At 38.0% G+C, this 102,024-nt stretch overlaps 4 protein-coding genes and 1 long non-coding RNA gene across 7 annotated transcripts; 2 read left to right on the forward strand and 3 right to left on the reverse strand.

Annotated features, from left to right (window-relative positions):
- Window positions 1–2,568: 2,568 nt before the first annotated feature.
- LOC134820791 (ral GTPase-activating protein subunit alpha-2-like) lies at window positions 2,569–34,285 on the reverse strand. 2 transcript variants are annotated; one of them, XM_063831408.1, is made up of 45 exons: window positions 34,166–34,285; window positions 32,887–33,003; window positions 32,612–32,731; window positions 32,348–32,409; window positions 32,044–32,147; window positions 31,793–31,880; window positions 30,803–30,907; window positions 30,653–30,695; window positions 30,234–30,479; window positions 29,786–30,014; window positions 29,345–29,435; window positions 29,076–29,198; window positions 28,823–28,921; window positions 28,330–28,407; window positions 28,005–28,121; window positions 26,819–26,948; window positions 26,490–26,635; window positions 26,180–26,289; window positions 25,894–25,994; window positions 25,603–25,758; window positions 18,852–19,062; window positions 18,424–18,591; window positions 18,173–18,282; window positions 17,778–17,929; window positions 17,174–17,316; window positions 16,831–16,938; window positions 16,293–16,395; window positions 15,963–16,070; window positions 15,607–15,801; window positions 15,289–15,432; window positions 14,810–14,942; window positions 14,464–14,560; window positions 14,148–14,219; window positions 13,805–13,986; window positions 13,541–13,644; window positions 10,720–10,827; window positions 10,395–10,548; window positions 10,081–10,180; window positions 9,634–9,768; window positions 9,264–9,433; window positions 8,810–8,929; window positions 8,573–8,714; window positions 8,180–8,349; window positions 7,350–7,454; window positions 2,569–3,508 (listed from the first exon to the last, which is right to left on the reverse strand). In XM_063831408.1, exons 1-45 carry the CDS (start codon window positions 34,272–34,274, stop codon window positions 3,303–3,305), a joined length of 5,814 nt encoding a protein of 1,937 aa, XP_063687478.1. In that variant the 5' UTR covers window positions 34,275–34,285; the 3' UTR covers window positions 2,569–3,302. The 2 variants fall into 2 exon arrangements, with proteins under 2 accessions (XP_063687478.1, XP_063687479.1); XM_063831409.1 differs by having other exon boundaries at window positions 18,161–18,282; window positions 34,166–34,283.
- On the forward strand, window positions 20,855–25,043 carry LOC134821010 (uncharacterized). The gene is made up of 2 exons (XM_063831677.1): window positions 20,855–20,952; window positions 21,160–25,043. Exons 1-2 carry the CDS (start codon window positions 20,886–20,888, stop codon window positions 25,041–25,043), a joined length of 3,951 nt encoding a protein of 1,316 aa, XP_063687747.1. The 5' UTR covers window positions 20,855–20,885.
- Window positions 34,286–34,456: 171 nt separating the features above from the next.
- LOC134820765 (uncharacterized) lies at window positions 34,457–35,811 on the reverse strand. The gene has a single exon (XM_063831353.1). The coding sequence runs from the start codon at window positions 35,798–35,800 to the stop codon at window positions 34,694–34,696; it is 1,107 nt and encodes a 368-aa protein (XP_063687423.1). The 5' UTR covers window positions 35,801–35,811; the 3' UTR covers window positions 34,457–34,693.
- A 19,794-nt stretch (window positions 35,812–55,605) lies between these two features.
- On the forward strand, window positions 55,606–98,252 carry LOC134820566 (fibropellin-1-like). 2 transcript variants are annotated; one of them, XM_063831020.1, is made up of 21 exons: window positions 55,606–55,763; window positions 68,803–69,024; window positions 69,371–69,673; window positions 69,790–70,095; window positions 71,287–71,586; window positions 71,917–72,147; window positions 72,449–72,754; window positions 72,900–72,985; window positions 85,010–85,155; window positions 85,361–85,507; window positions 87,357–87,462; window positions 90,258–90,636; window positions 90,757–90,858; window positions 91,084–91,206; window positions 91,479–91,562; window positions 91,803–91,948; window positions 92,184–92,430; window positions 92,654–92,893; window positions 94,891–95,037; window positions 95,240–95,375; window positions 96,445–98,252. In XM_063831020.1, exons 1-21 carry the CDS (start codon window positions 55,718–55,720, stop codon window positions 96,452–96,454), a joined length of 3,813 nt encoding a protein of 1,270 aa, XP_063687090.1. In that variant the 5' UTR covers window positions 55,606–55,717; the 3' UTR covers window positions 96,455–98,252. The 2 variants fall into 2 exon arrangements, with proteins under 2 accessions (XP_063687090.1, XP_063687089.1); XM_063831019.1 differs by having other exon boundaries at window positions 96,694–98,252.
- Window positions 75,189–81,338, reverse strand: LOC134820720 (uncharacterized). Its single transcript, XR_010160914.1, has 2 exons — window positions 81,273–81,338; window positions 75,189–76,226 (listed from the first exon to the last, which is right to left on the reverse strand). It is a non-coding gene; the product is annotated as an uncharacterized LOC134820720 (long non-coding RNA).
- Window positions 98,253–102,024: the final 3,772 nt, after the last annotated feature.

The raw sequence follows: 102,024 nt of genomic DNA on the forward strand, positions 1-102,024 counted from the left end.
CGCAGGAGTGCGCGGCTGTATCTTGCGAGCGTGCTAAATCTTTCTACATAGAGTCGATTTTCGAGATTGTTCTAAAAGGGCCCCCGACAGTTGAAACCAGCTTGAATCGATGTATTTTCGAACACTGATTCAGAATCACCCACCATGCACAGTGCACAGGAGGAGCAAAGTGCAAAGAAACTGCCACAAACTGCTACTAACTGCTACAAACTGGCACTAACTGCGCGAATGCGTGGGCGCGATTGCAGCAGTTAGTAGCAGTTTGTGGCAGTTAGTGCCAGTTTATAGCAGTTAGTAGCAGTTTGTAGCAGTTTGTGGCAGTTTCTTTGCACTTTGCTCCTCCTGTGCATGACATAAGATTAAAATGCTTCCCTGCCGAGATATTGGCGAAAAACAGTCTTGATCACGTGATATGACCGTATATAAGGAAGTTAGTCGAATTTCTCGTTAGAGTTAGGGTTTCAGCATTTGCTTTTAAGAAAGACAAAATTCAGAAAGACAAAAAGGGCCAGCTAGAGAACGGGTTGAAAAAGTCACGTGACAGTCGAGTGTAGGGTGATTAATCATCATCCTGTATCGTGCATACTGCATAGACACGATACTGTACTAGTGAAACAGCAATGGGAGTCACTAACTTAATGTCACGACGTGACATTAAGTTAGTATTTACTGGGCCGCGCTCAGCCTGTCATTCCGCCAAATCTTTATTAATGAACATAATAGCCTGGGGTCCTCAGGTAAGTTAGTATAGGAGTATAATTTATTTGGGACAATGTAAATTTTGAATTATCCCATGAAAATGTTTTATTTTAAGCTCACCTTGTACATTGTAGCGCGATGCACTACTGGGCCGCGCCGCGCATCCAATTATTCTTCTCGCAACCAATCTTCGGTAGATCGGCAAAATGCACCACTGGGCCTCACCGAGCTGCGAAGGATTGTGATCGTGAATCAAAGGCTTACCAATACCTTGTCATACGTTGCTTACTGGGCGACGCTCAGCCTGTCTGCATTCCGCCGAACATAATAGCCTGGTATGGGGTCCCCAGGTAAATGTTGTATGATCCGCCGCGCACGAGTGCGCGGCTCCCCTGTATCGTAAGAACGTTGGGTTCACGACGTAATACAATCAATACCGACCTAGCTAGCTATGCGCGAGGATTCACTTATTTAATGCGCGGCGCGGCCCAGTAGTGCATGCATAGCGCTATACTACAAGCATTATACGTGAGAGGAGCCTGGAGCGAGCAATAAACTAGCAAGTTATATATTAAGTACTAGGCGGTGTGTGAGCTCATATTTGATATTCACCTAACCATGTGCTTTCGCGCCACTTCGGGCGCGCTTGTTTCACAAGCCTTTTTACCGCCGTGAGGCGGGCGCGCGCTACTGCAAGCGCAAGGGCTCTGGATAGAGCAATATTTGATATTATTGTATGTTGTAAGTTTATAACCTACCAAGACGCGCGCCGCGCCGGGTTGGACGTTCGTCGACGGTCTAATATTTGAAACAAATATTTTACGAGTATCACCCGTTAAGACGCGATACAATGAATTTGTATGTCATGTATATGTTTATAATAACCCGGGGTTCCCACCCCCAGGTAACAATGAACAAGAACACATGCACAGCAAACCTTGAATCTTGATACCGACCTTGTAGGTTTACAACCTACTAGGACGCGCATCGAGTTGGACTCGTCGACGGTTCTATATGGAACTGATATTTTACGAGTATCACCCGTTAATACCGACCAGATACAGTTTGTAGATACACTGTACACGTTGCATACCTCTTTTTGCGCGCGCGGCAGCCGGCCGAAGGCTGTACGTGACTATATCCATATTAAAAGTATGAATATATAGTAGTATACAGCTTGTAGTTGTATCAAAACAAACTTTATCAGCTGCGTTTGCAGGACGTCGCCGCTTCGACGCCAACTATATATATCATTCTTGCTCCGCATTTGGCATTTCCTGAGGAGATCGTTGCTCAATGCTCTGCATTGCAGGGCTACTTCATACTTCAGCTAGTGAGTCCAATTGAAGATTAAGACTGGATGAGTCATTGAGTCATTTTAGGTCCTACGAATTTTTTTCCACCGCGCCGGTATTTTGTTGCGAGCTAGCTTGTAGCTGAACATCCTAGTGCATGCAGTGTGCACCCTTTCACCTTTGAACATCCTCGATTTGCTTGAATCTCAAAAATGGCCGTGAGCTGGAGGCCAGTCTTACTGCTTTGTGCTTACAGGTTCTAATCTGGAGCAGGGTTCTTTGATTCAAACTTATGACTTTCACGAAGCTTTTACTTTATGTTTGGTCCGAATTCACGACTTTAGGAAACTATACTAAAAGCCGCCGTATTCCTCCGTTAAACTACAGGTAATACTAATAGTGTTTAGTTCATGCAATGTTTGGGTCGTAATTCAAAAGTTAATTTGACAAGAACAAAGAAGTGGGGGCTGATACGTTATGTCATTAGCTTGCTAGCCTATTGCTCGCTTCTCTCGCCGCTCATCGGGATTGGCGTGCCAGGTACGTAAGGACACAGATAATGAGATATACATTTGAAAGGAAAAAGCAATATTGATGATCACTTTGAAATCTAGAAAAATAAAACTCAACGATTAGTCTCAAAAAATGGACTTGGAGTTTAAATTAAAGACTATGTGTACAATCCTAATCCGTATAAAACAGACAAAATCATAATCAATCCCATGAATAAATTGACACATATCAAATATTCCTAGTTTAGATACTTAATTACAAACTAACTCGAAAAATATTATACGTTAAATGATTTAAAATAACACAGATAAAAATAAAACAAAACCCAAGAAAATTGCGATAAAATAAGTATAAACAATAAATTAACAATAACATGATGAGATGATGGTGAGTTTTTAATGCTTATTACAAAATCATTAAATAATCTGCCATTTCTTTTTAAAACGTTATCATGCAAACCTTAGTCGGTAATATTATGGGGGCTCTAATTTGGTTCTTTTCAGGCCAAATAACCATATTTATAACAGTTCATATTTTTATGTTTTAACACCCAATCCCCCCCCCCCCCCCCCCCCCCATAATATTACCGACTAAGGTAGTTTCCTACAAGTACAATTGCACATTATTAATTGAATATTACATTTGGACCAAAATTAAACCATAGCTAAAACATTTTATTTTTAAATGCGTATAATCATAATGGCAATCGACTACTTGAGTAACAGTAACAGTCGGGCTGAAATATCCTAACTCTAAAAGTTTAAATCGTAATCTACAAAATCTCCAAACTAGATGCTACCTCTTGGTAGTATACACATTGTCCGAATCCGAAAGGTCACGTTTGGCCCACTTTTTCTTCTTCTCTGCCCGCTCACTCTCAGACATATTGTCCTGACTAGAATAACCCGTGCTCTGCCGAGCAGCGGTTCTCTTGTAGATCCTGTTCGAGCCAGTTCGCTGAGGAGGCTGCTTCGCGTCTACTACCATCGATCTGGCGTAATCTGCAGGAGTTTACAAATTTAAAGATTTAACATTTAAGCGCGATCGGGTCAATTGTTGATTCAAATCTGCAAAATATCACATCGTCCGGCGATTTCAGCAGTCGGGTACCGAATCAAGTGGTTGAACTGGTTCGTGGGGTCAGTGTCACTTTTAATTGTGGTCAAGCCAAACGTGTAAATACATTTTTCATCATTTTACCTCATTATTTTGATATGGTCGTTTTAAACGCGAAAAGTGATAACATTGGCCATCAGAAGATATCAATAAAGTAAAATGTTCTGGACAGGGTTACTGTGGGTATTTCACATCGAAACTCGCGCAGCTCCAATCTGTATACCAAATTGGTACCACATTGGTGGTACCAAGAAAACGACTGTTGTTTTGTTGTACGTGTTTGATATTATTATTATTTTCATGGATGAGCTCAGAAGTAAAAGTAAGACAAGTTTTGTCAGGTAATAAGTCTCAACAATTTCTAAATTATTGTGATTGTAATATATACGACTGATAAGTAATGATTTTCAAATTCTTTGTACATAGTTCCTTTTTTACAAAATGTAGTCTTGAAACAAATTATCCCTATCATTATCAAAAGCATAAACAACTAATTCACAGGCAGAGTTAGTTCTGTCGCTCTGTTTATATATTAACATAAACTTTAGAAGTTCGAGTATGCTAAATAACAATATAATTAATTCATTTACTGTATAGATATTGCAAATTGTAGATACAAATGTTATGGATGCTTATGAGCAGTTAAGAAAATCGAAATTTCTTGGTTCTATCTTTAAAATACAAAAATGTTACGACTCAATTTAAATGGTTAAACTTGAAGTTCTTGAAATTCCCTGAAATAATATTCTACAATAAAAAGCTATCATTGCCATCTAGAATCTAGATGTAAAAGTCTTTCGTTCAAATCTGGTTCTACATAAAGCTCTGTGGGCAGCCCAGTTTGGGAATGTTGTCAAGTTTGACAGACTTGCTAGGACAACTAACAGCTTCCGTCTCCCAATTTGACATATCAATAGGTGCTATGATGTTGCCATCCTCATCCCATGTTGTCTTGGAACATTTCATTGCATATGCTTCGGCAGCATTGCAGCCAGGCACGAGCACTTTGTCTACTTTGGGGATAATCATCCAGGGGTAAAGGTCGTTCTGAAGGTGGAGTCCTTTGCATTGGTCGTAAATACAGGCGTCAATGTAAGGCTGCTTCTCGTGAGCACAATCTCTAAAGCTATTGATGGTGAACATCTTTGCACATTTCTCCTCTGCTTTCCTGTATTTCTTAGCCCCACAGACTCTCTTCACCTCGTCCAGGGTAAGCGCAGGTTTTCCAGCTCCGCACCTCCAGTTCCTGTCTACTTTCAGACTCTCCGAGAAGATAAGCATATTGTTGTTTAACGTTCCCCAGACATCGAAGTCGTTGATAGGATCGTGGTCGTTGTCTCCACACAGTCCCTGAGTTTGGGCGGTTTGAGGTACTTCTATCGTTACAGCTGTCAGTCCGTCCCAAGATACTATCAACCAGTCTTTTATCGTCCCTGTAGAGCTCTTCTCCACGCCTAACAGAACACTCACTATCAAACTGTTTCCCGTGAACTTCACCTCAAATTCTCCAGTTTGTATTGGCTCAGTGAGCTGCATTGTCTCTATCTTTTTACCATTGTTGTTCACAACCCATCCTCTCTGCAGCTCAACTGCATCTCCCAGGGCGTAGATAGAGACTGATTCCAGACACATTCCCACAGAGATCTTCCCGCATGGTCGCATTCTCCCGTAGATGAACCATTTACCGCCAGCTTGGTCCAGAGCCAATACGTAATCACAGCTTGCACTGGGCATATCGTAGATCGTTCCGTCGAACGAGATAATGTGAGGATCCCCGAATACTTGGCATGATGAACGGGGCCTATCTTGAGGTGGCATGTCTGTCTCCACGGAAGGTGACGAGGAGGAAACTGGGACCATCGTATGAGCTCCCTTTACCAAGGGACTATCATCTAATGGAAGTCGACGTTTCTTAACTTGAAGGAAAAACTTGGCATGACTAATATCACAAGCCTCAAGTTTGGGGTCCCCCTTGTAGATGCAAGCACGGCATCTGTACCAACCCTGGTCACTTTTTTCAATGGCCTGTTTGTACATGTATACCTCTGCCATTTCAGTGATATCGATTCGACCATTTGGTTGACTTGGTCGGGATTTTGTACTCTTTGAAATATCCGATGACCAACCATGGTCAGGGCTTGCCAAGTCCCGATCGTCCAGTTCGTAGGTGATATCCACAGACAGGTCATGTTTTGGCCAATGTGGTAAGTGATCCGCTGCATCTGATGCAATGCATTGGAAGTCTACAAAATCCCCAACACTTACGGTTCTACTTTTTGAATAAGATGTGATAGTGGGATATGGTTGACGATCAAATGATCCGATCTCTCCAAACCCTGCCTGGGAGGAGGATGTCGTTGCTTGTTGAGTTGTAGTAAGAGCATCGGTTTCATCTTCCAGACCAAATCCCTCAGTAGTAGGTTCAGCTACAACGTCATTACTCCAATCATCTTCACCCGTCACAGATATAAAGAGGACAGCACTCAGCACTACCAAAACGATTTTATTCATCTTTGGAGGTGATTTCGTCAGCAAAATTTGCAAATATATCAATCAGGAGAGATTGTGTTAGGAATTGTAATTAAGTCCGCAAACTGATGCAAACGCTCCAAATCCAATCAAAACTTGCACAAATAAAGGAATTAAGGAATTTTATAAAATCATTCCGTACAAATATCCCGGATAATTAATTCGAGATTGTTATTTATACCCGGCACATAACCGTAAAAGTTTCTCCGCGGCTCTCACAATGCCTGACACTAATCGCGAATCAGGCCCTAAAAATAAATCAAGGGAGACTTTTAATAAGTCTGGTGTAGGAGCCGGATTGAGCACGGGCCCTCTGGTTGTTGCACCCGAGAAGCTTTGCAGGTTTCCGTTAATTAGCATTAGAATGATTCTAGTTAAATATTGGAAACAAGGTTAATATATACATATATTAACCTTGTTTCCAATATTTAACTGGAGTCATTCTAATTCTAATTATATTAGAAGTATATATACTATGTATGTGTAGGAGTACAGCAACGATATATATATATATATATATATATATAATTGTGCTCTACTGGAAGAGTCGCCAAAATTATTGAGGAATGAGTGATACGCCAAATTCTTAGTGTTTGCAATCACTGATCCTGAGTAAGTAATCAACATGAGGAACGTTTTATATTGCTGTAAATTATTATTAGTCTCAAATGTCCCCCAATTTCCTGCCGGAGCTCGCCCCGCTTGCAAGTTGCAAGAGTGCAAGACCCCCTAATTCAAAATGGGATTTACGGCCCTGGTGAAAATCATCAGAATCTAACACAGAAATTGAGAACATCCACACCTTACCCCCCAGTTCCATAGCGGATATTATGCCAAATTATTAGACGAAGGTCCATTTCTACGGTGATGATTCTCCGGCTCCGTCTACTGTATTAGACGGAGATGAAGCTCTCCGGGAATTTCTCGGAGATTGTAGCAGTTTGTGGCAGTTTCTTTGCACTTTGCTCCATCTGTGAGAATCAACAAAATTACCGTAGATGGTCTCCGGATAAGGTTATGGAACTGCAAACCGGAGAAATATCCGAAGAAATATTAGTTGACGATCTCCGTCTAATAATTTGGCATAATATCCGCTATGGAACTGGGGGGTTAGAGTGAGAAAATATGGAACTAAACCCACACATTCTTAGGCTATTCAGTATTCACGCTTATCAATATTTAATTAGTATAACAAACCTTTGTACTGGTCGAAGTCTATGAGGGAAGGCGACATGAGCTCACACGCGAATTCTTCGAACGTCACGTCTCGTTTATAACTCTGCAACTTGTCCAGATTTCGAGCTGAAGGACTCACGTTACATGTCGGAAAACTCATGAAATCCTATGAAAGATCCTTCTCCACGCTTCGGAGATATTCGGAATATGTATGTAATAACAGATACGTCGGGTAATTCAACTGATTAGATCAACAGCTATGAATTACAAAAATGAGACTTTCTGAAACACATTCTGACTTTTAGAATGCTTCGATCTTCATACATCTTAATTCATGGCTATATCAATATGCAAGTTATAAAATCATGTCGAAAAGGCAAGATTGTTGAGAGTTACTGAACTCATTGAATCACTTAACATCTGACTGTTATATCCATGATTACTCTCATAACTTAATAATAAAGACAGAATCTTGTTGTTACAGTGATTATCTCCGTTGCTATATGTCTGTATGAGGTCATTGAAGTGGGAGAGATATATTAAATTACTGCCATAACGTTCCAAGCATCATATCGAACATCCCGGTGTTGCACACTTATCTTTTATAAGTTTTGTTTGGCACGCTGATTTTTGGCGACGTGAGGATTAATTTATTGGCGGCGTGTACCACTGCATTATAGCAATAAAACTCATCCCTGCTCCAGTTGACCCTTATATAAAATCTATGGACAGTCCCAGTTCCCACAAACAGCCACTTCGGACCTGTTTTCATCTCAAAACTACGCTTGGCTGTATTTTAGTATGTATTTTACTATTCTCATAAGATTTAAATAGCTAAAAGAACAACTCACCTCTATCTCTATAAAACCGGGGCCGGTTCTGGTCGACTGTAATAGCCCTCTCAGCGTTAATAATAGTTTTCCGTACCAGGTCCGGGAGTATGTCCCTGTCGACCAGGGCCCCGTCAAACAGCGGCCCAATTCCGTGTTCTATCTTACACTTTTCTTCCTTGTCACGGAAACTGAAAGTAAGGTTATTTTAACACGTGATTACTGATTAGGAGTTAGGAGATCTGAATTGTATTGCTATGTTTAAATTTGCTCCTCATACGATATGTGTGATTAGAAAGGGAAATTTGGTACCCTTGCCAGGGCTTTAATTCAGATTTCAGGAGCATTAATATGAACTTCTTAACAATAACTTCTTACTTAACAATAACTTCTTATTTAACAATAACTTCTTACTTAACAATAACTTGAACACGGCACTTCTTCAGATCCCTCATTGGGTAAATGACGATAACATAGTTGAGGTACGCAGACTTAAAAGTGTCAATGTTTACATCCCTGTCGTGCTCTGACCAGATGACTCCAATGTAATCGTTTCCTGTCAGAGAGCATGTATTATATACCTATAAAAATAAATACCTATACAAATTATAACTAAAATAACTTAAAGAAATGGTAACTCCCGTAACTCACCAATGTATTTAAAGCGGTAAAGGGCAGCCTCCTGATTACCCGGTTCCAGCCGTGTCCCAACGTGAAAGACTATCTCTAAAGTTGCGTTAGCGTAATGTACTGTTGTACTCTTCATCACGTCTGAGTTGTTAAGTTGGTCAGGTATGCTGTATGTTATGAGCTATGATTTGGAAAACAGCCAAGAGTAACAAACCCAATTTATGTAGTGATAACTTGTGTAGTATGGAAGCGAGCAGTGATATAGCATTGTCAGGCTAAAACTTAAAAAGCATCACTGAATTTAAAGCTCGGCAAGGCTGTTCAAACTTACACCAAACCAAAATTGTTAAAACTGGTAATGTTTACACTCCCTACATCTAAGAAACTGGATCATTCTATTTTTAATTGAAAATGGCAGAGAAAATGTATAGCTTCAGATGTGTCTCCACAATGTTTCATAAGAATAAGAAGGGACCTGTTCCGATGGTAGGCACGTAGCCGTGAAGATCTCTCCAGTTGACCTCCCATCCAAGACCTGCTACAAATTCCTCGAATTCCTTTGAGCCCACGTTGTGACTGAGGGCGTCCTTCCGTTTCTCGTCTCCTCGAGCGATGTAGATAAGACCGAACTTGTGTATTTCTCGGCTGAAGAGTGACGTGGTAGTTTTGGTAGCATTGCAGTGGAACCATAAATATATATTAACACTTCCAATAATTAGCAGAAGACAATCAATAAAGAGCGATGGGATACAGATTATTCAGCGATGGGACACGGGTTATTCAGCGAAAAACAAAAAATATAACAATCTTTTCATGGCCCCCAAATAAAAGGAATCCCCACTAACTTGAAGACGTTGTCCAGTTCATTGAGAGCCCCACACACGTCCTTCTCCTTCTCGATAATCTTGGACTGGTCGAGCAGTTCCACCTGTCTACCGTGATGCTCGTATCTTTTGTTCCAGGAGAGCAGTCCAAGTGCACTGATGTGTAATGTGGTAAGCTGGTTACAGCAGGGGATTAGAGTAGTAATCATTTCTTTAGGATATTGTAGTTAAGATTAGTGAAATTAACCGTTGGATTTTAGAGTAAGATTAGGTAGACTAGCGTAGTAGGTTATCGATGGTTTTGCGGAGTAAGACACGTGTTAGTCTAAGTGCACTGAGAGGGGTTCATGAGCGGGACATGTCAAATAAGAGCTCTATGAAATTACATTTTTTCCTCCAAGAAAAACCTTAAAACTTAATAGACACAGATTTAAATGAAGCGTTGAAAACACATAAAAGACGGCAAACCTTGCGAGACCACGACATTGCTGGAAGGGAGAGGCTGCTTCAAAGAGGTTAGAACGGCTAGCGGAGACCTCACTACTGATAGTTAGGTTATCTGGTGTATCTGCAGAGAGTTGACAGGGTAATTTCCTTATAGGATAATCAATAGCCAAAGGGTTGGCTTAAAGCAACCGGATGATGGACAATCAATCAAGGCAAGAGGGTAAATTTAAGGTGATATTTTACGGAGAAAAAGCTTGATGTGAGACAAGTTTATATTTTAAAACAAAAGTTTTTATTTGCTTCGCGAACACCCCGAAGATATTTAATAACCTCACCAGAATTGATGGAATTTTCAGCATTTTCCTCGTTAATCTTCTGATTCCGGAGCATGCTACCAACTTTGTTAAACAAATCCTCCTGTCTGTTAGCTTTCTTCAGCTCACGGTAAAAGGGCAGCTCCGGCGAGGTGGCCTTTATATAATCTATTGTCTGGGGGAAGTGGCCGTCAGGATATAGTTAACAAGATGCTGATCATACACTATCTTCCAGGCAATCAAACTTCATGGAAAAATTTTCTAAGATACAGATAAGCAATACAACGCTTCCAGTAAAAATTCCCAAAATTTTCGATGGATGTGTCAGGACGCAACCCAACAGTACCTGAAATAAACAGTCTCTGTCGCTGTCAGGACAGGAAGGGAGTGAAGGAGCACCAGAGTCCGTCCTACAGAGGGTACGGGAGGGGGTTAGGGTAGGGTAGTCTTCAACCTGAAGTGTAGATTACTTAAAATGGGGGATTTGTGTGTACTGTTTTACATGTTTAATCATTTAGAATGTTTCCAGGGTATTTAGTGTAGTTTGTTTTATAAAACCTTGGTATGGAAAATTTTAGAAGCAAACTAATGTAAATACTAGACATTTTTTCTTTTGTTCAAATTCTCATTGATTATACACGTTATATATACGTGCTTGATTCTCTTACTGAAGCAACTTGCTGACTTGTGGCACAATTTATCTCTGACACGGTCAAATTTGAGCAGGTAATAAGGTAGCACACCCCAAATACAGTAATAGGATCGTCGCACGACGGGTATCTGATATTACATACCAAAACTTGAAAACTTATCAAGTACAGTTATTAAATCTGAATTTTAATCGCAAATTACCGTCAACTCAAAAGTAAACTAAAAATGTCCAAAAGGAGCAAGCACAGTTAAAAACTGTGTTTCGTTTCGTAATGAGTCACACACATTACTTTCTACTAACAAGCCGATAATAAATTATATGAGTTCAGCTTTTTGAACAAGAATCACACTTTGAACGAAAACCGCACATTCTTAAAAATACTCAGCTTCGAATAGGAAGCTGGAAGCTATGGGAATGTTTAGAGAACGTCTTTTTTTTGCTACAATTTTGGAATTTTATTTTGTGGTCGCCACAAGCTTGTGAGCTCAAAAAAACATTCAGGGTAAAATATTATATAAATTTGCGATATTGATACAATTAGTTAATTAAAATGGAAATCTTCTTGAATATACTTGAATATAGCAAATTTAAATAACAATAATTAAAGATTTAAATAGTGTTAAAATTGTTACAATCACAATAACGCCATACAATATTGTTATGTTTGTTTATTTCATTGTTATGTTTGTTACCATCTGCATCATAGTACCGACTTATAACCAACAAAACAACATCAACATGGCGAACCTAGCAAGCTTGGAACGAGGGGCCGATCTCCTTTTCGTGTAGCGCTCGTCCACGGTCCTTTCGGTACAGATTTCCCAGCAGCATAGTCGGGACGCTGGCCCAGGCATATGCACTCGTGTTATTTTCACAGCTCTAATGAAAGCCACTACCATTTACACCATGGTTTGGTGAGTGACGGCTGCCCTTCAGTTTTTGAGATTTTGGCCCAACTGGGATTCGAACTCGCAACCTCCAGGCCAGTAGACAAGCGGATTAACCAACTAAGCCACTGAGCCAACTAAACTTTAAAAAGGCAGAACAAACTTTAATGTGGTTAGGTCTAGAGTTTTCATACAAAGGCAACACCACTGCACATAGCTGAACTGCTAAACTAGGCGTTTCTTGTGATTATTGTAGTAACGGTATCTTTCAGAAAGATTCTTTCTTTGCTCTGGTCTCAAGAACACTGGTTTCAAGAACTACTTGCTATTGGCTACAACACTCCAGAAGCTAGCTTTATCATTCGTATGTTGACAAATTACTTGTGAGCCCTTACTTAGCAGAAACTTTGGGGAACTTTATTTTGTTACCAGTCGGACTACCATGCTGAAATTACTTTTCTGCTGCGTAAGTGCTAAGAGGAAAGATAATGTAAGGTATAAGGGAGTGAAGAATACAAATCAATTATTTAGATCAATTTAGAAGTTTATGAATTAAGAAGCTAACAGTGACATTATTGATAACGTAATATGTGAACGACCCCTATATAACTAGCTAGTTTACCTGAATAATTCATTGGGTCTGGGATTGCTATTCATGCATTCTCTATGCTTCAGATTGAGCGATCTGACAAGCAGTGTAACTCATTATCCTGGTAGCCCTGTCCCTCGAAATACAGAAGAAAGGCGATCAAAGGAGTCTTGGGAGAAGTTTTAATTGAAATTAGGATAATTTGGGGCGTCGAGAATATCTCAAGCCGAAGGTTAAACGGTTTGTCCGTGTTATTGGCCTCTATGAGCTTGAGTAGTATGCTACATATGCAGGACCACTACAATCGTTGAACTCTTGGCTCATCCTACACCTTGGCGTATGAAATTCGATTAAATGGTCTCTCTGGGCAGATGCCAAAAATTCAAAAGGTCAAAGGGTATTCCCTCAACATACAAATAGGCAGCAGTAGCAAGTTCAGTGAATCTCGGTTGAAAGTGACAAAATCTTCTTTTAGTACACGAAAGTGTGCCAGGATTCTCCAAGGATACAGCTCCATCCAAATTAATGGCGCAAAATAAATCTAACCATTCTCTGGGTTAGGTCAGTGGTCTAAATCGTGCAGCTCACTGAAACTAATTCTAGGCAGTAATGTAGTATGTTGCTATAATTTGAGGATAACATGACACTCCAAAACTTTGAACATAACACGAGGAAATATGGACAGAACTGAACAAGAAAAAAACTACACTAAAAGACTGAGGAATCAGGAGGATTCTGCATCCCAGGAACCAACTACTTAGCTATCATCGCTCAATAATCGGTTTGGTATCGACGCTACATACTTTGATTTTCCGACTACATACTTTGATTTTCCGACTCTTTTTTTTTTCAAAACATTCCAGTACATTGTGCAGAAAGTTGGAGATTAAAAATTTTGGAAGCATGTAGGGGTATAATAGACCTGATATTGATCGTATATAATACTAAAAATACTCTAGCACAATTGTAACTGCAGTTGTAAATGGTCCATAATTTGATATAAAAGTGACACACCGGAGCTAATTAATAGCAGACTTACCTCGACAAGATGGGATGTATAGTCTATGAGGTCGGAGGGAGGGAGGGGTGAGTTAGGGGGCTCCTTCATCGCGAAAAGTTTCTTACTTAGCCACGAAAAACGTCCTGAACAGTACAAGATATTCAATGATTAATGATGTTAGAAAAGTTTTAAAACAGAAGATCTCACTTTACCAATCATAAAACGCTATCTGAATCTCAACGATGAAAGACATAGCTTCAAACAGGTTAATTTGAGAGTGAAATTTCACCCTGGTTTTCGTACCTGCAACGTTTCTGAAGATAACCCTGCTGTAGCCAGGCTGGGACTCAAATGGAAGGTCAAAAGACAGTTCCACTTTAAGTGGCAGTTTGCCAAATTCAACCAATGAAATAACACTGTTTTTATCCATCATCAGGATTTGAAGGTCGTGCTTACGACTAAAGTGCAACGTGTCTCCATTCTTACTGAAATGTGTTATGTCGAACTGAGATTAAAAATCAGTTTTCAAAATAAATTATGATGCTCAAGGAACCCTGGTCCTTGACTAATACATAAAAATATAAATTTACTGATTACTCAGATGAGAATAACAACAAATATTGAAGGGCTTAATATTGCAACTCACTCCTCTCGGTTGTACTCGTAGACCATGCTAGAGGAGTAATCTGGTCCGCCACAAAGGGGGAACTGGTGGTACCTGTCAGTGGAGTGTTTTAATGAATAACTCCCTGACTTTTAGTGCCCACTTAAAAAGATGTTTCATTCAATTTATAATAATAGATTAGAGTGGCTCCTAGTAATAGGTGTACCTTCTAATTCTGGTTACTGGCACTTTGATATGAAAGATGGTTTTTGCAAAGAGTGCTATAAAAAATGCTACTAGAAAGTGGATAATATAAAGACGTATCCCCCACTCCCCCAGGTACAAATAAAAACATTACCTCTGACAGAACACTAGGAGGGCTGCTGAAGCGCAGCACTTTATGTTCTTGTGAATGTGGGGTTCCTGGGAGCCCGGCAGTACAGGGTACGACATATCTGAGGGGTAGAGTTATAAACTAGATAGCATTCATTACAAAGTATAACGACCAAAATGGCACACTCACTGGGTTATCTGTCACAGAACCATTGCATTGGTTCGCTGTACCATGTGCCCCATTTCCATATAATTCTCCCCGTAGACGCCGCGTGCGAATTGGAAAATAATAATTAACAACCATATCTAAAATATCATTATAGCTTTGGTGTGACCATGATTATTGGCTGTTTGCCAGCTGCACCACGTACCAATAGTTTCAGGGTTAACGTCTCCCTCCTTTATATCTGATATCTTATACTCCCTCAGTCTGTCTACATGGGCTTGGCAGTACGTTTTAACCTGCTCGTTAAACGGCTTCTCCAGTGCAACCAGCTGCAGGACCTGCGGGGGACAACTTGTTCTGTTAGATGCAGATGTTTAGAGATGTCTGATATTTCCGTATAATGCGACAATATCACAACAATGCGACTCATAAAGAATGTTCTTGTCTGGATATTAACTAAATAAGAAGAGTTGAACAGGTTCTTATTTGGGTGCAATATCTCAAGTTGGTTACCCAGCTGATTAATTTTTGGATTTAATGTACAGTATGAAATACATTTTCGGGAAAGGAAAATGTACACATTTACAAGTAATATAAAAGCGACCTCTAGGATCAATGGAGATGATTACAAGACAGTATATCGTTTACAGGAGCTCTGAAGGTTGATGTCAGATGTGAACAAACCTTGAAAACAGTTTTGAGCAGGGAGGTGTACTCGGCGTACAGAACGTTCCTAGGTCCGGAGTTAACCTGAGTGTTGTGAATATCCTCCGGCATACTCAACACCCAGTCTACCAGAGCCATTATGGTACCGGTTATGACTGCTTCCTGTGGTGAGGTTGTGTTTTAAAGTGGTAGCTTGCAAGTGATTCAGCAATGAATTCTGACTACCTAAAATTAACGATTGTGCATTGTGCAAGTGGTTATACTTTTGCAGTAACAAATCCGAGTTGAAGAAGAGGATATCGTAGAAGTAATTTGAACACCAAACAGTAATCTTACCTGGTACGACTTCAAAACATTATCTTTAGCAGGTGGAGCTTTAGGAGCAGCTAGGTTGGAGCTCTGAGAGTTGGACAGAGGGTCGTAGAGAGGGGTAGGGCTAGATTTAGTGGGGCTCCCGCACTCGTACTCTTCTACTGGGCGTCTCTGGGCGTCCATGTGTTGGTTTAAGGACGAGAGCAGGACCTCTATAATCTGGAATTTACGGGAATCTTGTTAAAGAAATACATACATTCATTGCTCACTTACGTCTTACAAGTGAATTTAACTAAGGTTCAATTCTTGACGGAAAATATGTTCGAATACTTTTTTACACTTTTAATAAGATTTCATAGAAGTAATAATTGTTTACTCGCCTGTTTAGGAAGGGTAGAGTCGACCAGTAGCAGCTTATCAAAGTCACCAGCCACGTCCCTTACCACCGAGAGTGCTGACAATGCTACTTTACTGTTTGTAGACCGTACCTGTGCGGCGATAATGCTGTCTGTCTTATACTGAATATTTATAAAACTTCTTCATTTACCATACCCACTGTACTTAAACAACAAACATGTGCCGAAGAATTGAAATAAGTTGAGACTTGAGAAATCCCAAACTTCCTGAAATATCAACAAAAAACGACTATTTCACAAAAAAGGCCTGCAATAAACTGAAAATGGTATCTACAAGTTACTCTTATTGGGTACCTGTAACATGACGATATTGATAAGGTCTATCAGATTCTTGACATCAGCGTACTTGTTGTTAGATCTAGTAGACGATATCTCGCTGGGTGACGAGGTCTCTATCCTGACGGTGAGATGATCAGTACATAAAGGGAATAAAAACAGACAAGAAACTGGAAGTTGTACTGAGTAAACATTTTATAGAACTGTACTACTATTATAATATGTTATACTGGTACTACTTAAACAGGACGACTGTTTTAATTTTGGTGACCTAAGGGATAAGGTACGGTTCTGTTTCAAAACCATGATCTAAGATCTTCGAAAGTTTGGATGTAAACTCAACAAAGCACGGTTGACCAGTGACCAGTGACCAGTGACCAGTGACCAGTGACCAGTGACCAGTGATCAGTGACCAGTGACCAGTGACTAGTGACCAGTGACCAGTGACCAGTGACCAGTGATCAGTGACCAGTGACCAGTGACCAGTGACCAGTGACCAGTGACCAGTGACCAGTGACCAGTGACCAGTGATCAGTCCCACCACTGGGTTACGAACCTGTTCATGATGAGGGTGGGAGATTCAGGACCAGCATCTAGTCTGTTATCTGATCTCTTTGAAAGCATGGTCATTATCATGTAGCCAACCATCTGTATAGCTCGACTCCTGCGAGTGTGTGTTCGAGCTGAGAATAGCTACCTAGTACTTATTTGATAATATTATATAGCGTATTTGATATCCGTCCTATAACTTTTCCTCGTGAACCGACACAAAAGACATTGCATTGGTTACCGAGCGAGATGATAATCTTGATACTTTTTTATTTATTGACGGAAAGGATATATTATCATGTATATATGGTCTGACATTACTTATCAATGAAAATAACGGATCTACAGACCTGTTGAATTGATCAGACTCAGATTTAGCCACGTCCTTAATAGTGACTACAATCTGCTGCTTCAACAACTCGTCAGCCCACGGATAAGTGTACAGGGAACCGAGCAGAATGATAGCATCTGCTTTGGGACCACTGGCTAGGGTCTGAGGATAGTAATAGTTACCAGTCAGTAAGTTTACATTTAATGTGGTTGCTGTATGGGCCACGTAGTTTATGTTAGTGAAAAAGAATCAGGAACGTACCAGCTTGAGATTCCTGCTATCGAGCATTAACGTGACCATTATACGTGAACCCCTCCATCAGAGTTAGCAACAACTTATCTTTTATTATAAAAGAAAGAAATGCCTTTATTTGTGACCCTCAAAAATACAGTAACGCAGCTCAATCTCTAATATGACGAGAGAGCAACTCTCATTGTCTCTAGGCTGCAAATTTTTTAGATTGCTCTACACTCTATAACAGTGAAATATTGTGCACCATTTGTGCACCATTTTTGCATCACTTAGATTTTATAGGTGGTTGTTTTGATGAAGGTTAGCTGAAGCACCCGGGGCCAGGGGGGAGGGGGGGGGGGGTGGTGGGGGTAGAGACGTTATAACCTTACCGCATCTAGCACACTGATAGCTCCCTCTGACAAACACTTCATGAGCTCGTGGAGCTGGCATCCGTTCAGGTTGATGGAGAATATGTGTTTAGTTCCTCTTACTACCTCGAACAGCAGGTCTTGTCTGGTTTTCTGATAACACTTGTTGTTACCTGGGAAACATTCAGGTCAAATGTGTGACGAGCTAATACATTTGTATAATACACCAGCCACTAATGTAGTAATGTAGTAATTTATAGTAATGTACTAATGTAGTAATGTAGTAATGTACTAATGTAATAATACACGAGCTAATAGTAATACATTAGCTAATAGTAATACATTAGTACGGCGAAAAAAGATGGGGAGTGGACAAAAAAACATTTAAGGAACTTTGTATTTACCACTGATCTTACCCATGTAGCTAATCTTCTCTACAGGCCGAACACCCTCTTTCTTGAGACAGTTTAATAGAACATTGTAGAACAAATGTAGAAGAGGTACCGGTGGTTTTATAGGGTTCAACCTGCGGCGAACAACGTAAACATCATCTGGTATCAACAATAAGATCGTGATCAACAGTCAACTTGCCACTAACGAAATACAACAATTCCACGAACTACAAACTGTCATTAGCGCCGACTCAGGCCCTAAAACATAAAACTACCTTACAAGACACTTGCAGAGCATTCTCATGGCTGCTTTCTTGCCGGGGAGGAACTCCTCTGAGGGGTTGAGGAGGAAAGCTTCAAAGAACCAGGGTAGAATGTGGTAGATGTAGGTGAAGACAGGGTGGTCGGGTACGCTATCTCGGTAGTTACTGCCTGCGTGCTTTCTGGAGGGGAGGCTTTTGGTAATGTTGATACTTTGGTACTTTTTGGTACAGTGATGAGAGAAGTTGAATCAACTTAAGAAAGAAACTGATTTCTGATATGATGAAAATATCCTGAATCTCAAGAATTTATCGAATATAAATTTATTATTCTAACAACAAAGGAAAGGTTTTCAGAAATCACCATCGGAAAATAAATGCCACACTGGAATCTGAAACCAATAAAAACAAAAGTTGAGAATTAATCGAAGCTGTCCAAATACCTGTCCTGTTTTTCCTTGTTATCATCGAGCCAGAGCAACATATCCAGAATATCACTCAAACTCTCAAACATCCTCTTGTGAAGCACAGCACTCTTAGCGTACTTATTCGGGTTCCCCTTTAGGGTTAGGAATCGTCTCCAGAGGATTATGGGGTGCTCCCCATTATTCGGCCGTAGCTCGTCGTCATCGTCGTTCTGATCGTCCCAATCTGCTGTAGGAAGCATGTGTTACCGGAAGACAGATTGAGTTATGAGCATCAAAATATGTTCACATATAAAGATATAATTAGGGCCAAAGGGTCAAGAAATAGGGCCAGGGACGGTCTAGAAAAAAGGAGGGGTTTAGCAAAATGAGGGATCTAGAAAAAAGAGGGGTCTAGAAAAAAAGGAGGGGTCTAGAAAAAGGAGGGGTCTAGAAAAAGGAAGGGATCTAGATAAAGGAGGGATCTAGAAAAAGGAAGGGTCTAGAAAGGGTCTAGAAAGAAGAATATAGATCTTTTAAATTGTACCTTGGTGAGAGTCCGAGACTGCATTGTGGCCGTATCGAGACTAAATGGTGGAAGTATGGAAGCCAATCCTAATTTCCCCATTATTTAACTGCTTATTTTCATTCAGTTACGAAACTTGTTATCATTCAGTTACACAATCTTATCATCATTCAGTTACCCAAACGAAAGATTGGAAGATCACAACTTTTGTAGAAAACCAGACAGTCGAACAGGAGGACCTTGGTGTTACACCTTAGTGTTGCCCGTAGGGGCTTTTTGTGAAATACCATACTGTGAAGAGACCACTTCTGGTTCGCTAGGGATTGAAAAAAGTGGTAAGTTTCACCAGTTCTCTGAAATAAAGTTATTCCACGGCAACCTTACATTCACAACCCCCTTCACAACTTCAACAGTTCAACACACAGTAAACCGAAATAATACCACCACTATTGCAGCTCTCTCAAACTATTCTGTTCTTCAGAAGCAGAAGAGGCAGTATTTACCCTGGTGAACGAGAAAGGGGGTGAAATAAGAGGAAACCAGTACGGGTTACTCCTTTACAAGGGCGGAACGGTCTGTGCCAAACATAGCTTTAACGAAAAAGCAGCTGAAGCTATCTGGAAACACATGGGCTACAGCTGGGATGTACATGAAATGGTACATAAGAGGAGCGGGTTGTTTTCATGAAAACGCCAGTACTCACGATATAACCCTTGGAACTGTGTCATGTGCAACGGAAGATTTTGAAAGTTGCAGTTTCTTTGAGGAAACCTCGGACTGTGACCACTGGTATTTGTGTAAATTTGAATTGTTCTTATGGAATGCCATCCCTGGTAGAATTAGTGATGGCTGTCATCTTCATCTTGCCTCATCTCTGGATACGAAAGTGCAGGAACAGGAAAGTACAGAATCAAGTTCGGAGCCAGAAGTATTGATAAAGGGGGCTGTGGTCAGGATGACCACTACAAGATAGAGCATTGGAGCCCTGTCCTTACCCCGGTAAAATATTTATAAGTGGAAAAAAGTAAAACTTTGTTTTTTCCACATTCGTTTAGTTGCTTGTTACACACACCCTATCAAGGTTAGGGCTGCTTAACATTCTGTATGATTGTATGTACAACTCATCCAAATCTACCTCCACTGTTGAGGAGAGAGGCCACATAATCACCACCATATTATCATAACAAACTGACGCTTCTAAAATGCTATTATCTCCTAACCTGGCCGGATACTTCTTGAATATTCATCGTTTATAACACCAACCAGCTCTGAGTTCAACAAAAGGTTAATTTTCAGATCACTCTATGATCTCAAATTTCTCACCCAATACACTGTGCACAGTGTCTTGGAGTGTACAGGCTTTGTTATCAAGCCACACGCTACGACTCTCGGCTGCTGGTTAATCACATAATCCGAACTCAAACAATACTGCCCTCTTGAAGGGAAACACAAAATTAGCATGATTTTTCCACAAGCCTCGAGAGCTTGTCTACCCCATTACACGCTCTCCTTGATATTGAAGTTACTGTTCTATTTGCTGTACATTGATGATGCCGAAAACTACTGTTACTCTGATCGCTCTTTTTGTGACGACTCTTTCGCAGTCAACGTCGGGTAAGTTTAGTTCTAAAGTCAACATCTTCGAATAGTTTACAATTAAATCAATGGTCCTAAGTGCATAACATATTATAGTGAACGGTATGATATTCTCAGCACTTCGATCGAAAATTATTCCGCGTCAATTCAAATTTGATCTTGATACTAGCTTTGAGTTGAAACAAATGCTTCCCGTTTTGTAAAAAATGACCAATCACGCTTCAGAGACGACATGCCAGATTCAAGACCAGCGTGGCTTCCTGAAGTACGTATGCAAGAATGGGACTTCTACCTACAACAAATGCCATGATTCTGAGGAAACATATTATTCTGAATTTCCCCTCAGAGAAGTCTGCTCAAATGACCCGTTCTTTTACCAAGCTTGTGATAAAGCAATTGGAGGACGAATAACTAACGATAAGTTCCTCTGTGAGTATTTCGTGTGTAAAATATTTCCGGGGGATTATGTTTATTTCTCAAATTTATTAGAAGGATATGGCTGGATTTGTGATGGTTATGTGGATTGTGACTCTGGTATTGATGAAACAAACTGTCCTAATACAACAACAATAATGCCGAGTGGTGAAGTAATCTTTAGTCCTTACATCTGTAATGACGTATGTGACCATATGTATTGTGAAGACGAAGCCCTATGTAATGGGTATACCTATGGAATGTACTGCAATGTTACTGACAATGAAGGGAACACAGTCTATAAATATATTAGCCCTGGGTGGATTTGTAATGGATACCAAGAATGTGACAATGGTGAGGATGAATATAACTGTCAGGTGACAAATAAAACATTGGACACATGTCAACATGCTGACACTGGGCCACTGGTGCCAGTTTTCAATTTCACAAGATGTTATGTATTACAGGTCTTTACACACACTTATCTGCATAATTTATGCGCGGATGTAGTTCAATCAAACTGCACCGACCACTCCAAGATAGGCATTATTTGTGAAATAAACGGATATATTTCTACAGTCTCAAAGATCATGATTAATTGTAATAAATTCGATCTGAAAGTGTGTGACGATGGGATCGAACAGATGTGTAAACAGTTAACAGAACCATGCTTTTTACACAAGCACTTTATGTGTGATGGCCAATTTCATTGTGAAAACAAAGCTGATGAAAGACACCCCCACTGTCAATCTGTCACCCAAGGAACCTGTAAGAGAAGAGTCGGAGATCTAGGAAACCTCATGATACCCTTGGCATGGTTAGGCGATGGTATCCAAGATTGTGTTGATGGAAGCGACGAAGCTGCCATTTGGCCTACCTGTGGAGTTGGAAAATCATATCGACTTGTTTCTAGCGAAGAAGCATGTGAAAATGTTTTTGTTTGTCGATGGGGAAACCCTGGATATGTCGAGGTTAAGAATCTATGTGATGGAATTGAAACTTGCGGAAACGAGAATGAAATATGTTCATATTCCCGAAACTCGATGGAAACAACCCGTCCGTTACCAACATCAGACAAGGGCCTGACCAAACGGATTTCTTATTGTCTGAAAGGTTTAATGCAGATAGAAATGCAAAGAGGAAAATGTACATCACAACAGTTTATTTTTCCAGATCACGAATTTTTTGGGGTTGACACCACAACTACTCTGCATCTCCCCTCAATCAAGCAAGATTGTTCAAACATATTCGGGGAGCAATACGTTTATACTAGCTGTGTAGATAAATGCTCAAGCTCTCCTTGTCCTCTCAGGGAAATTCCAAGATATGAGGTCTGTCCAGCCCAATATCCAGACCGAGTGGGAACCATAGCAAACGAAGAATACCTTGCATTCTTCACTAAGACACATGGAGAAGTGTTCACAAACCGATATTTTGTGTGTGACGACAAAATCAGTTGTGTTGACTACTCTCAAGTCTGTGATTTGGTTAAAGACTGTGGAGATGGCTCAGACGAAAAGCGTTGTGATAACCACTTCACATGTCTATCTACATCTCGTTTAATTCCCAAAGTTAAGGTTTGTGATGGTTCCTTAAATTGCATGGATGGTTCTGATGAATGTAATGACCTCTGTTCAAAGCACATTTTACAAAATGGCTCTCTTAAAGGACTGTCGTGGCTAATAGGGTCTCTGGCTATTTTCGCAAATTCAGTCATCGTGACAAAGAATCTTCTGACATTAACTCGGTGCCAGACTTCAGTAGCATTGATGAATAAATCGCTCGTTATATTGATATCTTTTGGAGACTTCTTGATTGGGTGCTACCTAATTGTAATAGCCATTTACGATAGCATCATTTTCAAGAAGGATTACTGCCTCCGCCAAATAACTTGGATCACAAGTATCGAATGTTCTGTTATCGGTATTTTCAGTACGATTGGATCGCAGATCTCACTATTCTCCATGACAGTTCTCAGCACTGTCAGAATCTATGGTATATGGAACTCAATGAGAGTTCCAGGGGAGGTGACCAGGTTGAAAGCAGTTCAAGTAACGACTGGGATCTTCAGCTTAGCTCTGGCATCTGCAGCAATTGCTATCATACCGGTTATCGACCAATTCGAGGACTTTTTTGTCAATGGATTGAAGTTCGACGAACAATTAAGTTTCTTCATAGGAACACCTGACAAAAAATTGATCCTTGATGTTCTTGAAGCCTATTATGGACGGATGAAAGCAGCCACTTTAAGTTGGGACACAATAAGACAAATGGTTTCTGGAATGTACTCTCACGATTTAGATTATCATGATCATACTTTGAAACAGACAAAAGTTGACTTTTACGGTAGTGATGGTGTGTGCCTCTTCAAGTACTTCGTTAAAAGCAACGATCCTCAAAAAATCTTCGTTTGGGGTATTCTTATTCTCAACTTTTTATGCTTCATGATAATAACACTATCTTACATCCTCATTGGACTGGTTTCCCTCAGATCCTCTAAAAGTCTAACAAACTTGCAGGGCAATAGACAAATATCCAACCGAAACCGTAGAATGAACCAGAAAATTGCTATCATCATTGGCACAGATTTCGCTTGTTGGGTGCCTTTCATCATAATCTGTATTCTCCACTCCTTAGAAGTCCTGGATGCCACCCCTTGGTACAGTCTTTTCTCGATGTTAATTCTCCCTATAAACTCTGTGATAAACCCCTTCCTTTATGATGATATCGTAACAAGCTTTTTCATCAATTCAATGAGGCGTTTTACAGCTCGAATGTTGGACTCAACAATTGTTCAAAGCATCCGTGATCGTTTCATGTCGGATCAAGTTGAAACAATTGAACTTGAGGAAGTTAGAACTCAAAGAGAAGACTTGGTTCAAGATCTACCGAGTGGACACGGGGTGGTTCGAGGAATACAAAACGAACAAGATTTGGTTTCAGAAACAGCTGAAGAAAAACTAGTGGTCCAAGAAGCATCAGACAAACAAGGCAGGGACAAAAGGAAATCGCGGTATGTGCGGGATCGCGATTTTTCCCATTTTTTGCGACAATGTGAGAAAGAAACAGCAGATGAACAAATAGTTGTCCAAGAAATAGCAGATGAAAAAGGAGTGGTCCAAGAAACAGCAGACAAACAAACAATTGTCCAAGAAACAGCAGATGAACAGTTAGTGGTCCAAGAAACAGCAGATGAACAAATAGTTGTCCAAGAAATAGCAGATGAAAAAGGAGTGTTCCAAGAAACAGCAGACAAACAAACAGTTGTCCAAGAAACAGCAGATGAACAGTTAGTGGTCCAAGAAACAGCAGATGAACAAATAGTTGTCCAAGAAATAGCAGATGAACAAGGAGTGGTCCAAGAAACAGCAGATGAACAAATAGTTGTCCAAGAAACAACAGATGAAAAAGGAGTGGTCCAAGAAACAGCAGACAAACAAACAGTTGTCCAAGAAACAGCAGATGAACAGTTAGTGGTCCAAGAAACAGCAGATGATAAAGGAGTGGTCCAAGAAACAGCAGACAAACAAACAGCTGTCCAAGAAACAGCAGATGAACAAATAGTTGTCCAAGAAACGGCAGATGAACACTTAGTGGTCCAAGAAACAGCAGATAAACAAATATTTGTCCAAGAAACAGCTGACGAACAAATAGTTGTCCAAGAAACAGTTGTTGTTCTTTTGAATGTCCCATAATGCAATGATAGTGACTGATACTTTATTGTCAAATGCATGTAGAAAACTGTGAGACGTTGTTTGCATTAAAATGTATATTCTGTGGACTGCACGAAAAGTTGCTCCTCCGGCCATACTCGAAAAAGTATGTAGGATCGACGAAGATTATTGTGGACATTTTACTAAGTCAAGCATAAGCTTGATAAGTAAAAGTTGTTGAAATAATAAACGTTAGTGATTGGAGCTAGATGATAACGTATTTTATCTTCTATGTTATTATCTACTAAATATTGAGAATAACATTCACGGAATTCGGCAAAAATTTAGAATACGTACCAGGTTTATTTATCAACTATGCAAATACATTACTATGTATATTTATTTCCCGCGCTGAGTTGTTCGCTATTATTCAATTCTTAAAATGTAAAAATATCGCGTATTATTTTGTTTATATCGTTCTTGATTTAGAGGTTTGATTTTGGGGCAGGTTTAAGATTGTTCGTCAATCCAACATTTTATTTAAGGGTTAGAGTAACTATATTGCGTTACGAAGGTTGCCGTAATCTAATAATAGACTCACGTTGATTGTTCCTGTTTCTCAAGGAAACAGACTCCAGGAATATCTTGTTTAGGCCGTGGTAATGATACTCTGTTGAGTCACGAGCATGGCTTCTCTCCCCGCCCAGTGTCTTGCTCTTTTGGATTGTTGGTTTTTCACTCCGAAACGGACGTTGCACTGAAGATATTATATTTTAAGCGGTGGAATTTGGGGAGATATATGTATCCCTGTTGAGCTGGTATCTGGTATACAAATGTTCAGTTTCGAAGTAGATGTATGAAAAACGTGAACCCCTGAACGGTGTCTACTTACATTTTGATAGTGCAGCGTTGAATTTAGCGTTAAGATGGGATTTCTCCTCGATGTGGCACTGAAGTTTACCCTTCGCTTTCGGAGCTTTCTCATCTTTCTCGCTGAAAAGTCGTACTGTAAAGTAATTTATTTGATCGTAAATGTGCCTGTTTGATAGTTAGACTGAAATAGATAAATCTTTAAAAAAAACAGAAAATGATGACTGATGTATGGTGCCGAGTTCACTATTATATAATAATGGTATTAATGCGTGTAAATATAGTGGTACTGGTAGTACCCAGGCTACCTGTTAGCTTTCCATTCCACCCCATACACCTGAACAAATATCTCCTGGGTCAGGGTTTTCATCACTTCGTGCCAGTAATCATTTGCTAAGGGAGCAGTTTCGTCTCTTTTCTGAAGAGAGTGGCTTGTGTTTGTAAACGTTCTGAGTTTAAGTTAATTTATTATCAGTAATCATTCGAAAGCGAATATATGATTTGACCACATGTGTACGAGTCACATGATACACACTTAAACTCAGTGTATTCGAACAACATTAGCCCTCAAAACAACAAACTAGGGATCGTGACCCACTCTCAGTCCACAAATCTAACCTCCAGCTTGATGAGGAGATCCCGGAGATGGGTCCAGGTATTGTGTGGGAGACTGACCTTCCTGCCCACAAACCTCACCACGTTCAGAAGGATCCTCAGCTGCTTCTCGTAGCTGTGTATCGGGAAGTTCAGGTCGAAGTTGTGCTCTGATAGTGGGATAGGGTCTTAACAAAAAATAGGGTCAAGCAGCAAGGTGTGATACTAATCACGATTTTTATGTGATACACGAATTTTTCGCAATATAAGTGGACCGAGCTTAAAGTCAAAGAGAAAAGTAGCAAATATAACAGTACAGCAAGTTCAATTTCAAATAATCTGAAGAGCCTAACCGATACTCTTGATCATACAGAGAATGATTCTAAAGCAGGTGTTAGCGTCAGCTTGTTCAATCTGCTGCACTATGACGTTGTAGTAGCCCATTGTGGTCTGAGCAGCTTGCTCAATCATCTTCTTGGTAGGCTGAGGGGGTAATGTTATGGTTGGTATAGAAGATTGGAACAGTGCCCTAGTTTAGAAAGTTGAGTAAGAGTAAGAAATAAGACTATCTCAGAGCAGTTACTCAGCCCAGAGAAGGTTGAGTGAGAGTAAGAAATAAGAATATCTCAGAGCAGTTACTAACCCCAGAGAAGGTTGAGTAAGAGTAAGAAATAAGACTATCTCAGAGCAGTTACTCACCCCAGAGAAGGTTGAGTGAGAGTAAGAAATAAGAATATCTCAGAGCAGTTACTCACCCCAGAGAAGGTTGAGTGAGAGTAAGAAATAAGAATATCTCAGAGCAGTTACTCACCCCAGAGAAGGTTGAGTAAGAGTAAGAAATAAGAATATCTCAGAGCAGTTACTAACCCCAGAGAAGGTTGAGTGAGAGTAAGAAATAAGACTATCTCAGAGCAGTTACTCACCCCAGAGAAGGTTGAGTGAGAGTAAGAAATAAGAATATCTCAGAGCAGTTACTAACCCCAGAGAAGGTTGAGTGAGAGTAAGAAATAAGACTATCTCAGAGCAGTTACTCACCCCAGAGAAGGTTGAGTGAGAGTAAGAAATAAGAATATCTCAGAGCAGTTACTAACCCCAGAGAAGGTTGAGTAAGAGTAACAAATAAGACTATCTCAGAGCAGTTACTAACCCCAGAGAAGGTTGAGTAAGAGTAACAAATAAGACTATCTCAGAGCAGTTACTAACCCCAGAGAAGGTTGAGTGAGAGTAAGAAATAAGACTATCTCAGAGCAGTTACTCACCCCAGAGAAGGTTGAGTGAGAGTAAGAAATAAGAATATCTCAGAGCAGTTACTCACCCCAGAGAAGGTTGAGTGAGAGTAAGAAATAAGACTATCTCAGAGCAGTTACTCACCCCAGAGAAGGTTGAGTGAGAGTAAGAAATAAGAATATCTCAGAGCAGTTACTAACCCCAGAGAAGGTTGAGTAAGAGTAACAAATAAGACTATCTCAGAGCAGTTACTAACCCCAGAGAAGGTTGAGTAAGAGTAACAAATAAGACTATCTCAGAGCAGTTACTCACCCCAGAGAAGGTTGAGTAAGAGTAAGGGTATCTGAGTAAGGGAGCTACATTCAGAGTTGCTGATTTGAGGAAGCTTTTTATCTTTCTCTCTACTTGGGAATTCTTTTGTCTTCGTTTCTGAGGCATTGGTGATCAAATAATTAACATATTTTACATATTGCACAGCATATTTAATTACACCGTGCATTGAACAATTGTTGACAGAGCTAACAGTTAACATCAGCTAAACGCCATTCTATATATTTATCAGGATAAAACCATGAGGCAAAAAAAGATAAAAACTTAAAAAGCTCAGAAATCAGAATGTCTCTAAGAAAACACTAACCTTACTACTCAACCTACTGTCCGCCAGGAACTCTGGGCAGTGCTGATTCTCTGTCTTATTGCCTAGTACATTGTAATCCTGACAGATAACATACAGTTATTGGACAGCTATTAGTTTGATAGTAATTGGTGGTCATAATTAAAAGATTAAATCATAATTAAATCATAATTAAATCATAATTAAATCATAATTGAATCATAATTAAATCATAATTAAATCATAATTAAATCATAATTAAATCATAATTAAATCATAATTAAATCATAATTAAATCATAATTAAATCATAATTAAATCCTCTGTCCTATTTAACAAATGAGTGTACAATAAAGCTATTCATGATTTTGAAATGATCTCTTAAAGAGCATCGATATATAATAAAACAATTATTTTAATAAAACAATTATTAATTTTTACGGCACAACCAAACAATATCAGTGGTAAATAAATCAGTGGAGGTTTGAAGAGGTTTCAAGTGCCAAGGTCTCATTTACCTTGATATTGTAGATCAGCTCGCTGTACAACGTGATCATCTTAATGAAGCTAAATTCCTGGTGCTCCTCCGGCGACATTAGCTCTGCAAAGTTACTCTCCTGCGATGAGTTACAAGCATGATGGTCGTAGGAAACACATGATTTTAGAAGGACCATTATGCGTACTAAATAGTGAATATAGATACGCTTGGTAATCACAGATACATAATAAACGTTAAATTAATTCAATGCTAAAATGATAAAGTAAACAAACCGTTCTCCGTTGCAGAACGAGAGGTCCATGTTCGAAAGCATCGTTCATCAGCTTAACATTATCCCGGTCTGTGAACAACACTCTGTCCACTATCCGGCATACTTCTACATCTTCTTCGAACTTCTGAAAATACCAACTTTATGAAACCCTGCATCACTATTCTCTTTAGGGAAATAAGATACATAATCATCATCTCGACGACATATTTACTATTTAAAGGTACAATTTCACACGTGCTGTTTATCTGAACTTATTTCCGACATTCTCACCTCATCTTCTTTGTAGACGTCATCCACTTTTGTCACAAACATACAGTTCGTCTTATCGTGTGGTAATATAGATTTACCGTGTTTAACAAACCTGTGGAGAACAATTTTACGGGTGATTCGTGTTGGCTGAAAATTAAATCGATTTTGTGAATTTATACCGAATTTATGGTAGGGGTTGGTGAGTAAGGTGAACAAATTGTAATACGATGATCTTGGAGATTTGATTCATAGATTTTGGTTCCGACGGTGGTTTCAGTGTACTATGTGATAAGTGACTTTTTACAAATTTCGTACAAATTTCGACCGCTGTTTTGAGTACAGATCACTCACATGCATACAGTACATGTGATCCATCTTTGACAGTCTCGAGGCTATTCACTTCACAGTCCTTGGTGATATAGTTAAAAAAGGAAATTATAAGATAACGACAACGGGACATACCACTTCATAATCCTATCATTAAGCTGGAATATACAGTCCAGCTGCTCATTCGTCATGTCATTCATGGGCTTGTTAAAGTGGTTCTCCACCTCCTTCTCAATAATAGTCGGACAGTCAGCACTCCGGTGGGTGCTGTTCTTGCAGCGCTCGCACCGCGGACAGCTCCGAGTGCTGTGTCCAGCACTTCTGCACTTGCTGCACCTCTGTTCTACCTCCTCGTCTTCTAGATCTGGAGGAGGTTATGGTTAGCAGAAACCGGGGAAAGAAGACATGATCAGAGAAATTCCCTGGCTCCATAATATGAACTGACCTGGTTTAATTCTAAATGAAAAGCTCGAATGCTGTAGTTTGAGACGGATGTTGATGTTGAAGACACTTGAAAAGGGCTGAAAACGTGGTGCATCACGTTATTAATTATATGATCTGTTGATTTATTGAAGTCACTCACAACTAAGACAACCAACAGTAAAGGCGTCATCAGTAGGTAAGGACAGAGGTAAGGGTGAGGTGGGTGTATCTGCATCAGATCTGTGAGATGAGGTGCTGGAGTGCACCCTTTCCAGGCGGTGCTCACGAGGTGGTGGAGCGGGAGGTAGTGAGGCATGGCCCAGATGTTCGGGAATGATCTCGTGGCGTCTCGAGTGACTGCTTGTTGAGATGGTTGAGTACCGGTGTTCGGATGTTGTTCGGTGTTCTGATTGGGAGCGGATTTTAATGGATTATTCTGGAAAGAAAGGTCAGACTACTTTTCAAATTCCGAATCCTCTGTTACATAATCATCATAGACATTTGATATATCAGTCATATATAATATATATATATATATATTTCATTGCTGATATATATATATTACTAATGTGAACTTACTAGAGCTTCCTTCCTTTCGTTTTTCGTATCCTCTAAGTATCTCCTGTATAGTTAATATGTAAAATTTCGAGTTATGACGGAGATATATTTCTTAATAGGTTCAAAATTTCCAGATAATGAACAGTGAGATAAACCCTTAAATCGGCAAACCTCAAGGTAGCTTTTCTTGCAGAGATTGAAGACCGTTTTGAATCCCTCTATACGTCGTTCTCTTAGCTCATGTTCGGAAACATCAGGCCAGTGGATTTCTCTGATCTGAAAAATATATAAATAATTATATTTTCATGATGAATAATGAGTGTTTAAAATAATGCAACATGTCTATCAGTAAACGATGTGTATCCATCAAAGACCACAAGAAGCTGGACGACAACGACGTTACGAAAGGACGATTATCGTCAGCGACTATCGCACGCAAACGACGATTATCGTCTCGAATACGATAAACGCGCGATTATCGCTGCAGGATTAAAATCTGCGAATTGGATAATACATAACATTTTCCGCCTCCGGGCAAATTCAGGGCGCGCGTCGCGTACGTTACGTTAAATGAAATCGCGTGCGCGCGATAATTTGATAAATTTAGTCGTGGCGCCTTCCGTAACAGTGCGAAAATTCTAAGACTTTGCCCCACTTTGTCACAGCACGTGAAAAGAGCACCCAAAATCGCTGGAGTAATTAAAGCCATGAGGTACCAGCCTGTAGTCACGCTGTAGCTAAGCTCTCCAAACTAGTTTGTGCACGATGTTATATTCTAAACGGCGGGACAAATATGTCCTTCATTCGGTTTCGTTAAAACAGTCTATTTGCTAGCATATGAACTGCAAGATCTGCAAAAATGATTGCTGAAGTAAACGAGCCATAGCGAGCTCCAGAATGCTGATAGAATAGCGTGTTGGCGCGAAGATATTCTCAAATTGCCATTTCCACAAGGCAGTTATCGTAACCACTTAAGCTGCTGAATTTTGAAGAACTCGATCATAATAGCCATGCCGAGAATACAGATAATAAATTTTTCTAAAAATGTTAAAAGCTTTGTTTTATACTGCAGAATGAAGCTTAAAACATGTTTAGAAAAGGTGCTGATTCGGGAAATGTGATACATGCTGAAGTTGTAGCATTTAAAACAGAATAACTTACATTACATGTCAGATTATCGAGTAAGAACTGGAACCGGGGAACAATAGTTTCCTTGTCAGGACTGTCTAGTTCAGGGTGCTTTAATTCTCTGAGGCATTGAGTTTTGCGAAAGGTGTATCATAAATAAAGGGCAATAGCAATTGTTTCATCATGTGTTACAATAATAATTGTGCCATCGCCGACACAAAATAACTTAATTTTCAAGTCAAATCAAACAGTTGCACTATTAAATTTATTAACATTTCACATACGGTAAGATTGTATTAAAAACATCAACAGCTTGTTTGTTGTGTTTGTGTTTATCCATCAACCCGAGGATCCACAGTATGGTTAGCTTGATACCTTTACGCTTTAGCTGAAGAAACAGAAATATGAGTATGACGTTCTGATAATATACACATTATATAAAATATATGTATTATACATTAGTGAGCAGATACATAGAGAAATCTCGTTAAATTTATTCCAAAATCAGCAGGGATGCAGTGTGCAGCTTGGCTTAATCTCTCATGTTGGAGACATGGAATGGTTAGCAGTACTACAAATATCACATACCACTGTAGCGTTGTTAGGGGCCAGACTGTTTGCTGATGCTAGTATCTCTTTTAACATTCTCGCTGAAATCAACATTAGTATTAGGACCTTCATGGTGTATATTTTATCTCTATCATTACAAACTGGTGATCTGAGCTACGTTTGTAACAAACATAACATTTCGTTTGTTTGTCATCAATCCAAACCATAGACAATGAATCAAAAGTTAGTCACTTCAAACAATTCCAGGATTTCGTTTCCAAAATCCCCCGAATAACACCTTACCGATTCCGTGATAATGCCACAAATCGTTTATTTTATCAGGAAGAAACTGCAGAACTCGTTCCAAAGTTGGGAGGATAATCTCTAAGAGGTCAGCCTCCTCTGTTCCACTCTTCTTGTGCTCTAGAAGAAGTATTTAGATTTAACCAGTTTTAGTTTTGTATTTAGTCCAAATAGAGATCTTACATTTTCTGGGTTACAACTTTCTGTCCTCATGTTTTGTGGATATCCAAGATGATTAGTTATATATTATGATATTTAAAAGAAAGTAAACTTACTCTTTAACTGCACATGGTCCAGATAATGCCAGAAGGCTTCATAGATAAGGAAGATAATCTCGCCACAGTTATCTCTTAGAAATGAAGTTCCATCGTATTGGTCCTTACTCCGCCCATCTGAAACAAGTGTAGATATAAACTAGATATATATAAACTAGATTGTGGTATAATGGCGGCCCTGCTTACATGCCAAGGCAAGGCAGTATTTTGATGCTGTAAAAGATTAATGGAACTGAAATCTATTAACAAAAGGTATCAGGAGGTGACCGGGAATCCCGGTACCGGGATTGGCAATTTTGAGCTATCCCAGTCCCGGTCCCGGTCAACCGGGTCAAATCACATTTTTCATCCCGGTCGCGGTCGCAGTCCCGGTCAAATGCTGATTTATGATCCCGGTCCCGGTTAATTCAGGATTCTTGGTCCCGGTCCCGGTCAATCACTCAAATTTGCCGGGATTTTGACCGGGATCTTTTACATAATTTCATTCACTGTGATTTTAAGTTTTTACTTTCATTCATTGTGAATTTCATCTTTAAACAACTTCTGAGCCAAATAAAACAATGTTTAAAATTGCTAAACAAGTTTAGGTAACTAATATCGTTACATAACTCATAAGTGCAAACTAACATCAAGTTTTCAACTCGGGCCGGGCTACGCCCAATTAATTGGAGAATGAAACTGTTGAATAATTTGAGGGATCATTGATTGAGGAATGAGGAATGAGGGTGAACTTGAGTAATCAGTACATGAACATTATTGGTGTAGTACATTAGGCCCATGCCCCATATTGACGGTTTTTTAAAAAGTTTTTTCTAATTTAATATTCTAGTTATTACTTATTCAAATTGTTCAATTATAATGTAAATGAAAGTTGCAGCTTTCAATATGAGAATACCAGTTTTGGTCCCGGTCATCCCGGTCAAATCCCGGTCATCCCGGTAAAATCCCGGTCATCCCGATAAAATTGGATTGTTGGTCCCGGTCCCGGTCCCGGTAAGATAGAAATCCCAGAAATTATTGGTCCCGGTCCCGGTCCCGGTCACGGTAAATTGATAATCTCAGTCCCGGTCCCGGTCCCGGTCAAGTCACATTTTGTATCCCGGTCCCGGTCCCAGTCAGGCCTAAAATCATGTCCCGGTCACCTCCTGAAAGCTATGCAGTGCAAATAAATGAACCACTAAATAATCAAATAAAATAACATGTTACATCAAGCAGTTTTAATAGGAACATTGTAAAATTAGAACATTTAAGATGGAAAACAAATTTAAGTGGACTTTACCTTTAGCTTGGAGAAACGCATGCAACCTTTCCTTTGGACTCTTTGTGAGATCAGCAAATTTGCTAATACAACTACCGTCCTTCGGCTTTTTCAATTTCATCGATTTCATGTGATCATATCTGCAAGAGGAATTTGAGTTGTGTGTGAGGATGTGATGATGAGATATTATCCAGGAAAATAGGAGAGTGACACGAAATATAATTTTGCATAATGATGATTTTATTTCATTCTGTTACCAAAATTTGTGATCATCAAAAGTTTGGAATAAAGGAAGGGATTTTTTTTGAAAATCATTATAATCAATAAACATCATATTGAATGAGCTAAATGTACATTTTCGTTTGTTATATTTTGATGTCCAAGCGTGTCATAAATGTTAGAATTTATTTATTAAATTAAAGATAATATGATAAAAAGTATTGGTCAACAGTAAACTGTAATCATCCATTAAGATAAAAGCAACTTAATAAAACGAAAAGCATCCTTTTACATCCACTTACATTAATATGAAGATTGGTGACTTAATAGTTAATGTTTCATGGAATTTGTATAAATCTTCATCATGTAATTCATATCAAATTTAGTATACACAAGTAGGCCACATTCTTTCTTTTCAGAGCAATCTTCTCTTTTATACTCAGCAAGCCCAAATTTCTCGTCTTTTTCATCATAATTGACAGTCATAGTATCATAATAATCTGACTCAATAACGGATTCAGGATAAACAAGAATCATTGAGATGAACTGATCTGCAAAAACATAACCCTCTTTATCCTCCTTCTTTCTGCTTCTGAGCCATTTTGTCATTCCAGTAGCCTGTATCAAGGTTTTAGCTGGAGAGCCATCACTTCCTTCAAACAAAGAATCCCATTGTTTGAAAGTGATACAATTTTCCAAGCAAGGTTCCCAGGGTACGACATGGACCATACTCAATGAACAGAAATGTTGAAGAGTGACATGGGCCGCAAGTGGATCACAATGGAAATTGAACTCTGCCCATGGTGTAACATTTCCTACTTTAGAGCTTGAACCCATTATGTAAAGAGATTTAACAAGTTTTGGTAATTCTGGACAGAGTCTTGTGGCAATGGCTACATTTGTTAAAGGGCCAAGAGCAACAAGTGTTATTTCTCCAGGGTTTGCTTTAACAATATCTATTATAGCGTCAGGAGACGTCTTGTCTAATTCAGGTTGTTTTTCAACAGTCACTGGAACCACATCTGGAACATCATTCATTCCATCAGAGCCGTGAACACCGTGACAATAGACGTTTTCTAAGTGAAAAACCTTTTGAAGACTGCAGTGTGCTCCGTTGTACACAGGTATATGATTCATACCAAGCATATCCAAGATTCTGCAGGCGTTTTGGGCAGTTTGGGGTTGTTTGACATTGCCAAATACACTGGTGATGGCTATCACATTTCCAAGCTTTAACAAATGTGTCAGCGCATGACAGTCATCAGTCCCAGGGTCAGTGTCAATTAACAATTTCATCCTGTCGAGAGAATTGTCTTTTTTGTATAATGATGATTTTGTGGTACTTGCACTTCTGCAAAAATTTGCTACTCTTGAAGGTAAATGGCATCTGTTTCTAAATCTCAGACAGAGAGTGGATGGAATTGAAAATAAACTCATTTGCCATCACATCATCTAATAATTTTGCAAGATGTAAAATAATAGTGATCAAATTAATCTATGATCATAGTTTAAATTTATCAAACTAAGATTGTGAGAAAATGTAAATACTAGACATTCAGAAGCATAACGATTATCTTTATTTCCACCCTTTTGTGGCAAAAAAGCGATTTATAAATCTTTATTCCACTGGGAAGTATGAATAGGGTTATCTTTTGGGGATGCTTTTTGAATTTATTTGAAATTTTTTGATAAAGTTGTAGTTAATCATTTATTAATTTTGGTGGTAAGATATTTATATTTTTCCATATAGTGATTTGATACTTTGTAGACATGTATGATGATGTTATGTCATAATTTTTACTTTACTTTACTTTATTCAATGCATTAAAAATAGGTTAGTGATGGTTTTAAATTAATTTCACAAAAATTATCTTATTTTTGCAGCATAACTTTACAATATGATGCCCCATCACCGTCAAATGTTTAGTCCCCGACCAAATTTTTCGCAGATTTTACTGTTACCTTCTTTTTAAAACACCAGTATAATTATTCACTTGTAACAAAACTACCAGCCAGGCAGCCACAATACCAGAGGGGAAAATAATTTGGATCTAGTGCCAAAGCTGAGGTAAACAGGAGCCGCTTCATATTATAAACAGGCAGTGACACTAGCGGACTGTACTCACTGCAGTAAATGGGTACTTGCCACCCCATGGCAACATAATTTAAAAATATACTGGAAGGAACCCATCTAACTCTAAAGTAGTGTCAAGAGGCAAAAGAAAGATGACCTCCGAGATTCAAAGGTTAGTCAGTGTGGTTTATTTAAAATAAACAAATCAAAACTAACAAGTTATACAACTTAATGCTAAAAGATTGCTCCTCGAAAGAAATATGGCCTATGGTGATGATGGCATAGCTCCAGAGATTCTCAAAAGAGTTGACATGGACGACCTGATTCTAGAGTTCTGTAACAGCGCTCTGGTTGATGGAAAAATTCCTGATCAATGGCAGCAACTCAACATCGTGCCTGTGCCAAAGAAAGGAAATCTAACTAAAGTGGATAACTACAGAGGAATTGCTCTTACATCCATTGTTAGTAAGACCCTGAATCGTATGATCCTTTACAGAATCAAACCAGCGATGGAGAAAATCCTGAGGATCAACCAAAACGGATTTCGGGAGGGACGCAGTACCACCAGCCACATTCTGTGTCTAAGGAGGATCTTGGAGGGGGCTAGAGACAAAAACCTGACCGCCCTTCTCTTGTTCATCGATTTTAAGAAGGCCTTTGATAGCATTCATAGGGGTATATTGATGAAGATACTCCTGGCATATGGGATACCAGATCCCATTGTTAGGCTGATAAATGCTATGTACAAGGACACCATGGCACGAGTCATCACGGAGGATGGTCTGACTGAAGCTTTCCTTATACTTGCTGGAGTTATGCAGGGAGATACACTGGCGCCCTACCTCTTCGTGATTGTCATTGACTATGTGATGACAACAGCACTTAGAGGCAAAGATCTGGGCTTCACTAAGGCGAAGTTGTTTGTCACAGCAGTTTTACCGTCTAGACTCCCTAAGATGAATAAAAACATTATGGCATTCAACAGCTTGGTTGATGAAATGTTGTACTCTAGCTTTAACCAGACTGTATGGCACCTTGGTGTTGGCCACTTTTTAGACGGTAAAGGGTTGCTTGCTATGAAACTCACGAGAAATGGTGATGAAATCCATCTCGGAGAGCTTGGTATTGCTAAATTTGTGAGATGTCTGAAACAGTGGGTGTATGTGAGGGAGAGAGAGGAGAGAGTAAGACAAAGGAAGGCCACCCGACCAGTGGGAGTTTATCCCACTTAGTTTATCATGATTATGAAACTTATTGAAGATGTGTGCGACCCCTGTAGTAAATACATTAATATTGGCCAGCCACTCTTAGAATGTGAAAATTGCAGCAAAGTTGTTCATACTAAGTGCTTCAGATCCGCGAAATTTACAAGCAAAAACGGTCTATGGATGTGCAGTGATTGCTGTAGTACAATAGAAGATAGGTATTGCCCATTTCCAAGCAGCCAAAGATATGATGATTCAGATAAATTCTATGATACAAACAACCAGGAAGATGTCACCATAGCTAAATTCTCTTCAATACTTGAAGACTGTAAGCGTTACACAAAACAAGAACTAGCAAACTCAATCAGCAAACTTTTTCCTGAGAAAAATAAAAATTCTGCTTATCTGCCCGCTCTGTTTTGCAATATAGATGGGTTTGCTAGTAATTTTGACAGCTTTTTAATAGAACATAAGACCCTCCCGTGTAATTTTGATGTCATTGGATTGGCTGAGACCAACATCGATCCAAGCCAACAAGGCTTATACCAAATCCCCTCCTATACAACATTTTGTCAAGTACCATTCCCTGATAAGAAAAAAGGAACAGGAGTATCCTTATATGTCTCTGATCGCCTGAATGCTGTAGTAATCGAAAATCTATCTCACTGTACAAAAGATATTGAGTGCTTATTTGTTGAAATTACTCTTAGCTCGGGTGATAAACTGACATATGGGGTTGCTTATCGTCCTCCAAATGGCTGTAGTGAGACCTTTTGTCAAACTCTTGAGGATATATCTAAGCAGTTGGCTGGTAAAAAGTTCCATATTCTTGGCGATTTTAACTCTAACCTCCTCAATGTACAAACCTCCAGCCAGCTATTTGAGGACACGTTACTTCGTAACAATATGTATCCTACTATATCACTTGCTACCCACTTCCGTCCTAACTGTAAAAACTCATGTATTGACAATATCCTCACATCAGAGATAGATCATGTACTTCTCTCCGGTGTATTGAATGATAGGATTGGTGACCATGCCTTTATATTCACCTTCACGTCAATTCCTACCGAAAACAGTACTGAAAAACTTAAACATGTTCGCTACTATGATTATTCAAGTTCCAAACTCACTAATTTTGTTAATGAACTCGAGGTGAAGGTGAATGACTTGACTCCCTCGGTAAACTTCAATGAGTTCTTGGACTGCTTCAATGAAACACTTGATAAACACTGTAAGCTTGATGTACCAAAAGTTACCAAAAGGACTCCCAAACTCAACCCGTGGATTACCGATGGAATCATTGTCTCAGTTGAAAGAAAACATGAACTCTGTAGAGACTGGTCAAGCACTGTAACAAATAGAAACCCTGAGGGTAATGTACTGCTCTATAAAGTCTTCAGTGACTACCGAAGAATGCTTAAAAGTATTATCAAGGTCGCCAAACGATCGTACTACTGCAATGAAATCCATAAAAATATAGAAAACAGCAAAAAAACGTGGCAGATAATCAATGAGCTCAGGGGCAAGAAAAAGAAGCAAACTAAGCCTCCCTTTATCATAAACAACGAACGAATCATGAATCGTAGAGTCATAGCCAATGGATTCGACTCTTACTTTGTTTCTATTGCCCCTAAGCTCAATGAAACACTTAGTAGCAGTGAGGCCTCTGGTTTACCAATTCTCCCTATAAAAACATTCTATGATTTCCTTGGAAAGATTAATGAAAAATCGATTATGTTAGAAGACTGTACACCTTATGAGATAACGGAAATAATAAAAGGATTTGAAAATGGAAAAGCAAGTGATATTCCTGTTAGTGTAATCAAAAGATCATCTCACGTAATTACACCGATCCTTAGTCGATACATCAACATCTTAATGTCTAATGGCACGTTCCCCGACGTTCTAAAGACTGGTAGAATAACTCCTGTATTTAAGAAGGGAAACCCTGAAGAGATAGACAACTACCGCCCAATCTCTACTCTCTCTATATTTGGTAAAATCTTTGAAAAGATCATTTACTCAAGAATATATTCGTTTGCTAGCTCACCAGTATTATCACTCCTATCTATAAATCAGGCAACCCCTTCAGCCCAGACAATTACAGAGCAATAGCAGTTGGCAGTTGTATGGGTAAGCTGTTCTCTAGCATCTTACTTGAACGTCTGTTACACTTCAAAAAGCTCTACTGTCCTGACCCAAAAGAACAGCTTGGATTTTCGAAAGGTGCCCAAACTAACGATCACGTTTTCACCCTCAAGACAGTAATTGACAAATACACAAAAGCTAAAAAGGCTCGTCTTTATGCATGCTTTGTTGATCTAAGAAAGGCCTTTGACACTGTATGTAGGGACCTCCTTCTGCACAAAATTACATGCCTTGGAATAACCGGTAACTTCTTCAACTGCCTAAGTGATATGTACAAAAACTCTATTGCCCATATAAAAATTTCCAAACTCTTGTCGCCTAAAATTGATATTGGCAAAGGAACGGAGCAAGGACACCCCCTATCGCCAGACCTCTTTAAAATCTACATTAATGACTTTTCATCTCTCCTGAAATCTGTTGGTGACTATCCAGTTCTTGCTGACGTTCTGATATCACATCTGCTGTGGGCTGACGATCTTGTCCTTCTTGCTCTAAGTCCCGAGGCCTTGCAAGTCAATATCAACATTCTATTTGATTTCTGTAACTCCATGGGCCTTGAAGTAAATATTAAGAAAACTAAGATTGTAATATTCAGCCCTCCCAAACGAAAGCAGTCCTATGAAACATTCACACTGGGAGGTCAGCCCATCCAGCACACCGATAAATACTGCTATCTTGGCATAATATTCCACAGAAATGGATCGTTTACAGCAGCAAATACTGAGCTGAGGGCCAAGGCTCTCCGTGCTCTCTATGGCCTCAAAGGCAAAATAGTTAAGGATGCCCTCTCACACCGTGCCCTTAATATTCTATTTGACTCCTTAATAAAACCAATCCTGCTTTATGGCTGTCAAGTCTTATGCCCCCACTCAAAAACCATGAGATACCTTTCAAAAATAGATGACAAAGCCAACCCCCAGCATACCTTGAAGTACATTGCACAAGACCACTATGAAAAATTCCACCTAAAGTTTATCAAGTGGTCTTTGTCTGTACATTCAAAAGCATCAAATATAGGTTGCTGGGGCGAAAGCGGGCGCCACCCTCTATTCTTTGAAGCCTGCAAACTTGCAATAGATTACTATAGTCGCCTTGAAAACACTGAAAACGAACTACTCTGTGCTGCATTTCACGAACAAATCATGTTGGGACTTCCTTGGTATACCAACATCTCAAAGCTTCTCACCAAATACAACTTCACCCCCTCATCTTCCTCAAAATCTAAGCTCTCCACCCAAATCAGTCATAACATGAGGGAAGAATTCGTGAATACCTGGAAAGCTGCCAAGGCCTCCTCGCCAAAACTAGAATTCTATAACTTAATTAAACATGATTTCGAACCAGAGGCATACCTACGAATTATCAAAATACCGGATGTTCGAAAAAGTCTGACAAGGTTTCGTATCAGCTGCCACAACCTCTACATCGAAAGGGGCAGATACGAAACCCCCCTTGTACCAAGAGAAGAACGTTGGTGCACCTACTGCTTCTTCCGCAAAGGGCTCAAGCCTATTGAGGACGAAAGTCACGTATTGATTGACTGTTTGCTCTACTCCTCAGTTAGGGAAAAATTCAATTTCCATCCCCTAAACATTACTGACCTAGTCGGTTTGCTCTCCAACAAAACTCTAGATCCTACCACACTCACTGCCACAGCAAGAGCAATCCATTCAATTCTCTCTGTGAACGAAAATTATACAGCCTACTATAAGAGCCCAGATTTCCACTCAAATACTGGCAAGTGCATAATGCTATAGGACCTTAAAATAAGATTGAACCATACAAACTCAATTTATCTATTTTTCTAAAACTAGCATTATATATAACATTTCTAAATTATCCCTACACACTTGTAAATAATTAGAATTGTGTAACTTAAATTATTTCAGAATTACAACTATTGTGTACTCAATAAAGTAATTATCACTTTTGTATCCTTGTATCCTTGTATCCTTGTATCCAGGGTATAATATCTAAAACACAATTTGGCTTCAGGCAGTCACACTCTACTTCACATGCAGTTAATCACTCAGTAAACCTTATAACTGAATCTCTAAAACTTAAGCATCATGTCTTAGGCATATTCATAGACCTTAGCAAAGCTTTTGATACAATAGATCATGGTACATTACTTGTCAAATTACAGGGCTATGGGATACGTGGGGTGGCAAATGATCTTATAAAAAGTTACTTAACAAATAGATCACAATATACTGAAGTTGTTGGTGAGAAATCTGACGCCTTGAAAATACAGTTTGGAGTCCCTCAGGGTTCGATTCTTGGACCTCTCTTATTTCTCCTATATATGAATGATATCGCCAACAGCTCCAGTTTGGGATCATTTGTCACCTTCGCTGATGACACCAATATATTTGTGACTGGGAAATCTAAAAAGGAGGCATATATGCGTGGTAATTCTCTTTTAGCTAGTTTATATTCCTACATGCGAGCAAACAAACTCCATGTCAACTTGTCTAAATGCTGTTTCATTCACTTTAAACCAGCATCGTCCTCCCAGACTGACAATAATTCTGAATATACTCTAACCATTGATAACTTTCCAATAAAACAAGTTGCATCTGCTAAGTTTCTGGGAGTCGTCATCGATGAAAAGCTAACCTGGGAAGAACATATAAAATCACTTAGGCGTTCTCTCAGCCATGCAACATCAACTCTCTGCCGCCTACGCTGCTCCCTCCCAGATTTCTTACACCGCCAGTTGTATTACACTCTATTTGAATCACACCTCTCCTATTGTATCACGGTTTGGGGTGGGGCAGCCAAAACTCGTATAAGTTCTGTATTCAAAGCACAAAAATATTGTCTCAGGGTACTGTTTGGCGACAGGGAGGCATACCTAGATAAATTTAAGACCTGTGCTCGTGCTCGACCGTTTGGCAACCAAAATCTGAACAAAAAATTTTTCTTGAAAGAGCACACGAAACCTTTGTTCAAGGAACACGGAATACTTGCCGTCCAAAACCTGTACACTTACCATTGTTTCCTTGAGCTCTATAAAATCATGAAATTCCGTGCTCCGATTTCCCTCCATGAAAATTTCACCTGCTCAAGTAGGAAACCCACCCTTATACTAAGCCAAGCAGACCCCCCTGACAACTTCAATAGCAGAACGACTCGTATTTGGAACGTAATTGTGCCTAAGCTTGGTATACGTGACTACTGTCTAAGTGTGGCCTGCCTGAAGTCTAGGATGAAGCAATCACTGCTCGTCAACCAGCATAACCATGCTGATCTTGATTGGACAAACAAAGATTTCGAATGCTCTAATCTAAATTTTGACATTAAGTCTACCCTAGGGTCCACACATCCAAAATGATTATCTTGAAATTGAAAATTAGCTGGGTGTGCATTTTCCTTTGTCTTACTAACGTGTGTGAGCGCAGTGTAGTGAGAAAGTGTTTTTAACAGATTTATTATTAGACTTAGGATTATGATTTTTAATATATTACATTGATATAAGATTTATTTTTGATAGGTACTTAATAAAGTTGATGAATTTCCCTCCCTATTAAAATTTTAAACCCATTTAGTGAAAATTGATAAACGAAGATCTAGATATTGATACATATTATAACCAACATTGCTTATATTCTGCCTTGTAAACAAAGAGCAAATCTTCTTAATGCCTTCTTCCTGTCCTAAAACTAAAACTTCATCCTATTAAAGTAAAGGCCAGTTGTTACCACAAGCTATTATACCGTCCCTCTCAAAAACATGCCTCAGCCTCCATCAAAAACAATTTTAGTTTTCAGTCCTTCTAGTTTCCAAAAATCTACCGAGCTAGTGTTCTGGTGTGCACAAAAGCCCCTAAGCCCGTGCATTCCTTGCCCCGCTAGCTGCCAGTCCTTGACAAACTTCCAATAGCAAAGATCAACTAGTCATTTACAAATTGAGCACTATACAATTTTAATTGTTTTAAATATTTGACTTTGTAAAATGAGCTAAAACATTGATTTATTAGTTAGTAGTTTCATTGAAAACTGTCAACCCCAGAAGAAGCAGGAGATACCCAGCAGTTAAGGTGACAGATGTCGACTTTGCCGACGATCTTGCACTGACAACAGACACCGCAGAGCAAGCGCAAGATCTTCTCCTCAGTGTGGAGCTGGCTGCTAACTCCGTTGGACTTCACCTCAACGAGATAATAATAATAATAATTCTATACAGTTACATAATTGTAACAATTATGGCCCCTTATTGTGGGCAGAGTATGTGTCTTTGTTAAAGTGTCCTGGTATAAACTTATCTGAGTGACTGCATTAAAATAATTTAAGGAGAGTTCTCTTAAAACTTTAAAACAATGGGGATAACCTCAACGAGAGTAAGACGAAGTACATCAGAGTCAATCTCTCTGAGTCTGACTCTACCGTCATTAAAGCAGCAAGTGGGCAGGAGATAGAGCAAGTAGATGACTTTGTCTACCTTGGAAGCAGAATAATGAGTGCGGAAAAGGACTTTGATGTTAGGAAAGTAAAGGCATGGGGGGCCTGTCATCAGTTAAAGACTACCTGGAAGTCTGGAATGCGCAGGGACTTAAAGATCCGTGTCTTTCGAGCAACGGTTGAGTCCGTACTCCTGTACGGCTCTGAAGCTTGGACGATAAGCCAATCCATGACTAAGCGGATCAATGGATGCTACACTAGAATGCTCCGGATGGCCTTGAACATACGTTGGCCACAAATCATCAACAACAGTGATTTATACAGCAACATCCCCAAGCCATCAGCGATGATAGCCTCCAGAAGAATGAGACTGTCTGGACATGTAGCCAGGCATGACGACCTTCTGGCAAACCAACTTCTGTTCTGGGACCCTCAGCATGGATACAGGAGACCGGGGAGGCCCCACCTTACGTTTCTGGACATGCTAAAGAAGGACACCAGCCTTTCCTGTGTTGAAGAGATAAGATCTGTTATGCTTGACCGCGACGTGTGGCGAGGAATTGTAGCTGCTTGGACCAAGAAGCCGACTTAAGTCAAGTAAGTCATTAGTTGAAATGTTTCTGTGTAGAAGAAAGTCGTCTCGTGTAATCAAATTGCATGACTGCACCTAAATTATTGAATTACTTTAATATCCTATGGCTGCTATATATTTCCTGATGCCCTAACAACTGGTAAGATAATACCTGTATAGTGTATATAAAAAAGGCAACCATGTATGAGGTGCCTGGTGCATGAGTGAGCTACAAACAACTGATCCAACTCACGGGTAAATTTTAAATTGCCCAGTTTACTGTACTATGGCTCGCTTCTCTCGCGATTAAGGTTGATTGACAACTTTAATCTTTACCAGCTCATAGTGGCCCAGTTAAGTAGTGCAGCGGTACAATCTCGCGAGAAACATTGTTTGATGTATGGCACGGCTCAACAAAGCATCGACAATCGAGCTACAGCATAGATGTACAAAGGGTTTGGCACATTAAATAGAGCAAAGCCGACATCGATTTTGCAAGATGTAAAATAATAGTGATCAAATTAATCTATGATCATAGTTTAAATTTATCAAACTAAGATTGTATTGTGAGAAAATGTAAATACTAGACATTCAGAAGCATAACGATTATCTTTATTTCCACCCTTTTGTGGCAAAAAAGCGATTTATAAATCGTTATTCCACTGGGAAGTATGAATAGGGTTATCTTTTGGGGATGCTTTTTGAATTTATTTGAAATTTTTTAATAAAGTTGTAGTTAATAATTTATTAATTTTGGTGGTAAGATATTTATATTTTTCCATATAGTGATTTGATACTTTGTATCTACATGTATGATGATGTTATGTCATAATTTTTACTTTACTTTACTTTATTCAATGCATTAAAAATAGGTTAGTGATGGTTTTAAATTAATTTCACAAAAATTATCTTATTTTTGCAGCATAACTTTACAATATGATGCCCCATCACCGTCAAATGTTTAGTCCCCGACCAAATTTTTCGCAGATTTTACTGTTACCTTCTTTTTAAAACACCAGTATAATTATTCACTTACAAAACTACCAGCCAGGCAGCCACAATACCAGAGGGGAAAATAATTTGGATCTAGTGCCAAAGCTGAGGTAAACAGGAGCCGCTTCATATTATAAACAGGCAGTGACACTAGCGGAATGTACTCACTGCAGTAAATGGGTACTTGCCACCCCATGGCAACATATTTTAAAAATATACTGGAAGGAACCCATCTAACTCTAAAGTAGTGTCAAGAGGCAAAAGAAAGATGACCTCCGAGATTCAAAGGTTAGTCAGTGTGGTTTATTTAAAATAAACAAATCAAAACTAACAAGTTATACAACTTAATGCTAAAAGATTGCTCCTCGAAAGAAATATGGCCTATGGTGATGATGGCATAGCTCCAGAGATTCTCAAAAGAGTTGACATGGACGACCTGATTCTAGAGTTCTGTAACAGCGCTCTGGTTGATGGAAAAATTCCTGATCAATGGCAGCAACTCAACATCGTGCCTGTGCCAAAGAAAGGAAATCTAACTAAAGTGGATAACTACAGAGGAATTGCTCTTACATCCATTGTTAGTAAGACCCTGAATCGTATGATCCTTTACAGAATCAAACCAGCGATGGAGAAAATCCTGAGGATCAACCAAAACGGATTTCGGGAGGGACGCAGTACCACCAGCCACATTCTGTGTCTAAGGAGGATCTTGGAGGGGGCTAGAGACAAAAACCTGACCGCCCTTCTCTTGTTCATCGATTTTAAGAAGGCCTTTGATAGCATTCATAGGGGTATATTGATGAAGATACTCGTGGCATATGGGATACCAGATCCCATTGTTAGGCTGATAAATGCTATGTACAAGGACACCATGGCACGAGTCATCACGGAGGATGGTCTGACTGAAGCTTTCCTTATACTTGCTGGAGTTATGCAGGGAGATACACTGGCGCCCTACCTCTTCGTGATTGTCATTGACTATGTGATGACAACAGCACTTAGAGGCAAAGATCTGGGCTTCACTGTCAACCCCAGAAGAAGCAGGAGATACCCAGCAGTTAAGATGACAGATGTCGACTTTGCTGACGATCTTGCACTGACAACAGACACCGCAGAGCAAGCGCAAGATCTTCTCCTCAGTGTGGAGCTGGCTGCTAACTCCGTTGGACTTCACCTCAACGAGATAATAATAATAATAATTCTATACAGTTACATAATTGTAACAATTATGGCCCCTTATTGTGGGCAGAGTATGTGTCTTTGTTAAAGTGTCCTGGTATAAACTTATCTGAGTGACTGCATTAAGATAATTTAAGGAGAGTTCTCTTAAAACTTTAAAACAATGGGGATAACCTCAACGAGAGTAAGACGAAGTACATCAGAGTCAATCTCTCTGAGTCTGACTCTACCGTCATTAAAGCAGCAAGTGGGCAGGAGATAGAGCAAGTAGATGACTTTGTCTACCTTGGAAGCAGAATAATGAGTGCGGAAAAGGACTTTGATGTTAGGAAAGTAAAGGCATGGGGGGCCTGTCATCAGTTAAAGACAACCTGGAAGTCTGGAATGCGCAGGGACTTAAAGATCCGTGTCTTTCGAGCAACGGTTGAGTCCGTACTCCTGTACGGCTCTGAAGCTTGGACGATAAGCCAATCCATGACCAAGCGGATCAATGGATGCTACACTAGAATGCTCCGGATGGCCTTGAACATACGTTGGCCACAAATCATCAACGACAGTGATTTATACAGCAACATCCCCAAGCCATCAGCGATGATAGCCTCCAGAAGAATGAGACTGTCTGGACATGTAGCCAGGCATGACGACCTTCTGGCAAACCAACTTCTGTTCTGGGACCCTCAGCATGGATACAGGAGACCGGGGAGGCCCCACCTTACGTTTCTGGACATGCTAAAGAAGGACACCAGCCTTTCCTGTGTTGAAGAGATAAGATCTGTTATGCTTGACCGCGACGTGTGGCGAGGAATTGTAGCTGCTTGGACCAAGAAGCCGACTTAAGTCAAGTAAGTCATTAATTGAAATGTTTCTGTGTAGAAGAAAGTCGTCTCGTGTAATCAAATTGCATGACTGCACCTAAATTATTGAATTACTTTAATATCCTATGGCTGCTATATATTTCCTGATGCCCTAACAACTGGTAAGATAACACCTGTATAGTGTATATAAAAAAGGCAACCATGTATGAGGTGCCTGGTGCATGAGTGAGCTACAAACAACTGATCCAACTCACGGGTAAATTTTAAATTGCCCAGTTTACTGTACTATGGCTACTGTACTATGGCTACTGTACTATGGCTATGTACTATGGCTCGCTTCTCTCGCGATTAAGGTTGATTGACAACTTTAATCTTTACCAGCTCATAGTGGCCCAGTTAAATAGTGCAGCGGTACAATCTCGCGAGAAACATTGTTTGATGTATGGCACGGCTCAACAAAGCATCGAAAATCGAGCTACAGCATATATAGATGTACAAAGGGTTTGGCACATTAAATAGAGCAAGCGACTTTTAAATTTTATTGAATAGCGCTGCGTCATTTTTTCAAAAATTATCAAACCGCCAAACTATGAAATATTTAAAAATTTAATGATGGTTTCTCAATTTAAATAAGTAAATCAATTATAAAATATTTTATTTGATGCAACGCAATCCGTTCGACAAGCAAAAAAATTTGCGCGGCTCCCCTGTATCGTAAAAACGCTAGTGAAACAACAATAGCGGGGTCACGACGTGATGCAACAAAAATTATGCGGCATATCTGATTATCTGACATCAAATTGTTAATTAATTAATTTGTAGTTTATTAAATTGCTTTAATTAAACAGTAATTTGAAATTGGAAATAATTTATTACATTTAAATATTGCCGCGTGGACGTGTAAAAAAATTGCTTCGCTCAACGCTTTTGTGGCGCCTGCCGGCCGCCGCGCACTTAAGTGCATACAAGTATAAAAACTTAGCTGGGGACAGTTAAACTTTTAATATTGAATGTTTAAGGTACCTGGATAAATTTAACGTAAAAGTATTTAGTTTCCCTCTAATTTCAATCCTGTATTGTGCATATTAAAAACTAAAAAGTATTTACCTGGGGCCGGGACCTCAGGCTATCATGTTCATAAACACCGATCAATACACAATAGAGATTAGGCGGAATGACAGGCTGAGCGCGGCCCAGTAAAAAACTATGTGATCTAATCCGACGGTGATTCAAAAATCAAAACTCGATTTATTAAGGAAATTGAAAACAAAACTAATAATAATATCAATTAATTCATAAATCATGAATGAAACAAAATTAAAATGTTGTTCCCAAAATGAACAAATTCAATGTCTTTAATTAAATTCCATTTGATTGCGGAAAATTTTGCGCCTTGTTCAGAAAATATTAAATTTGTAAGATATTTCTTATACTTACCTTGTGAAGTTTTACCATTTGTTCAGTTTTTCTGTGATGCTGTTCACAGTTATGAGTTAGACCACTAGCTGCAGCAAAGGGGCGTAAAGGGGCCAAATTTTTTGCCTTATCTGGCCCCTTTGTTCAGATAATAATAAAAATTGGACATTTAAAAGATATTTCTCAGATAACTGTGCAGTTTTACCATTTGCAGATAAGTTATGAGTTATCTCCAGTACAGTGACAAGCGAAGTTTGGCCATTTGCAGCTAAGGGTTAAAAAGAGGCCAACTTTTCGGCTCCTTTGTTCAGAAAATAACAAAATGTTAACACTTTAAAAGATATTTCTCAGATAACTGTGTATCTTAACCATTTGAAGATAAGTTATCTGCAGTGGAGTTAGGCCATCTGTAGTTTGCACAATAGTCACCCCTTGGCCCTTGCACTAGTCCAGATTTACGTTTCTCATTGCTAAAATTCATTCCTTAAAGCCTGTCGGGGGGCGCCGACAGGCAACGTTACGCCACTGTCCTACACCCTACACCCTACCCCTGTTGAACACCATAATTATTATTCCAAAAACAAGCTTGAAAGTTCTGACTCTTATCTCAATTTGCCTCAAACTAAATTTATTGGAATTTATTGGCAGATTTTAACGGCCAGGTAGGTCAGTTGGTTAGGACGCCAGCTTTGCAATCGTGAGGTTGTGAGTTCGAATCCCGCTGTCTGCCTGGTGGTGGGTTGATCAGTATCGTTGACGTTCAGCTAAGGATCCTGAGTGGTCTAAATGAGGAACTGGGTTAAATTAAATTAAATTAAATTAAATGAGGAGCTGCCCATTGCAGCAAAGTCTCAGGCAAAGAAAGTATGTTACACACTACCTTAACCGTCACTGGCCAAACAAATCCTTCGGCTTCCTGTAATTGGCTGGTTACACTTGTGTAACAATGTGGCTGTTGGAATACTCCGAAGTAAAATAAGTGTGAGATTTAAAAAATCATTATTATCAATTTCATTGGGTATAAAATTATTACGTTTTTACTTTTGTCCTCAAAAATATGTTCTACCACGGATTTTGTCTCTTCAAAGCTAATTTTGTGATTTTAGTTATGATTTCATTGTCCACTGCATCGTAGAATCCTAAAATGAAATCTTTGTTTCACTTAAGTTAAATCTAACATTACATAGGTAAGTTTTGTGAATTGCTATATATTTGGTTTATATATTTATGATAGTCGATATAATATATACTAATTGTGTTCTATTTCAGAATGTGCCACAAACATGTTGTCTGTGGGGTTTGATAATTACTTGTAACAACTGGTGTGTTTCATTGCATAGTGATCCATTTAAAGTTAACAAGTTTCACCACTAGGCATGATATATAGAGGATCGACTGTGTGAAATATGTCAAGCTGTTCACTTTGGCTAGTTAGAAGTTACTGTTGTACATTAGCCGAGTCCTCATATACAGTTTTAATTTTATCTTTCATGAGATACACAAAAATGATATGATCCACCTTTTTGACACCTGTATCTTGCATGATAAATGTACAACAGCTGAGTAGTTGATCACCAGCCTTATCCTTTGCAAGAGCCACCATATTTGTTTTCAGCATTTTCATGGATTACCTATTACATAAATCATGAAAGGTTGACGATGGGGTGACGTTATATAAGAGCAGGCTCATAATATGATCTTTTCGACAATGTAAAAAATGAGCCAGATATTTTACAATTCACAAGGCTGTCTGACCCCCTCAAAAGAAATGGAGCTCTTAATATTATTAATTCCACTGTTATGTTGGCTACACCTAACATCCATTGTAGATTATGAGTGACATTTCAAAATTGTTCTAAAGGGGGGATGACACGTCTCCAATGTCTCCCGCACCTTATCTTTTCGAAAAAGACAAAGACATTGGAGACATTGGAGACATTGGAGACATCGGAGACACAGCTTTTGGAGACATTGGAGACATTGGGGACATTGGGGACATTGGAGACATTGGCGACATTGGAGACATTGGGGACATTAGGGACATTGGAGACACAGCTTTTGGAGACATTGGAGACATTAGAGACAAAGCTTTTGGAGACATTGGAGACACTGGAGACACTGGAGACATAGATGTATGATTGTGCCACACCCCCACCTAAATGATGAAAGGACTTATTACAAATCAAGAGGCTTGCATATAATAAACATATTGACATGGGTGCAGAGTTGAGTCTGTACGGAACCTAGTAGTTTCAGTTCCTTGTTTAACTTGCTGTACAGCAAGGACATCCACTACTTTAGCCCGGCGAGGCACATAGCTCACTCTACAACTCCGTGTCAAATTTTTCATATATACTAGCCAAGTTCACAAGATATATCCTTGTGTTTGAGAAGCGCTCGTTAGAACTGCTTCCTTTCCCTTCAGTATCCCACAGTCTCTCGAGTTTCGTAACTGCCAGAGAACTCTCTTAAACATCCATCATTACATTCCCTGTACAGCAATTCCTGAATTAACTTCACCAGTGCAGTGGCCAGTGTATAATACACAAAAACATGAAACTAAGATCTGACAGTTTACTGTGACTTATGAGACACCTTACTGGAGAAATAAAGATCAATAATCACAACATTTTTTGCATTTAAAAAAATTGATTTTAAATGAAATTAAAAGAACTGTTAAAATATAAAAGATGAAACGTCAAAACTATCAAAATACATTCCGTCAAGTTTCTAGCCAGAGTCCTCAACGTCGACAAGGGGATGACTAGTGGACCTTGTCATGAACTCATGTCTTCAATGCCCCTAATATCCATTTTATGTCCTTAATGTCCCCAATGTCTCCAATGTCTTTAATGTCTCAAAAAGCTGTGTCTCTAATGTCTCCAATGTCTCTTTGTCTCCAATGTCTCCAATGTCTCCAAAAGCTGTGTCTCCAATGTCTCCAGGACATGTCTCCGCACCCTATCTTTTCAAAAAAGACAAGAGACATTGGAGACATTGGAGACGTGTCATGCCCCCCTCTAAAAATATTTCATTTAATCACTTGGCCCACTCTAATCTCTTGTTTTAGCAGTACTATGGACATTTTTCATGTCTGCATATCTCTGAAAATAACATTAATTTGAATATACACCGATTTCTCAGTACTGTAATCAGATAAAGCATGGTCAGGTGAAGCATGGTTCCTCAGCCAGTCACTTCGTGTTGTGATAGTTAACTATGGTGCTGGAATACTGTACAATCAGATTGTTTTTTGCAATAAAGCAGAAAGCTGTATAAATTTTCAACATTCCTTTTTCAGCACCAAACCTTGCAACATGATCTTTAATATCTGATATCAGTTCCACCTCAATCAGTTTCCAAAGCTGAGCATTACAATAACCTCTAAAATAAACCTCATATCATGTTATAACCTAATATGCTCTGTAAAGATAACGATTTCTTCTAAAATATCTTTGTTACATCAGAGTTATGACATTTTCATTCATCGTCAATACTTAAATAAAGATACTTAAATAAAGATTAGAGCTCCCGAAGAGTATTTCTGCTGCATAATAATATGCCTGTATTCATTGCTTACTCTTTGTCCACCTGATGCGTATGTTTTTCATATGCCATAATTGTTTATTAGTTTATTAGCAATGAGGTAAGTGTATATTTGGTCACTATGAAACCGGAGGTTATTGTAATTAAGCCAAGTTGTGGGTATTTGTTGAACAATGTTGATTGATTAACTATTTGTTGTATATTTGACTCTGTCTCTGATATGAACATAGCATCTTTTCAGTATGTGCCACTTTGATTTATAGTCAGCTTTAGTGGATCTTTCTGTCTCATTAATGGTATTAAAGTATGGTAATGGTATTCAAGTAATAGTATTCAAGTATGAAGTGATATAAACTAAGGCTGTTAGCACAGTCACGAAAAAAACAACCTCCAAATTTCAAGCTTTCAATTTAATTTTATTGCATTAATTTCGAGCTTTTAACGGACAAATTTCCGCACTATGCTGAAACATACCACCATTATGATACCATTAGTTATGCTCTGTTTTCTGTATTTAAGTGGTTTATATAAATGTGAAGTAATTCATGGTATGCAACTACGTAATAAAACAAATCCAGTCAACGTTAACTTCAAAATGCACAAACAGGGAATTTGCCATGTATGGAATAACCAGCTTGCATCCCTGCCGAATATTTTTGTATTGCAATCTGATACAGATACAGCATATTCTGGTACTTTTGTTTGAAGACTCCATTGTGCCGATGCTACCATGGACCGATGTTCAATTTCTAAGTTACATGGTACAATTGTGTGAATTCGGAACGAAGGTTCAATGTTTCCGTTTTCAGAATTGCTCTCAGGTTTATTCTGTGATGCCCAACTTTTAAAAAAAGAAATCAAAGATATCTCAGTTACATTAAGTTCATTCGTTTGTTAAGTATAGTAAAGAGATTTAATTTCGAAGATAAAGAGTGAGCTATATTTGTCAAACGGTCGAAGCCATCTGTATAACTCTGTAACTGATCTGTGTTTTTTCTCTTTTCATATCAGAAATAGGCCATTCGTAGGTTTGCAAAATACGGGCAGCAACCCATCTCTTTCGATTATGATAATCTAAATAACCCGTCACGGGAACGAGAAATGTTTGACTATAGCTGGTATTTTCTCTCCGGCTCCTCCTTCTTTGCTCCAGCCTCTTACTATATCCTTCAACTCGGCAAGCATTCTCTCTTCAGTATTTTTCTTTCTTAGTCTTTTCGGCCTCATTCTCCGGCATCTTACCCCCGGTCTCTGATTAGATTAGCCATGAAAGAATGACCATTGTTTTATTCAAACTGCAAATTATTAATTTGGTCATTTCTCCAACTCTGGGTACTTTCTTTATGCTAAAAATCACAATATATTTTTAATTTCTACACTTTTTACACAACATAAATTACTGCCACTGCACCTACAGCACCATGCTACCCAGTTTTTTAATTCTTCCAGATCAAATTTCGCATCTATACTGGTCAAATTAAATCACCAGAATTCCGCGAGTGTAGATAAGTGGTGACTCTCCTGTGACATCTCACAGAGTCGGTATTTTTCACAAATTCTTGTTTTCTTATGTTTAATAAGTCATGATTTAATTTAGTCATTGCCCTGTTCCACCAAGGTGTTATCACTGTGGGATATAACGGAGCATGAGTTTAAATTTCGGTAACTTTCACAGAATACTGTACACAATATCAGGAATCTGGGTTAGATCTTTAGTGGAAGCTTAAAGGGGCCGATAAGGTTACGACAAAAGAATTCCTCAGTATGTCTTTGCTCATTCCTTTGATATTTCAATTCAGTCATTCGAGGGGCCAGGCGCTGCAGGATCTTTTGTTTTTTATGTTTAAGTTGCCGTCGTTACTAATTAACAAATAATAATGTGGTCATAATTCGATAAATCTAAGTTTGAGGTATGACTTTTCTAATTTTAGGACTTTTTCTAAACTTAAGTGGTCCTTTATAGTGAGAAAAGTTGATTTGATTATTTATCACTTATTTAATCAACTATTGATGAATAGCTAGTTTGTGACTCACAAACATTTCACTTTAACAGCGATCGTTTCCGATTAGTTGTGATGTATGCAACATTTCGATTGCAAGCATGAAATGTCACGCACAACAATAGTTCTCTAATAAATGACAGCTAAAGAGATACCACTTGCGATATAACCGTATCTAGTGTCCAATGTCCATGTCTCACTAGATATAACCGTATCTAGTGTCCATGTCTCACTAGATATAACCGTATCTAGTGTCCATGTCTCACGAGGGTTAGCAAGCATAGACTCTGACAGTCAATAATCTATGTAAACTTCCTTCTCAACTAATGTGAGGTATATCTAGCTGGTTTGAAAGTTGTATATAATGTGTAAGTTGACCCCTGTAATATTGTAATATGTAGTTTTATTGCAAGGCTCTAAAAGACTATGCCAGGTGCATTTATCATCCTGAATATGATATTGTATTCCAATATATTTAATGTGTCATATGCTGCTTCTTTGTTCAATTCTGTGGAGTGTCAAATATGACGGACGTTAGATTACTGTAAGCCTGTTATTTCTATGAACCATCAACAGTATCATATTTAATTGTTAATGTTACAGTAGAAATTCATTGTTGAGCCGAGTGTTGCATCAGGTATCCCAATGGTGTCCCGACTATTGACAGCGGATATTTTGGGCTTAAAGATGACCGCCTCGAAACATGTATTTTTTAAGTGTGACCTTTTATATGACTTTTTTTTCAACTTAGTCATGATAAAGAATATTGCACATTAATATATATTACATTGCTTTAGACAGGTTTTTTTCAATTGATAAATTGACAAATGATACAATATACAATATACAATTGTTGATGATTAATTATGACAACTATCAACTATCCCCTAGTATAGGTAATGTCAAACTGATACTGCAACTCTAGTCAATAGTGATCTCTGTGAACGAAGAACGTCTTTCTACCAAACCCAATCCCCAATCGTTGATCCAAAGTAATTGCAATGCGAGTGTTGGCTTTCGCCACTTTTCTTCTTCTGGCACGATCAGGTATGTGATTTTTGTATTTTATTTTCATGTTTTCACATACGTTCATATTATATAGTTTTCATTAATTTTCGTTATCTATAATTTCAACCTTATCTGCAATAAAGGAGTTGATAAATTGTACATGACATTATTGAATCTGATGTCTTTTCTCAACAAAATTGTCTTCTCTTATTTTGATCTATCAGTCACTCTACAATAAGTTTTATAACAATTTAAAGCTAAATTAAAGCCAACATTCCAGTGTCTCTCAATGTCCTATATGTAGTTACGCAATAGTCGAATTAAATGTGATCTAATGTTAATGGTATTCATCGAGCACTATGATCAAATATCACGTGGCCTAACACGTGGCCTCCCTATGTAAAAGCAGACTTACCAACTGTGTTCTTGAAACTCTAGTCTCCCAATTCCATCTGAACACTAGTCCAGGTTCTTCACTTCTGGTGAATTCTTCGTTTACAACATTAAGAAAAAATATCACCAGCTGGTCACCAGGTGGGTGGTCACAAATATTTCTAGACACGCTGACCATTAGTCCTCTGGAATTTCGGTTAAAACGTGGACTTTGTTAAATGATTAAGGTCCTGGACTAAGTGATTTACTCTTACTGTGTTTTTAAGAGAATTACACATTATGGTACAAGGTCTGCATTCCCAATGGATCAGTTGGTGACAAAATGAATTGGTTTGAGTGTAACATGATCATCTAAATAGATACCATGATAGTAAAACCCTCGGCGAACTTTCTGGTTTTCGACAACAATAATTATATTACCATCACAAATTGAATCTATCGAGTTGGCAAACCGTAACATCTGAACAATTGACCTCGGCAGTGGAAATGGCTGATTCTATTTCACCTTCACACTTTCACATTTCTATCCCGAACTAATGAAATAGTCTGGGCACATCTATCTTTAACTCTCTCTAATCCAATTAAAAGAGCACCTGTGAAGACTTAGCCACAGTTTTTCTACCTCCGTACACCTGTGCGCTCATCTTCAGTTTAATCGAACTCTGTGTGTGATGGCCTTTAAAACCTGGCAATTTGATACCTCCTTTAGCTCAGATGACGTCACAAGGAACCCGATTTTTAGATTATAAACCCCCTAATTGATCAATCTTAAGTGCAAATCAGATTTGGGAATTATCGAAGGTACAGGGCTAATCAGTGGCTCTCGGGGCGTTAAAATGAATTCCAGAACATCGAAATTAGGTGTTTCATTATACATGAAAAATTAAATATAAATGGTTGAGTGTGTTTTACCAGGGTCTCCTTCCTTATCTAATTAAATTCTGAGATAACGTTTTGAGAGGTCGTTTAGGGGAAGAGAGAGAGAGAGACAGAGAGAGACAGAGAGAGAGCTTTAGTCTTATGAACGATTACTCCATCACATAAAGTCCTTTGAAGGTAGTAAAAGAGAATGTACAGGTCCTGTTTTGTGAAGGTATTAAAAGAGAATGTACAGGTCCTGTTTGTGAAGGTATTAACTCAGTAAGCTGCAATACACATCTCTGTACCTGTCTTTTGAGGATGAAATTGCGATCTGGAGACTAACTCAAAAACGTGGCCTCTGATGATGGGAAACTTGAAAACACGTCCTCACTCCTCGTTTACACGGAGGTTAAATAATACTTTACGTTGTACGAAATTCAGAAATAATAGCTACAACTATCTCTCTCTCTCTCTCTCTGTTGATGAAAGCAGCGAATAAATTCTGCCTCCTTGTTATGTTGCTATCTTAGCAGTTACCTCCAACTGGTCATGGTTGGAATCTGGTTAAGTGTGGTTATGGTTCGAGTTAAGCGAAGGTCTAGGGGGGTAAAATAATATCGGAAAATAAGGTCTAGCTCCCGTAAAATTCTTGTAAGCTACTGATAACACTCAGTAAACTGTTAAGATATTACGCCTATCTTATCTTGAGCTAAAAACATCTGTTGACGTTACTCAACATTTCAAAGTGTGATTTTAGCGGATTTGGACCATATTTCGTAATATTTTTCTTACATGAAAAATAGTGCTCGCTTGAGATCAGAACCACGTCAAAGGTTGTGTCAAGTATTTCTTATGACGCTGGAACAATAATTTCATATGATAAGTTCATATTATATCCTGCGAACGGAGGTCTGAAGTTGTCTCAAATAAATCTACTCAGCGAAAGTTAGCAAACCACATGGCAGATCTACGTGCTTTTGATTGGCTCGTAAAGAACTATCTTATTTTGGTTACTAGCAAACGCCCGTCTGTCGGGCGTTTAATATTGGTACCCTCAGAATTATGAACTGAACTAAATTACAAGGGGCATATTGTCAGAGATCACCGCTCCTGGTCGTCATCAAGTTAGTAAGCCACGTGCCACCTTTACATGCGTATGACTGGCTCATAAAGAACCATCTAATCATGTTTATATGCACTTTATATGCGCGAAGTATCCTCAGAATTTTGAACTGAAGTAAATTACACGCGACATGTTATCATGGATCTGCAGATCGTCATCATGGCATGTAAAATATAATGTAACAGTGGCTCACAGCCTGGATGTATGGGAGCTGGATGCCAGATGTTCATGATTAATTACAGAGGTCATATTGGTGTGTGTCTGTGTGTGTACAGAATAGAGCCTATTATTTACATGACATCTACGCGCCACCGTACATTTATTATTTCGTCATCCTCCATCGCTTTTAGTCGACAATCAGGGTTATCAGCTTCATTACCAGCTCTTTGGCGGGGCTATCATCCTTGTAAGTTGTAACAGGTCATTCAGCGCGGCAAAATACGGCTGAACTCTCCCTGGATTGTAGATATTTATGAAATGCCAGCAGATGGTCATGATAATAATAGTGGCGCTAAGTTGGCAGTATTATCGATGGCGGCCAAATAAAGTGGTTACTTTAAGATATGATATCTTAATTGGGCACACATATTTCATTTTAAGGCAGCTGGTGGAGGGCTGGTTGCCATGGTAACGGTGCAATCACCCTAGGATGGTGTAATATTGAGCATACTATAAGTTCTATCATATAAATGTGTTGGATATGGTTTCATAGAATCAGTAGCTGCATCAACTACTGATATCATTATATTATCTATCAACTGCTAATATCATTATAAATATTACTACTAATATTATTATATTATCTATCAACTACTAATATCATTATAAATATTACTACTAATATTATTATATTATCTATCAACTGCTAATATCATTATAAATATTACTACTAATATTATAATATTATCTATCAACTGCTAATATCATTATAAATATTACTGCTAATATTATTATATTATCTATCAACTGCTAATATCATTATAAATATTACTACTAATATTATAATATTATCTATCAACTGCTAATATCATTATAAATATTACTACTAATATTATTATATTATCTACTATCAACTGCTAATATCATTATAAATATTACTACTAATATTATTATATTATCTATCAACTACTAATATCATTATAAATATTACTACTAATATTATTATATTATCTATCAACTGCTAATATCATTATAAATATTACTACTAATATTATTATATTATCTATCAACTGCTAATATCATTATAAATATTACTACTAATATTATTATATTATCTATCAACTGCTAATATCATTATAAATATTACTACTAATATTATAATATTATCTATCAACTGCTAATATCATTATAAATATTACTACTAATATTATTATACTATCTATCAACTGCTAATATCATTATAAATATTACTACTGATATCATTATATTATCTATCAACTGCTAATATCAAATTTATAAATATTACTGCTAATATTATTATATTATCTATCAACTGCTAATATCATTATAAATATTACTACTAATATTATTATATTATCTATCAACTACTAATATCATTATAAATATTACTACTAATATTATTATATTATCTATCAACTGCTAATATCATTATAAATATTACTACTAATATTATACATTTATCACATGCCTTCTCATGCGATATCAAAACTTTCGCCCACGAGGCTTGCCGAGTTAGCGAAAGTTTCGATATTTCCCGAGGCTTGCCGAGGGTTATATCGACATTTTCAATCACGAGGCTTGCCGAGTTTTGAAAATGTTGATATCGCATGAGAAGGCATGTGATTAATGTTTTATCACACTTTCTTTGGATCCAAATTTGGCCGGGAAAGCAGAATTTGATCAAACGTTAGTTATAAATCTCACCAAAGCAAAACTAGACATGTCGAACTTATTTATGTTTATAATGTCCAAGCTATATATAGCTCTCGATAAGTTAGTATTTCAGATATTAAAGTTACAATACGTGAAATTAGAATCTCGCGTTTCACATTTATGACACAGTGAATGCTGTATGCCGCGCCCAATTTGCTTTTTTCTGGTACGTAGTGCATCGAATATTAATGTTTTTTCCGCCTATGGGTCTTGTACTTATGAGTCTAGAATATTCCGCCGCGAGCGCGTTTGATACGTAATTACATCCTGCAAATCAATTGATGTGAGGTGATTCTAATACTTTATTTCTATTAGATATTTTTAGAGTCATTAAAACTGTAGATGCAGTATAATGTATAGAACATCCGTTTAAGTGTTGATTATACATCACAGTCCTTATCGTATAATCTGTATCTGCGATAAGGTGAAAGAATTTCCTGGTTGTTAAATTTGAATAGGGTTGGCGCCATGATTGTCTATTTATCAGTCCACATTATACACTGCACACCCTAATTTACACCAACAATATTATCGTCCGTCTTGATTCTTGATTGTCTGTTATTTCAGAATGATTTAATCAATGCAACTTGTAATCGTTGACTTAGAATTTTATCAAGTATTCTGCTTAGTTCTTAGTCAGTATACATCTTTACTTGCCATTATTTGCCATTATTTGGAGCCAAATTTGGCCGGGAAAGCAGAATTTGATCAAACGTTAGTTATAAATCTCACCAAAGCAAACTAGACATGTCGAACTTATTTATGAACTTATAATGTCCAACTCCAAGCTATATATATATATATATATATAGCTCTCGATGAGTTAGTATTTCAGATATCGAAGATACAATACGTAAAATTAGGATCTCACGTTCCCACATTTATGACACAGTGAATGCTGTATGCCGCGCCCAATTTGCTTTCTATTGGTACGTATAGTGCATCGAATATCAATATATTCACGCCTATGGGTCTTGTACTTATTGCATTCTAGAATATTCCACCACGAGCGCGTATTCATAAATTATTTCCTGCATATCAATCAATGTGAGGTGATTCCTATACTTTATTTCTATTAGATATATTTTGAGCCATTAAAACTGAAGATGTATAATGTATAGAACATCTGTTTTAGTGTTGATTACATCCTAGTCCTTATCATGTAATACTAATCTGCGATAAGGTGATAGTATTTCCTGGTTGTTATATTTGAATTGGGCTGTGGCGCCATGATTGTCTATTCATAAGTCCAAATTTTCAACTGTTCATGTTGTACTCGTACTACACGCCCTAATTCATATATCAACAATATTATCGTCCGTCTTGATTGTCTGTTATTTCAGAATGATTTATCACTGGAACTTGTAATCATTGACTTTTATTGACTTTTATTGAATTTTATCGAGTATTATAATAGTCTGCTTTAAATATTCATCTTGCCATTATATATTTGCTTCACTAGAAATTATCAGAACAGCCGTAATATAATGTATCTCTTCAATACAACTCTAGATTGTTTTAATATCAAGAGCAGACATCCGTACTCTTTAGTATTGTTTATGGAAGTAACTCTTGACTTAATAGCCCGATAATCAGCAAGCTAATCTAGGCGAAACCGGTTTGGAAAAGCCAAGTATAATTTCTGCACAATTTCTATATGGAATATGGCTCAAAGAAGGGATCAGAGGGGGTTAAAATTCAGGTCTGAAATGGCTGAAATCTGGTTTTGTTTTGTGTGTTTTCTTCCTTCGAATAGATCAAACATCGTTTCTGTGCTTACTACTTTTTGTGAGGGTGACTGTAGTTTGTTCTGACACTTCCTTTTTAATTTCAAGTAAGCGATTAAGGAAATTAATGAGCCTGATTGATTGTATCGCTGACAAGTACCAAAACTTTGTGCAACTTTCAAGTCTGCTTGTAAACTTTGATCTCGTTTTCAGTAACCTTAAGTCGCTTGAAACTCGTACAAACCAGGGAGTTTTTACTTTGTTTCATCATCCGAAGCCTAATTAGGTTTTGAACTATGAAGTGCAGTAAAAAAGCAACAGCTTGAAAAAGTTTTACAACAAAAAATTGTATTTTACTTAACACATCTCAAACGCAAGGAAATGTTTTTAAAACAAGGTATAAATATATATTTTTCCTGAATCTGGAAAGTTAATCTGATCATTGCATTTACGGTCATAGACTACTTCAGGTTGTTGATTTAAATCTTTATTTAAATCAGTACCTCACAGTATAGTAGTAGAACAGTTGTTGAGAATGGGCTCCTTGTTCCTATGGGAATATCGGACTCTCTCTGAGCAACTGATTGATATTTCATGCCCCCGGGTCAGAGCCAGTGCTCCCAATCGGGGCATGTAATATCAATTCTGCTTTCCTGCCAAATTTGGCTCGAAAGTGTGATAATATTATATCTAAGTAAAGATACAAATTTTATGTTATATATAAGTATTAAATGTTTAAATGTAGGAATTACTCTATAACTGATTATACTATGACTGGTCTCATGATATAATATTATTGTCAGAACCAATACATTATGCAGAAGCATTACTGTACCATTTTAGCGAGATTATTGCAAGATTAAGGAAGATTAAAGAAAGACTATAGCAATATTATAGCAAGAACAGAACCACTATATTACCAAGATGAATCCGAAGATCATAAAACACATCGTTTCTGAGTTTTAGTTGTTCGAAAGCCTACAGCTAGTTCGAAACACCATAAGTGATCGTTATGCAGCCTATGACAGCTTATTAATTTAAGTTTTCACTGCTACTCCTACTACTTTATCTCCAATAACTCTAAATATCCGCATATTTTATCTCCAAATATCCGCATACTTGCGAACCACAGCAATTTGTCTGACATCATTTCAATCTCATCATCTCGGAGCCACCCACGTGAGATTGTCACCACAGAGTTATTGTGACAAATTCAGACTTCTTCTTTTCATTACCGCTGATATGCACAACACTGAATAACTCCTCCAAATTACTCTGTGCGATGGGTTGTGTGGCTACCAGATTGGAACTCTAAGTTTCAAGCTTATTGAGGTTAGCTGCTACTGAAAGCAATATTCTCCCCTTCCCTGTGATGAGAACCACCATGTACATCTAACTCCAATATTAACATGGCTCAAAATGATTTAACTAGTAGTGTAACTATGGTAACTAGTAGTGTAACTATAGTAACTAAAAGTAAAATATCATCAATTCACGCTGCGGGTTGGTGGGTACTGGGTTACAGCAACAAATTGAAAATGGTCATGAAGGAAATAAGATAAAAGAAGATAAAACGACATTTGGAAATATACCTCACATTCAATTAAAGACTCCAGAAGAACATAATATGCGACTATGATGAGTATGATCTCTATGATGAATGGTGGGATTAAAAAAGTGCCAGATGTTCTGAAAGAACAAGATATGATGAACAAAACCATCTTATTGTTCACATTTGATAACAAGTTCTGGGGGAGAGGGCAGTAATTATCCTTTAAGAGGAGATAACTTTTCTAGAATAAGGAGTTATGTAAGTTGCGGCCCTCTCGTACAAGAGACTGGATACACGTGACATACGTGACAGGATGGTATGCGACATTCCAGAGCCTTGCCAGTGACGATCCTAAAAATACAGTAAAACCCAATTACCGATCTACGTTAATTGTTCTATATAACATTTAGAGTTCTATAGATAACGACTTGCCCTGTGCAGGGAGGAGGTTTTATTATTAATAATTTTATTAGAATTAAGAGATTCCTTTAAATATGCAAATACCTTGACAGATGTGTGTGATCACGGTGAGGATTGTTTCGATTTATCAGTTCTCAAGTTTAAAGGTCGTGAAGGATGGTGTTTTTAGAGCTTGGGTCAGAAAACAGAGATTTTTGTTGCTACGTTCTTTTTTATTTTTCTTTTCATTAAAGATCACAGAATTTACCACCAGAGAAACAGTCGTGATAACTCACCACCAAAATGTAAAAAACTCCCCAGGGTAATATATCTGACCTTATTTCGAGCTGTTAACCAACTACCCTATCGTGGAAGTGTATGTAAATAACAGCATAACAGTAGTATCATATAACCATTGTGAATAATGACCAAACACACCATCTCAATGTCTTATTAAGGGATCTGTAAAATAATAGAAGATAAAGCCTGTAACACACGTTTGGGCTATCAGCTAAGATTTTAACGAGGATGAAAACTCTATTTTTAGTTGCTAAGGTTGATAATTAGGTTTTAAGCAAAATCTAAGATAAGAAGATAAGGAGAACGTTAGTGGTATGGTGAATGGTCTGCCAGGTATATATGAGACAAGCTTGCAGTGAGTGTAACACGTTAGTATCAACATACTGTTTCATGCATGAGTATTGCAGAGCCGGTTAGAAGCATCCAATTTGTTCTGCACATGCTGGAACCTCATTACCGAGAACTACTTAGGACCAGCATGCCTTTCTCTCTCTCTCTCTCTCTCTCTCTCTCTCTCTCTCTCTCTCTCTCTCTCTCTCTCTCTCTCTCTCTCTCTCTCTCTCTCTCTCTCTCTCTCTCTCTCTCTCTCTCTCTCTCTCTCTCTCTCTCTCTCTCTCTCTCTCTCTCTCTCTCTCTCTCTCTCTCTCTCTCTCTCTCTCTCTCTTTCTCTCTCTCTCTCTCTCTCTCTCTTTATTTATAATTATTAATTATTAAATTGCTTTCCAAAACATGCTCCTTCACCCACACCCCAATATGCTGTACACGTTGTAAGAATGTACTTGCTAAAAGGTTGCCAACTGTAGTACGTATGATCCTGGTATGAGCTTCTCCCCAACACCCCAATCTTGGTATAATGTGTGCAAGATTCGTGACAGCATGTGCTCAATGCCATTCAGCTTCTCCAATCATATCTCCTTGGAGAGACAATAAATAATCTTTGGGGTTGCGAAAATGCACTGTATCAGGTATCAATACATGGCACGCATGTGCAAAATTATTTCAGAGATGTCATTGATTTTCTGGTAGGTTTGGTGAAAATATTGGATTGGATGCAAAGTAGGTAGGCTGCTTTATGCTTAGGAGTAAAGCAGCAGATCTGAAGTTAGATCTGAAGTGAGAAACAATGTTGTAATGCAATATTTACGAGTCCAGGTTTTAGAAGTATGAGAGCATCTTAATGTCACGTTCCTGCTTGACCTTATCTGTCATGCACATTGCACCATGTGCATTGCACATTGTGCTATTTTGGGAAGAGGAATGTTGAAACTTTGAAAACAGGGGACGGTTGGCTTGACTCTAAGTTTCCTAACTCCAAGTTTTATAACGTCAATGCTTCAGAGATTAAGGGGGCAGAGATTGATGGATCAGGTATAATGGACATAGGTAATAGCTGTAAAGTGGTGCAAGCTGGTTTTTACACATGTGACAACGATACTGGACTCCTATTGGTCAATCCTGTAAGCTGTTTGGTTAATCACTGTCACGTATCAGTACAAACATTTACCACCTCCCCACTTTACCTCTCGTCTATAAAAGACTATTCCTGAAGTATTGATAAAATCATAAGCACATCATTACCCATCTCTTTCCTGCCACCTCACCTTTCACTTCTTATCGAATTCATTATATTTATAAATCTACATTGTCTTTAAACCAAGCTGGAGACCTGTGGGTGAAGAGCGAATCCGGTCTTGAGCCTTCACCCCATCTATAATTGCCGTTCTGATTATTGATCCTTCGCCTGATTGTGCGCTTTGGATCAGCCATATGGTTACCCACTATCCAGTGACCAGTGACCAATGACCAGTGACCAGTGACCAGTGACCAGTGACCAGTGACCAGTGACCAGTGACCAGTGACCAGTGACCAGTGACCAGTGACCAGTGACCAGTGACCAGTGACCAGTGACCAGTGACCAGTGACCAGTGACCAGTGACCAGTGACCAGTGACCATTTACCAGTGACCAGTGACCAGTGACCAGTGACAAATGACAAATGACAAATGACAAATGACAAATGACAAATGACAAATGACAAATGACAAATGACAAATGACAAATGACCAGTGACCAGTGACCAGTGACCAGTGACCAGTGACCAGTGACCAATAACCGGCTTGAGAGATTTGCTCAGATTTGTAAGGTGGGTTTACTGAGGAAGGTTAATGGGTGCTGATATGGATTTGTGGTTCTACTCATATTACCAGACAGTGAGAGTTGTGGTCCGGAACTTTATTCTGAATGCTGGAGCAGTTATTTTATCGAATATTCACATTTCAATGCAGAAGATAAAGGATGTCAAATGACTTCAATGGTAATTCAGGTGTAGATACTTAAAAAGAGAACTGGGAGAGGACCCAAATTATGCACTGGAATGTTGAGCCGCTTTGGGTTGTTTAAAATGAGATAAAATTAAGCTAATGAAGAAATTTGAACGAGTCAGAAATGAACAGCTTCCTTTCGAGATTTATCTTTGGCATACAAATATTTTGACAGGCTTATGATTTCAATGTGATCCTACCAACAAGGCTCCCCAGTACCTTTCTATAATTATAAATGATAAATCTACACTAAACAGTAACATTAAACCTTATGACTCAATAATATCCATTGTCCGATTTAAACATTACGATCCTTGATAAGGGAATTATTATCAGCATTCAAACCCCTAAAGTGTAAACCTTCCCGAACAATATTATCATGTGATGAAATCTAATATTCCGTCCTATTGAATTTATCCAATCACCCCGTCGCTCAAAGTCATGTTTGAATTCAGGTATTATCTAGAGATTGTGATTCGCTATGTGGATTTTGATTAGAGTGATCAAATTCCGGCCTGAATGAGTCCTGATCCTAACACGATGCGAGGGTAAGCGAGACCAACTTAAACCAATACTTGCAGGAACTCGGCCCTGGAACCCAACTGTATGTGATAAATCATCTTGAATTACCGAATTAGCCGTTATCGTTCGTCCGTTGCTACATTCAATTTATATTTTATCGGGGGATGGAGTGTGCTTAGAATGTAACCAAAGAAGAGATAAATGTTAGGGTTAAGGAGATGGTTTTGGTGCATTTTCTACACAGTTCAACTCAATACTGTCTGAAAATTATGGTGGATAAATTTTATTTTTTTATGTTTCAGTAGGTGCCGTTAGTTGATAACCAATTCAATATATTAAGGTGTCAAGCCGAACAGACCATTGAATTATTATTTAACAGTGACCTGAAATATTTCACGAGATCAAGTTTCAACTCGTGCGTGCTTTACCAACTTAGCCGACCCCTAAAAATTGGAATATTTCAAATTATTCGGATTCCTTTCCTCCCATCTCTAAACTCCATCATCTAAATAACGGAATAAACAGCGAGGAATGTCTCCAAGGGCCGCACCGTAAAACTTTAAATCACATTAAATAACTGTCGGATGAAATTAATAATCAAGCTAATAACCTAATAGTGTGTAGAGCCCACATATAACAACATAATGGCTAAGGATTGTCGTTGCTGGGCACCTCAAACCCCACGTGGTTTGAAGATCAGAGGGACTACCACCCTCCTTCCTCCTCTTCACAAGAACTATATATCTCATAACCATTCCTCACCTTCCTCCCCAACTGGTCACTCCACCTCATCACACCCCCTGATTGGCTAACCCCGCCCACGTGGGTGATCTACCATCCTGTGATTGGTAGATAGATTGCACGTTACAAGAGATTAGCGAGTGTCACGTGACAGTGTGCACTAAGGACAGCGCGGTAAGACGATACAAGGTGAGGGGGGCCAGGTAGCCGGGACCAGGATCACCAGGTGTCCTCCTTTACACGGCACTATGTGTCCCACCAAACATTGTACGTGCTTTATAACGTGCCCCAGTGTATGTGTTGGGTTATTGGTAAAGTGCTGATTGGCCAAACAAGCTGAATATACTGGGGATGACTGGTTTCGTGACAAATTAAGGTGAGGAGACCTCGTGTGAACCCACTTCAACCATGACTGAACTGTGAACAATCTTTTACAATATGATCTGAACATTGTTCGTACTCCGCCTGTAGTTCACTCACTTTTACACCAGCCAAGTCTCACCACTCTTGCTAGTTAAATCCGGTTATTTCAAGTATTCATGTCCAGCTCAATCTTACTATATATAAAGCGAGACGATATATATATATATATGTGTATATATCCGTGCCATTTTACTGACACCACGGCATCAACTTTAACGCGACTTTCCGCAAAAACCGTAAAAGATATACAACTGAAACTTTTTTGACTGGGTCAAATGCTTTAATGGCCTTCGAATCAGCATGAAAAAATAAAAAATTGGCCAAGGAATAATAATTTTAGTGCCCAAAATTTGGACTCTCAAGTGGTGTCAAAAACGCGAATTAAATAGGTAATAATTATTTTAGTCTCTCGAGTCTTGACACCACTTTAGGGTAAGACGGGTTCCTGCTAGTAGACATAATGTGTCCATTAAGATAGCTATTTAGGCAATGACATTGTATTGGTAAGATCGTGAAAATAAAAGTGATCAGTGAACATAGATATTAGTAATGATGTAAAGTGTAACGCTGCACTGTATCGTTTACTCTGAGGAGGATGAGATGGAGACTACCCTTGGTTTTTACTGAATAGAAACAGAGTTTTCTAAAAGTAAATTAGTGTCACAAACCTTATTAACTCTCCAAGCACCAAGCTTTACTCTAAATGAAATCTCCGTCAGGACTCATAACTTTATAAGTTCCAAGTTCTTCGTATTTTATCACCTCAAAAAAATCTCATAAATCTTTATCAATTTCTTATCACAACTAACACATCGTATCCGCAGCGACGAGTTGTGATCCATTAACGGAAAATGTCGAAAACATGGTTCCCGACCAAGATACTTACGCTTTAGACGATCAAGCCACAGTTACGTGCCTAACGAACTATATATATTCCTGGGCAGCATCTGCAGCTGATAACAGTGCAGTGATCAAATGTGGAGCTGGTGATTCATGGGCTCCTGAGCCCTTGGTAGATAGTTTTAGTGGTGCTGTTGAATGTGTTGGTGAGTGTTTTCTTACTTTTAATATAATATATGCAAGTGATTTCTAGCTCAGTTTATTGATTAAGTGAGTGTTAGTTATTCATTTTATTGATTAGTGTTTGTTACTAATTTTATAGTTTTTTAGATAGGTGAGTGTTTAATTAGAGAGTTTAAACTTAGTTTAGATGTTAATTTCGATCGTGAATTTTTCCAAATGTCTGTGGCATTTGGTGTTTTTGTGCTGTGCTGAATGATGATGCCTCTCGCTTGATATAGTACTTTTTTGGATCTTTTATTACTGTGTTTTCGGTCAAGACTGAGGTCTATTTTTTCTTATATTTTATAGTAATCTGAATATTTTCTTCAGAATGTAATAGTGCTGTGTCCTGTACGGACGGAACGTGCAACGCTGGAGTGTGCGAATGTAATGATGGTTATGAGAAGTCTGATATTAGCGATCCAAGATTATGCACCCTAATTCAGTGTCCTGCACTTACTCTCACCAATCAAGCTGCTGATGTCACTGGACCATATGACCCAACCACTGCAGTCACTGTTACGTGTAGTACAGGATATTTTGTCGAAGGAGCAGCTGACAAGACTGATACAGTACAAACTGTAACATGTAACCAAGGGGGAGCTTTTGATAAAGACCTAGCGCCGTGTGTTGGTGAGTTAATTTTGAATGGTAAATACTTAAAGTGACTGCAAATCAGTTTATACCTTTGTATATACAATACCATGATGAGTATTTGAATACAATCTGGTTGATATTTTCTTCTTCAGCATGTGCTGACGGCATATCAGACTGTACGGACGGAACATGCAACGCTGGAGTGTGCGAATGTAATGATGGTTATGAGAAGTCTGATATTAGCGATCCAAGATTATGCACCCTAATTCAGTGTCCTGCACTTACTCTCACCAATCAAGCTGCTGATGTCACTGGACCATATGACCCAACCACTACAGTCACTGTTACGTGTAGTACAGGATATTTTGTCGAAGGAGCAGATGACGACACTGTTATAGAACAAACTGTAACATGTAACCAAGGGGGAGCTTTTAACGTAATCCTAGCGCCGTGTGTTGGTGAGTGAATTTTGAATGGTTAATACTTAAAGTGACTGCAAATCAGTTTATACCTTTGTATATGCTTAAGAGAAATTGTCATTTTATTAATGATCTGAACAAGAGAAGAGTCTTGTATCTTACTCTTGTACGCTCAATATTCGAACACTGTCCCATCATTTGGCGACCAGCGTCCAGCAGCACTATCAATAGGCTTGAAGGATTGCAGAAAAGGGCCCTCAAATGGATTCGTAATGATTACGGTGTAAGCTATAGTGTAGAGGAAATCTATAATGCCCATTGTAAACAGTTAAATATTTTGCCCATAAAGTACAGGTTTGATTACCATGATCTCAAGTTCTTTCATTCCCTAGTGCATCAATACCACCCATGCACCACTCTGCCTCATTACCTTACTTTCTTCTCCGGGTCAAGCCGACTGAGAAGCTCACATCTTGATCACTTATCAGTAATATCTTCAATTCCACCTGGCTCAGCTATATCTAAATCTTACTTTTATCGAGCTCATCTCACTTGGAACCGACTTCCTCTTTCCCTTCGAGAGATTATCAGACCAGGTGTGTTTAAAACAGAACTTATTAAACACATCTGGAAGGAACATGTTTGTACTGCATCTGTAGATATTGGCCCTAGTTCAGATCCTGACAATTCTTTTTCTCCTGACTACGGGTAGTGTATTTCTCTATTATTATTTTTTTTGAGGTACTCATCACGCATTTTTGCTTTATTCGGATACAATTTTGATTTAGTCTTTTATATTCAATTATTTAAATTCTATCGTTAAAACTTCATTCCATTGGAAATATTACAAATCAGCCAATTGTAATTGAGAATTTCTGGGTTGTGGCCATTATTCTTAAAACCTAGAAATGCCTCCTAAGGTCACAGCTCGTATTATTTGCCCATTTTTCTCCTTTTGCACTTGGGGCCCAATGTAATTGCTCGACTTTTCATCAGGTCTCTCGAGGCCTTTTGTTTAGTTATTTGGGTGTATTGGTGTCCCCTGATTGTTATCATCGCTGTATACTTGTCAAGGCATTTCTTGGTTTCTCTAGTCCATTTTTAGAAATTCTATACAACATTGACATTGTGATAAATTCTGATGATAATAATTGAAAGATTTCAATAAAAAAAATATACAATACCATGATGGTTATTTCAATACAATCTGAATGGTATTTTCTTCTTCAGCATGTGCTGACGGCATATCAGACTGTACGGACGGAACATGCAACGCTGGAGTGTGCGAATGTAATGATGGTTATGAGAAGTCTGTTATTAGCGATCCAAGATTATGCACCCTAATTCAGTGTCCTGCACTGACTGGTCTCACCGACCAGACTGTTGATGTCACTGGACCGTACGATTATAACACTCAGGTAACTGTCACGTGTGCAGATGGATACTATGTCGGAGAAGTTGGTACTAAAGATCAAACATTAACTTGCGCTAGTTCGGGTGATTTGGAACCAGCCCTTGAGGCGTGTGTTGGTGAGTAAATATTATAGATGATAAGAGTTAATTCATTTTTTCAAAACAGAGAGTAGAGACACTGTACACAAAACTGTACATTCTGAAGTGGTGGTTTTATAGTCTTTGTAAATGTAAAGAGAACTGTTCACTGTTATTCACTGCGCTCGAGTGTCGCACATTTATTTTCATTAATAACATATTTATTAAAAGAAGATACTGCTTTGACGTGACGGGGCGTAAATTGTCAATTTTTTATAAATTTATTCATAAATTGACAGTTTCAATTGTTATTTGTGTTCTTTATTAGTGCTTTTGATAACTCCGGTTCTAAATCTTTCATATTTTCAGAGAATCCAGAGTGTGACGCATTAACCACTGATGTAAATGTGGTTGAAATGTCCCCCTTTAGTAGAGATTACACTTACAGCGATGGTACTAAAGCAACAATCACTTGTTCTGAGAACTACATTATTTCCTGGGCTACATCTATGAATGATAACGAAGGGAACGTTGAATGTGATGCTGGTAGTTTTGTTCCTGATCCCGTAGATGGCTTCGCTGGTACAGTTGGCTGTGTGGGTAAGTGCATTTGATGAAGACAATCCAAGGGGGCTTTGAATAGACTGTTGTTTTCCAAATAAGATGAAGAATGTGTTGATGGTTCTGTTTTTGGTTTCAACTAGAATCCTATCCAATACCCCCGACTTTCACCAAGTCCGTCGATTCGTATTTTATACGATATCTTTTATCTTAATGCGTTTTCGTTTGTCAAAGCCTAAATATTCTGAAAAATATATTAAATTACATTTTAGTTGTCTTACTTTGTTCAATATTAAATTAAGTTGTTTTTATATAATCTGATACAATTTGTGTCCTTCAGCCTGTATTGACACTGTAGATGAATCGAAATGTGAACATGGAACATGCACAGATGGAGTGTGCGTGTGTGAAGCCAACCATAAGAAGTCTCTCGTTGATCCAAGACTGTGTACTATTATTCAGTGCAATGCGTTTGTTCTCTCCAATCAAGTTGCTAGTGCGGACGGACCGTATGATGTAAACGCTGTGGTCACTGTCACGTGTACAGATGGATATCATGTCTCAGGAGGATCTAACGATGTGGATGTACAAACATTGACCTGTGACAACACAGGGTATTTTGACGAAACCCTTAAGTCGTGTATCGGTGAGTGACAAAATACTAAAAGTAAAATATGTATACAACAATAAATATATGCTTTTGATTTAGTGATTGACACTTTAATGCTACCAATTTATTCAAATAGCTTAAAATCTATCAGTCGTTTAATAGTTATGTTATCTTCATTCAGTGTGTGCTGACGATAGTGATTGTACTGATGGAACATGCAATAATAACAACATATGTGAATGTGATGCAACTAGAGGTTTCAAGCTGGTAAGTGCATTTCTGAGGATACCTGGAACCATGTGTAATGAGTTGCCAATAATACCGTTCTTAATTTTCTTTAAAATGAAATATATTATTCATATCCCGCTTATATCAACAACCAATAATACGTATAATAAAAAGTTACCGATGTCAAAGCGGTTTTCCAGGTGAAAAATGTAACATTTAAAATTCAGAATGCATATTAGCATATTATATTGTCAGTGATCTCAATTTTATTAAGTAAAAAGTAATCACCCGGCTCAAGCTGTTCATAGGAATAAGATTATCGTGCGATATTTGCGCTGTGGCCAAATTATATACCATCCGATAGGAAAAACGCCAAATCGGATGTCGCAAGAAAAGCGAAACCTAGCGCAGGTTCCTATAAAAAGTTATGACTAAATAACTGGTCAAAATAAATATTTACACCGCGCAGCAAATAAAACAAACGAATATCAAAATAACATGCGCGTCGCTATTATGTATCGCTAGGCGTTACTATGGTTATGGCGTTACTATGGTTATGACGTCACAAATGACTATATTTGGAAATGAGGGGAAGGCTCCTTTCTCGCAACGGAGAGGTAGCGCAGTTGGTTAGAACACCAGCTTTGCAACCGCGAGGTTGCGAGTTCGAATCCCACTGTCTGCCTGGTTGTGGGGTAAGCGTCGTTGACGTTCAGCTAAGGATCCTGAGTGGTCTATGCAGCCCCCCGGTATACTCAGCCGAATACTCGGGAAATCGGGTGTGAGGGTTAAATGAGGAGCTGCACATTGCAGCAGTCTCGGGCGAAGTAAGTATGGTACACACTACTTTAAGTTTAACAGTCACTGGCCAAAATAAATCCTTCGGCTTCCTGCAATTGGCTGGTTGCACGTGTGTAACAATGTAGCTGTTGGAATACTTCGAAGTAATATGTATAAGTGTCTTGATACAAAATTACTGTCATGTACTATATCATATATACTGTAGTCGATCAACTTAACCGACTATACCATATCAATTATCGTATGATTATTTGCACCATTAGTTCTGATTACCAATTCGCACTTGCAACTTGCTGGCCCAAAACTTATTCCTTGCCAAACTTTTATTTTTTCGTATTGTTTGACATACAAATGGCCATATAATAATTTGATTCAGCCAGTGTCATTGATAATGGTATTGGTATGTTTTATCTCTCTTTTCGTGAGATTATTGTTGAACTTGATCTCGTGGTACATGTCTTCACATACAACCACTATACCTACGGGGGCGTTTGCATGGTTTCAGCAAGCTCTTGGCTATTTTACCAACCAGTACAATTCACAGACCAGCGCAATAAATTGTTTTAGACTATAATTAGAGTACTGCTCAAAGGTTACTATGAGTATGACATGCGATTATCAGTTCTACAAAATGTCTATTAATTAATAGTTAGATTGATAAAGTTCTTAATATTTATTGAATAATCTCGGTCAAATTGAGTGGGTTCCTTGTTACAGCAAGACAAGAATTCAAACACATTTTATTCTATCAATAATTCATTTCAGTCATATTCAAGATTACAGTCGAAACATTCCATGAAATGCTTACTCTAAAATCTTTAAGTAAACGGTTGTCAACATTGCAGTTCGTCTCCTGGCCATGTTTTAGAAACCTTGCAGTCATTCGATCTGCAGACACAGCTTGGCAGCGAATCCGTCGCTGTACGGAGATTCATCTGCAAGTGCAGGCCCAAAATTGTTGAATGCAATGCCCTAGCCTATAATATCTGAATTACACCATCTTAAATCAAAACTCGTCCAGTTCATGCTCTCTCTTCCTGATAACCTGTAACCACCCATCAGGGGCTACTCTTCTCAATTTAAACTGGCTGCTTTGCTAGAGGAATGACTGAGATCTCCTCTCCGTGGTCTGGGTGGTCACACGATGCACCAATTACGAAAGCGATGTCAGCTATTTTAAATAACCTAACAGTTAAGACTCGGTTTTGATATTAAAACTGTTCGTGTTACAGGGTTATGGATATACAAATATTGTGTCAATGAAGATCACAAATAAAAGGTACAAAATACTTTCGGATGATGCAGATAAAATGGAATCATTAGACCTGGCTGACTATCTAATTCTCTATTGTGTTCACAGTAGTTCAAGCCTAACATAATTGAAGATTCTAATAATTTAAGCATTGATCGTTGAAACACAGTTCAACAATGATCAAATAACCTAGCAGTAAGGTTGAAATATAGTACAATCGAAAGTATAACTAAATACCAATATCATAAAACCGTTAATATCAATAATCAAATGTCGAATTCATAGTGCAGCAAAAACAGCAGAGAGATAATCAATGACTTCGTACTCCTGGTTATTGTAGGCTTGCATGAAGGATTCCAGAAGGGAGTCGTACCTTATCCACTTGGCAGCTCTCTGGGGTGGAGGTCTTCTCATCAGCCTATCCGTGATCTTCTGGTCTGTTAGTCCTTGCTCTAGTTTGAGGGCTTCAAGGAATTTCCAGATGGTAGGATTTGAACACTGGACGAGGCTGCGGAAACCATTATGTCATCCTTCTGCAAGGTTCAAAGAGCGTGGGAGACCAGTTAGACAGCAATCGTACTGGTTCCAGGACAGGTGATCGAAACGAGCAGGTCTGTTTGGTGTTCCCATCCACGTGGACTTAAAGTATAATGTAAAGACATCCATATCTGCGGAGAGGATAGGTCTAACTCTAAGGGTCTGCCATGCGTAGTGGACGTCACCAGGAGGGATGAAAGGTAGAGCTCCGATCCGTTGGAAGGCTTTCCGGATGTCGGATCCAACCACCTGATACTCCGGAACAAGGTCGGAGCGAGCGAAGTTCCTCCATAGAGCCTGTTTGAAGTGGAAGTAGCAGCCACGTAGAGTAGTCCCGGGCCAGACAGCAGTGACACTGTTCCGTAGCCCAGCTTCATAATCGCAAAGGGCGGTGTCTGGCTGGAAAGGTCCAAAGCGATCCAGTTCTTCTAGTAGGTTTGTGTAGTGTTCTTGCCGCTTTCCAGGGAGAAGACCAAACGCCAGAGGAAGTCTGTAATTGTCTGGGGTGATTCCATGTACTGTCAGGAGTTGGGTGAATAGATTGGGTGCCACCTTTTTTTGTTTTGTGTTGCTGCGCTGAGAGGTGTTTATGTTGGTCGGCAGCTTTCTGCTTCAATTCTGCTCTGAACTCTGCTTTCTTAGCTAGAATTTCTTTAGCTAGGCAAATTTTGTCTTTCGCACGTACGTCTCCTGAGGAAAATAATTATTATTAATAGTCAAACATGAATCATAACACATAGAGGGGGGTTTGGTCGTTGATTACGTTATCAACATTTTCTTTTTTACCCTCTAGAATAATAACAATTTGACAATATTTTAATTCAAATTCCACTCAATTTCACTCTGATAGTGATAAAATTTAGAAATTGATCGAATATCCGGCTATAATACAGCAGGGTGTCATAATTATTGGCGTGTAGACAATTTTGCGTAAAATTTTAGCCCACCCAAGCTTTTAGAAACGATCATTACTTGACTTCTGAGTGTCAGTTTCCTATGGAGTCTTGATCATTCAAGAAATAATCCTTCATACTACAGTTTAGTCTAAAAATGAAGTCCGAAAGAAGTTAAATTTTGTCGATAATCACGACGAAAGAGAAAAATTTGGATTACTGGACTTAAAGCCTTCGGCTGCTTACCCTAAATTCCAGGATGAGTCCGCCTGACTATATTTTATTGCGTCAGTTAGAGGAGAAAGAAAGCTTTTATAAAATCTATAGTTTTCTATATGTTTCGCTATCGCCTGAAGAGCTGTGCACTTTAGCCTAAAGAATAATTTCAGAAAAAATTCACCGAAAAAAAATTACACAAAATCTCTTACTCTTTCGTAAATCTAACCAAGTATGGAATCGACCCTTTAAATAACGGCCTAAATTATGGGTTTTGAGGTACATCAACACAAAATTCTGAAATTAAGAAAAATTTCAGACGATTATCTACAGAACAGTTTTTGAATTTGGTAATTTAGATATTCAGAAGTAAAGTTATGACCCGGCGAAAAATATTGATTTCATCATAAAATACACATAAAATTTCAAACACGCCAATAATTCTGACACCCTGCAGTAGTAAGTAGTTTAGAAGTTGCTTGGCCGGATATCATAACAATGATTTCGGCTCATCATCATAGCATGATCAGGGTAGCATGAAACGTAGATAAAGTGTTTTCTAGGAAAATAGTCAAGGGGGGGGGGGGGGGGGGGGGGGGGTCAGGCCATGATTACGTACTTTTGCTGTCAGGAGGGGGGGTTGGGTCTTGATAACGGTTGATTACGGAAGGGGGGTAAAAATTTGTAAATGCGTGTATTACCGCGCGGCGCTAAAAATCTTTCAAAGTTGTTGACACTTAGGGGTTTTATCAGTATAAACAGATCGCGCTCGCCGCAGAAGATTAATCCGTGTTCGTGGAAACATTTGTGTCCGATTTGGAAACATGTTTTTGGGGCCCAGATTGCCTAGTTAGGGCTAAATTTACAGGGTTCTGAAGTGTCTAGGAATAATATTTAAACCTTTTTCTAGCCTGCCAAGATTTGGAAATTTGAAAATAGAATAAGGTACAATTTTTCTGACGTTGAAATGAGTTCGTTTTAAAAACACCACCCCTAAAATGTCATTTCTATATGTGTGATAATTACAAAATGTACAGGAGGCCTGATTTATCTTTGTCACTAGAACTATTTGTTTTGTCTTATTAAAACATTAAGCTACTTGAAAACATTCACTCACTAAAGGAAGTACCTCAAAACCGTAATCACCCCCTAAAATGTCACGTGCACCACCCCTAAAACTTCAGGTAAAACAGGTTGTGTAGACTAGAATTTCTCTCTGTTGAAAAAAATGGTGGAATTTAGGTCAATTTACTTTTGTGACATTTTGGGGACTTTTTTTGAATACCCAGAACTTACGGCGAAACAGTAACTCGTCAACAAAATTAACACCTGTAATATTAAGTTAGATTTCTAGTTAAAAAACTACAATTTGGCAAAAAAGAATGGATTCAATGTATTTTAACCTTGTGAAAATTTTGGGGTTTTAATTGCATTTTTGGGTTTTTTAAATACCCCCGCTTTTTGGAAATTTTTTTAGTGACCGTATTTAACAAGCCAACCCATAATCGCTGACCTTCTCTATAGACAATTTGACTGCTTTAGCAAAATTAAAGTCAAAAACTACGGTTTTTGGCGGAGTGCCCCGGGCATTTTTTGGGCCGACTGGGACGGGACCGGATCCAAATGTACTTGCCCGGCCCGGGGATTATAAATTTTACCGTCCCGGCCCCGGGGACCAAAATTTCTGGGATTTTATTTTTCCCGGGGCCCGGGGACCGGGCCAACAATTCTTTTTACCGGGAGCCCGGGGACCAAAACGGGATTTCTTTTGAGAGCTGCAATTTCATTACTTATAATTGAACAATTTGAAAAAGTAATAATAGAATTTTAAAATTAGAAAAAACTATAAAAAACCGTAAAATATGGGCAGGGGCCTAATGTACTACCCCAAATAATGTTCTGTCTGATTACCGTTCACCCTCTTCCTCATTCCTCAATAAATGATCCCTAAAATTATTAACAGTTTTTTCCCCAAATTCCAATTGACAATTGGGGGTAGCCGGTTGAAAATTTGTTAGTTTCACTTTGGGTTATGTAACATTTATTCCAAACTGTTTACAATTTTTTTAAACTTGTTTTATTTGGTCAGAGGTTTTAAAATGAATTTTCCAAAATGAATAAAGAAAAACTTAAAATCACATGAATGAAATTATTAAAAAAGACCCCGGTCAAAACCCCGGAAAATTTGAGTGATTGCCCGGACCGGACGGGACCGGGACCAAAACCAAATTTAAACCGGGGACCGGGATCATAAATCCATTGCCGGGCCCCGGCCCGCGAACGGGGGGAAAAATGGAATTGACCTTACCGGGGCCGGGCGGGTACTAAAATTGCCAATCCCGGACCGGGTTCCCGGGACCTCCGGTTTTGGGACTTACAGTTATGGGAAACCTATGATAGCCCCCTAAAATGTCTTTTTTTTCCCCTAAAAGTCAAAATTATATTTTGTTCGCATGGTGTGCGATAATAGCTCTTGTTTTGGCACTTGTTTTTTTAACATCAAAATTTAAAGAAATGTAGATCATTCATCTTTGGAAAAGCCTAGTAATTTATAGGTTTTAAAAGACATTTTAGGGGGGAAATTAGCATTTTATAAGGGGATTTTTTTTTTCATTAAAAAAATAAAATAATCATGACCCAAAGCTTTCCAATATTTCCATTATATAGATGCAAAATATGTTTAAAGGCTGGGACCCCATTTTTGGCTTTTAGTCTCAAAGCCAAATTATAAAAGACTTTTTGGGGGGGCCAGTTGACATTTTGGGGGAAAGGGGAGTAATATTGGTAATGTATAACTTTTCCCAAACTCCTCTATGTACAAAGTTGCTAAAATATTTAAAAAATCACTATCCTAGCCAAAAATGAGTTAATTAAAATTCCAAGTTTTTAAAAAAATTTTGGGGCCTTTTTTTCAAAAATAAAAAATTCGTACAAAGTGAAAAAAAAAGCCCTTTGCATCATTTAGATTCAAAATTTTAGATGTGGCAGGGTCTGAATGTTTTTTTTTGTTTAGGATTACAAAAGATTAGGGAAGATACTTTTAAAAAGAACCCAAACAATCAATGGCGTCTAAGGGTGGGGGACTTTTTTTGGGGGGGGGGGGGGGGGGGGGGTTTACCCGTATAGTCCGTAAACGGTTGGATTGCCCTGTATGTCAGTGGTTAGTTCTAACAGGGGGGGAGCCAGTGGGTATTTTTTAAATTAAAGTAGAAAGTAATCCCCAAAAAAGTGGTTGACATTTTACAATTTTATCATTATCTCCCAAAAATTTATAAATTTTTGGGGACTATTTGAGATTCATTTTTTTTTAGATAAATGTGAATTTTAGATTTTTCAAATAATTCACGAAAATTCTACAAATTTCTACAAATTTTACATCTATCCCAAAAATTTTAGCGAATTTCTGGGGACAATTTTAGATAACCTTTTTGTAGTAAAAGGTATTTGTAAATTTTTTCAATGGATTTATGGGTATTCACGAAAAAGTGGATGACTTATCCAAATATCAAAATTCCACTTTCCCCCCCCCCTAACATTTTAAGCTTCCCGTGAAATATTTCTATGGTTTTAAAATGAACGAAAAAACAAAAAATGAAATTCTCCAAATCGCCTAAAAGGATAAACCCATTGGATCGTTTATATTATACCACAGTGTCCCCGAAAAATTTGTGGGTCTAAAATTTTCAAAAGGCTCTGGGGAAAGTTTTCCTTTTTTGGTGTCAGGTATTACTCGGGGAAAATTTTGTCCCATTTGAAACATCCCTTGTAGCCGTATTTTTGCCTATTTCCTTGGACTTTAAATCGTCTGGGATGGGTAAAGGGGCATTTTTATAATGGGCACAATTTTAAAGCAACATAAGGTCTCCGTCTTCATTTTATGACATTCAAAAAACTATTTTTTGGCCTCGGAACCAAAAAAGGCCTAATTTGGGAACTTAAAGGAATTTAAACTTAAATTTTCCTTTAAAAGACCCCAAACACATATTTATATACAACTTATAAAGCAATATAAGCTTTTAATGCTTATTCGTTAAGTTATTGACAAAAATCGGTCATTTTGGTTGCACGCGTGAGGAAAAATACCAAATTGGGGAACAATTGTTGTCTTTTTAACAAGTTTTGTGCTCAAGTTATTAAAATGTGCTTTGCAGTTGTAGTATCGGGTGTTTTCTTCAATATGGGTTTTCGGTAATAAATCAGGGAGCACACGGTTCATGGGTGATAGGTTAAGAACCCTAAATGTCAGGAGATGGGCGAGACAATTGTCTGAATTTGGTTATATAATCACTCTTTGCCTAGGGTTAGCTTTTTTCCGCTACAGCGATCCGATTTCTAACTACTAATCATCCCCCTCTACATCATTCTCTTTTAGATACGTGATTTCTATAAGTTCTTCAAGGTACATACGGCATGATTGTAAAGTCTGGTGGTTACAATTCGATAAAATCAGTACAAGCAAAGAAACTGCCCCAAATTTCTCGTCCGAAATTATAAACGTTATTGAGACAATACATTAGGGTAATTTACCACTGAGACCAGATGTAGTGATCTAGATTCAGATAAAGCGAAGAAAGGTGCATATATGAATTAAAAATCGATTTAATTGGCTATCAATTATAATAATTACCAGGCATAAGATATTTTTCCTTCAAACGATCCATTTCCACCACACTGGATTTGTGCTTCATTTTAGCATAGTTGATCTTCCGCTTGAAAGATTTCTACGTCTTGTTTCTTCTAAAACCCTGCGGTTAAGATAATTTAAATTAAAGGTTTAGGTTAATTGAGAATTTAAAGCTTACGAAATTAACTTCGGATAACTTCTCAACTGCACAAAATTATCCAAGTTAACAACCATTAAATTTTAAGCAATTTAAAATGGTTGTGAGCAATTAAGCTCTCTATTTCTTATCCATGGGAATGTTAGCCTTAGTTTAAGCATTTATTTACGTTCATATAAGGGTCAAAACAAATATACTATTGGAGGTGCTACTATGGAGCTGTTGTGACTGCCACACCGCACTCAACATAAGAGCTACTAACTTTTTTATGTCATATCAGCATTTACCAATCATCTAGATTCTAACCACGAATTGTTCCTGTTGCAGATATAAATCTTAGTGGGCTTAGTTAATACTCGAGAATCTGGCAAAGGTCCTGCCTTCAATGATTCTGACCGTTCTGATGACAAAGATAAGCGTTTTTCCTAAGCGCAGAGGATTTTCCTAACAAAAGCAGTTAACATTGCTGGTGCAAAACTTTCTACTTACTAGTCATATCACTTCACTGTCAAGTGTCAGACTCGTCATTTTAGTGTCATTTAAAAACATTCCTTTAGTAGGCTGTATCAAAAACCACAAACAATAATTTATTCACCTTCTAAATAGGTGCATTAAGTCATAGGACTCCCAATTGACATTTAAATAATTGTTAAATTGAATTTTTTGTTCAATTGAGAGATTGTCAATAAATAGTAAAAATAGCACAGTTACCTGCATAGTTGACAAGTTCATTAATGTTGTTTCGGTGAACAGGGCGTTCTTTCTCATTCATTTCGTTTCAGCTGAATTTGATTGTCATTATATTTACGCTTATCTATAATTGTACCAATCAAAATCATGTGAAAAGCTTGTATATGTTATAATCCAAATTAAGTCTCGCTAGACAAACCATCTGCATTCCTGTGAGAGCATCTTTGATTAGAAGATCTTTGGGGGTGATCTTGGCAACTCTTTCTAAGCATAGTCTGGATCTATAAACATGTCAGCTTCTTGTGGTGATAGTAAAGTTATAATATATTATTATTGTCTAATCTAAAATATCACTAATAATTAGTTAATTATTACAGGCCCCTTAACGTGGCAATAACATCCTCTTTACAAGCTGAAATATATAGTTCGGAATTAATAGTTCAGGAAAATAATAAAGGGTAGAGCGATAAAAAGGCATGTTATATCAAGCAAGATATTAAACACAAATTTTTTTTGGCGGAGGTACTGAAATGACTGTTATCTAAAATGAGTACCCTTAGGACACGTTAAATAGTGCATAAACCATAAATATGTTTGAACCATAAATTAATTATCCGTAGTGGGTAAATGTGTTTACACTTCCATTGGATGATGAGTTAAGTGGTCAGTTTACAATTGTGCAGTTCCAAATCGGAAAACCAATAAGAAAGTAAAAAACGAGTAGGAAAACAAAATAGTTAGGATAACAAGATCCCATGAAAAAACTGCTGTATCAAATTAAACATTGATGAGACCTGTTAAATTACATGGTTAGATAGCTACTTTAAATAACATTACGGGAGACAAAAGTAAATTACGAACAAAACAGAAAGGTTATCGGAACTAGAACATGGTTTCTCACATTTGTGTAATGAAATGCTATGCTAATGGTAGCGCTCGATCTGTTATGCCTTTACCGCGCGCACTGCACACGACAATTGTCAGAGTGTTTTCACCACCAAAATGTGCTACTCTTGTTAAATTCAAAACTTTCTTCTCACTGAAAATGCTAATAAATTTTATCGAACAGTATTTTTGGGTAAAAATATTTCCAAATGCGACCATAAAATACCTTTAAATGTTTGCGCGCGAAAATCTATTGTTTGTAAATTTTTTAAATGTATACTGAGAAAATTTTTAGAAATGGTTAGTGATTTCTTATGATATTATTATAAAAAGATTTTGATTATAAAAATTGTAATGTATTAAAATGCATTATATGTGAGGCTTTTCTTCATATTTACTTGCCGAAATTGCCTGAAACCTTGAAATGTGAAAGAAAAATAAGCATTTAAAATTGAGATCCATCGAACCATTTGAATGTCAAAAAAATTTTAAACCAGGTAACTTTAATTTACAATTTAAAACACTTTTAAAATGGCGATGACCCACGTTAATATATAATGGTCAAAATTCCTTATAATATATAAACAGTTTTATTTTTTAAACGATTATTGGCGGGTCGAAAAGTAATATAAAAAATAAACTCTTCGATATTCAGTATTTGTTAATTATTACCTAAAGACCTCGGTAGTAAGCCTTTAGTTGTCAAAAATTATAAACACATTCAACATTAAAAATAGAGGTATGGCGGAACAAAAGGCTAAACACCGCTCAGCAGTGAGAAAGTTACAATAATTTTAAATTTCAAAATAGTATTTTCAATGGGACACAAAACAATCAACATTTTACTCGAATTTTAGTATAATTTGAACCTGAAAAGCGTTTAGACTATTTTATTCATTAGCTGTTATCTTTAATTTATTAAACGATATGAATTAATTCATAACTTGATGCGCGGTTTCGGGTAATGTTGTGCAGCGCGCGGCCGAAATTGTGACAAACAGAAGGAAATAACTCGTCATCAAAATGTATCGCGCGAGAATGTTTTAGTAGACGCGCATGTGACGTCACAAGTGAAGAGCTCGCAGTGGGCAGTTCATCATTATATTATCATTATCATTATCATATGATTATACCACACTCATCTCACATATTCTGCCACTTCTGATAAGATAACGTTTATTCCGATCTTCCTTGACTTTCCTCTTCAAATCAAGAACCAACTGTTTATGTATTGCATGCTCTTTAGTAGTCCGATAAAGTGAAATAAACACAGCTTTATATCGCTGAGACAGTTTGTGTTCTTTAGCTTTGATCAATATCTGATAAAGACTGCTAGAGTTTCCAAATGACACTTTGACAGCTCTTGTTTTTTAGCAGACATAGTTTTCCCAACTGGACTGAATCTCAGCTTGTACAGTGTTATCTACAGCGGTTTTAACAGTTCTCTAAACTGAATTTAGCTCTTTATTCTTCATGTCCAAAAGTTTCCCTTGTAACGGAATAACTGATTTGTTGAGAACTAATCATTTCACTTTTCAATTAATTTATCTTTCTTGTCGCTCATAGGAAGTAAAGCTTCTATTGTACCATCAAAAAGGTTCTTCATTAAAACGTACGTGCTTGGTTTCTGGCACTTCTCTAATGTAATATAACTATCTTCATCATAGATTATTGTTTTCATCCCTTCCTCGACCCAAAGACTAAGATCATTAGAAGCATACAATATGTCCATATAGCCACCTAACCACATTGTAGAGTCCACATTTTCCATAATATACTGACAGTTGTTTAGCACTAAACACACTTCACACAGTACTAGCAGCTAAGTTGTAGCTGAATTGTAGCGATAAGATATGAGATAAGAGAACTCAATAATCAGAACGCAACAAAACTACACAGCACACTGAATGACTGGATGGTACTTTTTAAGCAGACTACACTGTGAAGGTGTGGCTGCTGTTTTCAAATTTGAACCAACAATTTCACTCAATTTACTATATAATTTTAGAAAGAAGATGATTTGAACGTCTGTGAGGAGGTTACTTGTCCTGATGATTACTGTTCATATGGGGGCAAGTGTTCTGTTAAAGAGCTTGAATTGGAGTGTGACTGTCCATTGGGAACACAAGGAGATACATGTGCTGAATTCACCTCGTAAGTTAAGACTAATAGTTGGTGGTGATTTTAAAAATGATACTCATGTTACTGGATAATGTTGAATGTTGGAAATAACGAGTCTTAGTAAAATTTTATTTCATCTAACTTCCAATCACTCTTCGTAAAGTTATCAATATGTATTGTCTTATATTTAAGTTTTGTAAACAGGCAACAGCAACTTGTGATTTTTATTACATTTCAGAGACCCCTGCCTCCCAGATCCCTGTAAAAACGATGCAACATGTAGCCGTGTTATGACTGACCGAACGGACTTCACTAAACATGCGTGTACCTGTACTGATGATTTTAATGGGGACAGCTGCGAATTTGCTAACAATTTCCATGTTGGGTTGGTAACCTTTCAGTTAGTTTTCTTTAAACTCAGTTCCATGTTGGGTTGGTAACCTTTCAGTTAGTTTTCTTTAAACTCAGTTGTTTTTGTGGGATTTACTTATGAATATAACCAGTGGCGTAACTTTGCCTGTTGGCGCCCCCCCCGCTCAGTGACGAAAAGTGCCCCCCTAAAATTTTTTGTGTCCCTAAAAAAAAAAAAAAAAAAAGGTCGGGTACGTACAGCTTTTTGCGCCCCCCTGAAGCAAAAAAGGGTACCCCAAATATTTTTTTCGTGTCGACAGGGAAATACACAAACAAGGCGTTTTTTCAGTGAAAGGTCCTAAAATTCAGGAAAATTGCGCCCCCCTTATACGTATAAAACCTAGGCGGTTCTCACATAACATTCACATCTTACTATATATAAAGCGAGACGATATATATGGATGGATCCGTACCATTTTACTGACACCACGGCATCAACTTTAACGCGACTTTCCGCAAAAACCGTAAAAGATATACAATTGAAACGTTTTTGACTGGGTCAAATGTTTTAATGGCCTCCAAATCAGCATGAAAAAATAAAAAATTGGCCAAGAAATAGGAGTTTTAGACCCCAAAATTTGGACCCCCAAGTGCTGTCAAAAACGCGAATTAAATAGGTAATAATTATTTTAGTCTCTTGAGTTTTGACACCATTTTAGGGTTATACGGGTTCCTGCTAGTGTACTATAATATACAGAATACCTGTAGCAAGCACTATTGCACCTGTGGTTTGAACTACAAATAAAGTGCACGATGTACCCAAACTCAGTGCTAAGTCATCATGTGTCAAATCGGCACATACACTCACTCCGTATTAGGCATAATGACTTTTCAGTGACAAAAATAATAACGGGTCGTTGGCATGCCAGCTTGAGCGGTATTATGAAGGTGACTGTCAAGTACTGGTTTTGTTTACCTTACAAGACATATTTATGGCGGCCTAATTTGCGACGACCGAAATTTTGGCGGTCCGAAAATATGGCGAAATTGAACAAAAACCGTCAAATTTCGGACGTCACAGAAAATAAGGGTATTTTTCATCATTTTTTGTGACAGTAAGCAGTAAGGAAATTTCTGAAATTCGGTAAAATCATGTTCAAACTTAGTCTGTATTAAGACTGTAAGACTTTCATGTTAGCACATACATGTATCCTTGTATCCTTGTACATGTATTTTAATGCAAATTTAAACTGTATTGCTTGACATTCAATTCGTCATTGGTGTGGTGATAATTTGTCCCAAGATGCCAGAATTTATTTATTTATTTTACTTGATATTACTTTTTAGAAACAAAATAAAGCAGTGAAGGCACAGTCATTGAAATAAGCTAAAAGATAATGCGACGGATTCTATTACGACGACCGAAATTTTGGCGGTCCGAAAATATGGCGAAATTTTCGGAAAACCGCCACATTTCGTACGTTATAAATATGTCTTGTAAGGTAATCAACCTTGCCCTGGCCCCGTACTCCTGGTATATAGCTGGCCATGTCGTGGTTACCAATATAAGGCCCAACCACGATTGCTTGTCATCATTTCAATATCAATTGATAGTTGCAGTTATATTTGAATATATTATGTTCGATATATTCATAATATATTACTTAACACCTTAACCACCTCAACATGGTATTTATTTATTGATTGTGATAAGATACATATTATTATACACATATAATATAAGTTAAGTTATAGTTATAGTTATACTTATATAAGTTAGATTATAGTGTAAGTTACAGTATATTGATACTTCCACAGTGATTCCAAAATATAACTGTTTTTAAGCACAGTGATTCCAAAGTTTCCAAACCTTATATTTTCAGAGTTGGAGAGAAAGGTATCGAAATAATAGATACGAATGTAAATTCAGTAGAGTTTGGCGTTGTTACTGCTAGCGGAGTTGGGGCGATGTATATTGCTTTATTAACGGTTCGTCAATTATTTATTCAGTGGTGTGTAGCAATGCAACATTTCCGTTTCAATGAATGGCATTGATAAGTTAGATTTTTTTCAATAATTTGTTAGGTCACCGCGAATTTGATACCTGCTTTAAAACACATAAAACTTGATTACACGATCACTCCATTGCATGATCACACCTTTCTGCCTACAAATACTTACAGTTGCCTAATAAGGATCTATTTATAGCTAAACGACTGCTTTACCTTAGAGAGCAGTGATTTTTTTAATTAGACGATGTCTCTTTTGGCTCTTGTATGCTAGGTTAACTATGCCTATTGCTTAAAAACAGAGGACATCACTCTGAGGAGATAATTCGAGCCTTCTAGAAGAGAAGAGATGTCACCCCTGGCTCATTGAACGAATGGAATGGCCAAAAATGTATAATTTCAGAAAGAAGCAGAATTTACTGTTATTAATACTGGAATTTAGATGTTATCTCCTTAAACGTTGACTTCGTTCAAGAGCTAAGATCCCAATTTTTTACCCAAAGTTTTGCAAGTATAAGGAAATTTTGTAGTAATTGTTCGAGAATATTGACTGACGCTTATCAGGACACATCTAGCCTTTACATTTGTCACGGATGTCTTTTAATCGGAGTTGGACTTCCTGTACCAAACTATACCATGGTACAATATTTGACGAAAGTCGATTATCTCGAGATAGAATTTTCTTAAACTTTCCAGATAGTTATATATATATATATAACTATCTGGGAAGTTTAAGTTATATACTCTATATAGTAATAAGACTATATATAGTAATAAGACGTATAATCTGTGCAAGTTTGGGCGAATTCATATGTGCCAAAATTGAGACATCACTTCAACACAAGAAAAAATCTTCAAATCGGTACAATAATTGGTACCAAGGCTGATATTTCGAGATCTGACCGATAGAATTTAATCGAGTTGGACTTTCTGTACCAAACTGTACCAAGTTACAATATTTGGTACCAAGGCATTTATCTTGGGATTGTGTTGATCAATTTTCTTTAAACTTTCCAGATAGTAAAATAACTACAATAGGAACAATCTGTGCGAGTTTGGGCGAATTTCCATGTGCCAAACTTGAGATATCACTTCAAACACAAAACATATCTCCAAATTGGTGGTTATATTTTCTTGTGTTTAAAAAAATATCTCAAGTTTGGCACATAGAATTTCGCCCAAACTCGCACAGATTATTTCTATTATAACTACAGGGTGGGCTAAAAGTCAGTACCCATACGTTGGCCTTAATAGCTCCGCCGTGTTTTATATTTGAGAGCTGTTGCTTTGCAGATGGCATACTGTACTTACTGGTTCGAGGATTCCGTCGTCGAAATTTGAAAATTCGAATATTTTAGAACACGCCCATTCAATATTAAAACACCTATATTGTTTTCTCTGAACATGCTGAACGCCTAATTTTTTCAGAGACGGTAGATTATCAAATGTTGCATATGATCTGAAAACATGAGGCAAAACGGATTAGAAATGACGAAGTTATCAAGCATTTTCTGTATCTCGTTAACAATATTGACTGGGTGATTATGTGACACCGTGACACGACACCTTAATTGGGCACCCTTAACAATTCCCATAATGTTTAACGGGGTAGTTAACGGGGGCACCTTATCACGTGATTAGGTAAACCAATCACCTGATCACACGTAATGAATAAACTCGTTACGCTTCATATCTCGGTCATCTGAGAAGCTACAGTTCTAATTCTTTCAGGACAAACGTAATTCGAATGGCCAAACACAATTCAATAACATTTAGCTTGATCCGACTATCCAAACGATCAAATAAATGTGAAAATGAACCTCCATTTGAAAAAAATGAACGCGAATATTTTTCGAGTTGACAAATTCCTCGAACCAGTGGTGGTACTAAGTCATACCTGATACCAGAAAGAAGTATTTAAATTGGGCACTCAGAGACTGAGCTATAAAGGCCAACGTATGGGTACTGACTTTTGGCCCACCCTGTATTTCCGGGAATTATATGCACTAAAACTCGTGGACACTGAGAGCTGATACTTAGCATATTTTTCCCGCAAGAGAAGCAACCGTATTATCAGCACAGAAGCGAGTTACCTCAGACTGGCTGGCGGGAAGTTTCATAACAAATAACAGTGGCGCACTATATATTAGACACTATATTGTATCATGCGCACGTATCACATTACACATGTTCCGAGCGGAATTCCGTCAACAGTTATAACAAATAATACCTTCGGTTCTTCGGGCCGCAAATTCCCTCCAGCAAGCTGTCGGGAATTATCACGCGTAGCCCAAAGAAGCGAAGGTATTATTATATCATAATTATCTTACTATCTGAAAGGTTTCAAGAAATTTCTATTTCTATGTTATTTTTACTTGAAACACTTGATTTTCGACCATTTTATTTGGTACAGTTTTGTAGAAAGTCCTTCTGGTTTAATCGTTCAGCTTGAATTTATACGTAACGCGCTAACTGTTTCACATATGAAAACAACAAAGTAGAGCTCGTAAAGAAGTCCGCGCATTAGCGCGCGGGCATGGAATCGAACACATGTTTTCCATGCTATAGCTATAGAAGTTAGCCATCGTTTAGTAGGGCCATTTGTGATTTGTGTGCCCGTTTTAGGACACAGATCATTTCATAAGTACTGTTAAAAGCCGTGTTCTTGTGGAATGTGGATGATATTATTTTAATGCTCACGAATGATATTAAACTCATAACTGGGGCTGTCTGATCTAATGGAGCTGCACAAGGCATGATGACACTTTATTACAGGTGGTAGAAATGGATGGAAAAGAACATAAAGTCCTTCTGCTCAAGTCTGATGAAAGCACTCTTACGCTTAATGTAATCGATAAAGAATCTGTAAAAATAGAGGGATTAACTTTAGACGGTACCTCTGTAACAGCCAAGATTCATGTTAATAGTGGTAATAAACTGCAGTTAGACGTAGCTGATATGAGTGTTTCCACTGACCTTACTGTGAGTTTCATAAAATTATTGGCGATGGGTGGGACTGGATGTGCTTGGAATGATGCCAGCTGCTCATTTGGAACATCTAGAATTTTCTACCACTCATTTGTAGGATACTTCGGAGTTATATCGATTGACGGAGATAAGAAGACTTTCGAAGATATCTCAAGTATTAGTGCCAGTAAGTTACGCTATACTATTGTTAGATTTATCCCATCATTGATATATTTATCCCTTAAACTGGTACTCTTTTTCAAATAAAATACTACGAAACCACTGACCAAAACTTTACATATTTCAGACAAAGCAGTAGCATCAGTGTTTGATTGTGATACTTTCACATGTGGAAATAGCGGAACTTGTGACTCTGCCTCTGGTCAAATAACATGTTCATGTCCCGCGGGTATGGCTTAGTTTCGTTCATTAAGTATTGACTCATCTTGATCAGTCAGGAGTGAATTTCTATAATTTTTGTCGAAATAAGTAATTAACGGAACTGCTGTCTAAGTGTTACATTCCGAATGTAGACAGTTGTTGGGAAATAGGAATGCCAAAACATTAAAGATGTGTTAAATTGTGCTGAAAAACCACCCTAATCACTAATCATAACGAGTACCGATTATCTCAGGATTCACAGGGTTTGACTGCGGTACCTTCAATGGTGGTGTTTCGTTTAACGGATACACCAGTGACTTTATTTTTGGTGCCACCACTGTGCCGATAATTGAAGGAGATCAAACTTTGTCAATCGGTAAGATAGCTGAAACTAATAAACTTATCCAGAAGCATGTTTCTTTAATTGGATACTGGTCGTTATTCATTCATATTTCAACGCTAGATTTAATCATTTGATGCAAATAATAGATGAATCTATTACTAACTTTAGTAAATATGATTTCTATAATTCACGACAAAGTTCGCTGAAATTCTTCTCCAAAGGAATTGATCGATTAATTAATGAAATTTTCTGTAACAGTCAGGTTATGTTCGTGCTAAGATTTGCTAAAATTTGTTAACTTTCAGATTTTGATAAATCTACCGAAGAGATTGGTGAGATGGCTAACATAAAAGTTGGTGACTGTAACATAGTTCTCAAAGCAGCTGGAGGTAAAATTTGTACCTTTTATTCTTCATCACTGACATATTCAGTTCAGTTTCAGTACATTATACATTTAATTCAGCTATCAGTGACACATTAAACTCAGCTATAAGTAACATTTTTAGTTCAGTAGCACATTTAACCAAACGACCCGGGTTTTTCTGATCGGTTTCCTATGTTGTATTTCCGTTGCATACTTACTCCAAACAGTCGTACAATCAATCCACTTAAAGACTTAAATTGTGCAGGAACTTCTTACAAAGTGGGGGATACTGAGGTAATAATTGAAGGGAGCACAATAACTATGACTCTTGATGGCGCCGATGTGAAGATTGGTGGAGATGTTGTTATGTCTTGCGCTCTGACAAAAACAGACTTGTCTGCTGAAGTTACGGTATGTGAAAATATTTTATTCCTAATTGTGCGTGCAGGTTTACTTTACACGCGATATGTATTTTGTAATCTCCCTTTAGACTTAGTTTTTTATTGGAAATTCAGCCTGTATGTAATTGTACAGTGTAACGTTCTATTGACCAGATATTAGAAAATTTATAATGGTACTGATGAATACCGAGATAAAGCCACAAGAAAAAAGTTCTAAAGCTAGACTATGATTTAAATTTCTTCAGGCATCACTGGGAGGTATTGACTCAGTGGATGGTTCAGTAACACTCCAAGACTCAAGATACAAGGGCTGCATCAGTAAGATAACGGTTAACGGTATGGATATCATGCAAATAACTGACGGCAATGTGAACAACAACGCTGACACAACGCAGTGTATTAGTAGCTTGAACCCTGAAGATCCCTGTGAGGGAAATAGTAATCCGTGTCTGAATAATGGAGAGTGTAGTATTGAGCCGGCTGACTACTCAGGTAAAAGAACAAATTAATAACAGAATTAAGTACTTTATTAAGTTTTAATTTGGTTTTAACAATGCTTACGTATTTTAACTGAGATGTTTGTGTTTAACTTTCTTTAACGCCTCTGGTGTTAGTGTCTAGATTTTACTTATGGCCGGAACCTTTATCAGACTTTACTATTTATCATTTTGCTACTCACCCTGATCTAAATGCCAACACATCTCGTTGATTTCAGCTACGTGTGCTTGTACCAACGTGCCATACACCGTCGGCGAAACTTGTACCCGACAAGCGTTTTGCACATCCGGCCACACGTGCACCGAAAACGGCACGTGCACAGAATTGGATTCAATAACAGACTGTGAAGCAGCAAAAGAGACGAAAGAGGAACTGGCTTGTGGAGAAGGAGACAGATGGTACTACTATTGTAGCTGTAATGAAGGTTGGCAGGGCGACAATTGTGACGTGGAAATAGGTATGAATTCTAGATTTTTTTTACGTCGATAATACAGACATTTATTTTCAATTTCAGCACTTAATAGTGCTATTAATCGATAATGATAAGTGAGCTTAAAAGTCTCGGAATGAAACTCATATTCGGTAAAATACAGATTACAAGGTGGCCCTGAATTCACTACTTAATACTTTAATATGTACAATGTACATCAAAGATTAGACCAGATAGCTGATAGTGAAATTTGCACGACATCGTCCGTAGTTCTACAAGCTATCTGGTGCACAAACGTATGAACATGAATTCTGGGTCTCCTTGTTGTATAACGTGGTTAGTTCAGGTTGTGATGTTGTGAAGGGACGGGTATTCTGATCAACTGGAGGAACTGGGGTCTGCCATACCTCAAATAACCTCAAATAACCTCGAATAACCTCAAATAACGTCAAATAGCCTCACATTTTGATAGATTTGTGTCCCTAAGAGATATTGCTGAATGACTTTCAAAAGTCTTGCAATACAAGGATGTACTTTATAGTAACGATTTATCCATTTCATGAATTCAGAAGTCACCATTAAACTTTAGAACTACCGGTAACTTTTTACAGAATGAAGTTTAGACAAATGTATAAAAAGTTATTCAAAAAGTACATCCTTGCAAGACTTTTGAAACGCCCTGTAGTTACTCAGGTGGCATTGTTCATAAATCATATAGATTTAATACTTGAAATTACAGAGTATGATAATTGCATCTATAAACTTTGTAGCTTTAAAAACAGCTCATTTTGAGAGCAGCAGAATCACGAAAAGATACGTTTTATTGTTCAAATACCAGGAGTACCAGTTGGTCGGTAAGAAATGCACGATCTCTTTTCTTCTTTTAGTTCAAGTTCTGAGAATTAATATCTTTCATGCATGTTTTACTTCTGCATACAGTTCTTTTGGTGAATGAAATTTCTGAAAGAAACGTTTGGCGGGTTTTTGTCTTGTTTCCTTCGCTGAAATACTTCATTATACAATAGATCACAACTAATATTGCTGGTTTTTTACCTTGTCCTACTTTCATTTCTTCAGAGTAATAGAGTGCCTTATTGGTGATGACGTAGACTTTATTTGAATTTAGACGGCCATTCGTACACTCTTGCTGACTCTCTTTTTCATATTTGCATAGCTGCTTTGCATATTTGCCTAGTTTGTGGGTCATGTCTCCGTAGTGGAACATTATACTTATCTGCATGGTTTCAGAGCCTGTCTCACTTCTATCACTGCATCCATCGTATTTCCCAAACATAGACAGATGTTGTAACTAGTAAACTTGGGACCATATCGAGTCCTACAATACTGCACATGGAGACTGCAAGTTTCACCGCTCCATAATCAGAGCACATCATATGTACCCAGCTAGCGAGTGTAGCCAGTTACTTCAGCCCAGTTCCTCAAGTTTTACAGAATCCTCTCTTCATAATACCAACCCCTGATCTGACATCTGCTCTATAGAACAATATTAAAGGTAAGTATGCGACAAACTTCTAGTATATAGATGTGCATGCGCTGAAAGCTTTTCCATGACGGTCTTTTAGTTCCAACTCAGTTTTCCAACTGTCCTGCAGTATGCGGTAGAGTCAGTCGAGTCTATTATTATCATATTCTCGGATTAAGAAAATGTGCGTTATTATTATTTAACTCAATTTAAGTAGCACTTAAGAGTGTATCCAGAATATTTAATTGTTCGTACTTATAATCTCGTATGAGAATCTAAACCGAACTCTTGCATCTTGCGAAAGTTAATCAAATGCTTGTGTAATGTGTCCATTTATTGGAAATGTCCATTATTTGGTTTATCTGGTCCTCCTACTAAGCTAACTTCCTTGAGCGATTCAGCTATTGTTTGCCAAGGTTCTGAGGATTTCAAATTGTATGTATTATAAAATTATTACAACCCAACTCTAATTAGCTTCTAAGCTACCTACAAACAATGACCCTTTATAAAATGATATAATAAACGATTTCTCCCATTTCAGTAACTCCACCAGAACCAGTGAAGGATAACAACGACACTACAACTATAATAGTAGTGGTGGTGGTGGTGGCTGTGGTACTGGGAGTGGTGGCTACCATTATCATCGTAAAGAAGAGACGAAGCGGAGCTGGCAACGGCACCACCAACGGTAATGATCGTATCTACTTTTGCTTTTCATCAAGTCTCTTGTTATCATGAAGATATGAAACAACGTGAACCGCTTGTGAGCTGAACTAGTTTCTGATGTCGGTTTTATCTATCAATGTTTGAGGTTTAGACCTCACTAGTATTTGTTAATAAACAAATGATAAGTTAATGAAATAATAATAATCAAATGTTCTATATCCCAGGTAAAACTGAGGGTACATACAGCCCCCAAGCTCAGGAAAAAGATCTAGAAATGTCTGGAAAGATTGATGAAGGTGCTGAGGATCCAAAGAACTTATACGATGATATAGACGTTATAAAGAACCCTAATGCGGAAAGGTTAATATGACATGAGTGTTGCTTTGGCAGTGCCAGTAGAATGCTATGATGTGCTAATCGCTATGAAGTCGCTTTTTGGCGGTGCTTTTTCCCTTTTTGCAGATGAATGTGCGAATGAAATCTTAGATAAACTGCATGCCGATATTTATAATTTGTAATTTTTTTACGTTTACTAAAAAGCTTCGATGTTTAATAAAAAGCTTCGATGCTGTAAATAAAATGTAATTTATTGATCAGGTTTAGCGCTGGATACCATCAAATTGAAACCATTATCCAGTATTCAATATAACATCTATTATAGATTGATATTTTTGTATTATGTTAGATTAGTTCAACAGAATAATTTCAAGATATCTGTTTAGCCGCTGTTCAAGAAAAGGGTCACGTGATCACGTCACAGGCGCCCTATTAGACTTATCCTTCTCAAAATAGCTCAAAATGCTGTCCGCTATTCTGTACTTCTGTTGACTCTCAGTACTCACGAACATCAGTTACTTCAATAGAATAATTTGCCTACTATTTCTCCGGCCAGTTTGATTAACACATACAATGGGCAATTAAAATTCATCAAATTTTCTCAGATACTTTTAGAATGTTAAAATTTTGAAAATTACATCTGACTCTTGGCACCATTTGGCCATATAACTCGAAAAGTTTCCAATAGATCGATTAAAAATGTTCAAACAAGCGTCGATTCGAATTTATAATTTAATCTAGAATGTGCTTCAAGTTTTAATCAGTACCTTTTCTGTTTTCGAGCAGGCCTCACTCCATGTCAAGAGATGAGGGTATTTCTTTAAAACGGCATTACGTATTATTCGATAATTGGACATCTAAAATGTCGCAAAATATTACGGTATTAAATTCCTCGTTTTAAAGGTTATTTTCCGAAGTAACTGATGTTTTTAATTCAATTGTTGCTGCTTATGATCGATCTAACAATTACCAATCTTTACATTTTTCAGATTACAAACCAAATTGCAACTCTTTTCTGATTGATTAAAACTGATTACCAATTATTAACAAAACATGATTCACTCGAGTTGAATGCTGATTTTCGCAATTTCAGCGAGTCCTAATTCTGGACATTTGTATGAACAAGAATGAGGCATGCGAGATGATCAATTGATATATCCAATCAAAGAGCTGCAAATAAATGAGACTCTATAAGCTACGTTGATTTCAATATTTGATTGATTGATTTTGAGTTGAATGGTTTATGATAATCTGAGGTATGATGACATAAAGACAAGTAATCACATGACCCCCCGCTGCATACACCCGCCCTCAATCACGTGGTAAAACGAATGTCCCACAGCGCTGAACCAGAGAAAGAGGATCTACCCCCTCCCCCCGCTCCGGCGGACACAGCCATCACCGTAGAGGCATCTGCTCCAGAACTTGCGGTCGCTGAACCTGCACCCGCGGAGACACCCGCAGCTGCGGAACCAGTAGTTGCGGAACCTGCTGTCGTCGTAGAGCCAGCCGCACCGGAAGCAACAACGTCTGAGGATCAAGTTTAGGGACCCCTATTGGACGGTAGAAAATAGAATTTCATCTACAGAGATCTGTTTCCAGCTCGTGCGTGAGTAAAATAAACGCAGCGAGTAAGAAGAGAACTTGTTAGGTTCTAAAAGTTCTAATTATGCATGGCTTGATTACTTCGTTAGATGAGGCGTGTTGTTCATGCTTTTTATGACGTTATAAAGAATGTATAATCAGTTTTTATACCAGAGTAAAACCGTTTTGCAGGTGTGTCCACTCCACGTGTGATCATGTTATCGTGATGACATTTTAACATGGTCAATTTTATATTTTTTGTGTAGCACAAGCTTCGTCTGCATCAGATCAATTTACGGATTTTTAAGATGACAATTTAATGTATACTGCTATGATATTAAATATTGATACTGTGACTGGGTCATTGCTAAAAGTCGAGGGTTCTAACTTACACTAATGTAGCACCAAGACTGATTGAAGAGGTTTATATGAATGTTCTTGTTCTGTCAACAACAGTGACTTTAGAGTTAAGAGGGATTAGTCACTTACCGTTTTTGTTGCTCTGTATTACAGTAAAGCAATGTTCGATTATTAGCTAATTTTGAATTTGACGTCACTGTAGCAATAAGCACTTGTTTACCATCACTCTGGCTATTTATGTCGAGGTTATTTACTATTATAGGCATTTTCCTTTTGTAGGCATTTTCCTTCTCTCTATCATGTAAAATAATATTCTCTTTATATTTTCGGGTTTCGGCACAATAGTCTCACTTCTTTCAGGGTTAACAATAAATATTTTTGTGTACATACAACACACAGGCATGGCAGTGTCGTTTAAATGAAATTCTGGAAAGTTTATTAATTTATTGAATTTTACGTGACCAGGTCGTCGCCGTCTTTCGGCAAATATATTTTTAGATATCAGATAATCTTGTAGAGCGCCTATTTCATTTTCAATTTGATTCTAAAATAAATCTGACAATTTACAATTCATTTTCTATAAACATTGTGTGATTTTAAGTATCAATATCATAGCTGTCATGGCATGCAAATGAGCTGATACAATATTCAGTTCTTTCGAGGTCGATCTATGAAAACTGTATATCTCTAGAAAATGTTGATCGTATTTTTATTGCTGATGATGTCGTGTCTTGAAATATACTCCTGACTGACATTAAAAAGTTACGAATGATGATCCTGACATCTGCATCATTTCATTTACAAGTTAAAAATGAATGCACTATAAAACATAGTCGGATTTGGGTTGTCTGGCTTTATTTTGATCAGATTTATTGATGACACAGTAATAACATGGTTGGGTTGTCTCTTTATTTTGATCAGATTTATTACACAGTTAACTTCAAACTTATATAATAATATAGCTGTTTTTCTTGGTATTTTCTTGGCCTTAAGAGTTTAGAGTCGTCAGTCGGGTAGAGGGAATAAGAGGGATGTCATGAGCTATCAAAAACATTGTAGGTTTATAACCTAGGAAGACCAAAGACGCGCGCCGCGAATTGGACGATCGTCGACGGTCTTGTATTTCATATTTGAAACGGTCTTGTATTTGAAACAAATATTTTACGAGTATCAGCCGTTAATCCAAAACCCTAACCGGAACCCTCTACTCTGACCCTTAAGTTTTACCCTAATCCTAACCCAGCCCAATCCCCAACTGAAGCATATATGCTAAAAGTAAAACCCTAACCCGGCCCTAACGAGAAATTAGACCAGCTTCCTTATATGGTCAAACTCAATATAATTATATCAATATGCAATGCGCCAATATTTATATGTCACTTCGATCGAAACAATTTTTCGCCGATAAGTCGCCACTGGCGACTCGCCAGGGGATTGTTTTAACTTTATTTCATGTGATGTGATTAATTCAGTATCATGCAGGTCAAAATTACATAAATTCATGAACTGCATGCTGGGGGCCCTTTTAGAAAAATATTTTGTCGAGTTGAAAATTTGCAACCTTTGAACATCCTCAACTTGCTTGAACCTCAAAAATGGTCTTACTCTTACAGGTTCTAATCTGACGTATCATAACTACTTCAGCTACCTTATCGGACCTTATTTGGACGGACATTACATGAACGGACACAATTATGAACGGACATTAATATGAACGCTCGAAGGCATTCAAAACCATCAAAAATCCGAATTTTGTTCAATATTTTTTTCAACGTTTTTTAAATTTCAGCAAATGATTTTTAAATCCATTTTTTATACACTTACAGTAAGTAAGAAAAGCAGTCATTAAGCAGTAAAAATGTTAAAATATTTGTACATGATCAGTGTCTAATATCACATATCATCTTCATCAAGATTCAAATGGGTTTTCGTGCATGAAATAGTCCATGCTTAAAACATCAGTGATTTCTAGCTTTATGGAAACCTTTTTAAAAAATCAAACTACCCCGGTCTTACCTGAGGACCCCAGGCTATTATGTTCATTAAGATTTGGCGGAATGACAGGCTGAGCGCGGCCCAGTAACCCCGGTCCTGCATTTCAGTGTTACTGTTAACTTTTACAAGCCATTCGGCGTGAAGTGGTTTTATCTTAGACAACTTAAGGACTAAGGTTAACCTTAACATCACGTGGAGCTTTCCTAGCATTGTTTCATTACCGCCCCCGAGTAATATGGACTATAACACCGTCGGACAATGTCCTTGGGGGGGGGGGGGCCAATGGCATAAATGGAGAAAATGGAGAAATACTCATGGGTTTTTCCATTTTCTCCATAGAAATAGTCTCCATTTTATGCCATTTTATGCCATTTTATGCCATTGAAACCTGTAAAATTTAGAATTTCGAGAAAAATTATTTAAAAAAAAAGATATTTTCGGCCAATAATGAACAGGGTATCATGAAACATGGAGAAAAGTGGTTTTAAGAAAAACTTTGAAAAATGTTGACTTAGAAAATGTTCGGTCCGAGTCATTTTCGATACGTACCTCCCGTATCGAGAGCTCCCGATTCCGAGCTCGTGTTGCAAAGGGGAGGCCTGCCTTCCAAGATCGCATTACCTCGAGTCCAAAATTGTGTATCGAGGGGAAGGTGTGGACTTCGAAAAACCGAAAAAATATTTTCGGCAAATAATGAAGAAGGTAGCATAAAACGTGGAGAAAAGTGTTTTTCAGAAAATCTTTGAACAATTTTGACTTAGAAAATTACCCCTCGGTACACAATTTTGGACTCGAGGCTTCCCCCTGGTAATGCGATCTCGGAAGGCAGGCCTCCCCTTTGCAACACGAGCTCGGAATCGGGAGCTCTCGATACGAGAGGTACGTATCGAGAATGACTCGGGCCGAAAATTCTCTAAGTCAAAATTTTTCAAAGTTTTTCTAAAAATCACTTTTCTCCACGTTTCATGCTACCCTCTTCATTATTAGCCGAAAATATTTTTTTGGTTTTTCGGTTTATCGAAGTCTACACCTACCCCTCGATACACAAATTTGGACTCGAGGCTTCCCCCTGGTAATGCGATCTCGGAAGGCAGGCCTCCCCTTTGCAGTGCGAGCTTGTTTCGACTTTCGAGGATGTAGGTCTCACTTCTCAGTGCCTATTACTCTCCCCTATTACTCACTCCTACTGTAGCCTGTAGAAATAACTTTACACTAGGCTTGAGTAATTATGAGTTTGCCTGAAGTGTGCCTCTACTAACCTAGTATAAGCATCTAGTAGCCTACTATGAGCTTTCATAAGCTTGTTACGCCCCTAGTAAGCGTAAATAAACATGTTAGGATGTCCAATTTAGGTGTTAAATGGTGTTAAAGATGAAATTTCGAAGACAAAATTCATGGCATAAAATGGAGAAAATGGAGAATTACTCATGGGTTTTTCCATTTTCTCCATAGAAAAAGTCTCCATTTTATGCCATTTTATGCCATTTTATGCCATTGGCCCCCCCCCCGTCCTTGGCAACACGATTTACCGTGATATCTAGAGGCTGGAGCAAGTTTGTCATGTTGGCGGGGACTAGTTCATGAACTTTGTTGTTGAGTGCCATAATTTCGTTGACTTTTTTCCGCCAAGTGACCCTTGAAAACATCATATAGTTATACTAGTAGTTTTCTGTGCCTCCGGCAGACCAAGGAGAACCTTTCCGTCGTTAACTTACGGCACAATAAAGTTCTCAAAGTTGTCATATTCTGGACAAAAAGTTCGAAATGGAAAAATTTTTAAAAAAATTTCAACGGACTTTAACTTGGACGGACATTAATTGAACGGACTTTATTTGAACGGACATTAAGATGAACGCTAGGGCCTCCAGCGTTCAAGTAATGTCCGTCCAAATCAGGTCCGATAAGGTATTACCAGTACCTAGCTTGCTACTTCAACTTGCTAGTTTATTGCTCGCTCCTCTCTGCACTCAGAAGCTTCAAAAGAGCGCCGCGCAATGCAAAGCAAGGGATTGGCGTGCCAGGTAGCTTCAAGTTCACTATACTATAGTAAGTTATTCATTCACATAGGCATAGCTATGTGTATACACGTACTGCGGTCCCGGTCGCGCTGCAGCACTACTGCAAGCGAAAGGGCTCTGGTTAGAGCAAAGTTATTCCTAATGCAAGTTGAAGGTTAAGACTGAATCTGGAGGAGTCATTTTATGTTTATATTAGGGCCTACGAAATATTTTCCACCGATATTTTGTCGAATTGAACAACCTGTACCCTTTGAACATCCTCGATTTGCTTGAATCTCAAAAATGGCCATGGTTGGAGGCCAGTCTTACAGTTACAGGTTTTAATCGGACGTATCAGAACTTCAGCTATTGAATTTGAGTTATGTCCAATTTAAGGTTAAGACTGCATCTGGAGGAGTCATTTTAAGGCCTACGAAATATTTTCCACCGGTATTTTGTCGAGTTGAACAACCTGCACCCTTTGAACATCCTCGATTTGCTTCAATCTCAAAAATAGCGAGCTGGAGGCCAGTCTTACAGGTTCTAATCCGACGTATCAGAGCTACTTCAGCTAGTTAGTATATGTCCAATTTAAGGTTAAGAGTAAGACTGCAGATCTGGAGGAGTCGTTTCATGTTTAAGGGCCTACGAAATTATTTTCACCGCACCCTTTGAAAACTATAAGTCTTATATACCTATAGAACGGGATTCTTATTTAGTCGGACTCTAATCTAGTG

Source organism: Bolinopsis microptera, chromosome 9 (assembly GCF_026151205.1).
Source record: "Bolinopsis microptera isolate Bmic1 chromosome 9, MBARI_Bmic_1.0, whole genome shotgun sequence".
Taxonomy (NCBI): domain Eukaryota; kingdom Metazoa; phylum Ctenophora; class Tentaculata; order Lobata; family Bolinopsidae; genus Bolinopsis; species Bolinopsis microptera.

Bases quoted from the DNA above. Each gene is read 5' to 3' on its own strand.
- LOC134820791 (XM_063831409.1), bottom strand. From the start codon at position 34,274: ATGAAATCGATGAAATTGAAAAAGCCGAAGGACGGTAGTTGTATTAGC. The intron at 28,122-28,329 runs GTTAGTGTTTTC...CCAATGCCTCAG, and splicing joins ACAGTAGGTTGAGTAGTAAG to AAACGAAGACAAAAGAATTC. The intron at 10,549-10,719 runs GTACTGTTGGGT...CACTTCCCCCAG, and splicing joins ACAGAGACTGTTTATTTCAG to ACAATAGATTATATAAAGGC.
- LOC134820566 (XM_063831019.1), top strand. From the start codon at position 55,718: ATGCGAGTGTTGGCTTTCGCCACTTTTCTTCTTCTGGCACGATCAG. The intron at 55,764-68,802 runs GTATGTGATTTT...TCGTATCCGCAG, and splicing joins TCTTCTTCTGGCACGATCAG to CGACGAGTTGTGATCCATTA. The intron at 69,674-69,789 runs GTGAGTTAATTT...TTTCTTCTTCAG, and splicing joins AGACCTAGCGCCGTGTGTTG to CATGTGCTGACGGCATATCA.
- LOC134821010 (XM_063831677.1), top strand. From the start codon at position 20,886: ATGATGCCGAAAACTACTGTTACTCTGATCGCTCTTTTTGTGACGACT. The intron at 20,953-21,159 runs GTAAGTTTAGTT...ATCACGCTTCAG, and splicing joins TCTTTCGCAGTCAACGTCGG to AGACGACATGCCAGATTCAA.
- LOC134820765 (XM_063831353.1), bottom strand. From the start codon at position 35,800: ATGAGTTTATTTTCAATTCCATCCACTCTCTGTCTGAGATTTAGAAAC.